The 116,737-nt window shown below is 35.1% G+C and overlaps 5 protein-coding genes and 1 pseudogene across 5 annotated transcripts; 4 read left to right on the top strand and 2 right to left on the bottom strand.

Annotated features, from left to right (window-relative positions):
- Positions 1–8,566: 8,566 nt before the first annotated feature.
- Positions 8,567–19,649, top strand: LOC123662333 (BTB/POZ domain-containing protein KCTD3). The gene is made up of 13 exons (XM_045597187.1): positions 8,567–8,613; positions 8,706–9,019; positions 9,469–9,625; positions 10,232–10,308; positions 10,388–10,481; positions 10,860–11,077; positions 11,961–12,173; positions 13,789–13,905; positions 14,866–15,005; positions 15,549–15,723; positions 16,378–16,474; positions 18,951–19,135; positions 19,525–19,649. Exons 1-13 carry the CDS (start codon positions 8,567–8,569, stop codon positions 19,647–19,649), a joined length of 1,959 nt encoding a protein of 652 aa, XP_045453143.1.
- Positions 19,650–28,501: 8,852 nt separating this feature from the next.
- Positions 28,502–29,877, top strand: LOC123662463. The gene is made up of 3 exons (XM_045597304.1): positions 28,502–29,026; positions 29,270–29,447; positions 29,697–29,877. Exons 1-3 carry the CDS (start codon positions 28,813–28,815, stop codon positions 29,875–29,877), a joined length of 573 nt encoding a protein of 190 aa, XP_045453260.1. The 5' UTR covers positions 28,502–28,812.
- A 196-nt stretch (positions 29,878–30,073) lies between these two features.
- On the bottom strand, positions 30,074–36,576 carry LOC123662321 (CAAX prenyl protease 2). The gene is made up of 6 exons (XM_045597177.1): positions 36,240–36,576; positions 35,382–35,626; positions 32,171–32,338; positions 31,812–31,880; positions 30,850–30,912; positions 30,074–30,726 (listed from the first exon to the last, which is right to left on the bottom strand). The coding sequence occupies exons 1-6, from the start codon at positions 36,353–36,355 to the stop codon at positions 30,524–30,526; spliced, it is 864 nt and encodes a 287-aa protein (XP_045453133.1). The 5' UTR covers positions 36,356–36,576; the 3' UTR covers positions 30,074–30,523.
- An 8,080-nt stretch (positions 36,577–44,656) lies between these two features.
- LOC123662556 (F-box only protein 11) lies at positions 44,657–79,500 on the top strand. The gene is made up of 14 exons (XM_045597399.1): positions 44,657–45,089; positions 57,905–58,145; positions 59,437–59,604; positions 61,712–61,916; positions 63,382–63,580; positions 67,818–68,042; positions 70,843–71,087; positions 73,189–73,515; positions 73,749–73,943; positions 77,933–78,238; positions 78,406–78,586; positions 78,784–78,931; positions 79,017–79,115; positions 79,371–79,500. The coding sequence occupies exons 1-14, from the start codon at positions 44,993–44,995 to the stop codon at positions 79,498–79,500; spliced, it is 2,766 nt and encodes a 921-aa protein (XP_045453355.1). The 5' UTR covers positions 44,657–44,992.
- Positions 79,501–89,231: 9,731 nt separating this feature from the next.
- On the bottom strand, positions 89,232–96,543 carry LOC123662557 (annotated as a pseudogene).
- Positions 96,544–97,141: 598 nt separating this feature from the next.
- Positions 97,142–106,896, top strand: LOC123662464 (dolichyl-diphosphooligosaccharide--protein glycosyltransferase subunit STT3B). Its single transcript, XM_045597305.1, has 15 exons — positions 97,142–97,323; positions 97,411–97,629; positions 97,731–97,974; positions 98,170–98,368; positions 99,038–99,209; positions 100,389–100,567; positions 101,215–101,402; positions 101,559–101,749; positions 102,357–102,459; positions 103,413–103,655; positions 104,066–104,163; positions 104,868–104,996; positions 105,337–105,421; positions 105,961–105,984; positions 106,298–106,896. Exons 1-15 carry the CDS (start codon positions 97,142–97,144, stop codon positions 106,373–106,375), a joined length of 2,334 nt encoding a protein of 777 aa, XP_045453261.1. The 3' UTR covers positions 106,376–106,896.
- The last annotated feature ends 9,841 nt before the right edge of the window (positions 106,897–116,737 follow it).

Genomic DNA, 116,737 nt, shown 5'->3' on the forward strand with positions numbered 1-116,737 from the left:
CATTTGTGACGTGGGCGAGCTAGTGACAGTCGAGGATTTCCCTCATTTTGTTAACTAAATAAGCTAGAAGCCGGTGACACTGAAAGTCCTATCATTGCGGATTTGAAAAAAATATATGTATATCATAAATTTTAATAATTATGTAAATCATAATAAGTTTAAAATTTATATATAAATCATAATAATCATAGTAAATTTATAAACTTGTATAAATTATAATAAGTTTTGATGAATTTTAGTGAATTCAAACTTCATTTTGCGGGAAGGGTTCAACGTGCCTTTTTGAATCACGAAATTTCCTATTGAATGCACTAAAATTCATCAAAAACAGCGGTAAAGTAAAACATTTTTGTTTTTTTATAATAATAATTTTTTTAACATATTTTCAGCTTACTAAATCAACTCGTACTATTAACTATCGATTTACATATACATTTTTTAAATCCACGTGACGGTATTTTCAATGTGTGGCAACCCTCTCAGTGTAGGGGAATCCCGGATTTATATTTTTTATTTACAGAGGGCTCTATTGCGCATTCTTTGTTTGATTGTTGTAACAGTTGGTCATCTGTATCTTTGATTTTTCGTAGTTTTTGTTTTATTGGATTTAAAATAAAGTTAATTGTGAAAGTTATATATCAACATGTCTAGTTCTAGGAAATATTTAAATGGGAGCGAAAAACGAAAGAGAAAGAGGGAGACTGAAGAAAAAAATAAAAAGTTACCTAAAATTAGTCAGTATTTTAAGAATGATGACTTTATTGATGAAAACGCGAGTGAACAGTGCTCCGATAGTGAAGAATTAGACCTAACTAAAAGTAACAGTATAGCACATGCAGCACCAGACACTAGTGTATATCCAGATCCAGAACAACCACAACAAGGTTCTAGCAAAAATAAAAATGAATCATATTTTAGTGTGAACGATATTGCATCTTCATCATATGTCACTGATAAGGGTAATTTTAAAGAACTAACTGATCAAGTGAAACGTTTTGTGATCGAAAACGGACATTGTAAACCTAAGGGACCTTTCTTAAAAGATAGTAACAATAGATCTTTCCAAGAAAAACATTACTATATTATTTCCAAATCTGGTGTGAAACTTGAACGTACATTGCTATCCTATTCTTTAATACTTCAGAAAGTGTACTGTGAATCATGTTGGCTATTCGCAAAACATTACTATATTATTTCCAAATCTGGTGTGAAACTTGAACGTACATTGCTATCCTATTCTTTAATACTTCAGAAAGTGTACTGTGAACCATGTTGGCTATTCGCAAATCGGGCATCTAAAAAAATACAAAATGTTTGGATAGAAGGCTATGACGACTGGAAACATATTGTAGACGGCATAGAAAGACACGAAACATCGAAAATTCACATGGATTCTTGTCTTACGTATCAACAGTGGCGACTACACGGAACACTAGATGAAGAGCAAGAGTCCATGATCAGGAAAGAAAAATCTTTTTGGCGCCAAGTACTTTCTAGACTCCTTGATGTTACTCTGACACTTTCAACGTGCAATTTAGCCTTTCGTGGCCATAGAGAAAAAGTAGATAGCAATGATCCAAGTTCCCGAGGAAACTTTTTGAGTATTGTTGAGTTATTAGGAAAATACGATCCTATTTTACAAGAATTGTTAAGTAAACCAAAGGGCCAGATAAAATACTTAAGTCCAAAAATACAAAATGAGCTAATTTCTGTTTTAGTTCTAAAAATAGAAAATGCACTCATTAATGAAATAAATGCCGCGCCATTTTACTCCATCATATTCGATACAAGTCAAGATATTTCAAAAACTGATCAAATGTGTGAACTTTACCGTTATTGTATGATTGAGAAAGATGCTAATGGAATCCCAAAGGCACTCGTCATTAAAGAATCGTTTCTAGGATTTCATGAAATTAAGGATCAAACTGCCTTAGCAATGTCTAACCAAATTATTAAATCCATAAACGACAAAAATATTCCTCTAAATAAGTGTCGAGGACAAGGATATGATGGTGCTAACACAATGAAAGGCACTTATGGTGGAGTTCAAAAACTCATAAAAGATATCGAGCCAAATGCGGTATATGTTCACTGTGCTGCTCATAACTTAAATTTAGTACTTAATGATGCAGTAAGAGAGGTTATTGATATGCAACATTTTTTTGACACAGTTCAACAAATTTATAATTTTTTTGGGCATAGTATCAAAAGATGGAATATTTTATCAAGTTTTATATCTAATAGAGAATGTGAGTCTTTAACTTCAATAACATTAAAAACATTGAACCCTACTAGATGGGCAGGACGTTATGATGCTATTTTTGCTTTAAAAGTTCGGTTTGTTGAAGTCCAAAAAGCGTTAACGAAAACAATTCTGTTAAACTGCAAATCAGATGAAAGAAATGAAGCTATTTCACTCAAGAAGAAGGTAGAGAACTACAATTTTATCGTGTTAATGGTTTTCCATTGCAAAATTCTACAAACTATCGATGCAGTCTCTAAAGCACTTCAGTCTAAAGCCACCGATCTTTCAAATGCCTCAAAACTTTTGAAAAATTGCCTAGAAGAATTGGAAAGGTATCGACATGATTTTGTAGATTTAAAAATGGAAGCAAACAGTGTAGCAGAAAAATGGTCCATCAACCCTGAATTTTCTAAAACTCGTCAGAGAAAGATAAAACGCCATTTTAACGAACTTTGCGAAGATGAGCGTCTTCAAGATCCAGAAAATTCGTTTAAAGTGAACGTATTTTATCGAGTATTAGACATCATTATTAATCAACTGAAATCACGTTTCCTTCCAATGAATGAAATTGTTTCCAATTTTAGTGTTTTGCAACCTTCCACTTTGCAAACTTTAAATGACACTGATTTATTAAAAAAAGCTCTAGAATTTGTTAAAATATATAAAAAAGACATATCTGAATCATTTGCCAGGGAAATTCTTAGTTTTCGGTCCACTTTCAGAGATGAAATAAAAAAGACTTCGTGTATTAGAGAACTTGCTGATTTATTAATAATAAAGAATTATTTTATGTCGTGCAGCTTTCCTGAAATATATACTGCATTAATGTTATTTGTTACAATTACTGTGACTACAGCTAGTGCTGAACGATCATTTTCGAAACTAAAATTAATAAAAACCTATTTAAGAAACTCTATGGCACAAGACAGGCTACGTAACTTGGCTATTCTGTCTATTGAAAATTCCATGGCCCGATCTTTAAACTTTGATGATGTGGTAGATACTTTTGCAGAACAGAAAGCTCGGAGAAAAGAATTTTATTAATAAAAAAATCTTATTAAAAGTAAATTGTTATTTCATTATAAAAATTTGTAACCTATGTTCTTGAAAATAAAATTTATTAGATATTTAACTAAAATGCACATAATGCTATTTATAGTTTTTGGTAACTACTTACATCAGTGGTTTATTAAAATTAAATTCTAAAGTGACTATTTTTAGTGGGACGCCGGAGGGCCCCATCCAAAAAATTTGCCACGGGCCTCAGATGGTATAGTTACGCCACTGATTATAGTGAAAGGAAGAAAAGTAGTTCAGTTCAGTTCTTTGCTTAATGGCTTTAGGAGGCGTATTGTACGGTGTTGTACTTTCATTGTATTGCCACGAATTTTTGATAGGAAAGGGCACCAAATATCGATATATCGAAATATCGATATTTTTTCAAAAAAATATTGATAAATATCGGCGATATTTTTAATTTCAAAATATCGATAATCGATATTTATTTTTGAATATCGAAGTCGATATATTTTTTAAATTATTCTATTGAATATTTTCTATTTCTATTGAATTTTCGCTTTTAAATATTTTATTTGAAAGCGAAAATATTTTTTTTAAATTATATTATATTTTAAATGAATTATGTATTCTACTTTTATTTCAACATATGGTCCGTTTTATCTGTAAATGAATAACTGTAACAGCGCGCGAGAGTTTGCGAGTTTTGGTATTAGTGCTGTCTATATCCCTCTGTAGTTTGTGAACGCAAAAAACATGTCTATGGGTAGTTTCTTTAGACTTAATTTAAGTATGATCAAATACCAAAGTGTGAATCTAATGCTAATCTATGGTGTAACGTTTGCGTACATGTTCATTAAGCTGGACCGATTTTGACGGGACTTTCACTAGCAGATAGCTGGTGTAATAAGGTGTAACTTAGGCTACTTTTATTTTAAATTTTTTTTATAACTGCGAACTGAGCAATAACTTTTTTGTTAAATTCCACGCGGACGAAGTCGCGGGCACAGCAGCTAGTAATAATATGTAATTCATATATACAATAATATATATATATATATATTCGTCATTGTTATCATAATACTTCAGTCTTCATTGTAATAATATGTAATAAAATTAATATACTTGCCAAATATGTATTAATTTTCAATTTGTAGTAAAAATATCGATATATCAAAATATCGATTTTTTTTCAGTATATATCGATACTTTTTAAAAATATCTATACGATATATATCCAGAGCTGGGCACCGTTAATCAAATGGTTAGCTTCGTTAATCGCTATTCCGCTAATACAAAAATTAGTTTCGTTAAACGTTAAAACGCTACATTTTAGAAGATTTAACGCAAGTTAAAGTTAATCGTTAATCGTTAACGTATGACTAAAAAAGCATTATATTAATTGCTGATTATTTAATACCGATAAAGAATGAAGTATAAAAGCAAATTTTTTAATTTGCTTAATGGAAGTTCTCCCTAGTATGTAAAATATTATTGTAAGCTCTAGTTAAAGAAATAAACTTTATTTTATTTTTTATTTATTTATTATTTTTATAAAACAATAAAATACAGAATGCAAATTTAATTAAATCAATTGATTGATTTAACTAAATTTGCATTCTGTATTTGCAGTTGAACGTCTTTTTTCAACTAAATTTAGCTGTCCGGCACTATGTGCATGTTCCCTTTCATGAACATCAACATATTAAAATTTTCATCAGAAAGAGATGCTCTTTTCGGTGCTAAAATATCTTTTCCCGTTGAAAAAAGACGTTCAACTGCTGCGCTTGAAGGTATTGCCGTGTTATATTTGATAAATAGATTAATCAAAATCTGGTCTCCAAAGAATGCAGCGTCGTCAAGTGAGTCCTTGGATGGTGCATCTAGCCACATTTTGACTATGCTTTGAGCTTTTGTCTTCAAAGAGTTCTGCCTCGTTGGCCTTTCCTTGCACTGGGTAGTTACCGACTTAAAAGTCTTCCTCGTTATCACTACTCCCTCCATTACTTCCTCCGCCACTAACACTGTCCTTGGAGTTTTCCTAAAAATTATTCAGAAAAATAAACAATTATTCCATACAAAATTCCGCCCTACAGAGCTGTTTCTTGGCGGATTAATTTAGAAAAAAAAATTACCTGCACTTCTTGTCGTAAAGCCTCTTCTACTTTACTTTCCATGGATTTTTTTACGGCATTCACCCTACCGCTGTCGTAAGTTTCAAGCCAAATTAATCTAAACTTTGGGTGAAACCCAGCAGCAAGTTGGCAATGCTCGTCATTGAGCAGTGGGCCAAACCTTTTTTCAATGCCATTGATTAAGGCATTGGCTAAGGCTATGCAGTGTATAAGCCCCTTGGTCTTGATGTGTTTTAATTTAAGAATTGTTGCTGCTATTGTCGGCAGTAGCGACCCGAGATAGGCTTGGGCTTCTCCTTGGATTTGATCCAGGGCAATAGCGACAGGTGCCATAACCTGTGAAAAAGAAGTTAAATTTAAAAGTTACTTACTTAGTTAAGTTTGTAATGATAAGTTTTTTTGTGGATTTCTGAATTTTTTATGGCTCTATTTACTCAGTTCATCGGGTACATTAACCCCCTTGCGGATGTATATACCCTTTCTGTTACACCCTGTATAGTGTAGTTATAAAGAGCCTCTTTATAATATAGTTTAGAAACTGTAGAGTGTAGATGAATAAACCAACCAAATAAAAATAAGTATGGACAAACAGAATACTTACGTATTTTAATTACTTACTTAATCAGGTGCTGCTTCAATTGAGCGTGTTCGTCAGCAATACGTCTGCCCAAAGTTCTTCTTGACATTGTTTTTTTGCTGGGGTTTAATGTTTTTTATCAACATATCAAATGTTTCGCTTTCGACAACATGTAACGGAATCATGTTAGAAATAAAAAAGTTTACTATACATTTGTCCACTTTGGTTTGAGGTACACCACTACCGGTAGATGCAATACCGAAAGATTCTCCAATGCTCCTCTGACGGATTTTTTTACCTGGATTACTGGTACTTGCAGCGCTATCATCGTCATTTTTATTTTCAGCTTCAACGATTTTCCTCTTAGGCTTGCCCCGATTAGATCCCGCCCTGATAATCTCTTCAAACCGTATGTATTGGGACTCGTGAACTCTCCTCACGTGTTGTTTTAAATTGTTGAGGCTCGATGCATTTTATTTTTGTTTCTTTAGGCAAGCATCTTTTACACACAAAGAGTATTTGTTGTCCCGATTTGGATACAAAATCAACATACTCACTCAAATGTGGCCATGGATTTTCTTCAGTCTCACTGGAATCTGAATCCATGATATTTTTTTAATGATCACACACTTTATAAACTTACACCACACCAACTGCACTGCTCATATAAATACGCAATTTAGCAGGAAAAGACAAGAAAACAAAACAAACACTCGTTAGCTCTTGACCGTAACCGCCGATAATAAGTAATGAAACCAAAACAAAAACAATGTGAAGTGAATTTCATACAGCGCAGTTTTCCCGCTCGCACGCGCCACACCTAAGCTATATTTGTTTCACTCACACCGCGGCACGCGCTCCGCGCTGCAAGTGCCGGCGCGCTCGACCAAACTTGTAGAAACCTGTTTTTCCCGCCGCGCGCGGTGCGTACTTCCATTGGGTTAACTGTTAACGGGTCCGTTAACCATTTTATAAGTTAGCTTAAAAGTTAATCCGTTACTCGAAGTGTTAGCTTCGTTAATTAACTGTTAACGGATTAACGAGTTAATGCCCAGCTCTGTATATATCGATATATTTTTTTCATTTGCCCATCCCTAATTTTTGACATGACAACGTCTTATAAATCGATAAACACCGGCTGCACGGCGCACGCACTAAAATTTTTACATGACAACACTTAAGTGTTCTCACCATAGGGTATTTGTCTTTGGATTTGGGTATATCAATTGGAAACCTACAAAAGCTCAAAAGACGAAAATATACGAAAATATTGTATATAGACAGCCATTTTTATAACTATCTTATACACATTATGTACTATTTGAATTTAATATATATCAGAAAGATATTTCCTTAAGTGTCATTCATCATAATAAAGTAAGTAGGTACGTGTTGATGACACGGTCTTATAGGCAGGTCAGGAAAATAAAGCCCAATTTCAATGGTGAGAGATTAATACGATAACGTCATAACCTTTCGTTCGCGTCAACGCCGCTGTTCTGTGCTATTGATGTGTGCGATCGCGTGGTGCATAGCGCATTCTGCACACCGGTTGAGAGACGCTTCATTGTAACTGGTGATAGTGAGTGACGATTCATTGTAATTGGTTATATTTTAAAATACAAATGCGTGAAGTGTAATAGAAAAAGAGACAGAATGCTATTTTATCTTCATTGCACAGCACACCCGATTGATGGCGATTGCCATGCCTCTGGTGGCTGTAAAACATTAAGCCGACGTACTCCCATCACTAGTTGGTCGACCTGTGTATAAAACCGTGGTTGATGACTATTATGAAAACCAATGCAAAGCCTTAATTTAATCCAATAATTGCGTAATCAAACAACTCAGCAAGTTAAACTTTCATAATTCAATTTATGAATTTCGGCAATTCCCCTAAAGATTTGGAAGAATCGAAATCGGAGTATGGTATTACTGATAGGCAACAACCACCACCGCTGAAATTGCCGTTCCACTAAAATAAAAACGCCACGGGCATCGTGGGAGAAATTTAAAAGTGGAAATCATATTTGAGTGCTGTGTGCTCGCAATATGGTGGCATGATAAAAACGGTGGGGCTTGTGAGTAAATATTTCGCATTGATTGGAGTAAAACTTAAGTCAACATGGATTCCCGTGAATTTATCGTAGCGGTTTTGACGAAACGAATGAGAGATAATGACTCGGAAAGTTCATCAAATTTTGATGACATTCACAATTTGATATTAAGAGTTGTATTTTCAAATTCCCGTCATGTTTTGATAAAAGCCAACTCTGACCCACCTATATTTTGTGGGTATAGTTGGCGCGGTTTGGTCACGAACAGTAATGTCTATGACGATTTTCTTCTTTGATCTTTGACGGAAACTATCTTTGGTGGAATGATAGAGTGGATTTTACGAGCGTTACAGTCGGTAAATGGAACATATCCAATCAGTTTCGACGCGAATGACGTTTAACATTTGACAGATAATTTGTTTAATAGAAATTAATGTCAAACCCCGAAAGTTAATATTTTGAAAATTAGAAAGTCTATTAAATTTTGTGTTTTATTGTGTCGTACATAGGATCTTCAACTAAGGGTTTGATTTAAATGTCTAACTATCAGGAGATCGTAAACTTAAACGTTGGAGGTACAAGGTATGTTGTAAATAAATTCTTTTATTCTGCGTATTATTTACCTTTGATAAAGATAACAAAATAATTGTCTTTGTTTATTATTGTTATTTTAGATTTGCGACATCATGGCACACTTTGACTTGGGTACCGGATACATTTTTTACGGCTCTCCTCAGTGGTCGGATACCAACGGTGCGGGATGAGAATGGAGCTATATTTATAGACAGAGATCCAAATCTTTTCGGACTTATTTTAAATTTTTTGAGAACCAGAGACATAGATCTCAATAATGTAAACATAAGAGCACTAAGACATGAATGTGATTACTTTGGTATTACTCCACTTAGCAGACGTCTTGCGCTGTGTGATGAAATGAATCACTCGTCTTGTGGAGATGTGTTGTTCTATGGATATCTTCCACCTCCACGTAAGTTGAAATAGTAACAAATTGAAAGCAATAATAACAGTCTTGATATTACAACCTGCATGGTTTTACCTCTTTTAGTTTTTTTTTTCTTAATCGTTATTTAATTTTATAGCTTAAAGCCTTCTCTTATAAATATACTGTCAAAGATTTCATAAGCTCAAGGACTAGTTGCTTTTAATAATAATAATAAGTGCTTTATTTGCGATAACACACTGTAATACAACACAATGAACATAATATAACATCAAAATTAGTAGGTATGTTAAACTAACACATCACAATAAATATGGAAGAAGTAACAGTAAATAAAAAGAAATAATAATAAAAAAGCTTAGTATGTTATTATGTATTACTATGTAGTACTTATTATGTATTACTTTAGATAATAATAATTATATTTATAATAATAATTATATTTATAATAATAATTGTATTTTTTATTATTTTAGTAAATACATCATTACCTAATAGCAAAAATGGTAGTACTGTGTCAAGGAAGAGTTCAACAGCATCACCCTCAGATGTAGTAGCTAGCAGGTCACATTCAAGGAATTCCTCTTTAGATTTACGCACAGTTGGCAGGATACCATCACAAGACCAGTTGAGGTACCTACCTAATCATAATAATCTATGGCTTAAACGTCAGGTCTAAAATATTAAATTCAGGTAAAAAAATATATTAGGCAGATAGTAAGTACTTCTAAGATTGTTGAGAATACATTTCTTTGTATAAATAAATAAAATACACATGTTTGTCTGTTCATAAAATAAGCACCTTTATGCCAGTTTTAAGTAACAACAAATTGATAACACAAAATATTTATTTATTATTTTATACTTTATTGTACACCACAAATATATTACAAACAAAGCATAAAGATAGTTACAGACAGTGGAGTACTATGGGCAGACTTATGGCTAATTAGCCATTTCTTCCAGACAACCCATATATTAAATGGAACCCAATATTTTTTTTTTTTTTTTGATAATTACATTTTTGTTTAATTTGATAAATACATGACACAGACCTGGGGCGGGAATCGAACCTACAAACCTGGAGCAGAAAGCAATCTGCCCCAATGTTACATGTATGTCTTAACTTACTATGTCTTAATGTAGGTATGTAAATTATAAAAAATATTTTGTCATATTTTTTTAATTGTAGAGGAAAATGTACTATTAACAAAATAACTTTCTCAAATTATGTTTCAGTCGATGTGGTAGAGGTCATTCAAGGGCAGCTTCACTTGGCAACACTGATAGTCATAAAGGATTACGTCCACAAGAAAGTAAGTAGGAATTGAAATATACTGACTTTTAAATTTTCTTGGAATAAGGGAAATAACCTTGTTTTTTTTTTTTTCTTAGTTTCAACGTGGCAAGAGAATATGAAAGTACAAATAATAAAAGCTCATCACAACTGGATTGCTGTTGCATATACACACTATGTTACAGGATACAGGTACCATTGTTTAATATTTGTTTTCTTAGATTTAATTTTGGATTTTTATACCACAATGGTGGGAAACAAATTTACATTATGCCTGGTGAGAAGTGGATACTGTAGCTTATAGACATGCAGTGCAGTCCCGACCTTACCTCTGATCTACCCAAGGAGCTGTGCTACCTTACTCTACAGGAACACAACACTACTTGTGAGCATTTAGCTGTAATTTTCTGTAAGGTTGTGGTACTTCCCCAGTCAAATTGTGAGCAAGATATTGCCCATTGTAACCCCACCTTAATAAAAGATGATATAAGTGTAAACAGTCAAGCAGTATGTAGCTGGATAATGATATTGTCCATAGAACAGAATAAATACTGTGATATTTTTTTGCAGATTAACAGATTCATGTGGCTGGTACATAATATTTCAATCACCTGTTCAAGATTCTGCAATAGAACGAATAGCACTCAATGCAAAAACCAGCGGTGGTGCCACATCAGGTGGTAATAATTCCTCTGGATCGGATGTCATGCTCGGTATAGCCAGTGGGCCACTTGTAAGGTTATGGGCTTTTTCAACGCATACTGAACCTGTTCGACGGACATTAATAGGTGAGGAAAAACTTGTCAGTATCACTAATAATTTTATTACTGTTTTATGAACATAGTTCTGGTTGAGAAAGTTTTTAAAATTTACATTATAGTAATTTGATTTATAGTTAAGTTTTAAGATTAGTTAGCTGTTGAAATGTGTTTTGTATAGAATTTTTCTAGAAAACGTTCGAAAGTAAAAGTTCGTCCATAAACGTATCGTAACAATTACTCTTAGCAGGAAATTTCCTGCTCAAAATATGGAGCAATCCGATTGGGGTAGTACCCTAACTGTGACCTTAGACAAGATCACACTTAAATAATACTGTTTTCAAGCAGTGTTGTGTTATCGTTGGTGAGCAATTGACCAGACCTCCTGGGGGTAATGGAGATAGGGTCTGCAACGCGCTTGCGATGCATCTGGTGTTGCAGATAGCTATAAGATATGGTACTGTGTGGCTACGGCACTAAAGAATTTAGCCACCCCCTCTCTTCCCGTGGGTGTCGTAAGAGGCGACTAAGGGATAACAAGGTTCCACAACCACCTTGGAACTTAAGAAGCCGACCGATGGCGGGATAACCATCCAACTGCTGGTTTTGAAATACACAGGCTGAAGACGGACAGTAGCGTCTTCGGTGCGACAAAGCCAGTACTGCGGTCACCAACCCGCCTGCCCAGCGTGGTGTCTATGGGCAAAACACATGAGTTCACGTTATTTTTGGCGTAAACTTGTGGAGGCCTATGTCCAACAGTGGACTGTATAGGCTGTAATGATGATGATGATCATAAGATATGGTAATCGCTTACCATCAGGTGGATTGTACGCTTCTTTGCCGACCTTGTGTGTGTTAATAAAAAAAAAATATATATACGTAAAAAAATGAATGTAACGTGTGCGCGCAGGGACGTTCAACCTGGGCGTGCGCGTGGAGCAGCTGCTGTTCGTGGGCCCGCAGCTGGTGGCGCTGAGCGGCGCGGGCGCGCGCAGCAAGGCGGGCGTGTGGCACACCAGCACGCAGCACTGGCAGACGCAGGACGTGGCGCACCTCAGCGCGCACGACACGGCCGGCTCCTTCCTGCTGCTGGGCACCGCCACCGGCGCCATCAACTACATAGGTCGCATTACGTTCCGCGCTTTTTTTTTAAACGATCTTCTATGGAGGTGTTATAAGGTCACCCATTAAAACTAGTTTTTTTTTTTAATAATCTTCAAAGGAGGAGTAGTTCATTTCTTTTTGTTGTATAGTGACATAATGTCATCATCGTGATAGTCAGCTATTTTGTGTGATCGAATGTACTTCGAAAGGAAACTGTACTATGAAAGGAAATTTTAGTTCATAATGCGTAAAATTTTCAGTGTAATATTATCTACACAATACACACACGGTCGTCTGTTCCTAAAGTAAGCAACTTAATGCTTGTGTTATAGGTAACAGCCGACTGGTATATAGCTATATTTTTTTTTTCGATAAACATACTTATAAATAATACATATATAAATAAATATTTATATTACACCCAGACTCGGGGTGGGAATCGAACCCACAACCCTCGGAGCAGAAAGCAGGGTCACTACAAACTGCGCCAACGGGCTAGTCTAGTATTACTTTTATATATATGTGTATTGCCTGTAATATCCCACTGCTGGGCGTAGGCCTCTTTTACCATGTAGAAGAAGGATCAAAGCTAAATTTACCACACTACTCCAATACGAGTTGGCAGATATATTCCCTACTATGAGTAACGATCGCTATCAGGTGTACATGATAACTACCGAGACCAAAGGCTTAGCGTGCTCTCCGAGGTACGGTGGGGAGTCCCACAAGGACTGCACGAACACCCAGACCACGACAAACATCTGTATGGTCAATACTAATTTTTGTCATGTGCAGGGATCGAACTCGCAACCGCCAGCGCAACAGCTACAAACCAGTGCTGTGACCGTTGCGTCAATGCGCCAACATGTCGTCATACATGTAATAAATATATTATATAACTAGCTGTGCCTGCGACTTCTTCCGCGTGGAATTTAACAAAAAGTTATTGTTCAGTTTGCAGTCATAAAATAAATAAATTTCATAAATAAAAGTAGCCCAAGTTATTCCTTATTACATGTGTCAGTGAAAGTCCCGACAAAATCGGTTCAACCGTTTCAGAGATTAGCCGGAACAAACACACAGACAGACAAACAAAAATTGTAAAAAAAAAAAATTTTGGTATATGTACCGTGTTTAGTAAAAAGCGGTTACTTTAATATTACAAACAGACACTCCAATTTTATTTATTTGTATATATAATTACGTTTGCAGCAGTCAGGAGGCTGAAAAAAGAAACGAATAATTATTGTATATGTATTAATTATATATTAATACAGTAATTATCTTTAAGTAAATCTTATAACTAAGGACTGCTTTAGTCGAAGTGGGACTAAAGAGTGATAAAATAATATTACAATTAATAAAGTTAGAAATTAAAACAGTGGGCCATTGTAAGGCTAATACGGGGAATTCGGCGTATGTGGGAAATTCGTAGGGCGGTCGCTTGGGTGGTCGCCAGGTCGCCTGGGAAGATTCCATCAGTTTGGTACGTCAGCATATTCGTGGGATCAGGGTTCCATAACTAATGTGTATCCTACTCCATGTCGCTATTTAGAATTTGCGCCTTAATTCAAAAGAAGTTGTTTTCTGTATTTTACATACTATTTTAATATATAAATTGTCTTATTTTCTAGATATGCAAAAGTTTCCGTTGAGGATGAAAGACAATGATCTCCTAGTGACTCAACTTTACAAAGATCCTAACCAAGAACCAATTACAGCTATCTCTGTTTACCTCACACCAAAAACTAGTAAGTGATACAATTTTAAAATTATTTTGTTTTCTGACATATTTTATTATTATTATTTTTATTTTATTTATATCACATCTATATTTCTATCTAGTTTTTCGTTTATTTTTTTGTGAACCTTTATCAAAAAATGTCACAAGCTGCCTCTGTAGTTGACAATTATTGAGAAAATACAATGTAGAAAATAGAGCAGTTTATTATTCACGTGTCTGCAGAAAGTTCATCGGACGGAAGTTATGACTATAGTTTTTAGGATTACAAGAATTATATAATTATTATTTTATTTATAAGTTCTTGTGCATAATCTATTTATACTATATCCAATATTATTTTATTGTTATTTATTTATGAAATTAGCTATATATAAAAATAATAATAGTGAAAGCGTTGAAAAGTATGAGATTTGGTAAGGCTGCAGATTTGGTATGCTCAGATGGTTTGGCCATGTCGAGAGAATGAGTGAAGAACGATTGACGAAAAAAAGTGTATAAGACGAGTGTGAATGGAAGGGTTGGAAGGACGGACGCGATCTAGGCGGACATTTCGAGACCAAATAAGGGAAGTCTTGAAAAAAGGCCAGCTCAAGAGTACCCTAAACCGAAGAGCATGTATGAAGGGAATAATGAAAGTGGACACAGCGAAACAAGTATGTAAGGATCGTAGCAAGTAGAAACAAGTGGTCTCTGCCTACCCCTACGGGAAAAAGGGATGATTATATGTATGTATGTATGTATGTATGTATGTAAAAATAATTAAATTTCCGCTACAGTAAATTTTGGAAGTATTTAATATGAACGGGCCTTTACAATATCAAAACAAGAACAAAGGCGTTGACCCCACCTCTAACAATCACTCATCTCGCTCTGTCAATATCGGAAATGTGCGAGACATACTCTTCTCGTTTGCAAAAAAAAAAAAGCGATATAACAAAATATTAATTTTACTAATTTTGTTTTACAGATTTATGTGGTAACTGGATAGAAATTGCATATGGCACGAGATTTGGATCAGTCCGTGTGATCGTACAACATCCGGAAACGGTCGGACATGGCCCACAGCTGTTTCAAACTTTCACAGTCCACCAAAGCCCTATCACAAAAGTAAGTTACCGAGTATAATAATGTGAAATATAATATTTTTTTTTTATCTCCACAGAACTACATCAGGTACACAGAAGTAACACATTTTTACATGACTGTGTTTCTATATTTTAAGATTTGTAAACGATATATTGTCAGGGCTTACAAAAAAATTTATTATATAGTAAAATATTCATTTGAAGCGTTTTTAGCCCTTTCTGTTTATTTATTTATTTACACTTTCTCATACCAATAGAAGGCTTTAACAGTATTACAAATGGTATATAAAAATAGAATTTGCATCAGTTGCAACAGGTACAAAGTTAATACAGCGATCTCTTCAAGACAACCTTTGTGTATATATATTAAAATAATATAGTTGTGTTGAATTTATAGTATGAAAATCGTGTATTACTTTCAGGAAAATTTGTCTTTATTTCATTTACTAAACAAAATTGCTTGTTAAACAATTTTTTTCGTTCTATAATTATTTGCTATTTCTTATTTCATTAATTTCTATATTTCTTTATCAACTTAACGATAAAATATTATTGAATATTTGAGGTGTCCCTGTCAGAAAACTACTTGATATCGGTATGCAGTGAATACAATCACGTGAGGTCATGGCGTGTCACTCGGTTCCGGGGGATGATATCCACGCAACCCGGAACTACACCTAAAGCGGCCTTTAAGGTTCTAGCTCTGGAAGCGCCTACTGCCCAACCCCATAATGATTGTGGTAAGATGAGAAAATGTTTATTAATTATCTTTCAAAAAGGAGATTTTCTATTGATATGTTTATAGTACAGTAGTACTTTAAAAACTGTGTCTTGGTTGACTGTAAACTGGTTTCAATATTTATTTATTTTTTTATGGAGGGGTTTGCTGTGTGGTTACGGCAGTAAGAATATAGCCACCCCCTCTCTTCCCGTGGGTGTCGTAAGAGGCGACTAAGGGATAACACAGTTCCACTACGACCTTGGAACTTAAAAAGCTGACCCATGGCGGGATAACCATCCAACTGCTGGCTTTGAAATACACAGGCGGAAGACGGGCAGCAGCGTCTTCAGTGCGACGAAGCCAGCCCTGCGGTCACCAATCCGCCTGTTCACGCTATTTTTGGCGTGAACTTGTGAGGGCCTACGTCCAGCAGTGGACTGTATTAGGCTGAAGTGATTATGAAGAGGGTAGTACTATGATCCGAAAATTACTGTGACAAAAGTTTACTCTTCAAAGTGGTTGTTGGAATGTTGTAAAAATAATTGATTTTCTGTTACAATAAGTACTAAATTATGCGTGTTAAATATAAAAAATCTTCTAATTATACATAGTCCTAATTATTATAATTAATTTATTATTATTATTATGTTAGTTATTAAGTATTTGTTTCTAGGACCATATGGTGAACAGGACGAGGAACAAATATTTATTCAAAAAGTGGTACCTGATACTGATACATTGTATGTACGATTAGCTTCGAATGGTAAAAGGTAAGTGTATTATGTTAACTGAAAATGAATAGAAGTCTCGCACTGTTTTATCGGCTTCTATTAATTGCACCTGTCAGACCTCATTCTCATCTATATATTGGGATTTCTCTGAAAATTGTCCAACTTTGGGCCTATTTATGTCTCGATAAACAGTCATTTGGTTTGTTTTTTCATCCGTTACATACCATTACGTAGAAATGAAAATTACTTGTATTATGTTATTGACACACTTTTAAATAAGAGCCAGGGGGCTTTGCATAAAATTGGTAACAAAAACAACATGGTGTTTTTGACGTGACAACATCTAATAAATCGATGAACGCCTCCTGAATGCACGAAAAAGGATGACTCATTGTACGCTTGCGCCGCGTCTATCTCTCTTCCACTCGATTGGCCTTATGTGTCGATAGGAAATGTTTTCTTATGACGTTGTCACGTTAAACTATCGTCCACAAACCAACTTTAAAGACTATCATTTTCTTTTAAAGTAATTTGTTCTGATATTGCCAGTAAAAAGTACATTAAATTTTAAATGTCATAAGCATGTTTTTTTTTTTAATAATTGTGACATAATAATATTTTTTGAGGCTTTTTTTGTCAATGACTATTTTGTGACATGCAGGGAACTATTTTTTGAGTATTATAATAAGGTTTTTGATGTAATAAACTTAGTTTAAATTTAAATTAGATGATTATGTTTTAAACTTGGGAACAAATTGTAAAATGAACTTTATAATTTTAAACGCTTTTATTTAACTTGTAATGTGTGTGTGTGTGTATGTGTGTCTTTGTGTTGTTGTTTAAACGTTTATTGTGAGTGACAATGCATGGTCAGCTGCGTGATGTCATTATAAAACCAACATGGCGGACACCCAAGACGGGTATAAAAAATGTTAATAAATTCCCCGTGTAAATATATAAACGTTTCACACTAAACGGCTCCCAGTAGGATTTTTTCCCGTGTCTGGTGTCCGGAAACACACAATACACAAGCACACACCAGACACACCACACACGCCCAGACCATGACAAATGGCCAATCTATATGGTCAATACAAATGTCTGTCGTGAGCGGGGATCGAACACGCGACCGCCAGCGCAACGGTCAGTGCTCGTGACCGCTGCGCCGACGCGTCGTCGATGCAGTAACCATAGATAAAGTAAAAAAAAATAGATAACGCACCTAGAACAGAAAAGTGAAGCCACTTTTTTAAAGATGTGTGAGTGAGTGAAGTGTTGACACTTTTTAAAAAAGTCCCTAAAATTTTTATTAAACAATTAATTTAATATAGGTAAAATGGGTATGTGAAAATAAAAACCTGTTTATAGTTTTAAATATATTTACTGCTTTTTTCGATTCAAATTGTTATATAAATCTATTGTAGTCGTGTTTTGATTTATTTAATTATACATATAAATCTGTGTCAATGAAAACTTGCGTTTTTAAGTAATTGATGATTTCTCTGAGGGGCAAGTTCCTGCTTTAAAGACGTCTAACTCCTTGCTGCAATAAATTGATTTTATTTTTACATTTTTTTTAAAATTAAGTTCCTGTTTTTTTAACTTTTCTCTTAGTTTATGTTTTCTAGGTGTATCAAAGATTGAATCTTGGTTAACGACTGATTTAGACTCATCCGGTAGGTCCTAGAACAAAAAATATAACATTAAAATACGTAGTAGTAAGTAGCAGTAGGTGCTTGATGGTACTCTGCGAAGTCCACGTTTTGTACCGTACATGTCAGCTTTATCAAAATGGTTTGAACAAACAAACTAGATGAGGATGGCTGTCGTTGTAGTTTATTTCGGCTCAGTCGTAAAGCAACTACCCATTCATCTCCTATTAAAATATTCGTTGGAAACCTAAAACCATGATATTTAGTAGTAAAATATGAGTAGTTAATTCACAAATTTAAACAGAAACAAACGAGTTAAAAATTCATATTTAGCTTGATTTCAATTTAGGAAAAACATAAAAATCACACGATAAAAAAAAAAAAAACAATAATGTTGTCCACTTTCTACTTAATTATTTTTCTATGATTGCCTACAATTTACTTACCCGCATTTTGGGCTAATGGAAATAAAAATTACTGGTAACACTCCCTCGGTACGTCATTTCGGGACATCGAAATTATAAGTTCCGAATAACCTCAATATTATTTTGGAATAACAAGAAATATAAAGTTTTGTATGTACTTACGTGTGAAACGATATTTCTTCAGACTTTTTATTCACTTTGGTATTGTTTTTGCACCATTTAATTACATAAGAACGGCATTTTGAAGGCAAAGTTACTGTACGAGGGCCCGTGAGATACTAACGAAAATGAGCGTAGTTTGATGCATATGTGTGCGTGAGCGCGTGTGTTTACTTGAAGGAGCCGAGTTTTGTGGCTTCAGTAACAACAAAGGCCGCGCATTATCTACCTTTTTTTACTTAATCTATGGCAGTAACGAGGCATTTATTTACCGGCTAGGGTGTGCACGATCCGATCCGTGGACGGGTCGGCGGTGTCGTGCTTCGCGGTGGCGGAGTGCGAGGGCGCGCTGCGGCCGCGCCGCCTGCTGCTGTGCGGGCACCGCTCCGGCGCCGCGCAGCTGTGGGACCTCACGGCGCCCGTGGACCGCGCCGCGCGCCCGCCGCCCGCCGCCGCCAGCCCGGGTGAGCGTCGCGTGACACGTGTTGTTGTAGTGCGAGGGCGCGCCGCAGCTGTGGGACCTCACGGCGCCCGTGGACCTCGCGCCTCTTTCCCCGTGTAAGAGAAGGATCAGAGCTTAATCTACCAAGCTGCTCCGTCCGATGGCTTAACGTGCTGTCCGAGATATGATGGGATAACTCACAAGGATTAAGAATCAGACCGGAAATAAATATTTTTATAAACACAAATATCCACTCCGAGGGGGGATCTGCGACCGTCGATGCTTAGACGCCGCCGATACGGCACACGCACCATTACACTAGAGCGACAGTCATTAAAATTACAACTATATATATATATAATATTAGTCCAAAAAGTGCGATAGATTAATAAGAGGTTTGATGTCCCGCAGCGGCGGAGGGCGAGGAGCCTCCGGCGGCGGACGGCGGGCCGTCGCCCGACGAGCTCGTCCGCCTGCTGTCCGCCTGCGACCTGGACGCGGCGCCGCACTCGCCGCACCGGCCCGCGCAGCCCTGATCGCTGCTCGCCAGCCTGCTGTGCGTGTGCGCCTGACCTCGTGCAGCTCCCTAGCTGCCGCGTCACCACCAGCTGCCGCATCATCATTCATCATCATTCCAGCCTATTGTAGTCCACTGCTGGACATAGGCCTTCACAAGTTCGCGCCAAAAATTCGTGAACTCATGTGTTGCCCATAGTCACTACGCTGGGCAGGCGGGTTGGTGACTGCAGGGCTGGCTTTGTCGCACCTAAGACGATGCTACTTGTCTTCGGCCTGTGTTTTTCAAAGCCAGCGGTTAGATGGTTATCCCGCCATCAGTCGGCTTCTTAAGTTCCAAGGTGGTAGTGGAACCTTGTTATCCCTTAGTCGCCTCTTACGACACCCACGGGAAGAGAGGGGGTGGCTATATTCTTTGGTGTCGTAGCCACACAGCTGCCGCATGACCCCCAGCTATCACATGAACCGCAGCTATCATATGTCCCCAGCTGTCACATGACCCCCAGCTGCTGGTCATGTCCTCAGCTACCCCGTGTTCCCAGCTGCCGCATGACCCCAGTTGTGAGAAACGAGGTAGAGACTTTCAGCGTCTTCCTATACTTCACTTATCTTGCTGATAAGAGGTAAAGCCGTTTACTTGCATTTCACTTATACACACAGATAACTCTTACGTGTTAGGGTTACGCGACGTTAATCATCTCACTTCAGGCTACATGTATCAAATGTTTCTAATGTCTTAACAAATGTTTACACATAGGTAAAAACATATAAGGATTTTTGTGTGTTACAGTTAAATTTGTGTCATATTTCGCACTTCTACCACCAGCTTTGTTTGTGATTTTGTCAACCTATAAGCTACTTGAAGTCCGACAACACACATTGACATATTATATCTATATGTACATATGTTGACATATGTACATACAAGTATGTATTATTGTATACTATTATGTGTATATTATATGTATACTATTTGTACATACAAGTATGTATTATTGATTATTATTAGGTTCGGAGATCAAAGTAAAGATTTCCGTCAATGTCTGCGTCTGATGCTTTACTTACATATCAATAGTTTCTGGTCGTTAGGAAGTAGTTGTAAACCGTTGCTCGAAGCATTTTTTGCTTGCTTATTTTACGTGTGAAATTGAAATAAAAATCGACTTCATCTTGTGTGTTTTGACACTAGCGCTAATTCAATACTCACTGTAACAAGTTATAAAACGTACACATTGACGTGCATACTTCATGCATACAGACATCCATACAAATTGCATATAAAATGATATTTATAGTGATGCCAAATGTCGATAGTTAATCTTTTAATTCTTACTAATTAGAGATATTCCGGATCTTAATAGTAAGGTCGCGAGTGACGATTTAAATCGCCAGCATAACAAAGGACTCGAGGTTTACACCCGAGCGTAGCGAGGGATTTATGTTCACTCAAGACTAAGACAGCTTTATCACGGAGGAAAATACTCTACTTATCGTACCATTTGCGAAAAAATTAACACACTAATAATTTGAGCTAAGCATTTATTAAAAATAAATTAAAATAAACTTAATGTTTATGTATTTGAAGAAAACAAAAACGCGGCAAATTCCTAGACTAATATTTTGTTGTCGGAAAAGCAAAAGCATCAAGCTCATACGGCCTCATCGATTTTCGTAATTTTATTTAATAATCATAACTGTATAATAAATTCGTATTCCTTTTTCAAAAAGATGTATAATGCTTTATATACAAACTCAATGGTGTAAACACAGATGTAGTTCCATATAAATTTCGGTAAGTATTCCAAATTTAAATTACATTCTTCCACTAGAGGATGAATGAAATTCAGTACAATTTTCTTTCCCTGTTTTTAACAGATTAAAAATGACTATTGTTATGTTCGCTTTTTGTGGCATAGAATGTCACTTTTTTGAGCAAGTGGTACGAAAAAAAATTATTTGCAAGAAAATGTTTTTGCTTTACACATAATTGAAAATTCCGGTAAGGAAAATTAACCACGATTTTAGAACCGGTAATTGTATGAATTTTTCATTTTAATAGACTGTTTCGTTGTTCTATCAAATTTTTGTTTAGACACATTTGTTAACTATGCGATGCTAGTTTTACCTTGTTATTTATACACAATAATTATATACTCAATCCATTGCCTTATATAGAGATACTCATATCGTAGTTCAATAAAGGCGGCTAAATAATTGCACTGAATGAATTCGAAATATGTATTTTGGAGTTGATTGGAATATTAATAATTTACCGGTAAATTACCTTATCTTAATTTAAAAAATGAAATTGTGTGAAATGATACATGATAATTTGTAAATTACCTATTATTTAAGAAAGTATTTGAATATGATGATACAACATTCTGTTGTATAGACATTTGTGTTAGATCGTATTTATATATTGTACATAAATGATTCGATGAAATTAAAACATGCCCGATTCAATTCCATTGTCATTTATAATTGGCATCAAAACTATATGAAATAGTTAAGATATTGAAATAATTTTTCAGGTTGTGTTTGCTCCTTCTTAAAAAATATTTATTTACCACGCGATTATATGCTTGTTCATACAACGTTCTAATTAAACTACCAAATCATTCTTGTTGTATATGAATTAGTGTTACGAATCTCATAAAAACATAAATTATGGAAATACTACTACGTTCTTTTAATATAATATCATTTCTCAATGATCATTGAAATAATAAATTGTAAAAATACAAAATAAATAATAATTTTTGCTTTACACCTTGTCTTGATATTGTAACTTAGGAGCTTATCGACTAATACGAATTTATACTAATTTTTAAAAGTAAATTTGCAATAGCCCTAGCAATACCTGTACGAATAATTCGCACTAAATAAGTATAATAATTATAACTTTACAAAATTACAATATATATATATATATTCTTTTTTTATTTCTTTATTGCAAAAAATAATTATAAACAATATTCAGAGTGTAGATAAACTCATCTGTAAAATTTTGTTTGTGACTTTCTGTAATTGATATAGTAAAATTTTTGAAATCTCGAACTCTGGAAAGGGCAACGTATAGCTGTCCATAAGTGAATACTGGTGATAGCATTTTATTTTATCGTTTTAATAATTATTATGTTAATAAATCATTCAACTAAATTTAATCGAAGAAATGTTTTACCAAAACCGTTGAGTTAAAGCGCCACTATACAAAATGTACGTGAGTTGATTAGAAATTGAACAAAAAATTTACCGACCGGCAATCATGTTGACGTTTCAAAATTAAATCTGTTATATATTTAATTTTAATAATTAAGTAATTTACAAAAACAAAAACAATAATAAATGTTTTAGTTGTCAGTAGAACAAGCAATTAACTATGAAATCATTATAATTTATGTGGAGTTTTCGTGAGGTATTTTCTAAAAAGGGAGGCAAACATCTTAACTGTAGTGTATTGATATATACTATTGGTCGCCCAGAGGTCAAAATTCGAGCATCATTAATTTAAATTATAAGTTGGAACACTATTATGGTTCTGTTGTCAAACACTACACTTGTATAATAGTAAACAAAAGAGTATACATATATATGCGTCAAATACATGGTAGTGTGTGTAAAGTTTCTTATATATATTTTTTTATATATTTTTTAAAAAAACGCATAAATACATTAAATCAGTATTCATGCATAATTTAAAAAAATATTAACCTTCTGCACTCCTGTATATAAACTATTTATAAGTGTGCGAAATTTCATACTCCTTAGTTCCAAAAATTTCGTAAAAAGGGGTACAAAGCTTTTTATTCACGTATTAATATAAAGACGATTGTTAATACAGATTATAATTTTATTGAAGTATAAAAATGTATTAATGATGTCAATCAACACATGACTATCGATTTTCTATCGATTGATGGCAACAATATAAAACATGAAGATTATGGTCATTGTATATTTTAGTTTTAATTGAGAACTTTTAATAACATCGGGATCAAAAAAAAATTGTGTTCAAATTTTGAAATGAATTGCATCTCTACCGAATATGAAGAAAACTTGAAAATGAATTAAATATTACTTTTAATAGATGTTGTATAAGACTGATTTCATTCATATACTCATGAGTTAATTCTCATTTAAAAATATCTTTTTAATGTAATATATATAGCTGACTGAAATCATTTGTAGATTAAGATCAAATGTTGAATATAGTAACTTATTGTGAAAAAATGTTATTCAACAATGTACTAACAAAATTTCAATGTATGTACATACCTATAAATGTTTTTTGAACCGTTATAGTAAAATTTAAATTATATAGTTACATATCTGTATTTATAGCGTAAAATATACGTTGCTACTATTAATTATGGTACATCTTGAATTTAATAGTTGTTGTGGGTTTAGCGGTATAAGCTATGTGTCTTATTTTATAATCGTAAAATAAATATATATATATATTTATGACATAAATTTGACTCTTTATTTTTGTCCCCTTTTTATAATTATATAGAAGAGACCTTTTCTTAGCAGTGGAACCTTTTATGGGCTAGTTCAGTTCAGTTTAGAATTCGAGTTACTGATAAGCCTTATCGAAAAATTCCAATAGCATCCTATCAAAAGCGACATAAGTGTAAAAAAAAACCGACTTCAATTACATCGACAAGTAGTACAACGTAAGTACCAACGTAACTCCTTCCCATCAAAAAAGAATTATCAAAGTCGCTTCATAAACGATGAAGTTATCCCCAAACATACAAATTATATATATATTTTATAAGTATTATAGATAGGGCTCCAGATCTGGGATGCATACTCTAAATGACTTCTTACGTACGAACAGTATAATATTTTAATTGTTTTAATTGAGGTAAAATCAGAGGACATACGAAGTATAAGGCCAAGTGATTTAGATGCTTTATTCAGTATAGAGTCTATATGGATATCAACAGTTAAATTTGAGTCAAAAGTGACCCCCAAGTCGTGAATGGAAGTGACTCTAGGAATGTCGGAGTTTTTCAGTTTATAATTGAATTCAATGGGGTTGGGCTTACGAGTGTATGAACAGATGCAACACTTGGAAACGTTAAGATCTAATTTATTGTCGGAGCAATATAATTCGAATCTGTGAAGGTCATCTTGAAGATGTATAGCAGAGTCAATACTTCTAATTGGACACATGATCTTCATATCATCGGCATATAAAAGTATTTTGGAATGAATGAAACATGAAAAAATGTCGATAATAAATATATTGAAAAGCAGTGAGCCCAACAAGGATCCCTGAGGAACGCCCAATGGAATATAAATGGCAGAAGAAGTAAATCCTTTTAAAGCCACGGTTTGTGACCTGTTGTGTATGTAGGAGGTCAGCCATCTATATAGGTTACTTCTTATGCTTACCAATTGTAGCTTCCGTAGAAGTAAGACGTGATCAATCCTATCGAAACACTTGCTATAATCGGTATACACCACGTCTACCTGTAAAGGCTCTGACATATGCTGAGATAAATAGTCAGCACACAAAATTAGGTTAGGAGTTGTAGATCGTCCTTTTACAAAGCCATGTTGTTCAGAGACAAATGTATGTCTCAAGCAAGCATACACTTGTTTATATACAATTCTTTTTAATACTTTAGCAAAAAGACACAGCTAAGAGATAGGTCTATAGTTCTCAATTTTAAAATATTTGAAAGAAACCCCAAGCATAGCCCGTTGCATTGCACGTTGACCAACTTTGAACTTGTGGACCAGTCCCTTTGTCAGTGTCCACGTCTCGGCGCCATATGTTAACACAGGTATGAAGACTTTTGTCTTCAAGCATTGCAGAATCTTCGAAGTGAAGACTGCGATAACCTGAAGTGATGATGATGATGACGATGATGATCAAAGATTGAGAATTTCGGTCAATGGTTTTCGAATCATGGATTTTCTTTGTCTATTCCTAAATGTGAAGCGGTTATATTTACTAGAAGGAGAATCCCAATTCCCAGTCATCATCCAGTTTTGAGTTGTTTCTTAGTGGTCAACGAATTCACCTCGTGAATAAGGCCGAATTTTCTTTTTAGTACTCACTTAGAATAGCCGATTCAGCCGTTAGAATTGTTTCTACCCTTTTGACCGTATTAACATATGACATGTAGATGTAGGACAAGGATACATAAAATTCATTTAAATAACATACAAAAGTTATTATAAAAACGTTTATTGTATCAATTGTTACACCAATAAGCTACGAATTACTAAAACAGGTATTTTATTTGAGTTTTGAATTAGTAACTCATTTAATAGATACCTACATTAAAAAACATGGTTAACATAAGGACACTGAACATGCTAAAATTACAAAAGAACAAAATAATAATAATCAGACCTATAATTTCACACTTTCCTCTTAATACTTCAATAAAAAAAAAAAATAGTATAAACCATTCGATCGTTGTTTTACACTGAATCTAGGTTACAGAAAAATAATATATACATAATAAAAAAATCAAAAATATATATAAAATATATATATTTTTGATTTGGACGTAATTTTATTTTTTATTCAGTTTCTATAAAATACTGCTACATAATGTATAAAGTTACGCTTATAAGTAGGTATACTTTACTGTATATAGTAGAACCGTAATAAATTATGTTAATGACTGAAATTCGTAGCTTCGTAAAGTACATTTTAGTATCCTTAATTCAATTTAAATAATAAGTTATTCCTACGCCTTACATTATAAGATGAAATTTTATAAAAATTACATAATTGACTAGTGAGGCAATAAACTTTGCATACACTGTATTAATACAATTAATATTTAGTATATTTGTTTCAAGTACGTATATTATTTTTGAATATTTTATAGTACAAATTAATAACATTAAAAAAAAACAATACCTTCATTGGTTAAGACAGCTTGTATCACATATATACCTTTAACTTTTTGTTACCAAACATAAGTGAAATATATTAAAACATAGTAATTAACATACAATTACACAAACTTAACAACGTTTTGATGTAAACGTAAGTTCCAACAAACGTCGACGATCGCAGGTTTACTCTCTCTGATATTTTTGTATATTCAAATATATTTCTAATCCGGATGTTTGTGCTTTCAGGTCAACTTTGTTTGAAAAACCCATAAAGCCGTTATTTCTGGTTGCAAATAGCTGGTATCAATAATTACCTGGGTAATGGCTAATGGAAGTTATCCTCCAATCGCAGTAAAACTAAGTGGTGAATGAAGTTCTAACCCTTCTCTTATATGGAGATGATGTCTTTGAGCATTTGTGGGGATCAATTTAGTTCAGAAAACAAATTTTGTATAAAGTACTTAAAAAAAAAGTTATAAAAGGACATACATAATCATTATTATTATATGTCTACCACTATCTAATACCAAACCTTCCATGACATTTAATTATACTTGGTAACTCTTAATACTAAATAATTATATAAGTACGATCTTAGTTATGGTAAATACCTATCCATGTTAGAAAAATGTTAGTACTATACAAAAATGTGACTTGACTTAGATATTACGATATGATATATACAGATTTGTGTACAAATCAGATGTACATATATGGCACAAAAAAAGGTTAAAAATTGGTAACAAGAAATAATTAATAATGTAATTTTTATGGCGTCACAAATAGTGTAAAAGCTATAAACATGTATACTTTTAAAGAGACAAAAAAGTACCTACATGAACGTACATAGATTACAAGAGAAAGAACTTTGAGCTTGATGATAACAGTATTTGAGATCAATAACCACTGGCTTATAATCTTGCATGACTTTGAATTTTATAGAGGAACATTTTACCTATAACATACAAAATTTACTTTGTTTTATACATACATGGGCATATCTAGAATTTTGTAAAGGTGGGGCAAAAACAAATAAATGTAAAGCTCGTTAAGTAGTAGCAATTTATATTTTTCTTACATTTCCTGTTACTTTCATTCATTTTCGCTATCTACACTACTCCAATAATAACGTGCGAAGGTTTTGGCTAAATCTACCTTAAATTTCCTTAATAAAATGTAAAATATAAATTATTAGCTTCAAGTAAGGATGGGACAAATTTCCCACCGTACGTATGCCTATGTTATCATATCTCATTATTTTGTTACATAGCTAATCATAAGTTATGGATGTATGTTTAAAGGTTCTAAACGGAAATTAAATATATATTTATTATTCTTCTGACTGAACTTATAAAGTAATTTTAGGAATTAAGTTAATATTATTGTAAAAATATTATTCCTACACTTTAGTGTGTGCGTAAATATATACTTATTATCTGTATGCACCGGTAGGGTACAGTACAGTAAAGTGTTTTTAATATTATTTAGATGCGGTTTCACCGATTGTCGATGAATTAATTTTATCTTGCAAATAAATTAAGAATATACTTTAAAACCAAGAGGTAGAATAGGCCGTTGGGACCTCTTTCTCCTCTATAATAAGTTACAACTTTTAGATTGATATTTGAGAATAGAAATATCTCATAAATACAGTCGAAAATGGCTGCGCAGCCAGCTGCGACACAACACCAAGGTAATGCACCAAGAATATTGGACAAACCTAACTACCTGCAGGCAGACCAAGGAAGCTCTTCCGACGATCAACCCAGGATTGTCCCGCAAACTTCGCGGTTATGAGAGAGCCCAGCTCCGACTACTGGTCGGGGCTCTTACCGGACATGCCTTGCTTAACAAACACTTACACAATTTAGGTGTTACAGACAGCCCCCTATGGAGAGCGTGCATGGAGGCAGAAGAAACGGTCTCACACATCCTGCTGGAATGCGGTAGTGTGGCGAACTACAGGGTACTACACCTCGGGACGCCGAGGTCGCTCCGGGAAGTCGTCGGCAACACAAGGGTGTTGTATATCCTTAATTTATTATCTGTTATATTATGTCTATGTTAAGTACTCTATGATTATATCTATTGTCTATGTCTTCTCTTGGTCTTGTTCGTTCGTAATAATGTAATGTCGAGTCATGTCTTTGAGTCTAAAGTCTAAATAATAAAGTCGTACGTATCCAGTCAATCAGTCTTATTTATTACACCTAGCATCATAATATATGGTGTCAGAATTCGCAACAAAGTGAAGAATATATATATTTTACGTCATCTGAAAGTCAATGGTAATAAAATTGAAAATTCAAAATGTCGACGTCTACAATACAAAACGTGGAAGCATGTTCACAAAGTCACAACTTCAACAATGTACCAAAATTAATAATTGCAACAAATCAAAATAACAATTCTAATTGGAAGAAATGGTGGCAATGTTTTGAGCTTTTTCTACTTGCTTCGGATCTGGAAGATGCATCCGAGAAAAGGAAAATAGCCATCATGTTACATACAATCGGAGAAAAAGGTATTGATATTTACAATTCTTTCAATATAGACATAACCAGAACAACTTTAAAAGATATTAAAATTAAATTCGACAGTTATTTTGAGCCACAGAAAAACTTAACTATTGTCAGACATTCCTTTTTTACGAGAATGCAGAAACCTGAAGAGGGAATTGACACATTTCTTACGGACTTACAAAATATTGGAAATAAATGTGAATTTGGTACATTGAAAGACTCCTTAATTAAAGATATTTTTATAGCTAACATGAGTTCGAGATTAACACATGTTCGTCAAAGATTGTTGCAAGAAACGGACCTAACACTCGAAAAGGCTATATCTATTGCTAATAATGTCATCATGGCACAACAAAATGCTCAAACAATGGAAAATTCTCAATATTCAGATAATGTTTTACATATATCACAGTCGTATACAAAGTCACAGTCAAAGAAATAGTCTACGAGTAATAACAGAAATAAATCAAATAATAAAAATCTTCACAATCAAAATTTTGCTAGTCGACGTAGTCAAAGTCCGGTACCAAAGACAAGTAACAACAATAAATGTACTCATTGTGGTCAACATTATCATCGTTTCAAATGTCCTGCATCAGGAGTAAGGTGTAAAATATGTCACAAGATTGGACATTTTGCAAAATATTGTTTTTCCAATCGATCTAACATTAGATCTTTAGAATCGTCTTATCCAGTCCGAGATGTCAACGAGGAATCAAACAATGATTCAGAACAATTTTTCATTGGTATGGTGAAGAGTGTCAACAACGACAAGTCATGGTATTTATCAGTTCTAATTAATAATGTTGAAAAGGGGTCTGCTAGGCTTCCTCAAGGAGCTAGGCTGGCATGAATAAGGCCCCCAGCAAACCACGCAAAATAGGCGCAATGAGACGTCGAGTTGCGGAGAATAGCCCGTGAGGAAACATACAGTCGAAATTAATAGTAAAAAAGAATAATAAATCAAACTTTTATCTGTTGGAAACTGTCATACGTCAAGTTGCATTATAATAAACCGGTAAAGCAGGACCTTAGAATAAAAATATTAATGATTCATTACTACATTGTAATAGTAGTACACTTATATAACTTGAGATATTTACATGTTAAGTAATTCAGACAGGTCATGTTTACAGAGTTTATCTTAACTTATTTATTACAGCATTGAAAATTACTCTTAGGAGCGTTCATTTACTTGAGCATTGTACATGAAGTTATTACAAATTATATTCTAAGCATATTATTTATTAGTGTGCTTTGATTTTTCTAAATAGTAAAACGAAACAGATAAATATCAACAAAATTAAAAAATAAATATATAAATACTCATCAAATATAGAGTGTGTTGTTTCTGTAAAATCAAAAACAATCCCATACACTACACAGTTTCTACAATAATCAATTATTATCTCTAAAGTAAAACAATATTGTGTCAATACAACCTAAGAGTTTGGTAAAAGGAAAAATACTATTTGGAATTTAATACAAAGAAAATTTCCTTAAGTCAATAGTTGAAGTTTGTTATCATAAATATAAGGATCAGTTAATGGCACGAGTAAGTAACACCACAAGAAGAGTCCGAGTAAAAAGTTGCATATGATAATAATTCGCTGCATCATTGGGAAGTGAAATACCTCAAAAAAGTTCGGAAAGCCCAGATGATTACAAAAGATGTGTGCGACAAATGGTGCACAGAAGTGACCTGAAACACATTTTTCATAATGTTACAAAGATCTTCAAGACTTACTAATATGTACTACAGTTTCAATTTATTGTATTCCTTTTTAACTTGTAGCACTATCATTTATTTAAAAATGTCACTTACCAGTCCTTAAAAACAGATAGGCCGAATATGCACCAAACACAGTCGTAAACGAGAATTGAAACACTGAAAAGAAGATATTAAATTAAGTAAATTTAGTTTAATATTTTATTGAACATCTAGTATGCTACTTCGTTCAGTTTTTAACCGACTTCCAAAAAAAGGAGGAGGTTCTCAATTCGACTGTATTTTTTTTTTTTATGTATGTTACATCAGAACTTTTGACCGGGTAGACCGATTTCGACAAATTTTATTTTAATCGAAAGGTGGTGTGTGCCAATTGGTCCCATTTAAATTTATTTGAGATCTAACAACTACTTTTCGAGTTATATCTAATAATACGTTTTTACTTGACGCTTTTTTCGTCGCCCTACGTTGTATTATACCGCATAACTTTCTACTGGATGTACCGATTTTGATAATTCTTTTTTTGTTGGAAAGGGGATATCCCTAGTTTGGTACCGTGATAAGGAAACCAGGATCTGATGATGGGATCCCAGAGAAATCGAGGGAAATTTTCGAAACTCCGTAATAACTTTTTACTGGGTGTACCGATTTTGATAATTTTTAATTTAATCTAAAGCTGATGTTTATCATGTGGTAACATATAAATTTTATCGAGATCTGATAACTACTTTTTGAGTAATCTTTGACAACGCGTAGTTACTTGACTATTTTTTCGTCGATCTACGTTGTATTACTTGTCGATGTAATTGAAGTCGGTTTTTTTTTTCGTTTGCGAGCAAACACAATTATTTTAATAGCGTGATTCTGATCCTAAGCGAATTATTGGATAAAAATTATATGGTGCCACTTGACCCTCCTTTATTTTATTTTGGGATTTTAGTTTTTTTTTTGTTTAGCCTATATGTTGCTCCACAACGTCCTCTATCTTCTAGAATATAACTAATACATATAACATACTACATTTCCATTCTACAAATGCTTTTACTTTTCATACTTACATGCAATGAACAAAGCTGTTTTCAATGATCTTCCATTCGTCAACATGTCATGTATATGATGAAAATGAGCTGTAAAATGAAAAAAATATATATTTTAATTCATAACTTTTTTATTTGTATCGGTCAACTGTACTTAAAACATAGGTAATATGAAGCATGGTTTAGGAAGAAAAGAAAAAGATAAAGTGGCTTACTAGCCATAATATCCGACCGCCTCTTGTCCTACACATTTTTAGGTTGTCTGTATTATTATTATTTTGTATTTATTTGCATATTGTGGTATACAATAAAGAGTAAATAAATAAATAAATAAATAATAATATATAAAATATTTATAGATTTTTTATTATTTTACTTACCAATACCAAAAAGGAATGGTCCAGTGAATACAGCTGTTAATGGCTCAAGGCATTGCAGCAGCAGAGGCATCATACATGATCGGAAAACCCACTCTTCACTTAAAGGTGCCATTATATGGTTGCGTAGCCAAACCAAGTCTTGCCAGCTTGATATCCAATACATAGGTTCTAAAATGTATGATATAGTTTACTTGCTTTTAATCTTTTGAACGCCAGTCACATATACTTGACAAGGGCTTGCGAGTCCTGTGCCCCAACGACGTCTATAGGCGACAAAAAACTCCAAAGACCACAAAAATATTAGATAAAATTTTTAAAAAAATATTTCTAGTATTCTAATTTAACATCTCTGAAAATAGAATATCCCTGCAGCATTTGAGTATAAAAAACAAGTCTTTTAGAGCTACAGGTACTGAGAAATATTGAAATAAAAACATGCATTCTTATTCCACATAAATGATATGTCCAGAACGCCGAAGTCGTCTATAGTTGACCGCTAGGGATGTGACGCAAGAGGTATAAATAAATAAATAAATTTTTATAATATACACAAACCCTCATCTGTTCCTAAAGTAAGCAACTTAATGCTTGTGTTATAGATAACAGCCGACAGGTATAGCTACATTTTTTTTTCGATAAATATACATATAAATAATACATATATACACCCATATATATTACACCCAGACTCGGGGTGGGAATCGAACCCACAATCCCCGGAGCAGAAAGCAGGGTCACTACAAACTGCGCCAATGGGCTAGTCGAAATGGTATAGATGTTTTTTAAGCTATTCTAAATTGAATTCAAATGTGTTATATCTTTATATATATAAAAATCTTGTGTCACGATGTATGTTTTTTTTTTTTTTTTACAAGTGACATACATCCACGGGCTTATGAACCCATGTCCTTTTATATTCTAAAAACATGCAATTTTTATTTTTTTCTATTTCAAGGTAGGCGTTACAAACACGATGTATGTTGCTAATAAACTCCAAAACTACTGAACCGATTTCAATCAAATTTCACATGTACCCGTATTTTGGTCTAACTTACTGGATAGGATAGTTATCATCTCAATTATTCGCTTATGTCGTGAATGTAATAGTAGTTTATGCAACTGTCATATTATGAAGGGTATTAAAACACGAGTGTGAGTTTCATAATAGTAACGAGTGTTTTAATACCCGTGTTATATGCAGTTGCATACACTACTTTATCTTCACTAATGCAATTAATCAAACAACAAGAGTAAAAGCTGACAATAGTTTATTTATAATAATTGTTCAAATTTTGGATGGTACAATTTTGAAAGTTAATGTTAATTATTGATCAAGCAGCTGTAGCGGTCGCGGGGCAAGCAGTAGAGCTCGTATACGGAGTCGGAATAAGTTATTATATTCTTTTTCATATAATTTTCTAGATTTTTCTGGCAAAAGATTGTGAGTTAATTTTGTTGCCAATTCTAGAATATCCGGAGGCGTACAAATATCATCGTCGCTATCCATTTTTAACTTTTAATTTATTAAATTATATTCACGCGTACGTGTATTGTCACAATGATTTTGCCGCCATTAAAATCTAACCAATGAGAGCGCAGCTGCGCGCATGCGCGCGATGTTATAATGAGATTTTACGATATCGATGTGGATATTATACCATCATGTGAAATTGCTTAAATTAAGTGTTTTGTTGTCTGCGCTATAACAGTAGTAATTATAAGTCAAGTATTGGAAACATAAGTAGAATGTTACAACATTAGTGTAGATAAACGAATAAAAAGTATCAATAATTAATTGATTCTTAAGCAAGTGTTTATTCACTGTTTAGTTTTATGAAGTTCTCATAGATGACGGTGTACGTTGATTCATCGATAAAATTCTTCAATATTGTTTGACATCTACGTTGCAAATACACCCAATAGATGGCGCTTCTGTTTTTTGGAATATAAATTCTATTACTTTATTTCACGTAATATTTATTTATGTTCACGATATAACCGTATTATTTTAATGGTTTGTGACTACTTTTAATAAATTATAGTTTGAAAAAACTAAAAAAACACGCTTTTGAAACTAATTGAACTAAAAATTTAAAAATAAAACTGGAGTACTCAATTGAAAAATTCATATTGTTGTACAAAATCGTCGCATTTTGGAATGCGTCGATGATTTTAATAATATACAATTACAAAGAATTTTTTTTTATTTTTTTTGTCTAAGGTTAAGAGCGAAGATTACGATTTCTTTCTCATTCTCATAATTATCTGGCAGCATCAACATCATCTGTAACACCCACTCTCATAAAAGCTTTTCTTCTGTGCTTAAGTTAGCCTTTTCGTGTCGTGAAATCAAATGACGGGATCTTTTACTCGGTATTGTTTTAGTACTATTTGCTACCTCAGCGAAAAAAATTACTTCAGTAGTTGATGCGGTCGGTGCCAGCGTGTTTAAAAGAAATATTTACATGCATTAAACATAAGGCTAGCACCCACACCTCTAAATAAACAGTAGGCATACTTAGGTAAGTACTTTAGAGTCTTTTAAATATTAAACTTTTATTACTCCCTTTTAGTTATTAATTATCTAATGAGAAAAATTACAAATTTGAAATTACTTTTCATATATATATCGATTCGACTCGAAATCGATATATAGCGTGCGGCTTCATAGCGTGCGACACAGCACGTCTAAAGCTTCAAAACCGTAGGTCAGCTGCGCCGTAGTCGTCCAGTCGTGACAGTGACATCATGGCGATAGAAAAGAGTGTTGTGCTATACTACGATTATTTTTGTAATGTTTGTTTTTTATTTATGTTATTGTAAGTATATACATAACAAGTGCAAGATAACACAAGAACAATATTGAAAAAATAAACCTTCCTAGACTATATAAGTAGTAATTTATTGCATAAAAACCAACAAAAACAAGTCACTGTGTGGTACTCGATAACGACTCTTGGCAACACTTTCTTTTTTCGTAGGTATTTTTGTTTATTTTATGCCTTAGCGTACAGGGGATGGGAATGGATTTGAGGCGTGGCGGTCAAAAGGTTAACTTTAATATCAGGCTTAAATTTAATAATATTCATTTAATAATTTAACTTTGATCTTGATACCTTACATAGCAAATGAAGTAAAATAAGTTGCTAAAATATTAAAATATCAAAAGATACAATAACATGATTCACATAGACATGTAACAAGTTCTTACCTGCATACAGTTTCCAAGTACCAGCTATAAAATGCATTGTTAATGGTCCTAAAAATAATATAGCAGTCAAAAACAACGGTAGAAACATTGCAGATAACATTCCTGACATTCTAAAGCCCATGTATTCATAAATATCTCCTTTTTGTAGCATTTCTTCCTTGAGCAATAAGTGAGTAAAGACAGGAGCCAGCAGCATCATGCAACATACACTGAGAAATCTTCTTTTAATTGTCGTTGGATGATCCCTATAATAAAAAAATTGCTATACAAAATTTTAATAACAAAAAAATTTAAAAATAAACTATAAATAGAATTATACAGTAACTAGCTTTTACCCACAGCTTTACTCAGACTGAATTTTTTTTTTAAATAAAAAGTATACTTATAATACCTCCAAGAATATGTGTACAAAGTTCATGATGATCGATTAAGTAGTTTTCGTGTGAAAGCGTAGCAAACAAACTTACATTCACATTTATAGTATTAAAAATATTAGTAGGGATGTCACATTTAGGGTATGCAGTATATATATTTTTTAATACAACTAGATCGACGAAGAAGTATAGAACTCTTATAGTAAGCGATTATCGTAGTATATACACGTGCAAAACTAGAAATATCGTATACGCATTGCCGGGTACGGAGTACAGGGGGTAGGGTGCCCCCGTACCTCCCCAAAAGTACTGGCTACCTTAATCATCACAGGAACAACACTACTTGAGAGTTGTATAATTTAGGTGTGATCTTCTGTAGAGTTGATATACTTCCCCAGACGGGTTGCCCCGGTATAAACCAGACTCATTAGAGCAGGATATATCTTGCCCTATCTCAATAATAATTTTATTATGTTTAAAATACCTGTTCAAATTGGATCTCCAAATATATAGACTACCAACATAGGAGAAGGTCAGAAAAACACATGCTAGTCCCGAAATTAAGCAAATGTTTTGTTCAATAAAATCCACAGACGCCATTGTTTTCAATGTAACTTAATTTAGGACAATTTTAAGTTAGTGCATACTTCCTTCCTTCCTTCTTTCTACAGTGAATTTATATTCTTTCACCTTATAACTAACAACAAAGGGTATAAAAAGGTAACTTTAAGAAAATCTCAGAAATCTAGATATTGACAGTTTTCCCAAATTTTAGACGTTTCGCCACGGTCTTATATAGAGGTCATGCAACACCCTAGCCATAGATTATACACTTATATACTGGTATTAGCGTTGGGCGTTATTTAACGTAATCGGTTTCAGTAACTAGTTACGAAGCTAATAACCATGTACGTAGTTTCGCCGATACGAATGTAATGATTATTTTCCGTACGCAGTTTTATTAAAAACTTGACATAACGACCGGCGCATAAGCGTTTTACCTAATAACGTAACAGGTTATACTAATCATTACAATACGCGGATACGCTTACGCGTAGGATAAAAAGAGATGGCTATAAGTACTATAGATGCATCTTTGTTTTCGAATATGCTTATGGGATTTTGTACGCAATTAACTATGAGCTTAAGTTTATTTTAATACGCACAGTTTTTTTAAAGAAATTTTAATTTTGGTCGTGTTTCTTTTTAAATATTTTCGAATTTACTAATAGTAAATTACTATTTAGTATTAAGACAGTTGACGAGTGACTAATTATTAACGATTAATGTTATTGTCTCGCGTTGAAGTATATACTAAAAAGTGTGGGTTTTTTGTTGTATTTTTAATTATATGTATGTATGTATTTCGAAAAATAATTAAAAACTGTACATAAAATCAAATGAACTTCTAAATACGTTTGCATGGATTATTATGTCTATACGAAACTCAAAAAATTAATTTAAATAACATGTCGTAAGCCTGGATAAAGTATGAAGGGAAGTTAATTTTATTCTACTATCTATCAATATTAATGTACGTAACGGCATTCGTATGTATTACAAGTTATAACATATAACTACTTCATAACCATAATACAAACAAAAGTAATACAACGTCGTCGTTCCGTACTGATGCTGTATACAGAAATAACTAGTTACGAAAAATAAGCAGTTCGAAACTAGTTACGCGTATCCATGAAACTACGTATAACCGATTACACATAAAAGACGTTACGACCCATGACTAACTGGTATAGATACGCCATTCAGAAATTAAAATTGATGTATCACGACCTCCCCCACCAACAGATGGCGTGCACATACAATTTTATTTCTATAATAATACTACAGATGGCGCTGTTTATTTCTTTTTTTTTACCAGAATGATTATTAGTCAAATAATCTTAATATATATAAATCTCGTGTCACAATGTTTGTCCTCAATGGACTCCTAAACTACTTAATCGATTTTAGTCAAATTTGCACACCGTGTGCAGTTTGATCCAACTTAAAAGATAGGCTATATTTTATTTTGATATATTATGTTATTATTATATTTCAGAAAAAAATAAGGTGATACGAAGTTCGCCAGGTCAGCTAGTATAACTGTATGTACTTTTCACTTTTTCCACTTATTTATTAATATAAACAGTTTGTATTAATAAATTGGTGGAAATAGTGTGAAAAGTATTTTATATCTATTTATCATTAATTTTCATCAAAAAGTAACAAATATGTACATTAAGAATATTTAATATTTTTTTGTGTTACGTATTAAAATTTTGATTTCAAATTATTTTTATTTATTTATTTACACTTTCGCACACTAATACAAGGTTTTAACAGCATAACAAATGAAATATAAAAATAAAATTTGCATCAGCTGCAACAGGCGGCCTTATTGCTAATACAGCGATCTCTTCCAGGCAACCTTTGGGGACTAAATAAGAAGTGTGGGATGGGGCGCAAAAATGTTATGTAACATACATATGAACATGTTATAGTCACAAACGTACATGTACACCAAATATATTTACTTACATATACATAATACTTACTTACATATACATACATTCAGATATATACATATACATATACACATACATACATATACATATACATACACATACAGATACATACACAAATACATATATATCAATGATAGTTAAAAAAAAAAATCATAGCATAAAGTTCTTAATTAACACAAATTAATTCTATTTTACCAAATATTAACAGAAAATGGAGGGTTTAAAAATAAAACACCAGTACCCTATAGAATTTATAAAACTGTTGTTTATTTTCGTCTTTTAGTATAATAATCAGATGCTTGTTTTTTAACATGGTCATTCCTATCAAAATTTGAAAATTTTCCATTTAATAAACGGTTTAATCCCAGGCACCAACTGTTTACAATCACCTTAATACAAAGATTGCAAATAAAATCAACCAAATCAACTCATATGTCTCTCACAAGTTATTATACTTACTTAATTTCAATGTAGGGACAGTATTCCTCGTCAATCGTCTGCTTGATGATTTGAAGTACTCCTCGAAATGTTTGTGGCATTTACGAATGGAATTGTAAATATAATTGTTTCCTTTTTCTTGAATTATATTGTCAAGTACAGATTTCTATTGGCTAAACTTCTCTGTATGAGGATATTCCCATTTGGGAAAATGATGTAAAGGTCCTGAAATTTTTTAATTTCTTAAAATATTGCTTTGATCTCTTGTGATTCTTGCAAAGCACGAATTTCAGCCCTTTGCAGCTCAATTAATTTAATTAAACTTCCTAATTGAAGAGCCACTCGAGAGTCTGTAGAAGCTATGGTGTCGCTGGTGGGCGTTGTAAGGTGGGCGGATCCAGTGGGCGGGGTGTGAGACAAAGTGGGCGGGGCCTGAGCCTGAGTAGGTGGGGCCTGAGCCTGAGTGGGCGGGGCCTGAGTACGAGTAGGTGGGGCCAGGGGGCGTGGTCAGTGGGCGGGGCATAATAGGCGGGGTCCGTGGGCGGGGCTTGGTCCACGGTAGGCGGAGCTTGGTCCCCAGTAGGTGTGGCCTCCGCAGCTCGTTATGCCCTTGTCCTGACGCCCTTGAAGTCCTTGAAGTCTTCTCTCGGAGTCAATGGCATCTCCAAATCTCACTTCCGACACCAGTTGTTACGTGTTAGGGTTCGAAGGATTTGGAGAGAAAAACCTGCTGACTCTTTTCAAGACTTTATTCACTAGCACTACGTACAACACAAAGCACTAGGTTCAAACAATAAGCACTAACGATGTCCTAAGTCGTAGCCAATGTCGTAGGTTTCACTGGTACCACTCTTGATCGCTAGTTTTCACTTTGAAGTCGTCTCGAAGATCGCTCAAACTGAACTGCCCTCGCTCGCCTCCCTGCGGCTATTTATATCGGCCGAGACGAGGCCCGGACCATTCTGGAAAGTTCGCGCATGTACCCGGTTTTCGAGACTATACTTCTATATTGTTCCACAGTAATTCCTCTAATGCCATCTAGTATTGAGTAGAGAGTTTCATACGGTCTGTCTTTGTGTGGTTTCAATGGTTGCCGCTAGATGGCGCTAGTTTCTTTGTGTGTTCGTAACAATATCTTCAACCGGAACCACTAAAGTAAATATTTTATGATCTTTCTCTACCCAAGTGACCGATCGATAGGGAAGTAACTGCATTTATCGAAATCGAAAATGGACGACAAAAAACTAATTGAGTTTGTACGATCATGTCCAGCTTATAAAAATTATTTATTGTAGTGAAACTTATTTATCGACGTATGGGAGAAATATTATAGTTATTACTGAAATTGATGTGAATAAACAATGAAAGTGAGATATTATTTTTTTATTGTTAACCGAATTCAAAAAAAGGACGAGGTTACACAATTCGACCGTATATGTATTATTTTTATGTATGTTCGGGAATTACTTCGTCGTTTATGAACTGATTTTGATAATTCTTTTTTTGTTAGAAAGGAGATATCCCTGGTGTAGTACCATGATAAGGAAACTAGGATCTGATGATGGGATCCAAGATGAATCGAGGGAAACTCGAAAATCCGCAAAACTTTTTACTGGGTGTACCGATTTTGATAATTTTTAATTTAATCGAAAGCCGATGGTTACCATTTGGTCACATTTCGATCCTATCGATCGCTTTCCTTTACCCAGAATTGAAGATGTTTTAGTTAGATTAAGCGGGTCGGCTTATTTTTCAAAAATTGACCTATCTAAAATACGACCTAGGCGTATAATCAAATAGAGGTCGATGAATCGAAGGAGTATACAGTTACAAGCACACATAGGGGATTATTCAAGTACAATAGATTAGTTATGGTTTAGCATCGAGTCCAGCCATTTTCCAAAGAATTATGTGTTCACTTTTAGGCAACATACCTAACGTAGAAATTTTCCTAGATGACGTCAAAATCGGCTATATAAAAATGGTTTGAAACTTAAAGCTAATAATAAGTGAGAATCTAGATTCAAGGGATTATAGAATTGGTTTGAGGCTTGAATAAATTATCTACAATTGTTATCAAGTAATTAGTATTATTTTCCACAATTCATTATAGGTCCGCAATTTACACAGCTCGCTCCGAGGCTCGAGAAAGCCGCCGCCGCGCTGGGCAGACTCCTGCCCAACGTAGGCGGATAGGACTCGCCGTGTCGGCATCTCTACGTCAGCATAGTGCGCAGCATAGCACTGTACGGTGCCTTCGTGTTCACCGAAGTTCTCACCACTCGCAGTAACAAGGCCCGTACAGTGTCGTGGACGGCGGCCACGCTTCTCGCGGGCGATCCGCTCTGGGTAATCCAGGAACAAGTTATAAATAAATTATAAATAGTGCTATCGTTATAAATAGCGCATCGTTATAAATAGCGCATCATTATAAATAGCACTATCGTTATAAATAACGCATCTTTATAAATAACGCATCGTTATAAATAGCGCATCGTTATAAATAGCGCTACCGTTATAAATAGCGCATCGTTATAAATAGCGCATCGTTATAAGTAGCGCTATCGTTATAAATAGCGCATCGTTATAAATAGCGCATCGTTATAAATAGACATCGTTATAAATAGCGTATCGTTATAAATAGCGCTATCGTTATATATAGCGCATCGTTATAAATAGCGCATCGTTATAAATAGCGCATCGTTATAAATAGCGCATCGTTATAAATAGCGCATCGTTATAAATAGCGCATCGTTATAAATAGCGCTATCGTTATAAATAGCGCATCGTTATAAATAGCGCATCGTTATAAATAGCGCATCGTTATAAATAGCGCATCGTTATAAATAGACATCGTTATAAATAGCGCATCGTTATAAATAGCGCTATCGTTATAAATAGCGCATCTTTATAAATAGCGCATCGTTATAAATAGCGCATCGTTATAAATAGCGCTATCGTTATTTTCACGGCCCCAGGCGCTATCGTTATAAATAGCGCTATCATTATGTTTACGGCCCCAGGCGCTATCGTTATTTTCACGGCCCCAGGCGCTATCGTTATTCAAAACGTCCTTCACACCTTCAAAAGTACAAATAATAATAACAAATGCGAAACAAGAGGGTAAAATTTTTGTTCAAACCCCGCACGACACTCAATGGAACTTCCAACCGACTACGATTGCGATCCGCGATTTGCGATGATAAGGCTGGCTTACATTTGCTATAAATTCCGTGCTTTTTAACAGGAGTGGAAAATTAAATTACATTTATCATTTTCAATGTCTACTTACGTAGTAACTAATACTTAATCTGTGATGTCTACATATGCATTATCTCTAAGGAGTTTGTTTTTATAAGTTTCACTGTATGGATCCCACAAGCACGCATGTTTTTCGTTTTCTGTTAGTAATTTATTTATCAAATCCCGTGTCCATGTGTCCATGTCACTTGCGACGCCATTTTTATTAGATCCTTTTTAAGAGCACAGATTTTTTGTTAACCTTCCACCTATTTACAATCAGCCCCTTAGCTTTAATTAAATCTGTTGAACTTTTTTTTTTGGACTTTTCGGAATCAGCACATCCTACGATGTGTTATCCCTCATTAATTTAACTTCAAAAGGAAGCTAGTCTTGATCTCTTAAGTCGAAATATACTATTATCAGTATCCATTAGAGTTCTAGCCAGTTGGTTTTCGTGCCGGTCTAATTTATATTTGTACGCTTTTCACAAAATATCAATCTTCTCCTAGATTGTGGGTATTTCCAAGTATCTGTGTATTTCTTTATTTTGCGTAAACCAGGGAACATTACTTAAATTTTTTAAGGCTTTATTTTGAAACCGTTGAAGAATCTCAATATTGGAGTTGCTGGCCGATCCCCATAGTTCATTTCCATACATCCATACTGGTTTTATAATACATTTATAGATCAACAGTTTGTTTCCTAAACTGAGTGAGGACTGTCTTCCAATTAGCCAATACAGGTTTTGTAGCCTAAAGTTTGCCTGATATCTTTTGGCCTTTATGTAATCCTTCCAGGTAAGCCTCTTGTCAAAGTGCATCCCTAGGTATTTGACTGTAGTATTCTGAGGTAGGACAGTTCGATCAGACATTTTTTGAAGGACGTTGATCTAACGGCGCAACTAGATTTAGTCTAGTGATCAGTGCGGCTGCAACTAGTTTTATTGTATGCATATGGCCATTTGGCCTTATACCTTGACAGAGGGGAACGCCTGTACATGGCTACTCCCCTCCGTGTTGCTCTTTGTTTATATATGTACTTGCTGACCTGGCAAACGTTGTATTGCGATTGCTATTAAAAAATAAGGGTTTATGGTAGAAGGGTAACAATTTAGGGTATGTATTTTTAATGCCAAATCATAATAAAATAAAAAATTAATAATTTATCTATAAATTGAATAGAAAAATTTAGGGGTGGACTACCCTTAACATTTAGGGGGATGAAAAATAGATGTTCTTCGATTGTCAGACTTACCCAATATGCACACAAAATTTCATGAGAATCGGTCAAGCCGTTTCGGAGGAGTTTAACTACAAACACCGCGATACGATAATTTTATATATTAGATTAAGGACCTTACTGTATACTTAATGTGTTTATATCAATTTAAAAATATGTATATTGTTAATATGCTTACATAAATAAATAAATAAGATTTGTCCAGAGATGATTTGTAAAAAAGTGCTTGGGAGGCTATACCCAAAATGCCAATGAAAGCTTCAACTCGACGATCTGGCGATTGGCTCCAAAACATTTGCATTCTGGCTTAAAAATTCTTGAAATTTCAGCCCACATGACTGCTTGACTATTCAATGATGGCTTCTCTACGATCTTGGGGTTGCGATGAGAATGAATGCGCTGGATATAGTCGTTGGCTCCAACTGCAGAGTTTTCGCTGAAACCTGAAACCTCTGATGAGGCGTGTGTTCTATGGCAAAACAGGCTGAGTCTTTTTGGGACGAAAGAAGTTTGTATCGCGCGGACAAAACAGCTGGTGATCAACTTTTCGAGGAAGAAGAAGGTCTGCTGAACGCGTATGGAATCGCTGATTAATTGGTAAATCACTAAAATTATTACTTTCCACGTGTTAAAACTTTAAACGCAATTATCTCGAAACTACATTTTCAAAAACTGCTCGTGTTGTAGCTCAAAATGTTTTCGACCGATTTGGACGAAAATTTGGGAGATTCGTCTCAGCAATATTTTTGAAAGATGAAATGAATGAAAAAAATGTTCGAAAATTTGAACTACGTGAGTAAAAAGGCTCCCAAATTTTCAATTTTGCACTTTTTCATCATTTTTTGGGTATATCTTTTCCCCTTAATATTTCAGTGAACGAATGGCACTTGTTAAATATTTTTCAGATCAACAGCAAAAGAGTGACAACTGCAGCGCTTTTCGATGTCACGGAAAACAGGCGTCCGAAGATCCTTATTAACGCCGCCATTTTGTTTTTGATCCCAGAAAAAATTCTTCCCAAATTTGAATGCTTTAATAAAATTATATTAAAATTTGAAAATGATTAGATTATTTTGTACCCTCAAAAAATTCTCGAAAAATACCAATTTTTCACGCTTCTGAAGACCATTAATATGACGACGCGTTGACGTAACGGTCACAATACTGGTTTGTGGCTGTTGTGCTTTGGTTGTGCTGGCAGTTGCGTGTTCGATCCCCGCACATTTCATCTTTGGTATAAGAATAACTTACATTCGTTTATATCAATAGCTTCCATATTCACTTAACATTTAAACATTGGTAAACCTTAGCCTATTTTTAAATGTATTAAATTTTTATGAGCAAAATACCGCACATTTTTTTATTGAATATTTTAAAAATATAACATTGGAACTAGCTAGTTTACTTTGTTTTTTATTTGAACGCATTGCTAAAAAGATCTGTTTTTATTTTTATTTTAGGTGGCGTTAGTATCGCCCGCGCCATGTTAATCTGAGATCCGCCATATTTTTCTTACAGAGTCGCCCTTTTCTTTAGGGTAGTGTTAATTTTTAATGTAATTTGTTAATGATGTTTTTATAAGTTAACAGTTAGTATATTTAATATCAGTGATTAGTGAAATATCTGTGAAGCAATTAATTTCTTATCTAACCGTGACTGATGTCGTATAATTTTGATTTCCTGTTTCGGTTCCCCAATCTATTCTAAACAGAAAATGGCCGACAGTGTTGGTGCGGGTGTCTCCTTTGTTTAGACTGGATTTTAGTGAAAATAAGAAGCAAAAGAAATAATGCCTAGTGCCTCGTTTTCCTCTTCGCGTTCTTACGTTCGTAGATCGCGAAGAAAAGGTGGACATCGAATACCGTTGCCTTCCCGAACACAGTCAAGTAAGTTATCCGGGTCGTTTGATTTCGCTCGAAGTATTACAAATGGCTCATTATCGACATTTTCGTTTATGTGCAACGTTATTAATGAATGGTATTATATTAACTGCGACTTTACTAATGAATAACATTGTTAAAATCGTTTGAACTTATGATTTCAGTAATTAATGCGTTCAAGATCTCATAAAGTCGTATACAAATTATATATCGTTTATCATTATTATGCTCGACGTTGATATGACGGTATACATATTCTTTACAAATTTTCATTACTTACTCATCGATATTATTGTATAGCGCATTTCAGTGACATTTTGCGCAATATGAGTATTGATTTGGTAGATGAAGACGAATTTCGTACAGCATGACGAAACAGCTGTTCGGAAACGGATACTCTTTATTTGATACTCATTGATTGTACAAACAATTTAAAACTTTTCATCGTGTATGTAAACTTTCCTAATGAAAATTGTGCTTGTTAGATTGTTTCTATGTAACGATTTTTTTTGTAAACAAATGGCGGTTGGTTCATCAAATGTTACAAAATACTTTACCATAGAACAAAAATAAAATAAAATCGGTAGTTATTAATTTTAAAGCCATTTTATCTGCATTGTAAATTTTTTACCATTACAAAGAAATAATAATAAAATATTATTTTAATATAAATCAATAAATAGTAGTGAGTAGGTAATCAACCTGAATTATTATTTTTTTAAACACATCTGAATATTACAGTGACCATTGTTATGAAAATGTAATCACAGTTCACATATATGTTATTGTTTAAATCATCATATATGCACGCTAACAGTTTCTACCTAATCTATTTAATAATTTAAATTTATGTGGGTAGTAAGAATTAGTAGGTAGTAAGAATCCTTTGTTAAAGTTGTTTATTAACTACAAATAGCTGTTTGATATATTTATTTGTCTAAATTCATATAAAACAACAACAAGAAATAGAAATAAAGCACACTACGTCTCCATCAATCAGGAGGTTGAAAAAAAACTAAATAATTATGAATTATTTATTAATATTATATTAATACAATAATTATCTTATAACTAACGACTACTCTACTCAAAGTGTAAATAAAGAGTGATCGAAATAATGTTACAATTAATAAAATTAGAAATCAAAACAATGGGGCATTGCAAGGCTAATACGGGGAACTAATAATAATATGCCGCTAATGTGGGAAACTCGTAGAGTGGTCGTCTGGGTGGTCTCCAGGTGCTCGCCTGGTAAGATTCCTTGGGATCCGTAACTGAATGCAATAAGACCTTAAAAAGACAGTTCCTTGTTTGACGCTTCAGCCTGTAATATCCTGTACTGGGCATAGGCCTCTTTACCCACGTAGGAGAAGGATCAGAGCTTAATCCACCACGCTGCTCCAATGCGGGTTGGCGGATATATTCCGTATTATGAGTAACGGTTGCTGTCGGGTGTACATGATAGCAACCGGGCATGAGCATGATTTAACGTGCTCTCCGAGGCACGGTGGGGAGACTCGCAAGGACTGCACAAACATCCAGACCATGGCAAACACCTTTCTTCACAACATGATCTTTGTTTACTAAAAAAAAAAACAATTTTATAAATATTTATTGCACTCAAGAGCTAAATGCATAGGATCATATAACTTAACGCCATTTACCTATTTGCGTCAATAAATTACAATAGTGCCAAAATTGTATGAATGGATTGACCAATGTCACTTAGAATAGAGAAGACAAAGGAAAGTAACATTTGTGGTTGAAATTATAAAACTTTAATTCTCTACACTTACATTCACATTGCATTTATTCATAATAGGAAAAATTGAAATAGATTGAAACAGTTTTATACAATATCGGTATAAACATGGTGATGCTTTGGTAAACAGCTGTTTAGTTTTGAATATAGGTTAGTTTGAATACATTGTAAAATTAAGGAATTTGTTAGAAAGTAAGATCGGTAGGTTAGGATTTTTGCATACAAAATATTACACTACTATTACTTGTATAAAAAAGTAATTTGATGTAGCATGTCATGTAGCTGTACATAAAATCAAGGCAATAAATAATAGATAAACATGATTTAGATCTCGTGTCTTAACTGTGTTTTGTTTGTTATTTACCGTGGTATTATATATCTTCCAGTCAACCCATGGTAATGAGTAAGTGTTTCATATAGCGAGGAAAACAGTGCAAGAAGTATTTATTAAGAAGAAAAACAAAAAACACCAAACAAAAAGAATTAAATTTAGATATATTAAAATTGTAACTTACTACATACTATCAAATACATATAAAGATACATACCAAAATACAAATATACTTATACATATACATAAACATATACATATATATATTCACTATAATATTTACGTATATACATAATCTATACAGATGATTACACATTATTAGCTAGTGAAAGCAAGTGTTTCTTTAATTTATATTTAAAGGAAACAAGGGAAGGAATAGTTTGGCATGGTATGTAGCATGGTATTAGCAAGCCAGTGCATTTTTTTATGTTAACTCTGTTTTTGACTGTTCTGCCTATACACATATAGACACATGTCTTGCACGTTATTCAAGTTAGACCCCTAATATCACAACTCTTAAAAACATCAATATTTGTGTGTTATAACAAACAATTTAAATAAAATCTTAAAATGGCTAGCCTAGATTAGGGCCTCCATTTTGAAGTTTAGGGCTATTTTTTTTTGTAACGAAATCATGTCGATAAACGGTCTACTTTTGAAGTTAGATAGGTTAAGGTTTTTTGTTCTATAACAAAATAAGGATATACTTATAATGCTGATAATTGGTCAAATTTTGAGCTTAAATCATTTGACGGTTCTTAATCTAACCCTTAAAATAATGTTTTTAGCTTCTATTGCTCTCATAAAGTCCCCAATAATTTGATTTCCTTAAACATGTGACATGTTCGGACATGGGCTGGTTACAATTTTATTATTTACTAGCTGCTGCCCGCGACGTCGTCTGTGTGAACCCTATACAGCACCAAAAATACCTACAATTATACCTTTTACCCATTTCTTCTTTACATTTCATATCTACAGAAAAATCTCATAGATGGCGCTGCTTTAAAATTGTCTTGTCTACTTATATTCATTTAATTATGTTTATCGGCTTAGTTACTTATATTGCGTGATTATTATAGTGTGAAGCTAGCTTATATAGCATGGTTATTAACATAATAACAACAACATTCATATATGCGTCGTTAGATTACACGTTGTTGTTGTGAAAAATTTGTTAGAAAGATTATATTTAAAATAAAGTGCTAGCTTTTAAAAGCTTAGCTTTACAAATTAGTTGGAAGAAATCAATTTTTATCATACCATTGAACACCAAATGAAATAGGTCAGGTCTTTGGCAGCCAATCAAAATTTTGTCTCAAATAAGATGAAAGCAGGCACTAAAAGTAGAAATTAATTGTAAGAAATTTCACCTATGTTCAGATGGAAAACTGCTACTAAACTACAATTAATCTACAGAACAGTGAAATCTTTTTTTAAAAACAAAAAAAGTTAGTGTTTCTTTTGACTTACTTTGATTGATATCTAAATATGTAATTATAAACAATATTTTTATTACAAAATATAATAAAAGTAAATAATTGATTTATGGATAATAAATATTTATGTATGTTAAATGATTTCCTATCAAATGAGTTAATACTTTAATAATAGTAACAAACAACATAAATAATACATAATAACATACATAAGTTAATTTAAGATTTAAAATTTATTCAAGGAATTAATAATAACGTGAAATTTTGATAAGATTTGGTTTTTCGTTTACAGAAACAAAATAAAATATTATTTCAATCAAGGCATGAAAATAAATAGTAATTTATATGGTTTTTGCGTATGTAATGATGTAAATTAAATACTAGTGTTTGCATTGAAATGTGCAGTCATTTTTTATAATTTTTTTTTGATTATCATTATTTGGAATTTTTGTTTCTTTCTGGTCACACAACATATGTTTCGTTTAAACGCATTGTTAATTTAACTAAAAAAAAAATAGTCTATAGCCTTCCTTTGTAAATGGGTTATCACAAGTATACATCTATATACATGTATACATGAAAATAATAGTAATAAAACTTATATCTTTGAAAATTGTGCCATAACTACACTAAGAACTAATTGATAAAAATGATCATTATTCAAATACCAATAATATGTACAAAAAGAGCTTTAATAATTGTTATTAAACTTAAAATAGCTTTAAAAGTTATACAATTGACTTGTGTTTTTTATTTTGTACATACAGTACTTGGCTAAAATATGAGAATGACACATTAATATGTAAAACGTTGTGTCCAGTACTCTTGATATTAATTTTATTCTATGCATGGATATATTAATTAAGATTATGTAAATACATACAGTCCATGGACCAGTTAGATTATTTTATAAGTTGATTTTTTAGACATTGTTACTGTTATTTAAACTTATTAATATTATGACTTAGAAAAGTATGTCAGATAGTGTAAGGAAAAATAAGTAAGTTGTTTAAGAATGGGCATGGTAGTACAAAAAAAAATATCATTAAAATTTGGTAAATAAGTGCTTTTAAATAAATGAGAATTTTACTAGCGGTCGCTCAGTGGTCAAAATTTGAACATATTAATTTAAATTATAAGTTTGAACTCTGTTGTGAAAGACTATACTTCTATAATAATAAATAAAATGGTATATATAGATGTGTGGGACAAATACATGGTAATTTGTGTGTAATCTTTTTTCATGATTTATGTATTTTGTCTTGCATAATTTTTAAAAAATATTAGCATTCTACACTCCTTCTATATAAACTATAAGTGTGCAAAATTTCATACTCCTCTGTCAGCACAAATTTTCGCTACTAAGTTTTTACTTCACGAAATAATATATATATTCCGTTTTTTTGGAAGAATCTTATTTGGTAAACAAACCTCTGTCAATCGTAATTCACGTTTTTTCCGCATTTATCACTCACTTTCACAACACATTAGCTTACGGACACTTGTAAAACTCCTTACTATTTATTTCACTAAAAACAAATATCAATTTATCATTTTAAACACATAAAAATTATTAAAATACGGATTTCGAGCGTACAGATAATTAATATTTTCAAAAATGTCATTTTAATATCTTTTTTTATGAGGCAAATAGGGATGTGATCATAATATTTTTAGAGGTGAATGAGTATGAGATGAGCAATAAAATGGGCCGTTTTTTTACTTATATTTTAAATTTTCACGAATCATAATTTGTTAGTAAGTTATAAAACAATGTTACCGTAAAGCGATTTGTTATTATGTTTTAAAGATTGTTTTTTTTTTTATTAATGTTGAGCGTAAAATATGCTGACAAAATATTATAAATGTCAATATTTTATAGTAGTATGTATTGTAAAGGTTTTATTTTATATTATGAATACTTCTGAATATCAATTTCACTCTGAACATTTTTAACGCTATCCCATATAATATAAAAGTAGAGCACATAGAATTGCCATAAAAGTTTATTGTAGTTCACAGGAAAATTTTGTGGGACTTTAGTATGAGACTTAAGATTACCCAATGAGAGCTACGTAAGCAACAGTGTTATCAATCCTTTTGTTTACATGTTATAGAGAGTGTGCCGCCGGCGCAAGGCTTTATATTTATAGTGAATACAAATAATGTGACAATAATACTAATAGTGTTGACTTTTTTTTCTAGAAACAGGCGGCCCTATTTTGTTGTAAATTTTATGTTTGACGTCTTTTTTACCGACCATTTTACATAAACGAAATATAAATTTGTGGCCTTTTATGCTCGATGCTCGATTAATACATTTTTTTTTTTTTTCGTAATTCTGTACCTCTACTAATTCTTAGCAAAAATATTCAATATATTATTAGGTTTTGAAATAATTTTAGCATATGTTAGCGTTAAATATTTGAACATAAAATGAATTTTATATTTGTGTATGGCTTATTAATATTGTTCACCCATTTGCTCTTTGTGTCACTTTACTATACTTACAATATTACTCTATTGTCTGTGGTCGGAAGTACGCCATATTTGTTTACTATTTAGGACTATTCCAAAAAAATAGAATTTAGATATTCTGTAGAGAAGAATTAGTAAGAAACTGCAGTTTTTTCTAATATAAAAAAATAAATTGTGATTGTCTGTAACATAGGCTGGCCATACGCCCACAGAGTACATTGAATATACGGGTATAGAGTCATCAGTCTCGATTTTTCTTAACGCCATCTATTGAGCAAAGATGTAACTACAGTCTGTTATATATACCAATACCTATACTACATATTGTAGGTACCTACAGTATATACATACCAACGTATACCTACCTATACCTGTATAGGTTTAAAATTTTCTTTTATTTCTATTTTTCTATGATTTATTTATTTATTGGAGGAAAAATAAGGTAACGCTAATGACAATCATTATACTATATACACGAGCAAATAATTCATATACATACTATGCAAATATATAGATACATAATACTTAATAAGCTGACGAAAATAATCAAAACAATTACAGTGTTTAATGTTATTGAAACACATAAGTGAGATAAAAATCATTTATTTTTTTTTCTTTTATTATAATAAATATTAGCTTCCGCTTGAATTATGTCTTCCTTGTCAAAATCTTTACCAATCCCATATAATAATTTATTAGTGGACTTACACCAATTACACGCGAAAAATCTGCACGAAAAATCGAAGATAAATTCAGTTAAATCCTTTTTGTGTTGTGGACAATCTATGAAATTTGTGTCTACTGACACATGTAGCAGTGTTTTACAGTAATTTTTTAAGTTTTTTATGTGACTTTTATTTTTTAAAACATTGTGAATTATATCCTGTATACTTGAAAACAATATTTTCATGTTCTTTGTGGGGTACGAAAGATATTTTTTATTTTTAATATATTCCCTATAACTTATATAACTATTTTCCATTTCATTTTTATCAAATAATTTGTTTTCACAATAAGTACAATTTTTAATTATAGATCTGCTTTTTCTCAATAAATAACCAGTTACATACTCTAATGGAGCCTTTATAGTAGGATGGTTTTCCTTTACTTTATAATCAATTATTATGTCATCATTTATGTCTTTCAAATCTATTTCACTGATTTCGGACAATTGATTTTGATTTTGGAAGAACAATTCATCAAATGTATGGAACATAGAACAAAAATCTTCCTCGCAATTGGAACCTACTGCATAATTGCTGCTTAAATTATTTATTAATAGTGAGGCAAATGCAGCTTCGAAGGCAGCACACGTAGGTGAAACATTTCTTATGCCATGACTACGTATGCTGCCAAAAAAATTCTCAAGTACGTCTTGGTTCAAATGCCTACACCATAAAGATTTGATTTTATAATCAACAAATAATTTATCTCGTAGCAGCTCCATATTTTCTACAGTATGTAACCAGTTATTTATTGATGGCACAGTACCAGCAGACCCAGTGGCAGATACAAATTTCATAGATTTTAATATTATCTTTGAATGTGCCCACACTTTTTTGTGCAGAGAATTCGGTGTTACGCTTCTTAACAACTCTTTGCCACTTCTGGACTTTGAATTTTTAAAACTACCATTGAGAGAATCAAACAAATCATCCACAAAAATTAATAAGTCGGCTGTATCCTTCGCATCTTCAGGTAGTTTTCCATTCTCTGAAAAAAAAAATACCAATTTGGTTAAATCTGAGTTTGAGTGGATTGGATGAAATTAGCACAGACAAGACACTGCTAAAACTTCAATGACATAGTCACAATTAGAAATTAGCTTTGAATAAAAAATACACCACAGGAAACTGTAACTTGTTTGTTGAATAAAAATATAAATGTGTATGACTTTTTGAAAAAAATATTACACTAAAATTGATTCGAATTTTGATATTATACTTATTTTACATGACACTTAATTTTGTTTGTATTATTTTTTGTGTAATACACATTAACGAGCCCGTATCCCCACTGGAACGGTCCATATTTTTGATATAATAAAAAAGTTTATGACATACTTATCTAACAAATAAAAACTAGAATAATCATAATTATTATAAAGTTTTTGAACTAGAAAGACCTGGAAAAATCAATAATATATTCAATAAGACTTACCAGCTAAATAACCCATGGTTTTACCAACTGTTTGACTGAACAATTGGGATGCATATTTCACTTTCATTTTTGGTATTTTGTCTTTATTACAATGGTTCTCAGTCAAATTTTTTATAAGTTTTAATCCTTTATAAGATGGGTTATTTTCATACAAAATTTTTATATGTTCCCACTTGGCAATTTTTTCTTCACCATCCATTATGTATTTTAAATTTTTTGTGATAAGATTATTTCGTAATCCTTTTAATAGATGCGGGATGTCATATAAGGGTATGATACACTTCCCTTCAATTTCAAATACCGAGTGTTTCAAGGTCTCATTTTTTCTTAAATATGTTTGTTTAGTTTCTTCAATTAAATAATTGATAGCGCTAGTATTTGATGTCCCTTGGTCACAAACGGTAGCCAAAACAGTAAATCCTTTATTTTGTAGTTCTTTTATTATATTTTTTATCATACATGCCAAAACAATTTTTGGAGTGCTTCCAGCTGAAAATGCATAATAAATTGGCTGCTTGTAATTTTTTACAATGCCCCTGATCATAAATACTAGCACATGATCAGCAATTTTTCTTAACGGTTCTCCTTTGTAGTTTACAAATCCCGTTATTCTGTCTTTTTTTCTATTATAATCAAAGTGAGGAGTGATTGCCATTTCGTCGAAGATTAGGGTACATAATTTTGCTTCTCCTTTTATACCTTTCACTTTCTCATGCAGTTGATTAAAGATATTTTCATTAAACCCTGGCTTCAAGCCAGCCTTGCTTACTAGTCTGCTTAGAGTTACTGGAGATGGCAAGACAAAGCCGCTTTTGATGAGCCACCTATAAGCTCGAGGTCCCAGCTTGTATAAAGATAGTGCTATTATCTTTTCGTCTTTCGTGAATCTTCGTCCCATTTTAGATTTAGATACTTCTCTAAATTGCATCATTGTAAAAATAGCAGCCAAGGTTTTGAACTTTTTCAAAGTATTCTGAAATGAAGAATTTGTTGCTAGTTTTTTTGCTTTATTTAACTGCCGTTTATAAGAGTCTTTGTCTTTCTGCAATTTCTTTATTTCTTTCAACAACTTTTGCTTGTTTATCCCTGGACGCTTCTTGATGGTGCCTAAAGTAAATTTAATAAAATTAAAAATTAAGTAAAAATATAACAGGAATAAGATTGCATAATAATGATCATCATTGTCAAGATAAATAAAACACAGGTAATAAACTGAGAATAATGATGATGCTTATGATGATAATGATCACCATGATCATGATCATAATATTGTTTTGTCTTTGTGTTTTATTTTTATTTATTCATCAGTAATTCTACAGTTATATTGTTACATTTTATACATTTTCTAGGAGAATTTAGAATTTGTATAAATGCCTAGGAAATGTAATATGAAATAGTAAACAGTAGATTACATATTTTATACTTTGCCAAAACCTAAACATAGAAATCATATACATTGGCGGTAATATCTATAATAGAGCTCTACAAATTTTTTAAACTTACTTGATTTCACAGATTGAGCAGTTTTCACTGGTAAATCATCAACATCCATTGGCTCATCTTGTTTTTGGAATAGTTGACCTGTAAATTAAACAAAGCTAATTTTTTTTAAAGGTTATTTATAAATTATAATATAGTCATCACTACACATATTATAAAATATGAATGTATGTTTATAACGGTGGGCAGCTAACCTGCAGGATTAAAGAATCGGATCAACAAATTTTCATGGGAACATCTTGCTGATTTCCTCAAAAAAATAAATCGTTTGTTCAAAGTTGAACATCTTTTGATGGTCAGAATTGTTGGATTCGTAAGATGATTTAGTGGTGATATTTAATAACGTATACTTAAAACTAAAATTACAAGGGTTCCTAACGTGCCCAAGTCTGAGAAGAGCCCACAAAAAACTCAGCTGGATATATATATATCTAGGTTAGGTGTTTTATATTCATAACCTTTTTTTGAACAATTTTGTTAGTTTAGGTGGTCCATTAAAATAGTTAGTGGTTATAAAAAGCAGAAAATAGAGTAGTTTTAATCAATACTTAATATTATAAATACAACAGGGTCCGTCTGTCTGTCTGCTAGCTTTTAATGACAAAGCAGTAACCAATTTTGATGATATTTGGTATATAGGTAGTTTGCATCCCAGAAATTGAAATAGGCAACTTTATGTTCTGGATAATGAGAGTTCCAATGGGATTTTTAAAAAGCATAAATCCATGCGGATAAAGTCGCAGGCATCATCTAGTATTAACTATGGAAATAAATTTAATGTCACGGGACTGACCATGGTTGCTGTAAAGTATCCGAAACGTCGGGAATCAAAAGTTAATAATAAACCGCGATAAAATCCGAAAAAAGTTGTTTCATTAAATGACTAAAATTCGCGTAAACATTAGAAAACAATATGGAAACAAATATTACCTGATGTTGTAGGAGTAGCAGTAGGATTATTCAGAGGTGTTTCAGTTATGTCTATCTGAGAGCGTTTTTCAGCATAAGAAAGACCTGTAAACAAAATTTATAATATTTTTAAATGCCCCTCATATTTTAGTGTTAGGTATACTACAACAAATAATTACAGCATTATGGCTGTGTTACTTTTTATGGAAAACCATTCAAGCTAAATTAATTATTTCTGAGATTTCTTAATATAATAAATTATTAAATTAAAATAGCTAGCTAGATCCACCTATTTTATTTTAATACCAAATCACTACAAAATGAAAGTTTACCTGATGTTGAAGGTGTAGCAAGAGGAATATTCAAAGGTTGGTTAGTTATGTCAATCAGGGGGTGCTTTTTTACAAAAGAAAATTCTGTAAACAAAAATTAAACATTTTAAAATGACCCTCATGGTTTCTAAATAGTATACCTCAATTATGGCACATCAATTTTTTAACAATAACAATTATTTGATTACACTGGTGAATTGATTACATTTATTAGATTTTATACAAAGTACTTAAAGTGAATTATGAAAATGTATTAGTTGACTTACTAGTTAAATTGAGCGTGGGGACAGCATTAGCACTAAGCATTTTGCTTCTGGTGTGATATTTAACCTCAAAATGTAAGTGACATACTCTTCTGTTCTTAAAGATATATTCATTATCTTTAGCCAAAATATCACCTCCAACATTATATATCCAGGTCCTAAAGCGATCAATGTCTTTGTCGGGATTAGGAAATTTGTGAAGAATTTCACTATCCAAACCTGAAAATAAAAATAAAGACCAAAATTGTATAACTTGTTTTCAACTAATTAAAAAATATATGTATATAATAAAGCCAAAGTCAAAAATTTACAAATCAAACTCGCAACACATTTATTTAGTTAAAATAATAATTGTTTGCAGGCAAACAAAGAAAAACAGACTTCAATTATATCGACAAGTAATACAACATAGGTAGACAAAAAATAGTCAAGTCAATATGCATTATCAAAGATTACTCCAAAATATGTAATCAGATCTCAAAAATTTGACCACATAATAAACATCAGCTTTCGATTAAATTAAAAAATCATCAAAATCGGTACACCCAGTAAAAAGTTATGCGGATTTTCGAGTTTCCCTCGATTTCTCTGGGATCCCATCATCAATCCTGGTGTCCTTATCATGGTACCAAACTAGGGATATCTCCTTTCTAACAAAAAAAAGAATTATCAAAATCGATTCATAAACGACAGAGTTATCCCCGAACATACATAAAAAAAATATATATACGGTCGAATTGAGAAACTCCTCCTTTTTTTGAAATCTGTTGAAAAAAAATGAGTAAACGCAATGTTTATAGATAGAATCTATCAAACACACATGTGTACTACACGTTGTAGAAAGTAAAGATTACGTATTAATAAGTTAACTATAATGCAATATAATCTAATCGAATAGTGATAGTCATCTAATATTATATCTACTTACCACAACCGGGCACACAGCACTTTTTTTCTGACATTGCCATTACAGTAAATCGTAGTCCATAAAACGTAGCCGGGATCAAATATAAAACAGAGTTGTCGGAATCCAAAACAGAGCACAGGTCAATACGGTATAAGAAAGCCACCAAATTCCATATAACAAAGCCAAGTCGTCGGGAAATATCATAAAAACACACCATGAGCACTACAGAACACATCAAATAGCTGGGAAATACAGACGGAAATGGTTAAAGTAAAATTTTAAATTGACAATGATAATCACAAACCACAGACTTAATAATTTAATATTTCCTCGGCTGTCCACAGATTATATAACACAATTAATCTGTTACTAGTGCCATCTGTTGAGGAAAGATGTCAACAATGCACTCTGTGCGATTTTGTACTGTGGCTAAAATGTACTGACTGAATAGACCCTGCATACGCCTTTTTCCCCTTGTAGGAGAAAGATCGGAGCTTAATCCACCACGCTGCTGCTTGGGTTGGCAGATATATTCCCTACTATAAATAAAGATTGCTATCTAGTGTGTATATAATTATGTGTATGCACGGTGGAGGGATCCACAAGAACAGGCATTCAAACCGGCAACAAACAGCCCACAAAACCGCCGGTGTTTACGCACCTACACGCACCACAACACCAGAGCGGTTGTATAAAATAAGCTAACACGTGTGAATTATATATAAATTCATAATTTCCAGGTGAGCCATGTGAATCAGTGCCGTGTCCTAACAACGTGACAGGCAGCGCGATGGCTGCGACAGCGTGCGCGGGTCCGAGTGGCAGCGGTGGTGGTGGCTCCCCGCCCGTACCGGCCGCGGCGGCGGCCACCACTGCCGGTCATCATAGTCCATACGACCTGAGACGGAAATCACCGCCCGCCTACCACGAGCCGGGGCCTTCTGGTACCTGCTCGTTACCTGCTAGGAAGAGACCCAGGACGTAAGTGTTTAGTGTCTATATAATGGTACGACATCCCATCGCAAATTAGTGCACTAATTTGCAGTGGGATTTTAGACCATAAATAGAACACTTCGTACCCAATGGTCCACAGTAGGATTTTCACCTGTGTCTGGAAACACAAAATACGATTGTGTATTCAAACACCCAGACCACTACTAACATCTGCATGACTTTTCCAAATATTTGTTATGATTGATCGAACCCGTGACTCTAAGCACAACAGCCAGTTTTGTGACCGCTATGCTAACACATTGTTTATGCTCATTAATTTTGTCGATATTCATTATTATAGCTTGTTTTCGAATTTGAACTGTGATATTTTATTTCCTATTTTGTGATAGACATTAGTGATAACAGTAGTAATGAAAGAATTATAAAAAGGGGTTCAGTAGCTATAGAGTTTAGTGATCACTATGAAGCAAACAACTCTTCCAAGATAAATATTGCCTGTAATTATTCAATCTGTTACAATTGATTTTTTTCTATTATTCTTAAATTTACAATTTATTGCATTTTCATTGCAATTTTTTTTCTTTTTTTTGTTAATACAACTGTTCAAATTTTGCCTTTGATCACACCACCTAGCTTATCACTGCAAAAGTAGTATTCTAATACTAAACTTCTCAATAACGATGGTACATTACTGTTTATGTATTAAAGCTGTTTTCAAATACAAATTAATCAATATGTCATTCGTAAATACCGCAAGTTATTCATGTTTACTTTCACTCAGAAACAAGTATTTTCACTGCTACTAGGATAACCATTAAGGTTTCATTATTGAAATTATCTGTACAATTAGAAAGTTATGTAGCAGTCTTTCATTCTTGTCTCAGTGGAATACATATAATCATAACTCTGAACTAAATTAAAATATATTTTAACATCTAATCTGACATATTTGCATAAGTTAATTATCACCAAATCTATTTTAACTTTGCCCACTTATATACTAAATTCATAACTGAATTGGTTTTTATCATCTCATACAAATATATAATAACAAGGAATCAAATTTTTTAATTTATATTAAGATTTAATAGAGACAAAACATTAACTTCAAACCCTTTAATGTGTTTTGTTGCATTTATATTTAAGTATCCCACAATTAGATTATTATAGTAAATAATCCGATTGATAATGTGTACAAAGTTATTTGTATATCTTTATAAACTCGAATAATTTATAAAGTTATTTCAGGAGGAAAATCCAGACATTTACAAGCTTTTGTAGTATATTAAATATACATTACAAGTCTCATTTGCGGCAGGTCCCTGTCGCAGGGCGTGGACGTGTGCAACGTGTCCCAGTACCTGCAGTACGAGCTGCCCGACGAGGTGCTCCTCTGCATTCTATCTCACCTCACAGAGCGCGACCTGTGCCGCGTCGCGCAAGTCTGCAAGCGTTTCAACACTATCGCGAACGACACCGAGCTCTGGTGAGTAATGTTATTTGAGCTGAGGTGACATGAAGTATAAAAAATGATTTGAATGTGTTGTTCGAGTTAGTTAGAGAAGTTTAGAAGGTTTAGAAACGTACGTCCCAAAGTTTATTTGAAAGAAAATAGTTCTTTGAAAAGTAATTCCTCTTCTTCCTCGCTCCCTCAATGATGAGGATCGCGACCACGCATTATATGTCTCCATTGAAGGCGATCGTAAGCAGCATGTGTTGCACTGCAGTTGTTCAAGTTAGTTAGAGAAGTTTAGAAGGTTTAGTTTAATTTATAGGGTATCCTCCTGATGTCTTTCATTAAAAATAAAAAGGTTTTCAAAATAGGTTCATAGAAGTTCATAAAAGGGATCAAGACCATTCTCTTTTCATAAATGTAGGAAAATGTTTTGTAATTCTAAATATCAGCACTAATATTTTAAATGCATTAAATAGTTACCAAGTTAGATTAAATAAGTTATTAGTTATCACTCGTAGGAACTATAAATATAAATAAAAAGTTCTAATGGTAATTATATATGTTCAATATTTGTACACAATATTATTGTTAAGTATGCAAATAACAGACAATGTTGAATTTATTAGGAGAACAGATTTAAGCTGTCAATCAGGCTAAAATGAATTTACAGTAAACATTATTGTTAAGGCGAGTCTTTATTAATATTGCTAAGTGAGATAAAATATAAATTTGTGTATGTATTATATACATATATCTTATGGATACTTTTTTAAAAATTAGCATTCTATAGGTGTATTGTTAGTGGCATTTTCTACTTCTCTGCATAACTTGTATGTAATTGAATGAATGCCAAAACTATACATATTACCATTATAATTTACTGTAGACGTGCAGTAATACTTCACATTCATGAGTACAATAAATGTAAAAAAAGTGTTGAAAATTCAACGCTCAACAACTCAACGCTTAAAGGACTTTATATCTTTTTAATGGTTTTTAACGTATTAAACTAACACACTGTAATAGTAAAAAATGTTACGTGCAATAGAAAAAAATGTTTTTTTCTTCTTAACAATATTTAGGGCAAGACTATGTAGACTATATTGTTTATTCCTCTGTATATCTTTATGAATATTATAGAGCTGAAGGGTTTGGTTGTTGGTTATTTGAACGCATTATTCTCAGGAACTAGTGATTTGAATTGAAAATTTATTTATGTGTTGGATAGTCAAATGATCTAGGAAGCCTATATAATATTTTTGTACGTTTTTTCTTCAAATTAACGCGGACGAAACTGCGGGGCACAGCTAGTCGTTTAGTAGATATATAATATATTTATTTTTTGAATAAACGTACGTCCCAAAGTTTATTGAAAGAAAATAGTTCTTTGAAAAGCTTCTTTTTCCTCGCTCCCTCAATGATGAGGATCGCGACCACGCATTATATGTCTCCATTGAAGGCGATCGTAAGCAGCATGTGTTGCACTGCAGCTGCCTCCCACTGTATTCTTGATGACATCAGACCATCTTGCTGGTGTCCTCCCTTTGGCGCGTTTCCCTGTGAAAAGTAATACCCATTTACAATTAAAATTAATTGATCACCATTATGACTATACTTAAATAAATGTAGACATCACATAGTTTCTTAATATCTAGCACTGGTAGGTACTCCATCAAATAATTATAACAGATCTTAGTAGAAAATTCAAATAAAAAGTTGGTCATATGCATAATAAATGTAAACATAAGGGCATTACATCGGCAGGTTGATGGTCCAATATCTATTTTGCTAAAGAATATAAATCTTCCGTGGTTACAGTTTACAAAGTTTATAAAAGAACTTTAGGAGTAAAAAGGATTTATGTTCTAAGATCCCAGAGCTCTACTTACAGATGTGTTCTATTAAATGGTAAATTATATCTTCGTTTGTACGATTTTATTTTTGTGTTACCCACACATTAGCGAATAGTAAACATTTTTTTTTTAAATATCATTTCAAAAATATTTTCGTTACTTAAATATAAAATTATAATAATAATAAGAAAAACTATATTGGTAAGACAAGAACAACAAATAATTTAACATCTTATTCATTCAATTTAAACAGTGTTATTTTAATACATAAATTTTTACTACAGGAAAAGTCTATATCAATCGGTGTTCGAATACGATACACCGCTTATGCATCCCGCGCCCTGCCAGTTCGAGTTTGTAGCCGTTGATGAGTGTGAGGCAGACAACCCGTGGAAGGAAAGCTTCAGGCAGCTCTACTACGGTATACACGTGCGGCCCAACTATCGCCCCAAAAAGGACTCGCGTATTAAATATTTTAACACTATCAGGGTTAGTATGACCTTAAGATGGTTATTTTACATAATTATGTTAAACATTTAATTTAGTAAATTGTTGTCGTTTTGACAATAATGATAAATTCTGTAAATTATCTACTAACTAATAGTTGTGTAAAATATGAATTTATGGTTCAGGAACCAGGTAAAATATCGGTCAATTATTTCTTCTCTAACGGAGCCGCAGCTGACGGTCGCGAATATTCATAATATAAAATCCCTTAAGTATTTTACGAAGTTTCGATTGGAAGGGATTTGGTCATGAAAATCCGTCACAGGCTCCTGGACCATTGATTGTTTTAAGATATATCAGTTCATATTTACCACCACCAGTTTCGGATTGGTATTTCTAACAACTAAAATTTTTATAAAAATTAGACAATTTTAATTATTTCAGTCCCCATCGAAGTAAATAAGAACACGAACGTAGATAGTAAGCAAAGACGTCAGTAGATTAAAACGCTACAATAATTAACGACTTTCACTACAACCCGCATAAGGATTTTCTCCTGTATCAGGAAACAATACCACAACAAACATCCGTAAAGCCAGTACAAATATTTCGACACCAACAATTTATACTAAGCTAACTCATAAAAGTGAACTTTACAATAGAAGCTTATAAAAGGGAAAAACGCGATACCTTTTATAATAATTAAGAAACTTATTTGAAACTTCGTATATTTAATAGTTAATTTATTCATTGGAATTTCACTTTTTTTTTTACATATAAAAACACATTTTATCAAGTTTGCATTAAAAAGACCAACTTATCGAAAATTCGAGTTGGCGTAATATAAATTGTTGGTGTCGATTTGATATTTGCGGGGATCGAACCCGTGACCGCCAGTGCAACAGTCTCAAGCCAGTGCCGTGATGCATGCGCTACTGCGTAGTCGAAATGTATATTAATTGAGGAATATCCTGCTAAAAATCTGAGCATCCCGACTGGGCAAGTATCCCGACCTATCAAAGAAAACAGCTAAATAATTACTACTTTCAAGCAGTGTTGTGTTCCCGTGGTGAGTAAGGTGACCAGAGCTCTTGGGAGGGGGGGGGGGGGACAACAAACTTGCGATGCTTCTAGTGTTGCAAGCGTCTATAAGCTACAGTAACCGCTTAATATCACGTGGGCTGTACGCTTGTTTGCCGACCCAGTTGATTAAAAAAAGGAAAATGTGTTATTGACATACGTTACTGAAATATTAAGGTGACCAGAGCTCCCGGGGAGGGAATTAGGGGTAGGGTCGGCAACGCGTTTGCAATGCTTCTGGTGTCGCAGGGATCTATAAGCTACTACGCTAATCGATTAACCATCAGGTGAGCCGTATACTTGTTTGCCGACCTAGTTGTATAAAAAAAAAGTATAACGAATATTGATTATACTGTTAATTGAACTTACGAAAACATCGTAAGGTTGTACATTTTGTCGGTTTGTTGATAAAATAAAATATTTCCAGGCGGCCCTCGAGTACGTGGAGGAGCGCGGAGGCTCGCCGGCGAGCGCGTGCGCGTGCGCGTGCGCGTGCGGCGCCGCGGCGTGCTCGTGCCGGCGCGCGCCCGCCGCGCCCGCGCCCGCCGCGCCCGCGCTGCTGTTCGTGCACGCCGGCCTCTACCAGGAGGAGTGCCTGGCCATCGACAGCGACGTGCAGCTCATCGGTGAGAGTGCCGTACTTGCGGTCGACTGGCTTGTCCGGGACAGATAGGGCTAAATAGCCAGCCGTTGTACTTGGAATGTACTTGTTGTGTTCAATAAAGTCTTCATAAATATATTCATACTACTTTAACTTATGTTCAACAGGAAATTTCTAAGGGTTGAAACAATTTCTATTACTGTGAAGCGTTTGCATGGTTAGGAAACAAGCATATAGATACACCGTAACACAGTACCGAGTTCATAAATCCATGTCAGTATGCTATAATAATAAAATATAAAAAAGCTTAACAACAACTGTGAAAACGGCTTCCTTCATTATGCAGCTAAATTGTGTGCTGCTAAAATAAGCGTATACTTAAATGCAAAAGATTTTTTAATTTGTGCTTGTACAGATCCTTATTGTTAATTTTTTTGTAATAGTATTTTAATTGGAGACTGCACAACAGTTACTATCTTAACAGGTTCCCTGTCCCATGAATTATATATGATTCATGGGACATATTTTGTACCAATTTTAGTACGTTCATGAATCACATATGATCAAATATAGAAGCAAATTTGCTTGAATTTTTTTTATGGACGTATCAGTATAAATACGGTATTTGGTATTTGGGCGTGTGGGATACATCGTCAAAATTGAAAAAATGAAAAATACTGTAGTGATTTATCATATATATTTATTTATCAAAGTTATTTTCCAGCCTGAAATTAAACAAATTTGTACGAAATCAGTCTTTATTAGGAACAATATTTATCACGAAGTTACTAAAAAATATAATAAAAAATTGAAAAAAAAACAGCATTTGACCTCAGTGTGTCCCATTGAAACATTTCAAACAAAATGTTTTTTTTTTTACATTTTACACATTCGGTATTTACTTGTTTAGCTAGCAAAGCTTCGGCCTTTCTGTTAGCATAACAGATGACACAACGCCTCCTTACGAGTTTTCCATCTCGCCTCGGAATCTGGGTTAGAGGATGTCTTTCTGATGATGTTGAAGGCAGAGTGGATATTCTTGCTGGCTGTTTTTTTCTTGACCAATTTGCCAAGCCAATGACGTATCATTGCTTCCTGTACATCTAAAACCGAAATTGAAGAACCGGTGGCCTCTTCGAAAATCACTTTGGTATTCACTATTTGAAAAATCAAATCATAAGCTACTTTATTATACCACGTCATACTGATAGTTGATCTGCAACATCAATGCCTTTCTTGGCGTCGTTGTAATTCATAACCATGTTTGGTTTTTTGATTCTCCTCTCCAAGATGTGACATCCGTCATTTCCTTACCATGCAAGTGGAAATCATCAATACATCACGCTCATCGTGCCACTTCAAAACAGTTACAAAGCTGTCCATTTGCTTAGCAACGACATCACCTCGTTTTAGTTTTTTCCGAATGATATCTTTAGGCAACTTTACTTTGTTTTTTTTCGCAAAATTCCACATAAATCTGTGTGTCTATCCTTTAGGTATCTAGCTAGAGCTATCCCGGTTTAGTAGTTTTCGCCAACAATCAATCTACCTTTATTTAGAAGTGGAAGACATAGCCTCACCACAACAGATTCTGGTTTATCCAATCCTTCAATAGCCGATCCAGATCCCGCATGAATAAAATAGGACCATGTATACTATTAGTAGAACACATTTTGTAAATTTTGTGCCATTTGTTGTGTCTGGTTTTCTTTTTGCACAGATAATTATATGAATCAAATATGATTCATGGGACGTATAACGATCCGATACGTTATGATACGCTCATGAATCATATAAGCGTCATGATTTTTTAACCGACTTCCAAAAAAGGAGGAGGTTCTCAATTCGACTGTATTTTTTTTTTTTTTTTTTTTTTTTTTTTTTTTTTTATGTATGTTACATCAGAACTTTTGACCAGGTAGACCGATTTCGACAAATTTTGTTTTAATCGAAAGGTGGTGTGTGCCGATTGGTCCCATTTAAATATATTTGAGATCTAACAACTACTTTTCGAATTATATCTAATAATGCGTTTTTACTTGACGCTTTTTTCGTCGACCTACGTTATATTATACCACATAACTTTCTACTGAGTGTACCGATTTTGATAATTCTTTTTTTGTTGGAAAGGGGATATCCCTAGTTTGGTACCATGATAAGGAAACCAGGATCTGATGATGGGATCCCAGAGAAATCGAGGGAAACTCTTGAAAATCCGCAATAACTTTTTACTGGGTACACTGATTTTGATCTTTTTTGTATAAATCAAAAGCTAATACTTGTCATGTCGTCCGTTTTAAATATGATTGAGATATAATGAGCAATTTTTGAGTAATCTTTGATGACACGTATTTACATGACGATGTTAAGACGACTGTGGTCATGTTCAATACTTTGCCACAACGCCATCTATCAAAATGTAATGAAATTACTTCGTTCACTATCGATCAAATTACAATATTCCACTAGAGTAGAGAGTAGCAGTTTATTCGTTATAAATATATTTGAGCTTTTAATTTTTGAGTTATCGCTAATACTGGGTATTTACTTGGCTATTTTACGTCGACCAACGTTATATTAACCTCATTACTATATACTGATTCTTTTTTTAATCGATAGGTGGTGCTTGTCATGTGGTCCCATTTAAATATAATTGAGATTTGACTCGAACTTTTTGAGCTATATCTGATATGGCGTATTTACTTGACTGTTTTTGAAGTTTTCTCCTTAAGAATCGATTTTCATTTAAGGCCCCGGAATGAAAAAATTGAACAGTAAAATCTACTGAACGAATGACCTTGTTAGAGATGGCGTTCAGACGTTTTCTAATAACGCAATTAGGTTCCGATAGATGGCGTTATTGCATTCATTTATTTACAATTTGATATAGTAATAATATATTTCTTAGACTAGTAAGCCTTTTTATGCCTATTTAGACAGTTGATCTGAAGGGGTAAACTCCAGTCGTGCATCGGAGCTGTGTGAAAACATGAACATTACATATTTTTAATAAAAAAGACACAAACCGTAATTCAGTATAAATCCGCTTCAACTAAAAAACCCGCCGTAATAAGCGATGTCAGCGCTTCGCGCGAATCGACGACGGGCCTTTTATGAAATTTCTGCCTACAATCGCTAACAAAATGTTAGAAATAACAGTAGAACATTATATAATTCTACAATTTTATAATGTCGCGTTATATGGAATACGAACAAAGTATTACTATTTTTTCGTCGATCTACGTTGTATTACTTTCGATGTAATTGAAGTCGGTTTTTTTTTCGTTTGCGAGCAAACACAATTATTTTATTGATTTAGGGTCGTGTCATCACTATTACGATTTCATAATAACTTAATAAGCCCTTAAAAATATCAAAAATTATATATTTGCAAAAATAACCCGGGACATTTATAGTGCCAAAAACTTGATTGTATGGGGACAGGGAACCTGTTAATATTAGACTTTATAGATGTCCCTATAAAAAAAACAGTTCTACTTGTTTATAAAAGTTATGTCATTTTCATTAGATCCTATATTAATGTCTAACAAAAAGAAAATAACTAGAGTTAACTAGTTTTTAAATAAATTATATTTTTTTACGTTATTAGTAATCTAAAAATGTAATTTGAAATTTTTAGTGGAATTCAATTAATCACATTATTTTTGTTTCGAGTGTAACATTGCATCAATGCAATATAAAATCGTAACCCCTACTTATTTTCATTACTTTCATAAATTTATCTTGAAGGAAACAAAATATTATGTAGCAAAATAATAAATATATATTTATATAAATAATATTTTTTAATAAGGGGATAGATATTACTTAACAGATATTTTTGTTTATTTAACTTGTACTTGTACTTCTGTGTTGCAGAAGTGACCCGTGAACCTAAATGGGTATAGCTCTCCTACCCAGGATCCACGTGGTAAATTTAGCCAGATGAAACACTGGCCGACAGGACCAGTTTCACTATCTCAAACAGCCTGAATGTCACAAGATGTTTATAACTAGTAATCATTCTAAATATAGAGCTGGAGAACAAAACTGCAAATGCAATTTTTATCATACACTTTTGTCTTTTTACATATTACAACAAATAAAAAGGTTTGATTTAAGAGCAATAAAGCTCAACCTCTCTAAAAGAAGTTGATAAGAAACTGCAATTCTAATATAGATTAAGATTTAGCAGTTAAAGTTTTTTGTTTGCCAGCATAACAGTGTAACTATTCCATCTAAAGTATGTATGTACATTCCAGGTTGTGCGGCAGGCAATGTAGCTGAGTCAGTGGTGTTAGAACGTGAAGCGGAGTCGACGCTGACATTCGCTGAGGGCGCTAACCGTGCCTACGCGGGTCATATGACTCTCAAGTTCTCACCGGATGCGACAAGCACCATGCAGCACCACAAGCACTACTGTCTCGAGGTGTCCGATAACTGCTCGCCCACCGTCGACCACTGTGTCATACGTAGCGCTAGTGTCGGTAAGTGTAGTACAGAACATAAACGCCTTTGGGGGAAAGAGGAACTGGGTGTTAAGTTCCTCGTCCGCCACCGAAAAAGAAGGATCCGCCAACCAGACAAGTGTTGTATCTGGTGAGCTACTGCCCCTGACGGTTATTGTCGGGTTCTTGTATAATATATGTTAAATCTTCGGATAACTTTGATATCGCGATGTAGGTCGCGTCAGTTTTCTCTAGTTTGTCGCGAGATAAATGCCGCCACACGCTTTACACTCAACGACCCTAGGATTTGATTTACTCCTGTGTCGGGGTCCATTAACAATACATGAGTACAAACGCTCAAAATACGGCAAACATCTGTATGGCTAATACATGCATATGTTATGTGCGACGCTCGATCTCACGATCGCTAGCGTTACAGCCGGTGCTATTATAACGCGTCGCCTTTAGTGGTTTTTTTATTCTACGGGACTTAACGCGATTGTTAATTTGCAACTTCTGATATTTCGGCGACGTTGCAGAGGCCATGGCTACAAGTGACTCACTCGAAAGTCCCGTAGAATGAAGTTTTCAATGTGGCGAAGAAATTTTTAACACGTTCATTGCCGGAATTTAGCTTCATTCAAAAAAAAAAAATATCCGCGATGCCAGTTACTGGTTTTTTATTTTTTTAAATGTGCACCTACATAAATAAAAAAGTAAAAACAATGTTACAAGGCATATAGTATACATATATGTTATATATATATATATATATATATATATATATATATATATATATATATATATATATATATATATATATATATATATACAAGTACCCACGTGGAGTCGTCGGCAGAGTGGAAGATTTTTCCACTGAGGCTTAGAAACGTAACGGCTAGACAACCCCGCGCGGAGTCGGCGGCACTGTAAGGGATTTCCGCCGACTCCGGGCGGGGATTCCGGCAATCAACCTGTTAAAACATGGTTTTTATTGTGTCAGAACATTTCATTTTGTTTAAAACATTCTACTTTCTCTATATCGACACCAACAATTTATACTACTCCAACTCGAATTTTAGCTATGTTGGTTTTTTAAGCGAACTTGATAGAATGTGTTTTTATCTTATTTATAAAATTCTCGTGTTACAATGTTAGTTACAATACTCCTACGAAACAGCTGGACCGATTTTTATGAAATTTTGTGTGCATATCGGGTGTGTCTGAGAATCTGCCAACATCTATTTCTATACCCCTAAGTTATAAGGTGGGTGATAAGGGGTTTAATAACATTATATAGCAAAAAAACGTTTGCGGGGTCAGCTAGTAATATATATGGCAAAACAACGTTTGCTGGGTCAGCTATATGTACATAAAAAAATTGTTAAATTGAAATGAATAAATTAACTATTAAAGATATCAAATTTCAAGTAAGTTTCTTAATTAATATAAAAGGCATCACGTTTTCCCTTTTATAAGCCTCTATTGTAAAGTTTTCATTTAAAAGTTAGCTTAGTATAAATTGCTGGTGTCGACATATTGAGGTCTAGCGGTAGATGCAGCCTTTCAGTCCACATTTGCTCAAAATATTTTGTATTGTTATGTAATAAAGTGAAATGAATAAAATTATAATTGTAGGTTCATTTTATAATATGTTTAATGGTGTTAAAAATGTATACTGTACAAATCGTGTTAATTAATGAGACTAGTTTATGCCTGATAAAAGTTCAAATGTATAACAATATTTTGAATAATAATAATTCAATGTTAATGCGTTTTTTAATTAACCGACTTCCAAAAAAGGAGGAGGTTCTCAATTCGACTGTATTTTTTTTTATGTATGTTACATCAGAACTTTTGACCGTGTGGACCGATTTCGATAAATAAAATTTTAATCGAAAGGTAGTGTGTGTCAATTAGTCCCATTTAAATTTATTTGAGATCTAACAACTACTTTTCGAGTTATATCTAATAATGCGTTTTTACTTGACGCTTTTTTCGTCGACCTACGTTGTATTATACCGCATAACTTTCTACTGGATGTACCGATTTTAATAATTCTTTTTTCGTTAGAAAAGAGATATCCTTAGTTTAGTACCATGATAAGAAAACCAGGATCTGATGATGGGATCCCAGAGAAATCGAGGGAAACTCTTGAAAATCCGCAATAACTTTTTACTGGGTGTACCGATTTTGATAATTCTTTTTTTGTTGGAAAGAAGATATCCCTAGTTTAGTACCATGATAAGAAAACCAGGATCTGATGATGGGATCTTAGAGAAATCGAGGGAAACTCTTTAAAATCCGCAATAACTTTTTACTGGGTGTACCGATTTTGATAATTTTTAATTTAATCGAAAGCTGATGTTTATCATGTGGTCACATAAATTTTATCGAGAGATCTGATAACTACTTTTTGAGTAATCTTTGATAACGCGTAGTTACTTGACTATTTTTTCGTCGATCTACGTTGTATTACTCGTCGATGTAATTGAAGTCGGTTTTTTTTTCGTTTGCGAGCAAACACAATTATTTTCGTTTGCGAGCAAACACAATTATCAATTTTATTAAGTAGTTTTGTTATATTAAATCTTTATTGATACATACAATAAATATTACAGTTAACTTGTACAGAATACTATAATGTACGAATCTGTACTTATAGATCGAAAAAAATTATATATATAGAATATAGATGGAAAAATTGTGTTTCTGATAAAAGTTTTAGTTTGAAATATAGTAGTATCTTTGTATATTATTAATAAAATAATTGTTGCACCTGTTTGATAGAAGCTTTTCATGTTTAATTTAAAGTAACATAATCGTAACTTACGTCCAGTGGGCGCGGCGGTGTGCGTGAGCGGGGCGGGCGCGAACCCTGTCATAAAACACTGCGACATTAGCGACTGCGAGAACGTTGGCCTCTACGTAACAGACTACGCACAAGGCGCCTACCAAGATAATGAGATCTCCAGGAACGCACTTGCGGGCATCTGGGTCAAGAACTTCGCGAATCCCATCATGCGCCGCAATCACATACACCATGGTCGCGACGTCGGCATTTTTACATTTGAGAATGGATTGGTGAGTCGTAGCACAGTTCCACTACCACGTTTATTAAATTAAGGGAATTTGGAAAATTAAGCACAGTGATACAAATTTCCAGAAATACATCTAGGTTGCGGAATTTTTTTTGTTGTTTAGGAAGCGCGCGTTTGACCAAAAATAAATACACAATTTTTATTTATTTAAGTTGCCAAACAGTATTCACAATAAAGTTTTACATAAAATTACAGACTTACAATACACTATACTACTACTACTACTACTACTATTACTACTACTAACTATTGAGGTAGGGCACAGCAGGAATTTCCTGCTCAAAATATGGAGCAGCCGACTGGGGTAGTACCTCAACCTTACAGAAGATCACAGCTAAATAATACTGTTATCAAGCAGTATTGTGTTCCTGTTGGTGAGTAAGGTGACCAGAGCTTCTTGGGGGGGGGGGGGGGGTATTGGGTCGGTAACGCGCTTGCGATACTTATGGTGTTGCAGGCGTCTATAAGCTACGGTAATCTTTTACCACCAGGTGAGCTGTATGCTTGTTTGCCGACCTAGTAATAAAAAATAAAAAAATACAAAAATTATTAATTGTGACACCAACACCGTCAACTCCAGGTTACAATTTTTATAATGGTAAAAAGTGCACATCAACGATACTTGATCCGCCCTCCCTTTCGAACGTTCTTAACGTGATTAAGAGCCATTTCACAATTTTACGCTCTGCAAGTTTAGGTAAATTTGGTCGCATCGCGCGAGTCGTACGAGCCGCGCGATCTTTGTGCTAGTACGTATAGTGTGACAACCAAAAGACCATCGTGATCATTTTCTGATGTATAATAAAAATTATAACTATGGTATAAAATGTTTTTTACATAATTAATTTGTTAAAAATTTCAAGTATGTTATATAACAACAGTCAATAAATTTAAAATAAAATTAAAAAAATCAATTTTATGAAACAATTTTTTTAAATTGATTTAGTTTTTTCAGTTTACGAATGAATCTAATATTTACGATATGAATAAAAAAGCATTTAATGACATCGGCACCGACAAACATATTAATTAACAAATAACAAGACAAACAGATTGAAATGCCTATTTGTATTGATAGTGTGAGAAAAGAAAATTAAATTATACATTTGTTTACAGAAATTATCATTATATTATTTTACAGTCATTTTCGTAATATGTTTATTTTATTTATATTTTATTATGAAAGTATCAAATGCGTTTTATCCGCTATAACAACAGGCGCTTGGCGCGTGTGAGCGAAAGAGACGGCTGCGCAGAATTTGGCGTGGACCTTACCTCTAAGAGCGCTAGCGCTCGACTGATTTACCGGGCTTGATGCGTGGCAATATATACTATCTTTTTATTATTTAATATAAAATGTATTAAAAATAATTACATCTTTTAATTATTTTTTTTGTATTCCTTAATGATGTAAGTTTACTTTGATGAAGATAGTTCGTTAAAATGTCTTAGTTTTCTAAGAGAAATATCGCTTTTAAAATTGTACTTATTTGGAAAATATTCGTAACTTTAAATTTTTTTTATCGTTTAATAGAGATACAAATGGAATAAAAATCTATGATAGTGGACAACAAAATTATATTCCACATATTATGATATTTTTTTAAAATGGTTTCAACGTAGAGGTTATTGAAAAGTAGGACTTCAAAGTATACATTGCGACCGTTTACCCAGGGAGGAGGCTGATGAAAAGGTTAATAATTTTATACACATAATATAAATCAAAATTCTGATCTGACTATGGACTACAACAAAGGTTGCTCTATTATATTTCAAGAATATAAATTACATTATTGCATCCAACACTGAGATTAACGACGTCAAAATATTACAATTTCGCGGATTGTTACCGATTTTTGTGAAATGGCTCTTAATGAACGACCGATGAGAGATAAACAGAAAATTGAGAGCAACATATTTTACATCCAGGTTAAACCTTTAAAGTTAATTAATGGTTACATATATATATATAAAACTTTACTAAATGGTAGTAGTAACACAACTAATAAAACATTAAAAGAACCAATGAAAAAAAAAAAAGAGGAGACATACTGTAGTTTACTGACAAAGTTATACTTTTACAGGGCTATTTCGAAGCCAATGACATTCACAACAACAGAATCGCCGGTTTTGAAGTGAAAGCAGGCGCCAACCCCACCGTAGTACACTGTGAAATCCACCATGGACAGACCGGCGGTATATACGTCCACGAGTCCGGTCTTGGCCAGTTTATAGATAATAAGATACATTCTAACAATTTCGCTGGTGTATGGATTACGTCCAATAGCAATCCAACGATCCGCCGGAATGAGATATACAATGGACACCAGGGCGGCGTATATATATTTGGAGAGGGACGTGGGCTCATTGAACACAATAATATTTATGGGAACGCTTTAGCTGGCATACAGGTATTTATGCTAAATATGTGTATAATAGAGGATTGTGAAATCATTTTATTTTATATATATTCATCATCATTTTATTCATTTTATTTTATTATAGATGTTTTTACCAATTTATTGATCATATTATTAGATACTAAGATTTTCTTTGTGTAGTGATGTTTTACCATTTATTTTTATGATCTATAATCGTATGCAAACGTACTGTATCATAGCTATATTTTTATTACAATTCGCAGATTCGCACAAACAGCGATCCCATAGTAAGGCACAACAAGATTCACCATGGTCAGCATGGAGGTATATATGTGCACGAGAAGGGCCAAGGGCTAATTGAAGAGAATGAAGTATATGCAAACACACTTGCTGGAGTCTGGATCACGACAGGTTCGACTCCCGTGCTGAGACGTAACCGCATACACTCAGGGAAACAGGTAATTATAGCAGTTGCTTAATCGAAGAAAACCATTAGCCAGTGTTTACACATATGAAACTGGGTGGGACATTCCCATTTAAAACAATTTTTCTTAAAAATGGTACATTCAAATTAATGTTTACAAAAAGATAAAGTATAATAAATTTCGTATATTTTATCTTTATTATCAAAATCATCTTTTTATAAATATCCTGCACCCCGCTCCGGCTTCGCACGGGCAATGCCGATACTAAAAATACAAAATTATGTGGTGTCATGGGACACCAGGTAGGAACGAAGTTCCTTCGTATAGTATAGAAGCAACACAATTTGAAAAAAAAATTGCCATATTGTTAGTGTGTGCTGCAGTAAAAAATATTTTACGTACTATTCGTTTGACTAATAATTGTGTTTGCAGACAAACGAAAAAAAACCGACTTCAGTTATATTGATAAGTAATACAACGTAGGTACATGAAAAAATAGTCAAGTAAATAAGCATTATCAAAGATTACTCAAAAAGTAGTTATCAGATTTCGATAAAATTTATATGTGACCACATGATAAACATCAGCTTTCGATTAAATTAAAAATTATCAAAATCGGTACACCCAGTAAAAAGTTATGCGGATTTTCGAGAGTTTCCCTCGATTTCTCTGAGACTCCATCAATCAGATCCTGGTTTCTTTATCATGGTACCAAACTAGAGATATCTCCTTTCCAACAAAAAAAGAATTATCAAAATCAGTACATCCAGTAAAAAGTTATGCGGTATAATACAACGTAGGTTGACGAAAAAAGCGTCAAGTAAAAACGCATTATTAGATATAACTCGGAAAGTAGTTCTTAGATCTCAAATAAATTTAAATGGGATCAAATGACACACACCACTTTTCGATTTAAAAAAAAACTTTCTTTTCTAACTTCGAAATCGGTCCACCCGGTCAAAAGTTCTGATGTAACATACATAAAAAAAATACAGTCGAATTGAGAACCTCCTCCTTTTTTGGAAGTCGGTTAAAAACAAAAGATAATCAACAATTATCAACAACAAAAGATATGTAGTTATTCTATTAAGTTCTTTTTGGAACTTAAATACTTTACGTAGTACCTAACGTCGTAAGGTATTAAAAATAGTTGCTCTAAATCTAAATTGCCTTCACTCCTAATTGAAACCAAGATCTTAACAGAAGAAATACAATTGATAAATTATGGTTTTAATCTAATCCTATCCAACCTAATGTACTTTTTAGCCTTTGAAAATGGTAAAAAGTGAAAAAATTATCATCACTTCAGCCTATGGTAGTCCATTGCTGGACATAGGCCTCCCCAAGTTCGCGCCAGACATCCTGGTTTTCCGCAATCTTCATCCAGCCTACACCGGCAATCTTACGTAGACCGTCGGTCCAACGGGCCGGAGGACGTCCCACACTGCGTTTGCCAAGACGCGGTCTCCACTCCAGGACCCGTCTACTCCAACAGCCATCGGTCCTGCGACACAGATGACCAGCCCACTGCCACTTCAACTTGCTAATTCTGTGGGCTACGTCGGTTACTTTCGTTCTCTCGCGGATAGTCTCATTTATAATCCTACCTTTGGGAGAAACCCCAAGCATAGCCCGTTCCATTGCACGTTGAGCGACTTTAAATTTGTGGACCAGTCCCTTCGTCGTGTCCACGTCTCGGCTCCGTATGTTAACACAGGCAGAACGCATTGCTCGAACACTTGTCTTCAAGCATTGTGAATCTTCGAAATGAAGACTCGACGAAGCCTGCGAAACGCCGCCCAGCCCAACCGAATCCTCCTGTCGGCCTCCTTCTCGAAGTTGTTGCGGCCTAGTTGGATAGTATGGCCTAGGTAAATATAATCCTGAACAACTTCGAGAAGGGTACCATCGACCGATACCGGTCTCGGTATGACTTGGTTGTTAAACATTACTTTCGTTTTTTCCAAGTTCATACAGAGACCGACACGCTGGGAGGACTCGTTTAGACCGGCCAGCATGTGGCCTAACTCATCTAACGTCTCCGCAAAGATGACAATATCGTTGGCGAAACGAAGGTGAGAGATGAATTCACCGTTGACGTTAATGCCTCGTTCTCCCCAATCTATGGTCTTTAAGACATCCTCCAGCGCAGCGGTAAACAGTTTCGGTGATATTACATCCACCCTGTCTTGCCCCACGCCGCAGGGAAATAGGCCCTGTTCTCTGGTCCTGGACATGAAAGGTCATGGTTGCCGCGTCGTACATATATTTCAGTATCTCGATATATCGCCAGTCGATATGACATCTCTGCAGAGAGTCCAGGACAGCCCAGGTCTCGACAGAGTATAAGGCTTTCTCGTAGTCCACAAATGCCATACACAGCGGTTGATTATATTCTTCTGTCTTTTGAATAATCTGCCGAACAGTATGGATGTGATCCACGGTGCTGTAGCCATTTCGAAACCCAGCCTGCTCTGGCGGTTGGAATTCGTCGAGTCTTCTGGCGAGACGATTCGTAACAACCCTCGAAAACAGCTTATAGACGTGGCTCAGAAGTGAGATCGGTCTGTAATTCCTCAACAAAGACTTATCGCCTCTCTTAAAGAACAGCACCATCACACTCCTGGACCACGCCTCCGGCGTGGTACCTCGGTGGATGACGGCGTTAAAGAGTCTTGCCAAAGCTTTTAGGACAGGTCGCCCTGCGGCTTTAAGGAGTTCAGTGGTAACTCCGTCATCCCCCGGGGCCCTCCCGTTTTTAAACTGCCCGAGCGCTGCACCAATCTCATCCTCTTCGAAGTCCGGGATACACTCCGAATAATGGCGCAGCAATGGTGCCCGTGGATCTTCGGTGTCCCAAGCCATCCGCTGTTTTGAGCTTCGCAAGAAGGCTTCTCCCCAATGGTCTTTGAAAAACTCTCCCCCTATTCTGCTCAATCAGAGTAGCAATCTCTCTAGTATTTGAGCAGCGGAGATCTCGGTTTACAAGTTTCCGTATCCTCTTGGAAAGAGCCCTCTGTTCTGGCGAAGCAGCCAGCAACTCGCGCCTCTGCCGCATCAGATCCAAGGCTTCGGAAGAAAGTTTGGTCTGCTTCGTTGGTTTTGTTGGTGGAAAGTGCCTGCGACCCAGTGTACACACCGTCTTCACCACGTTGTCGGTTATCTCGTCCACGTCGCCAGTAGTTTCCAGCGAATCGAATCGGTTTTGGAGTTCCGATTGGAACTGCTCGGAGCCACATAGTATTTGGGGCAGCGTAGGTCGGAGGATAGATTTCATCAAGCGGGCCCGCTCTTTTCGGAGGCATATATTCAGAGTGCCCCCTATTAGCCGGTGGTCGCTGCCGGTGTTAAACCTGTCCACTGAGACATCTCTGAATATATGCCTTTTATCCGCTATGATGAAATCTATCTCGTTCCTCATCACAGTATCGGGGCTTTGCCATGTCCACCTCCTTTGGGACTTCTTTTCAAAAAATGAGTTCATCAAGAAGAGCCCCTCCGATTCGAGAAAGTTGACAAGCATCCGCCCCCTGCGATTCCTCATTCCGATTCTCAGTCCTTCCTCTTGAATCACTCTATCTATTTAAAAAAATCGCATCAAAATCAGTTGCGTAGTTGTAAGGATCTAAGCATATATATACACAATTTTTTATGTATGTTCGGGGATAACTTCTCGTCGTTTATGAACCGATTTTGATAATTCATTTTTTGTTGGAAAGGAGATATCCCAAGTGTGTTTTTTCCATGATAAGGTAACCAGGGTCTGATGATGAAATCCCAGAGAAATTGAGGGAAACCTTCGAAAATCATAGTGCCGACTAGTGCGTTCATTAAATTTTTTCGTCTACTTACGTTGTATTACTTGTCGATGTAATTGAAGTTGGTTTTTTTCGTTTGCGAGGAAACAATTATATACTATGTAATGATTTGTTTGTACTACACATACCTTACGGTATAAGAGAGTATAGTTATATAGTATAATAGTTACAGTATATAGAGTATAAGAGATTCGTACATTATAGGTTGGCGTGTATTTCTACGATAATGGTCACGGCAAATTAGAGGACAATGATATTTTCAATCACTTGTATTCTGGAGTCCAGATACGGACCGGTAGTAATCCTGTGATTCGAGGAAATAAGATATGGGGCGGACAGAATGGTGGTGTTTTAGTATACAACGGTGGTCTAGGAATACTCGAGCAGAATGAAATATTCGATAATGCTATGGCCGGCGTGTGGATAAAGACTGATTCAAACCCTACACTGAAGAGAAATAAAATTTTCGACGGCAGAGACGGAGGAATTTGCATTTTTAACGGTGGCAAGGTCTATATTATTTTTGTGAATTTAAAATTTAGATATATTTAAATACATTAAGAGTTTTTAGAGTTTACTAAAGTCAGTAACAAAGTTACAATTTCAATGTATAATTACAGTTGTTCATTTAATTCAAAATTGTAGATTGTTAATAATTGTTTTGTAATCGTTTGTAGGGTGTTTTGGAGGAAAACGATATATTTCGAAATGCGCAAGCTGGGGTGCTGATCTCAACACAGAGTCATCCTGTACTGCGACGTAACAGAATTTTCGACGGCCTCGCCGCTGGCGTCGAGATCACTAACAACGCAACTGCCACTTTAGAGCACAATCAAATATTTAATAATAGGTTTGGAGGTAAGGTTTACATTTGTCATATATGGATAGAAAGGAAATTTGGAAAATTCATTTTATGTTAATATTTTAATGTAAATTTAGAGTGTTTTTAAATAAAACTCATTTATTTAACTCTTTAAATGAATGAAGTTATTACAAAGTGGTCTCATATATAATTTCGTAAGAACGGCAATATGAACATTTTTCTGTTTTTTCAGGACTATGTTTAGCATCAGGAGTGTCACCGTTAGTGCGGGGAAACAAAATCTTTAGTAATCAAGATGCTGTTGAGAAAGCAGTTGGTGGCGGCCAATGCCTCTACAAAATTTCCTCATATACATCTTTTCCAATGCATGATTTTTATAGGTATTGTATGGGTTTATAACAAGTGTAATTATTTATGTTAAATAATCTAGTAATCTTTTACGAACAACATCGTCTAATCTTTCAGGTGCCAGACTTGTAACACAACAGATCGTAACGCCATTTGTGTCAATTGCATTAAAACTTGCCACTCTGGTCATGATGTAGAATTCATTCGTCACGACAGGTAAGCAAACATTGCACATCCAGCAAACATTGATCCAGTTTAGATAAGGAATGTTCTGGAAAGGTTTTAACTTGCGAAATATTGTCCATTAAATCTGTAAAATTTTAATAAACGTCGATGTGCTGAAAGGTTTTTAATAGGACATATAAAACAAAAGTAGGCTTCAAAAGTAGTTTTGCGATTCAAAATTTACAAATTCAAATTGTACAAAATATTTTTTAAAAAATATGCTCAATATTTAAATCGTCTTTTCAGATTTTTCTGCGATTGCGGTGCGGGTACACTGTCGAACCAGTGCCAGCTGCAGGGCGAGCCGACGCAGGACACGGACACGCTGTACGACTCGGCCGCGCCCATGGAGTCCCACACGCTCCTGGTCAACTGAGCGCCGCGCCCCTCCGGGCCTCGCCGCCGCCCGCGCCCCGCTAGCCCCGACTATTTTTATTGACTTCGCATCGTACATTCGCCTGAGTCGCTGATTACCTTCATCCCGTCACCGGTTAGACGAAATGATTTAGTGATCGAAAAAAAAGGTACGCATATGACAAATTTTTATTACGTCATATCAATTGTGTAGTGTTTGTTACTAAATTATTTCGTCCGGTCCGGCTGTAATCGATCGGTTCAATTATGAGTATTCTATCGATGTACTTTATAGACGATACGATTTTCGGATACGCTATATGTAAAAGTAGAGGCCTTTTTTATCATCGGTACTTAATAATGTATTTTCGTCGTGTAGAATCGTGCATTCCCAAATTGTAATCATCCCACGTTTCGCGTCACGTTATGTATTTAGAGTACTATTATTTGTTTTATAAGATATACTGATAGCCTTATATTGTAATATCCACGGTTATATTAATCATGAGGAAGAATGAAATTTTATTTATCGAACGAGTCGATGTTCTGTGTATTTACGTAACTGATTCGATCAAGCGACTGGCAGTCAGGTTAGCTAATTGTATTATAAATAGCCTAAGTATTTTTTTTAACAATTTGACGATACAATATCATTTTTTATATGAGCAACTTTTTGTTTAGCTCTCCTGATGTTTCGGGTTAATTGTTCGTGTTTTAGTTAGTAAAGATAATCGTGCCGGTTGATTTCGTGAGTCGGGAGGCGAGCGTGGCCGTGTCGTTTATCTCGATTAGGAGTCCGCCTCGCCTAACTTTTTTTGGCACTCCAATCGCGCTTTGTAAATATTTATGTCTCGCAATAATCGAAAATGTAGTAATTAATGTATCATTATATTTTTATTATTGATCACAACATGTATGTTTAATTATAAATTACGTACGTTATGCTCAGATCATCGCGCTGTCGCTTGTAGTGCAGTCGCCTATGAGTCATAATATAGTTCCAGAGATAACAGAAGCCGCGATCTGGCTCGTTAGTATATAATAAAATGCAAAACCAGAACGAATGTGTGTATTCAATTGGAAAAGATCTTAGGTACAATTGATATTTTATTATATTGTTAATTTAAATGTGGTAATGATATCGATCGACAAGCAATGCTAGAAACTGGACGCCGCACTGTGAGCGGCTGGAGTGCTGATAGTGATAAGTTAGCCGATAAGCTATAATGAAAATCTAAATTACTCAGTAATCACTATTGCAAGTTTCGATTCGTAAATCGTCTCCATAGCACGGTATGTTCTGAATCTGCTTTTTTTATAATCCTCAATCTGTGATCATCGCTACTTGTGTAAGAAAAATATTTTAGTTCACAACATATGTACTGAAATAATAAGAATTATTATTGTCAAAATTTTGTGTCGCCGATGCTTTATATAATTGAATTATTGAATGTAAAATTGTTATTTATTGAAATGTCAGTTATTATTTATTAAATTGAAAACTTCATAATATTTTGTTTATATCTGAAAATACCACTGTAAAAGCCGTGATATACATATTATAATATAATATTATATACATCAGCATTTTATTTGCTCCTTTGGTACGCCTTTAACCAAGCCCATTCTTGTGAAATTGTAGGTCGGTACAGTAGTTTTATATTTTACACATTTCTATTATTGGTTAACATAAAATAGTTTGCTACCGGAGCTTATGAAAACTCGACGGATATTTTATTTCGCACAATGGTCTTAACTCCATCGTTGATGAAGGATTTAATTTTGTGCGTATGTAAGAATTGTCCAAATTTAATGGCTCGGATAGTAGTTTCTGTAGCCGGGTCTGAGGCTTCTCTTGAGACGTGGACTAAAAAGGAGCCTTTGTCGTCATCGGAGTAGTTTTTAGGAGCCTTGGAGAAAGAGGGATGCACATAAACAGTTTGAATAGACGAGATAGCGATAAATGGATCATTCACGATGATTGTGAGTGAGGGATTAGTTATGGTTGGACCATAAACTGCCAGACGCTTACGCGGGGATTGAGGTCCATCAGGATCCGGGGGATCCGGAGGACGATCTAAATCCATCTTAGAAATTTGGTGAAGGTCTATAACATATATATAAAAAAAACTTAGTCTACAAAATAATTTGCAATATAGGTATATACAATAAAAATAAAGAATAAAACTTACCAAACCTTAAAAATATTAGTAGCAACTATTAAAAAACTAAATACTAACTATTTTCACAATCTAACTGATAAAACCTAGTTGAAAATACAATATAATTGTCATTTGAATGTCGGTAGAGCGCGCCATTTTTCAAGAAATAGGTACTCGTTTAAATCTTATTACTTCATATAACCTGCGCAGAAATGAATTTATCCCCCTAAAACCCCAATCAAAAACCCCTAAAATCCCCACAAATACAAAGGATTCCCCCTAATTTTTTTTGCTACTTATAAAATAAATAATTAAATATTTTTTAATAAATAATACATTAAAAATAATTAATAAATAGTTTAATATCATTGAACAAATAATAGTATATTTTTGACAATACTTTTTTTTCTCTAACATTAGATATTTTAACGAATGACTTGCTAATAAACATACGAATTGAACAAGCAAATAACAAATAATAATCAACGTATTTGTAGTAACCATAAACACAGTTTTACCTCGCGTTTTATTTAACTCTGCTTTCTTAGTAACAAGCAATCGCACTATAAGGCGGTATGTATAAAAATGAATATGATTCGGTCCTCACTAGATTGGATTATCCCAGGGCCTATTCTATTACACCTTTATTTTACTTATTTTGAAATAAAAAATAAAAAAATATTTGAAGTTATAAAAATCCCTAAAAATACCCCTACAAATATGATACCCCTAAAAAAACCCCATCCCACTTTTTCCCCCTAAATTTGGGGGGAAAACCCCTAAGTTGACATCACTGCGCCACGCCTCAAATCCATTTCCGTGCCCTGTACGCCAAGGCCATAGATGAAGTAAAAAAAAGTAGATAATGCGCGGCCTTTGTTGTTACTGAAGCCACAAAACTCGGCTCCTTCAAGTAAACACACGCACTCATGCACACATATGCATCAAACTACGCTCATTTTCGTTAGTATCTCACGGGGCCTCGTAAGTAACTTTGCCTATAAAATGCCGTTCTTTTGTTAAATGGTGCAAAAACAATACCAAAGTGAACAAAAGGTCTGAAGAAATATCGTTTCACACGTAAGTACACACAAAATTTTATATTTTTTGTTATTCCAAAATAATATTGAGGTTATTCGGAACTTATAATTTCCATGCCCCGAAATGACGTACCGAGGGAGTGTTACCAGTAATTCTTTTTTCCATTAGCCAAAAATGCGGGTAAGTAAATTGTAGGCAATCATAGAAAAATAATTAAGTAGAAAGTGAACATCATTATTGTGTTTTTTTTATCGTGTGATTTTATGTTTTACCTAAATTGAAGTCAATATGAATTTTTAACTCGTTTGTGTCTGTTTAAATTTGTCAATTGACTACTCATATTTTACTACTAAATATCATGATTTTAGGTTTCCATCGAATATTTTAATAGGAGATAGATAGAGTAGGTGGCTGCTGTACGACTGAGCCGAAATGAACTACAACGACAGCCATCCTCATCTAATGTCGTTTGTTCAAACCATTCCTTTTCCTTGGTCTTCAGCCTCGGTCAGGTTCAAGGTGCGATTTTGTTGGGTGAGTTGTTGTAATATTAAACACATTTAATTTTAATAACTAACTTACTTTTGTTTTAATTGCTACTATGTGTGTAGATTGTGTGTGTTAGATTAATTTTATTTGCTCCAAAGTTTATTGTTTTATTAAATTAAATGTTAAGATGTGCTTGTCTTTGTGGGCCATTTCCGTGTCAACCCCGAGACGTTGGGGGTGATTACGGAAGGGCTCACTTTCTGGTGTGACCTTCCTGGGTCCTTGGCGTGCGGACACGTGCAGTGCCGTTGTTGCCGGTGAAACGACGTGGCAGGATTTTGTGGATTAGCTGCTAGGACCCCAACATCTACAGTAAAGAACTGCTCAACCTCTTCGGATCAGCATCGGGATTCTTCCCTCTGGCCGAGCAAAATTTTTTAACCCCGGCTGACATCGTGATGGAGATGGTTTGGGCAACTGAACTCGAGAAACTGGCGGGCGATCCAGGGAGTTTCTGCGGAGCTACGTGTCACGGAGACCCGCTATGATAAGTGACCACAGTTAACCTCCACCCACGTGTCAGAAATAATACGAACCCGCAGTGTAGTTTAAATTAATATTAGATTATCATATAACAAAAATGTACTTCGGTCCATAGTACAGATTTAAAATAATTTCGGGTTGTGTTAAACTCGTTCGTTTAATCCATAAAAGGAAGATAAAGTTGTTTGTTCATTCAAATTTGTATTAAGCTTAAAATTGTGATTCCTTGAATTAAATTACTTTCTACATTAGTCTAATTTAATTTTGTTCTCCAATCCAATCTGATATCTAACTTTTTTTAAAATATATATTTACCTCTCTGTGATTTAGTTCGTCGCGTTAAGAAAGAATTAATATTCTCTTATTCTATGCTCTTTTAATTTAATTACATTTACATATATTTATTACATTTTTTTAACGCGCGACACCTTGGAACATCGTCTCATTTTGGAATGCGTCGCGTCGATGATTTTAATAATATACAATTAAAAATATAAAAAAAAATCAATTTTTTTATCTAAGGTTAAGAGCAAAGATTACAACTTTCTTGCTCATTCTCAAAATCATCTGGCAGCATAAACATCATCTCTACTGTCCACTCTCATAAATGCTTTTCTTCTGTGCTTAAGTTAGCCTACGCTTGTGTACTTTTTAGTACTGTTTGTTACCTAAGCGAATAATTGTGTTTGCTCACAAACGAAAAAAAAAACCGACTTCAATTACATCGACGAGTAATACAACGTAGATTGACGAAAAAATAGTCAAGTAACTACGCGTTATCAAAGATTACTCAAAAAGTAGTTATCAGATCTCGATAAAATTTATATGTGACCACATGATAAATATCAGCTTTCGAATAAATTAAAAATTATCAAAATCGGTACACCTAGTAAAAAGTTATTGCGGATTTTCGAAAGTTTCCCTCGATTTCTCTGGGCTCCCATCATCAGATCCTGGTTTCCTTATCATGGTACCAAACTAGGGATATCCCCTTTCCAACAAACAAAGAATTATTTGATGATACAGCGGAATTCGAACCCGCGTCTCCGACTGACCGTGTCGGCGCTCTAGCCAATTAAGCTATGGAACGATGTACCCACTAGAGCGAAATTTTTGATGAGCGAAACTTTGAATAGTTACGGGTCTCTGTAAAGAACTCACTATAGGCGGCGCCACGGTTCGCTTAAACTGAAAATAAAAATCATCATATCAAAAATTTCGCTCTAGCGGGTACATCGTTCCATAGCTTAATTGGCTAGAGCGCCGACACGGTCAGTCGGAGACGCGGGTTCGAATCCCGCTGGAGCGGTCAATTTTTGATATGATATTCAAAAATGTTTAGAATTCCTAATGTGTGGGTAACACAAAAATAAAATCGTACATATTAAAAAAATCGCAAAGCTTAGTTTGCATATAGTTAGCAGTCTGCACACAAATAAGAAAAACTGCGAAAAATATGCGGGCTAGACTAAACTAACTTAGCTTAGCTCTTGGTCTGCAACCCGCTTAATGGGTACTAAATATTTTTATTAATTTTTTTTCTGAACAAAACTATTTTATTTCATTTTCATATTTTTGGGAGTTTACTCCTTAACAGATTTTCATATAAGGCCCCGATATAAAAAAAGGGGCGTAAAATCTACTGAACGAATGACTTCGTTATGTTTCTCGTAATGCCATCTTCCGATAAATGGCATTATTTGATTCACACATCACATCAGCCTATCGCAGTCCACTGCTAAACATAGGCCTTCACAAGTTGTTGACCACAGGGCTGGCTTTGTCGCACCGAAGACGCTGCTGCCCGTCTTCGCTCTATGTATTTCAAAGCCAGTAGTTGGATGGTTATCCCGCCATCGGTCGGCTTTTTAAGTTCCAAGGTGGTGGCGGAACTGTGTTATCCCTTAGTCGCCTCTTACGGTACTCACGAGAAGAAAGGGGGTGGCTATTTTCTTTAATGTCGTAATCACACAGAATTATCTAAACATATAATAAAATCTATACATATAATAAAATGGTAGGAAAGTCAAAACTGTACATTGAATATTTTTTTAAAAGAATACTTGGGGTGTGATCTACAATCGATACCGAAGCCAAAAATATGGTTTTTAGAATTTTTGTCTGTTTGACTGTTTGTCTGTATGTACGTTCGGGATAAACTCAAAAAGCAATGCATGGATTTACTTCAAATTTGACAGATATTGAGCAAAATATTTTGTAGCTTGTACCCGACCAATATGTTGTGTTTCTGTGAGTGTCCAGAGTTGTTGGAGTTGATCTGTGTTTACGAGTACTTAAAGAAGATTTGTGAAAGTCAAAGAGCAATGGGTGTTATTTCTTACACAGATAAGTTCATGATTGCTATGTACATCTATGTTGTGCAGAACCTTCCAAACATTATTTCCATCACAGACAAATTTCTTATTAAGGGGCACACACAAAATGAGGGAGACTCAAAAGGCAACTAAGAAATAGACCTATTTTTACCCTCGAAGGATTTATTAGGGCGATCAAAGCTGCAAGAAAAAAGTCAGAACGAAAGCATGTAAACGAATTGTGTTACAGTGACATTAATGATTTTAAGGCTGTTCTTAATCAAATGAATTTTATAATTCACAAGGGTGAAGACAAAAAGGTCATTAAAACATCTGAAATCAAAGTAGTTCGAGTGCAAAAAGATTATCCCATGCGATTTACTACTGTACTTCTGACGCGGATCAAATGAAAAGAGCTGTGGTAATAAAAAAGAAAGCTGGTAATGAGTTCCGACTTAAGAATGCTTTAAACAAAAAAGTCTCTTTCCGTAGGTGTCTAAAGAGGCGCTATGGGATAACAAAGTTCCACTACCACCTTGGAACTTATAAAGCCGACCGATGGCGGAATAACCCTCCAACTGCTGGTTTTGAAATACACAGGGCGAAGACGGGCAGCAGCGTCTTCGGTGCGACAAAACTAGCCCTGCGGTCATCAATCCGCCTGCCCAGCGTGGTGACTATGGGCAAAACACGTGAGTTCGTGCCATAATGCCTGGTGTGAAGTTGCAGAGGCCTATTCCAGCAGTGGACTGCGATAGGCTGAAGTGAACTACTATAACATTTTTTAATTTGATACAATTATATTACGGTGAATAAAAATGTTAAATTTATATTATTTATTATATGACTATACTAAAGGCCAAGCCTAAACCATAACAATTAAGAATGATTTTATAGAACTGATGAATATCTATAATAGTCCTATAGCGTGTAAGGTGTGCGTTGATAATTTTAGTATTTAATTGTGATAACTAGTCTGTTATACCGACTTCTTAACACGTTGAACGCCAGACCAAAAACCATGTTTAGTCCAGTGGGCCGCGACGGACACCATGTGACTGCCATTATATTGGGTCCAAGAGGCCGTGTCGGACACCATGTGTCCGCATGCCCTCGATCACTTCAGAAGCCTCTAGGGAGCCGACAGACAGTGTTTCGACTGTTTTTACTAAGGCAAGTGACCCGCGCGGCCTCACAGTGCAATAAGGCCACATAGCACAAAAAAAAAAAAATCGAAAACACTTTCGGTCTTACTTATAAAAATCTCGCTAAGCAATACTTAGCCACCGCTTAGTTAAACCGCTCTTAAGCTATAAATCCATGTTTAACTTTTGATTACTTATAAACGTTGATTAGCTGTTACTTAGTTAAGAAACGAACAAAGAATGATAATTTTTTTTTCTAACAAACACACGCAAGTAAGTAGATCAAACGTCACAATAGAACAGCTGATTTATGTTAAATTCGCCATCTTGCCGCTTAGCAGGAGTTAAACTATATCTCGGCAGAGTTTAAATTTGACGGCTATTTAAACACTACTTAACGACTTCTTAACGCTAAGTAGTGTTTATAAGTGAGGTTTTTGCTAATCCGTTGCTAAGCAATTGATTAAAAATTAAGAAACGTTTATAAGTAAGACCATTTGAATTTATAGGCTTTTTAACAAATTGTTTCCAAAAATGTTATAGCTGGTGTCTGCCACTTGAGATCTTGGAAAATAATGGGTAAATAACTGTTTCCGTCAGTCGCCCATTATTTTTGAGGTTTTCGCTGACAATATTTGCAGAAAAACACCTTAACAATTTTTTGACGATTCTCGATTTATTGGTGTGGCCCCAGGCGAAAGTATGCTGTCGGACATATGCGGTCTTACTTATAAAAATCTCGCTAAGCAATACTTAGCCACCGCTTAGTTAAACCGCTCTTAAGCTACAAATCCATGTTTAACTTTTGTTTACTTATAAACGTTGATTAGCTGTTACTTAGTTAAGAAACAAACAAAGAATAATAATTTTTTTTTTCTAACAAACACACGCAAGTAAGTAGATCAAACGTCACAATATAACAGCTGATTTATGTCAAATCCGCCATCTTGCCGCTTAGCAGGAGTTAAACTATGCCTCGGCAGTGTTTAAATTTGACGGCGATTTAAACACTACTTATCGACTTCTTAACGCTAAATAGTGTTTATAAGTGAGGTTTTTGCTAATCCGTTGCTAAGCAATTGATTAAAAATTAAGAATCGTTTATAAGTAAGACCGATGGTGTCCGTCATGGCGTCCAACGTGTTAAACTAGTAGGTACATACTCTTCTACTGAGCTATACATATTATATACCTACAGTTCCTCTTCCTTTGTTTTTTTAGTTGTTTACGATATTGTTAGTTTTGAGAGTTTTACGTATATTTTGATAATTTTTAGTTTTTAGGATAAGAAAGCGCAATTTGCAATAGCACAGCAAAATGTCTGCCTATTCCAATAATTACCTCATTTTATCTGATTGTATTGTTCTTAAAATAAAAAAATAAAAAATCAAGATTAACGTTTTATTTAAATAACGGGCAAATATATTTTACATCATCTTCAACGTGACAACTTAACTTACCATCTTTAAAATATATTTTTTTACTAGAACAACGCGATATGTTTTCTCTTTTTTTTCGATCGTTATAATTTCATTAATTTAGTCGCAAATTTATTTCCTATTATTAATATTTTAATTCTTTAATAGTTTATCTTTAATCACTTCATACACAATTAAGCTATTCTGACCGTAATTTAAGAGTTATGGTCATTCAAAAGTTAAAAAGTAGTTTTTTGTAAAACTACGATTTTTGATATATCACTGTTGTTGCGAATGGGCGAAATGTATAAATACAAATAACACTGCGAGCGGGAATCGAATCCGCGACCGCCGATGTTTAGGCGCCTACACAGCACACGCACCACTACACCAGAGCGGTCGCTTAACTCTAACATTAGTCCTTAATAGGACAGGAAAGTATACAGTTTACAGAACAGTTAATTGTAATATTCAATCAAAACGTATATTTTAGAATAGCCCAAATGATAGAAGTACTTTTAATTAAAGTAAATAATAAAAAAAATATTTGTGCTATATACCCTTGATACCCTTTTATTTGTAAAAATTCACACATTTTTACGTATGTCGAGGTCGAACGAATAATTAAAAACGGTTATTAAAGTTATTGATTTAATTTCGTTGTATTATGATTTTATTAGGTGCACCTTTAGTAGTTATTGAGTTTACATTATAGCGAATATGTGTTATAGTTGTATAATATCTAATTATATAGATTTTAAAGATAAAACTGACCTTTTAAATCTATTTGTTGATTATATATTCATGATAATATAGTTACAATTTAAATAATACCATTGAAGATATATAGAAAAATACATTTTATAATAATTACAAATTGTTATTAACTAATTAAGTTATACTGTTTAAGTACTTAGCCAATAATTATAGCACTTAAATAATGGCACGTTGTTTTTGACGCGGAGAAATATGTACTGCTTTCATTGGTATATTGCTTCTTTTGATTTCATTAGTTGATACAGGTGTTCTTAAAGCCCTAGGGAGTACACAAAGACTTTTTCAGAGCAGGAGCTTGTGGTGTCTTTAGTAAAAAGTTAGATTGTGGAGATACAACTTTTTTAACAGGTGTTACTACTTTTCGATTCAGTCGTACGTTATTCATTTCTTCTTTAATGTGAGGGATTTGAGAGTGATATGTTGTTGTTGGGTTGGAATTGAAATCATTAGAATATCTTTTTATTTTACTTTTTGTATTTGTCTCAGCTTTGTCACTAGCGTAAGACTGAAGTTTTGGTTTAGAAGTTGTAACATTTTTTTGGGATTTTATATGTTGTTGGGTCACTTTTGGTTTCCTAGCGAAACCCGAATGAGTAGTTTTCTCATTTTGTTCAGATGATTTGTCGGAGCTGGACTCGAACATTTTAGCTTTAGCGAGAACAGCTCCTGCGTTTTGTCGGCGCAACTTGTTTACTGAAGGCCTACCGGTTTGGCAGTTTGTTTCTAGTTCACCTGTTTTATTCATAAAAAATGCTGCGGCATTTCGCCATTTCTGCTGAGAATTCGAGGAATTATCTTTACATATTTCATTTCCGTTTTTATTATCTTGATAACGGTTAAACTGTGGTGAGATTCGTGTTTTTGCTTTGTGATTGATTGTGTTATTCAATGATGATGTTTCTGATCCTGTACCATCCCAGCTACTATTTATTGTCACATTAAGCGATCGCCTTGTTTGCGCTTTACCGATAGTTTTATTCAAATTAATATCAGAAGCGAGGCTTATTCTTTTTCGTTGGCGATACTTGAGACTTCTGTCAGAAATATTACTCGGTGAATTATATGAAAATGACCCGTCCCATTCGGAAATTAAGTTTTGATTTTTGGTGGCTACTTGATTCGGTTTGACTATACTTGTCTTTTCCTTTCGATTTAGCCCGATGTATGGGTAAAACCTGTCTGTATTATGATTCGATTGAGAGTGAGAAGATGCGTTCCACGATTTATGTCTTACTATTTTTGTAAGATTATCCTTAGATCGACGTCGTATCGAACCAATTTTTCTTGCACTCGGTGAACGTATTATTTTGGTTTCTTCCTTTGGCCTTATCTTTAATTCTTTGCTCAGACGCCGTGCTAAATGCTCCGATGTTGGACAATTTAACATTGCAACTTCTTCCAATGTTTGCTCGTAAACATCCTGCACTTGCTGCAAAGGTTGAACTCTTGGTATAACATCAGTGAACTCCCTTGACAATCTATTCTCTATTGCAGATACTCTACTTTTTATTTCTTCGTATTCTTGCTTAGATATCCTTACATAGTCTTTGTCATTTTTATTCATGTCAGGAGATAAGTCTATGGTGTCGTGAGCACTAAACAAGTTTTCTGAGGATGTCAACAAGTCTTCACTACTTATACTGGTTTCGGAGTTTTTATGAGAACTGAAGTCTGTATTTATGGCGGGTGTGCTTCGAGAATCCATAAAACTTAGACGTAACCTTTTTCGCCCTGTTACACCCCTATAAAAGAAAGTTTATAGTTTTATTTAGAAGAATAACTTTGAACCTTTTAACTGCTATTGCTGTAGAAGCAGTTTGAAAAAATACCATGTTAAGAGAAAATGAACTACTCGCAAGAATACGCAGGGTAGAAAAACGTACGAAAGGCATTAAATTAAACAACACAAAAATCATTTTAAAGTTATATACAAAAAATCTATCAGTTACGGATAGAATTAGTTTTAGCAAGATTTATTTAGAACTCTCAAATATTTTATTTACGCAATGCACGGAGCAACGAATAGACGCAGGCCATTCCGGTACAAACAATTTATCCATAACACCACTTAAAATACTTAGCAAAACTATAAGTACCTTAAGCTTACTGAAAAAAGCCGAGGTTGAAACAACACTTTATGGAAGCATAGCAGTTACGAGTTGTAGACTATAGTAACAATTTAAATAAAAACTCACATTTTCATTGGTGTAAAAGATAATTCCTTTTGGGGAAGGTCTTCTCTTATCTCTTTCCTACAAAAAAAAAAAACGAAGAATTTTTTAATTATAATAGTAAATTTATACAGTAATTTCTTGACATTTTACTATCTTATATATAAAATTCTCGTGTCACAATGTTAATTACAACACTCCTTCGAAAACGGCTGGACCGATTTATATGAAATTTCGTGTGCACATCGGGTAAGTCTGAGAATCAGCCAACATCTATTTTTCACACCCCTAAGTTATAAGGGGGGGGGGGGATACGGGGTTTAATAAAATATATGGCAAAACAACGTTGCGGGGTCAGCTAGTCTTTATAAATAAAAAAAGTCGTGTCACGATGTTTGTCCAGGCTAATCTGCGAAACAGCTGGACCAATTTTAATGAAATTTTGCACAGATATGTAACTTTTTCGAACTTAAAATATAGGCTATATTTTATTTCGATTAATGACCGTGATATTTTTATTGTTAAATAAAGAAAAAATTGTGAGACGAAGTACGAAAGGTCAGCTAGTATATAAGATTTTCGACTCCTAGCTGCGTCCCTCCTAATGGGGAGTTCGGTAGGTGTTATAAATAAGTTTTGTGTGAAAGAAAATCATAGCCCCATTTAAAATTTTAGTCTATCCTTGATATACGGTCCCGGTTGACATCATGTACACCTGATAGCGATCATTACATAGTAAGGAATATATCCGCCAACCCGCATTGGAGCAGTGTGGTGGATTAAGCTTCAATCCTTCTCCTACATGGGGAAAGAGGCGTATATAGCAGTGGGATATTACAGGCTGAAGCGTGATATACGAGCTACTCTGGCAACGTACTTCTGCATAACCGTTTAATACTATTATTATTAGCCCTTAAAAGTTTGATAAAGTGAAATATTAACACCAAGTGCAGCATACAACCATAGATGAAGTAAAAAAAAGTAGATAATGCGCGGCCTTTGTCGTAACTGAAGCCACAAAACTCGGCTCCTTCAAGTAAACACATGCGCTCACGCACACATATGCATCAAACTACGCTCATTTTCGTCAGTATCTCACGGGGCCTCGTACAGTAATTATGCCTACAAAATGCCGTTTTTGTGTAATTAAATGGTACAAAAACAATACCAAAGTGAATAAAAAGTCTGAAGAAATATCGTTTAACACGTAAGTACATACAAAACTTTATATTTCTTGTTATTCCAAAATAATATTGAGGTTATTCGGAACTTATAATTACGATATCCCGAAATGACGTACCGAGGGAGTGTTACCTGTAATTCTTATTTCCATTAGCCCAAAATGCGGGTAAGTAAATTGTAGCCAATTATAGAAAAATAATTAAGTAGAAAGTGGACATCATTATTGTTTTTTCTTTTATCGTGTGATTTTATGTTTTACCTAAATTGAAGTCAAGCTAAATGTAAATTTTTAACTCATTTGTTTCTGTTTAAATTTGTAAATTAACTACTCATATTTTACTACTAAATATCATGGTTTTAGGTTCCAATGAATATTTCAATAGGAGATGAGTAGGTAGCTGTTTTACGATTGAGCCGAAATGAACTATAACGACAGCCATCCTCATCTAGTGTGGTTTGTTCAAACCATTTTGATAAAGCTGACATGTACGGTACTTCGCAGTGGACGCAGTACGTGGACTTCGCAGAGTACCATCAAGTACATACTGCTACTTACTACTACGTATTTTAATGTTGTATTTTTTGTTCTAGGACCTACCGGATGAGTCTAAATCAGTCGTTAACCAAGATTCAATCTTTGATACACCTAGAAAACATAAACTAAGAGAAAAGTTAAAAAAACAGGAACTTTATTTTAAAAAAAAAATGTAAAAAATTAAATCATTACAGCAGAGTTAGACGTCTTTAAAATAGGAACTTGCCCTTCAGAGGAAGCATCAATTACTTAAAAACGCAATTTTCATTGACACAGATTTATATAATTCACTAAATCAAAACATGGCTGCAATAGATTTATTTAACAATTTGAAGCAAAAAAGGAGTAAATATATTTAAAACTATAAACAGATTTTTATTTTCGCATACCCATTTTACCTATATTAAATTAATTGTGTTTAATCCCATTTAATAAAATTTTCAGGGACTTTTTTTAAAAAGTGTCAACACTTCACTCACTCACACATATTTAAAAAAGTGGCTTCACTTTTTTGTTCTAAGTGCGTTATCTATATTTTTTACTTGATCTATGCATACAACGAAAGAACTGCATATGGAAATTAATTCTTTTTCTCGTAGAATGTTTTTGATTGTAAATTATAGCCGTGCTTACACGCTCAAGAAAGGTATCATGCGGAACGAGTAGATCAAAGTAGCTCGTCAATTTAAGCAGAAAATTTAAAAATGGGCAAATAAACATAGAAGTAAATGTGCATTAATAGATTTAATTCGAAAAGTATTTGTAAGATAGAATTCTCAATACTTAACGACCAATCGAATTGATTTCTGAAGTCACATTCCTAATACATACTGTTTTTGCTTTTCTTCCTTAATTTATGGGGCAGCAAACTTATTTGGCCCGCAGCACTGACTCTTAAAATACGCCACTGATGTATTCAATGTATAATATTATATTGGTAATAATAACTTATTTAATATTTAGCTTTATTTGTATTCATCAAAAATATTTATACTTACTTAGTTTTTATAGAAAGGCCCTCATAGTTGCTATCAAACTTTCTCTTGGCCGCAGACTTACTTAATACTGGCGTTTTACCATTTTCAAGGACTAGAGCTGGTGTTGTTACATTACCAGATACCATTTTTCGTAATCCATTAAACATTCCTAAAATAAAGTTTTTAAATTTTTATGGGCACTAATTTGAGTAATTTTGAGTTAAAAAAATTTTGCACTATTTTGCAATAGTCACTGGGCGGGCACAATGGTCACAGGCCAAATATTGGGAATTCAAATCAACTAACAACAAATATAGTTTCGTTTTACAAATACATCAAGGTTTTTTTTATAGTAACTTTACTATTTAATCATTATAGATAAAAAAATATTAAGATTATAATTATTAAAAGGAGTAATATTGAGAAAGTAGATAAAATAGAAAATATCTCACTGTTCAAAGAACCACTTCTTCTTTTCTTTCGCCTTGATTGGCTGACATCAGAATCATCATCAAGTTTTGTCATTAGTTCGTCTGTTAATAGTCCAATGTGTTTAGAATTTTCAATAAATACCTAAAACACAAAAAGTAGAAAATATGTTCTGTTGTTAGTGTCACCTTCTCAATAATGCTACATGTATCAACTTGTGTGAAGAAGATTTATGAGACTTGAGTTCCATTATTAAATAAAAATGGATATAAATTATAGTTTTATTTTACCTTGACTAGAGCCACATGGTGTTCCAAGCGCTGAGCAGATGCTGCGGCCGGTAATGGCATGATGCTCGGAGCTAATACTATTGCTAAATTTGAAGAATCCATTAAGTTTTCTTTATGCCTTGAAGCTATATAATTAAGCAACTGAAATTGATAAATTTTAATTTTAGTAAAGAAACAATATTTTGTGCCGTGTGGCTACGGCACCAAAGAAGAATATAGCCTCTCTTCCCGTGGGTGTCGTAAGAGGCGACTAAGGGATAACACAGTTTCACTACCACCTTGGAACTTAAGAAGCCGACCGATGGCGGGATAACCATCTAACCGCTGGCTTTGAAACACACAGGCCAAAGAGGGGCAGCAGCGTCTTCGGTGCGAAAAGCCAGCCCTGCAGTCACCAACCCGCCTGCCCAGCGTGGTGACTATGGGCAACACACATGAGTTCACGCACTTTTGGCGCGAACTTGTGGAGGCCTATGTCCAGCAGTGGACTGCAATAGGCTGGAATGATGATGATGATGATGAAAAAATATCCTATACAGATAAATGTCAAAAAATATATAATATATATATACATAATATAAAGGGAATGCAGGTGAGTCAGTCTTTAACATCGGAACAGCAAGATAGATTAGGGTTGGACCTTTCCTACAGGTTAGTAAAAAAATTTCATGAGCAATTTAACATCTAAAAATTATTACAGTTCAGTACTTTACATAACTTGTATATATAACATTAAAAATAATTATTTGTTATTTCAAACAATGAAAAAAAACATTTGTTTTATGGATTCAAAAATATATAAGTATTAAGATATATTACTTTTTTGTATATTAAAAAGAACATTAGTTGTATCTCTACATTAGATTACATTCATGTAATAAAAATTAAAATACCTCCATTATATAATGCAGAAGATGTACATGTAATACTGGCAATAGCAATAGTGTGTTTAAGATAGATTTTAGGCTGTCTTCGCCAGCTGTTACTCTGCATCGTAAGAGTAGATCCTGCACTTCAGCACTAATCAATGGCTCCGGCAAGCACCTCAGATAAAGCTTCAATACACTCGCTACATCTATAGGATGGTGACCTTCTGATACGCAACCTCCAGCGTCAAGTAATCGCTAAAAGTTTTACACCTTCCTTTAAGACACCTTAATAAACTATAAATTTTTTTGTTAAATACAGTGGACATCGAAATAAATAAATATGCATTAACCTTTATATCCTTCTGGCGTGATTGTGATCCTGCTTTCCTAAAGAGACCTTCGATATGAGCGTTCGTTCTTAACACTGAGGACATTTCACTAACTACCGTAGGAATACACAAAGTGCTTCCACAACAAATTACACTACATGATGGAACTTTCACAAGCGGAGCTCCAAAGACAGTTTTATGATCCTAGAAATGAATAAATGGCATTGTAATTTTTATTTATACTATGTCTATTATCGAATAGTATTGTCGAAAACTTACTTTGACATTTTTTAGTATGATTTTTTTAAGACGATGTTTTAATCCCGCTTTTTTTAACTCCCCAACTATAATAGATTGTAATTTACCGTGGTTAATACCGTCTGATATTAACATCGTGTTTTATTTGTTTCAAAACATTAATCGTAATTTAATTGCAAGAGTAATAATATAAAATTGTGACTTCCGATTCCGACTTTTAAATGAAATTATTTCGTTACTATTACGACTGCTGTTCCGATTTACGTATTTCATATTACGACATTTCAAATCAAAAAATATTCTGTTATCTGAAAATAAATTATAAAATTAAAAAGGAAAAATAAATATTTATGTACTGAACTTAAAAATAATATTACTTATTTATTCTTATATCTTTTGAGATGCAAGTTTGTTCTTCTTAAAAATATAAGATAAATATTAGTAAACTTTATTTTTATTCTATTAAGAAATAAAAAAAGAATTTTTGATATTTAAATATCTATATGTAGTTTAAAAATTACACATAATCTTTTTTTAATGATCTTAGATTATTTATTAAAAATAATTACATATTTCCACTGGCAAGTATCACGTTAAGGAGAGACGTGTCAGTCAGCCAAAAGTCAATCAATTTCAATAGGAATAGTAGGTAAATCGTATTGTCGAAATTGATGTGAGAAATATTTTAATGAGTACCTATTTAGGATAGTCATTAAATTTATCTCATACTAAAATGGTGATAGAGGCAGAGGCCAAAACTGGCAATGTACGGAGTAAAGGTATATTTAACAATACGACCGGCTTTAGTACTCTAATCACGGTCACAGTTTTGTTACTGGCTTGGTTGGCCGGTTTTGCATCCCGGCTTTTCGCTGTAATACGGTTTGAAAGTATCATTCATGAATTCGATCCTTGGTAAGCAATACTATAGTATCTGTAATAATAATATTCAACATCTTCCACTTGCATTCCTCTTATAAATAAAATGAATGTATCTTTTAGGTTTAACTATAGATCTACAGCGTATATGGTACAACATGGATTTTACAATTTTTTAAATTGGTTTGATGAGAGAGCATGGTACCCTTTGGGACGTATCGTAGGGGGCACTGTTTACCCTGGTCTTATGATCACATCAGGGACCATACATTGGATACTGCATACACTTAATATACCTGTTCATATAAGAGATATATGTGTATTTCTTGCACCCGTATTCAGGTAAAAATTAACATAGAACAATCATTTTAATTTTCTGCCTATAATCAGTAAAGGCATGTTATCAATTATATTAATATACATTTTTAAAATTATATTTTTAGTGGTTTAACAGCTATAGCCACTTATCTGTTAACTTCGGAGCTATGGTCTCGTGGAGCTGGTCTCTTTGCAGCATGCTTTATAGCAATAATACCCGGCTACAGCAGTAGGTCTGTAGCGGGGAGTTATGACAATGAGGGTATTGCCATATTTGCTCTACAGTTCACTTATTATTTGTGGTTGAAGAGTATAAAAACTGGATCCGTCTTCTGGTCAATTTGTACAGCTCTGTCATACTTCTACATGGTAATTTGCATGTTACTAAATTAATTTAATAAAGAATATTTATTATTATCATCTAAATTAAATATTATTAATTAAAAATTCTGTGCAATTTTTTTTTCAAGATTTGATAAATAAACTTTTTTTATTGCAAAATATTTACATAATCCAAATGCCTGAGATCAATGATATATTTAAATTTCAAACAAATTCTTTTAGGTCTCAGCGTGGGGTGGTTATGTGTTCATCATCAACTTGATACCCCTACATGTGTTTGTACTACTCATTATGGGAAGATTCTCACAAAGACTGTTTGTAAGCTACACAGTCTTCTATATCATAGGTCTCTTGCTGTCTATGCAGATTCCATTTGTTGGATTCCAGCCAATCCGCACAAGTGAACATATGGCTGCTTCAGGTAAATTGAAGTACTGTAAAATGATTTATCTAGTAAGAGTTTTTTTTTGTTATATATTTGCAAGCAGAATATGACCAGTCTGCTAATTAATACATACAGCTTTTTTTTGAGGACTTAAGAGTAGTTAGACTGGATATGAAACAATACTTTTTAATTCATAACTATAACTAATAAAATGTACATAATAAACAAACTATACATTATTAAATGTCATGTAACGTTTAATCATTGACTTTAGTCTATATGTATATCCAATATTTGTGATAAAAATTCAGGAGTCTAAAAAAGGTGAAAATCTGCTTAGCATGTCTTATATTGGCATGAAACATACTTTATACTATATACTATAATACTAGTAAATGTATGCATTGCTAGATATATTTAAAAGATATATAAAGTTTTTATATTAGTTTTTGCTACTGCATACATAGTTTTTATTATTCTATTTCTATTATTTACGATTTAATACTTTCATATCAGTAAATTTTGTGTGTGTTGTTTATTGGTCATAAAAAATTTACAATCTAGCAATAATTTCTATGATTTTATGTCATTTTTATTTGAATTTAATTGTAGCATATTACAATAATTATTATTTAATATATTCTATTTCAATCAGTATTTGGTAAATGTCTTAATTAAAAAGTAATATTAACTTTAAATTTTTAGGTGTATTTGCACTTTTAATGGCCATTGGAGCTCTGAAGTATTTACACAGTCTAAATCCAAAAGGACAATGGAAACAGTTGCTAATCTTGGGAGGTTTGATCGCCGCTGGTACGGTATTCCTTGCCGTGGTTCTGCTTACATATATGGGAGTAATCGCTCCGTGGAGTGGAAGGTGAGTTAATAATAAACACTTTTTTTTATTGGATTTTATTTATAGTACATTTTTAAATTTCTATTTGAATAAAAGTTATATGTTTATTTTGTTTGAAACAGTATCACTTACAAGCAGTTTGACTATTCAGAATTTTTCTTTGAATGTTTTATAATAATAGATTCTATGTTAGTAGTGGGATATTGAGAATACAATGAGTATTATGAAACAGGTCATTCAGTAAATATTTGAATACAGAGGTAGCTTTGTGATGGTAAAGAATACTTAAAATCCAATGTTTATAAAAATTATGATGTGCCATAATAAATCATTCCCTCATGTTACCTACACAAACAAAACTAATAAATAATCCAAATTTTACGAATATAGAACTTTTCCCTATTTCACTCAATCATATTATTACAAATTGATTAACTCCATTTCATTTCTGATATTTCATATTATAAAACGGTAGCTAAAGCTGTTATCCATGCATATTGTTTTAACAATTGCAATCTTTTATTATATGATTGTGTTAGTAAAAATTTGGAGCATAAAATTGCTATACTTTGTAATATATACTGTTGTAAATGTTTTGCAACAATATTTCTCAGGCATTTAAATAAGAATATAATTAAATGGTTGAATATCAGTAGTTATGTTTATTAGTAATGCTATGTATTGAAGTTAGTTTAACCTCTGCATGGAGAGACTGTAATGCAAATTTCCAACAGTGTCTAACGACACAGAAACTATATTGGTATAATTTTAATGTATTTTGTACATGTCAACTATTATGTATTAAATAAAACATCTTAGGAAAGCCTTTGCTACCAGCAATTTGTAGGAATAAATATGAGTCTGATACATATTATTTATGTGTGATAATTATATGATGTAATTATATGTTTTTCGACATATCTGAAATCAGTAAATGTTACATTTATGTATGAGCAATACTTTAATAAGTATATAGCTATGTTACTGAAATCCTAAATAGCTGAACTGATTTTAATAAAGTTTTCGTGTGTTATGGGGGTTTCCTAGTCCTTAAGAATTTTTTCAGGTTCATTAGCAACTAACTGACGCAGTTGTAAAACCATGCTTTTTTTTTTAAATTTTTCTTACAAAAATGTATTCGTTATTTCAAAACTTATGATTATTAGTTATTAAATATAAACGATCACATTTTTATTCTAGATTCTACTCCCTGTGGGACACTGGTTACGCTAAGATCCATATTCCAATCATAGCGTCTGTGTCGGAACATCAGCCGACTACATGGTCATCATTTTTCTTTGACCTCCATGTACTTGTATGTACATTCCCTGTGGGACTTTGGTATTGCATAAAAAATATTAATGATGAGAGAGTCTTTGGTAAGGATTTATTTTTCAAATTTTTTTTTTACATTATTAATTGGTTAAGAAATTCAAAATTAGATTTTTAACATTATCTAGTCAGTGTCAGATACCTATAATTTTGTTACTCTGATATATTTCTATATATCTATTAGTGTTTCCTATAGCTGGCTGTCTTTAAAATAGTGTATAATAATTAGCATTCGATTTTTAAAATAATAAAATTTATTTAATTTAAAAAATTAAAGAAAGTACTCCACTCCCACAAAAAAAAAAACAAAACGTTTTTCTCGGCGATTTAAGCTCGGTGTTAATAATATGTAGTATCAAAAGTTTTAATCTGTATGGAACCTTTTATACATGAGATTAATTTGCATCTTATTTTTTTTTATAATTAATAGAAATCAAAAATTACTTATTGTAAATAGGCTTCAAAAGCACTTTTGAGTAGTCATTTTACAATTTAAAACTATAATTATGTTACGAAAATTATTCGAAAGTGGGATATTTACCATGTTTATTATTTTCGCTTTGCGGAGCTCGATATTAATAAAATCGAAATTAATAAACTTGGTGAATATCCCGTTTTCTAATAATTTTCGTAATAGAAGTAACCATGTCAATCTAAAATCTTATATAATTATGTTTTATGATTTTGTTTACAGTGGCACTATATGCTCTAAGTGCTGTTTACTTTGCTGGTGTGATGGTCCGACTCATGTTAACATTAACACCAGTGGTGTGTGTTCTGGCTGGAATCGCCTTCTCCATATTACTTGAATTGGTTCTCAAGGAGGATGAAGATCAGATTGCGCCTGTCGAGACAGAAGACTCCAAAAATTTGTATGATAAGGTAAGATTGAATATTGATAGATTCAGCCTACTACGTCTAACTGCTGGACAACATCTTCTTTCTCTATAAAAACAGGATATGTCTTTAACTTTTGTGTAACGTGAACAGAAAATAATAATAATAATAAATAAAATATTGTAATAACTTTGTTTACAGGCTGGTAAACCAAAGAAGCGTACACACGAACCATCACTACCATTGGAGTCCGGTCTGGGCATGAATGTTCGTTCAGGGACGCTTATAGTTTTCATGATCCTCTTGATGCTGTTCTCCGTACACTGCACTTGGGCCACTTCTAATGCCTACTCGAGTCCTAGTATTGTATTGGCCAGTTATGGTAATGATGGGTAAGTTGAATTGTATAATTATTTTATGACACTTTTGGCGCAGTATTCACAAAAAAAAAATGTACTATCTGATTTACCTGATGCTCTAGATAACTACTTATCCTACTAGAGATAATTGAGTGTGTGGCATTTGTTTATTTATAATTTTGTTTGTAATTACGATAGTATAAGCAGGTCGCATTTATATTAGTAATATGCATTATTATATTTTAAAAATTATGTAAATCAAGATATCTGTCCTTGAGAGTAATTGAACCCGTGACAGACGGTTTTAGCCGATTACACGCACTACCGGTTAGCATTATGTCTATTTTCATCATCATCATCGTTCCAGCCTATTGCAGTCCACTGCTGGACATAGGCCTCCTCAAGTTCGCGCTAAAAATGCGTGAGCTCATGTGTGTTACCCGTAGTCACCACGCTGGGCAGGCGGGTTGGTGACCGCAGGGCTGGCTTTGTCGCACCAAAGACGCTGCTGCCCGTCTTCGGCCTGTGTGTTTCAAAACTGTGTGTGTGTTTGGACTGTGTGTTTCAAAATTGTGTATTCTGTGCGTTCAATGTCTATTTTATCACGATCTATTTTATTAAGTTACAACTCTTTTTTTAGTTCCCGCAAAATTCTAGATGACTTCAGGGAAGCTTATGGCTGGCTGTCACAGAACACAGCGGAAGATGCTAGGGTAATGTCCTGGTGGGATTATGGTTATCAGGTAATAATTATGGTATATGATAATATTAAAATAGTCGGAATATTTATGTACAATTGATTTGTTATGATACTCGATGAACTCTCCATTTGTCTTATTTACTTAATGACAAACTTGTAAAAGCTATATACTTGGTTAATTTTTTGAAGTGAAACTTCTTTCGAATCATTGATACTCGAAGGAATATATAGAATAAATAATGAATATATAATAGATAAAGAAACAAACACAGAAATGTAAAAGGGGGAAAGAGATAGAATACATTACACAGTATTTTATATTCTCAGTGAAAAGGCTACGTAGGCTACGTTTCGGAGGTTTCATTTCTGTGTGAATTCTACAAACGCACGTCTTTTAACCGATTTCCAAAAAAAAGACTCCTCCTTTTTCTCACTCCTTTCTCAATTCGTTTGTATTTTTTTTTAATGTATGTACTCTCAGAACTTTTAAGTGGGTTAACCGATTTCGATTATTTTTTTTTATCAGAAGGTGGTGCATATCAGGTCCCATTTAAATTTGTTTCATATCTAACAAGTACTTTTCGACTTATATCTAATAATGTGTATATGTTTTTCGTCGATTTACGTTATATTACTTGTCGATGTAACTGAAGGCGGTTTTTTCTTTCGTTTGCAAGCAAATACAATTATTTCTTACATAATTCATATTAGTTGTCGCAACTTTAAGTAAATTTTTTTTATTAAGAATTTTAATAGTGGACTTCCAGTTTTAATAGTGAATTTGAGGAATATATGGATGTGACATCAATTTGTAATACTTTGAATTGAAATTATTATTGCTTTCATATGCAAAAAGGGGTACAAACCACCAAGTCACAAGTGCTTGCCGTAGTGTCAACTTATTGGAATTTAAAAAATCCCATTATACATATAAATCAATTTATTAGTGACCATGAAAGTCGAAAACCTTCTTTTTAACACAGTTATTTCTTCCAGATCGCTGGCATGGGTAATAGAACAACACTAGTAGATAACAATACTTGGAATAACTCCCACATAGCTCTAGTTGGTAAGGCGATGGCTAGTAACGAGAGCGCTGCGTACGATATAATGACTATGTTGGATGTGGACTATGTACTTATTATATTTGGAGGGGCTATCGGTTATTCTGGAGACGATATCAATAAGTTTATCTGGATGGTTCGGATCGCAGAGGGTGAACATCCTAAGGACATCCATGTAAGTAATGTTATAAAAAAACAGATATTATTTCATTGTTACATTGGTTTTTTAATATCTAAAAAATTATATGATTTTTTTATAGTTATTAAAATTCTATCATGTGTTAATTTTTAATTTGATTATTTTACTCGTAGTTTTTAATGACTAATACTTTATATACCACCAATAAAATACTTTATATACTATCTAGCTGTGTTCCGTAGTTTCACACGCCTTAATTTGAGAAAAAATAGCCTTCCTTAGTAAATAGGCTATCCATAAAAAAATTTTTTTTTGGCCATGAAAATATCACACAGATAGACACAAAAGACGAACTAAGAAACTGAGAGTAGTCCTACCTGAGATACTTTCGTTTTTGTAATAACTACTCACTAAACTACTCGTACTCATTTAATTTTTTGTTACAGGAAGCAGACTATTTCACAGAAAGAGGAGAATATAGAATAGACTCTGAAGCTTCTAAAACAATGTTAAATTGTCTCATGTACAAACTATCATATTATAGGTGAGTGGGATAAAATGTAAGGTGGAAAAATAATGGATAATAGAAATTATTAATCGTAAGTTTATCAACTCTTAGCGGTAAACTTTTACTTGATAGATTCTCATTAATTTTATTCATTATGGTAATGGAATCTTTGTTTGACACTTCATATAATAGTCGTAAATCAAATAAGAGACCAAGGATTTGTTAAATCAATTGTGATTGTGATTGATTGCTAGATTTTATTTAGAATCGACTGTAGTATTGATTACAAATACTTAATGTAATTTCTGAGTTTATACGTAGAAGGCGATATATTGATGGATTCATTTAGCCTAAAGCAGTGGATACTGCAGGGCATTGTCCTCTTCACCACGCCGCTCCACGTATTACACACTCAACTACGAGGAACGATTGCTATTAGGAATTTATGATTTCGACCGGGGACCGACAGATCAACGTGCTCTCCGAGGTACGGTGGGGAGACCCACTATTACAGACCCCAGATAACGGCAACAAATATACAAATACAAATTTCCATCCCGAACGCGATTCGAGCACTAGGGGGTGTTCAGGCACCGCGCTCACTGGCACCGCTACCAGAGTGCTCACACACACGCAAAATAGGCGCAAAGTCGTCGAGTTGCGGAAACCAGCCCGTGTTAACCATACCATACTAGAGTGCTGTCATTTGCCCGTATGTTAACTAAAGTGGCGCGGCGCAGGTACGACGGCGGCGGCAGCCCGGCGGGCTACGACCGCACGCGCGGCGCGCTGCCCGGCAACCGCGGCTTCCGGCTCACGCACCTGGAGGAGGCCTACACCTCGGAGCACTGGCTCGTGCGCATCTACAGGTACGGCGCTCTGTCCCGCCCCGCCCCGCCCCGCCTCGCCCCGCCTCGCCCCGCCTCGCCCCGCCTCGCCCCGCCTCGCCCCGGCTCGCCCCGCCCCGCCCCGCCCCGCCCCGCCCCGCCCCGCCTCGTCCCGCCTCGCTCGACTTTAATTCTACTAAATTATTTTTTGCTCCCGTTCATGTCCCGTTCCTTTAAATACATGAAAAAATTTCTCCCGTTTGATAATGGCAAATGTATACTTATGTACGAGAATTGCCAAATCAAAATAAATAAATAAATAAATAATTAAATAAATAATAAAAAAAAATACTTTTTGTAATAAATGACAATTTTTTTTTAGAGTAAAGAAGCCCGATGAGTTTAATCGACCGAGGCTGCCGCTGTCTAAGCGTAAAATAGTAACCAGCAATAATTTATCGAAGAAGGTAATTAATTTCGTATATATATAGTACTACTAATGAAGTTTTAGGCTAGTTAAGCACCACAGTGTTTATGCTCATAGAGACCACACCGTTATCTTAGAGCGTTATTTTATCTTGAGCAAAGAATGCACAAAGAAAGCCAAATTTAGTCGATAGCAGCTACTTTACACGGAATTTTTATTTTAGTGTGATAAAATCCTGGTCAAGTCAGCTGAACAGTAGTTAATAATCTGTTGTAGGGTTCTAATATCTTTTCTATTACTTGTGTTTATCTTTTAAATAAAAAAAAAAAAACAATCTTTAAATTTATTTTGAAGTGGAAAAAATAAAGCTTATAACAGCTTGAAATATACCTATATCTTAAAGCTTTTCTTTTCTTTTACTGATGTATACAAAAGTTATAAAAGTCCGTAGAAATGACTTTTTTTCCTTTTTAATAAAAGCTATAGCGCAACACGATGCGAACGAATGTAATGGTATTTAATTTTTAAATCTTAAATAGTAAATAAGAAGAGATGTCTAAGATTTCTATTTCATTGCAGCTTGCTTACGACCTAGGACCAATGGTACTGTACAAGTATATATTACTGTTCTCATGTTTGTTGTTGTGTTCATTTAGTAAATGCTAATTTTTACATAACAGAGTTATACACGACTTGCATGCTGGCTGCTAATATTTAAAATAATTATTAAAATTATAATTTCAAAACATTTTTATGTGAATAATTACATTAGAATGTGTATTTAAAATGTATGTGTATGGACCAAAATATTCATTAAAAATAGCTTTTAACACGATGCTAGTGTTTTTCTTTTAACTTAAATTATCATTGACAGTAATTTTACAAATAAGTAAGTCCTTCTTATTTTTTATTACAGACATCAAAGAGAAGAAAAGGGTTGATAAAGAACAAGCCCACCCTTGTGAAGGGCAAGAAAGTGACAAAACTGGAGTGACGCAGATAAATCGCCTGCATCAGTGGTAACGATGTTACTTAGCTATGTTCCACAGATAAAAAATAAATAAGACAGTCTCATTGTTTTTAAACTATTTAATTAACTATCTGCACAATAAGATCGACTACCATTATTGAATCTAAGAACTTAAATTTCAAAGTAACAATATTTTGTTGTAGTTCATATATTTAACGTGATTGTTGAGTTTCTAAAGTATATTTTTTACAAATCTCATTATTAATAATGCATCGCAGATATAAAGAAAAAGTTTTATTTTCCGACATGTTTTGTTTATATTATTATAATTTGAGTAAACATTGCATTTGGCATTGTCAAAAAAATCTGTATTTTTGTTTTGAAAAATGAATAATGTAGCGCGTAACCACTGATGCGAATATTTGATCTACGACTGACACCAATTCTTTATAATCATGTAGACAATTAGACTAAAGATGTTTCTTAAATTTTAGATAAATATGTTTTAACTTATTTTAGCACCGATTACATGGATACTGGCACAATGGACTATTATTATTATTATTATTACAATGATTATTATTATTATTATTATATTTGTGTATCTTTCTTATTAAATTGACACCATAATCGACTAATTTACTTTTGTAGTAAATTAAAAATTTCAAGATCGACTTGGCACTTGGCTTGCTTGGGTTTAGAGTTTTAAAATTACTTTATATACTATTAAGAGTTTTTTAAATGTAATTTTATTAAGGCAATTAAAAAAAAAAAACGTACATAGTTTGATATAAAGTGAAATTCTAAACCTTGTTGAGGCTGTTGTCCATGTGAAAGTGTGTTGTACCTATCGTTCAAAAAGGGTATCGTGTTTGTAATTGCTACGTCCATTGGTATAAAATTGAAATAGTTTTTAATATTGTATTAGAATTATTTATCCATTTAGTGCAGTTTTTAGTGAAATCTCAATTAATTAGATAGACAATGTTGCCACAGATGCAATATCTGTATGAATGTGAGAAAATTTATTTATTAACAACGCGAAGAAAAAGGTTTTTAAAAATTGTAATAGCTTAGGAAACCTAATTTGTAAAATATTCCTGTAATAATATTTGTATATACTTTGTTAAAAGTACTTATCATATTATTTTTTTTATCAGAAACAATACGATTTTACCTATTATTTTAATTTTATTAATAATTACATTACACATTACATGAAATAATACTATATGTGGGGCTATATTGGGAATATTGTACCACCAAGTTATAAAGTACTGGCCAACATTTATCATTACAAGAAAAAGTAATGAATGGTTCTAACTGAATCGCTTCAACTATTTTGAAATAATATTGTATCAAATGGTATCTAGAGCAGATTTTTTTTTAAATTACATATAATGATAAATACTTAATGTACAGTAATTATTTATAATAATAATAATTTATTACTGTTTCTAGTTTGTTGATATTTAATTTCTGTCTTTCAAAATTTTTTGTTGATTCGTCATTAATCAAAATAGTTTTTAGATCACAAGGCCCTTAATAAAGATAAATATAAACATAATATTGGAAGCAAAAATTTAAACACATATGTAAGTAATATATTTTAAAACCGTTTGAGCAAGCTTATAACTTTAATTGTACAAAGTTGGCCAGTAACGTAAATAGGTAGGTAACCTGTCTTAACGTCACTTGTGCCAGAGAATTGTATTTCGAAGGCGGATCGAATTATTTATCGTGTCTCGGTAACAGTATTGTACCGTCTGATTGAATATGTTAAGTGTTTTATTTTTATTGTTGCACAGCACTATTTTGTTTTAGTTTTCGTATTCCTAACAGAGTTTTATGATATGCATTGAGGTTTCATTGTAGTTTACAATGTTCTTAATAAACGGATAAAATATGATGGTTTTGTTTTATTTATTTATCTGAATATATTAATTTATTGTGACAATACGTTTAAAAATATGTCGACGTATTTGCTGCGTAACTTTCTTGATGCGCATTCTATTAATTTTTTCCTATATTTCATGTGCGACGTCTTCCATATCGAACGCTGTATTCTTGTAAGTCTATTTTTGGTTGCCTCATGGCGCCACTCATTCGGGTATTCGTTGCCTGGTGATGGAACAGTAGTGGTCAATCTCTTGTTTCATACAAAAGGTTTTTCTATCCATACCTACTCGACGCTTACATTTGTTACTTGTTGTATTGTGTGTTTGTTGTGGTCTTTTTTTAAACGACCCTCTGGCAAATAAGCGTCGGTTCACTTGATGGTAAACGTAAGATAAGTCATTACCATAGATAATGCAATACAAGAATTATCGAAAGTAGGTACATTGCTGACCCTATTTTCACCCCTCCCCAGGAGCTCTGCAGGCCTAGCATGCACGCCACGACAAAATTTTGTCTACCCCTTTTCTCGTATTATCTCTCTATGTCTACAGTAGCTAACATGCGTGCACGCGATACTCTTCTCGTTACGTCAATACAAGAGATAATCATTAAATTTTAGTGATCTGTGATATTTATCTCTACGGAAGCTAACATGACATCGTAATTTTGTCGAATTTTGTCGTTTTAGGAAGAGAAACTTCTCGTTTTCAATATTATCGACGAGAAAGACGATAAATAAAAAATAAATAAAACCGGGTGCCAATTTTTTGTATACCATGGCGTTTCCCTATTATAATTATATAATTTCGGTATACGAAGAGCGGGAAATGCGAAAAGTCGAGTGAAGTGTGCCATGTAATGACACAAAAAACGTATTTGCGCCCTGTTGCTTCTTATTCTAAATAATAATAATAATAATACTTTATTTCAGACCAAAGTATAAGTCCATACTGGGTTAGTAAAACAAGACAAGACAACATTCAGAATAAAAAACAAAACAAAATTATATTAAAAAAATCAATAAGTAAAAATAAAATTAAATAGAATAAAAGTAAATTCAAAAAATTTTAAAAATTAAAAAAAAAAAAAAAAAAAAAAACAATGCGTGATAGAATTACAATTATCTAATGTGCGACAAGATATAAAGCACAACACGAGCATATTGTTTTACATATATAATTAAATTCATTTACTTACGCCGTTTTATTTTCCATATTAGATTTTTTAAATTAGATATACACTTTTTATCTTAGCCAAAAGGCCGAGAACATTGTTAAATAAAACATGTGTCACTCGTTTGAAACTATACAAACGTTGGCTCATCCCGGTTTGGCACGATTGGTCAATAACCATGTAAATTCAACTTTACGACATAAGAAATAAGAATGATATTCAGTTGTGATTATGGTTGATAATGTTTCTCTACTCGACAAGGCGAAGTCTTCGGAAGAGAATTTTGTCTCTCGTAGTGCGCATGTTAGGGTAATCGAGAAAATACTCGATGTAGACATTATCTCTCTCTCTCGTCAAGAGATATCTCGTTGTATGCATGCTAGGCCGGCTGGTTACCATATCGTAGTCAATCAATTTTTTTTTCTAAAAAATATTTGTCTTTTGAAAAAGAAAAATTGTAGTCCAATCTATCAAGTTGATCCAGTGTTTTAGCAGATATGTATGTCTAAGAATTAATTCAGGGTTCATGCAGGGTTCGTATCTAGATGGGGGAGTCCCCAAGTGTTTGATAAGTACGTCCTCGTCGTCTCCCCTGGACCCCGTCCTGACCCCGGTAACGCAGGTGGCAGGCGGGTGACTGAACCTTGCAAACTATACTTGGTGATCGATTGTTGTGTGCGCTTCACGAATATTTTGACGCGATGCTGTTGCGATCCCGTACCAAAGGCCCTTCTCAGGGCCAAGCCGACGGCCCTTCTCAGGGCCAACCCAACGGCCCTTCTCAGGGCCAACCCAACGGCCCTTCTCAGGGCCAACCCAACGGCCCTTCTCAGGGCCAACTCAACGGCCCTTCTCAGGGCCAAACCCAAGGCCCTTCTCAGGGCCAACCCCAAGGCCCTTCTCAGGGCCAACCCCAAGGCCCTTCTCAGGGCCAAGCTGAGGCCGACCGTCGTTTGGACGAGTCTAACGTCGAGTCTGACCTCGAAATGGACGTATCTATTAAGGGCTCTTCTCAGGGCCGTACCGAGGCGAAGAAGCGATCGTCCTCCTCCGTTTTCTTCGTGGGTTCGGACACGGAGACGGAGGAGACGGAAGTCTCGAAAACTATCACTGCCAGGCGTGGGAGGCCGTTGGGCTCGAAAGCAGGCTCGAGTTCAAGGGCAAAATTTTTAAAATCTGCTCCGGCGACTGTTTTCGATGATCTGGAGGCTGTACTGCGTGGCAGGCAGTACAGGCCAGGTAGCGCTACGGAAGGTACGACTCCGATTTCCTCTGGAAACGAGTCCGATTACCTAGCGGCGTTGGATACCAGCGCATTAAATGCGCAGGAGCTGCGTGCGCGCGCAGGTGAGGGCCTTGCCTGCATTATAGAGGTTGCCAAAAAGTCCGGCAACCTCAAGGGGGAGTTTGTGGCCCGACTGAAGAGGTCCGCCAAGACCCTTACCGAGGTGGTTGACGCGCTCTCGAGCCGAAGCGAAGCCGAGGAGTCGAGGCGGTTGAGAACCGAAAATCGCCGCCTCAAACTGGAAGTGGAGGCCTTGAAGGTAGAGGTCAAAGCGTGGCGGCGCGGCGTCACCGAGGCCAGGACTGATGCGGTTGCGGCTACTACCGCCGCTGCCACCGCTACTGATGCCGGAGCGCGAACGCCGTCTACGCCCTCGCTGGGTTTAGAGCTGGTCGAGGAAATAAGATCCTTGACCTGCTCACTCGGTGACAGGCTTAATACTCGGCTAGCGGGGATCGAGGCCCGTCTGCTGCCGGCCCAGACCTCGTGTCCTACACCAAGGGCAAAGGTAGTGGCATCCACACCACCTAAGACGTCACCTGCACCTCGTGGTCCCGAGACGACAGCCACTCCCTCGGTGGCCCCGTCCACTGCCGCCCAGGAGGAAACCTGGGCAACAGTAGTTAGGAAAGGAAAGGGCAAGGGGAAGGGAAAGTCCTCCACCCCTGCCCCTGCACCTGCGACGAAGTCAGCCGCCAAGCCGACCACTGCATCTTCTGCAAAGCAGGCCGCCAAGTCGACCGCGAAGTCAACCGCCATGCCGTCCGGAAAGCCGGCTGCGAAAGCGACTGCCAAGCCGAAGTTAAAGACGCCGAAGACCGCGGCAGTCGTTCTTCAGCTGCAGCCGGAGGCCGTGGAAAGGGGGCTGACGTACAGCTCCGTCCTTCGGACGGCCCAGGAAAAAGTCGACCTCCAAGAGCTGGGTATCGACCAAATCCGTTCCCGGCAGACGGCCACGGGGGCGAGAATGCTGGAGATCTCTGGCTCTGAAAGGAATGCGAAGGCGGACAGGCTCGCGGAATCGCTTCGTGGAGCCCTGTCTGGGGTGGCGAATATCGTCAGGCCCGTCAAATCTGCGGAGGTGCGGATTTCGGGCCTGGACGAAACGGCCACTAAGGAGGGAGTGGCAGCGGTGGTCGCCAAAGCAACGGGAATTGACGTCGGGCTCGTAAAGGCCGGAGCATTACGCTCCGGCTTCTATGGCACGAGCTCCATCGTGGTCTCCTGCCCGATTTCGGCAGCGAAAACGCTGACCGAAAAGGGCAGGCTACTGATCGGATGGAGTTCAGCACGCGTGACGGCTCTGGAGGCACTGCCCATGCGCTGCTTCAAGTGCATGGGACTGGGCCACACGCGCCCTCAGTGTCCAGCGTCGGTGGACAGGGGTGACCTGTGCTTCCGATGCGGACGTGCAGGCCACAAGGCAGCTGCGTGTGAAGAGGTCACCCCGCGCTGCGCTATTTGCGTGGAGTCCGGCAAGCCCTCCGACCACAGGATGGGCGGTCGTAGGTGCAAGCCTGCGAAGATAAAGTGTAGATCCGCAGGGGCCTGGGCCACCCCAGCGGCTGCGAGCCAGATCGGCAAGGAGGGGGTCGTCCCTTCGGTGGCGGACGGTGAGGAGGTTGTGATGTCTGAATAGTATGGACCAGATCAGACATCACAACTTCCTCCAGGCGAACCTGAACCACTGCGCCCGGGCCCAAGATCTGCTCATGCAGGCCTTGGCGCAGTGGCGCATAGACGTGGCAGTGGCGGCGGAACCGTACTTCGTTCCTAGCTCACACCCTTGTTGGGCTGCGGACCTGAACGGCACCGTTGCCATTGTGAGTCGATCCAATGACGGCAGCCTCCCCTTCTCAGTCGAAGAGAGGGGACCCGGGTACGTGGTGGCCAAGTGGGGAGAGTATGCTGTGGTGGGCGCATACTTCTCCCCCAACAAAACCGTAGCGGAGCTGGAGGCCTTCTTAGACCTCCTAGTCGCTGCGGTTGGAAGACAGGCACCACGTCAGGTCGTCCTCCTCGGCGACCTGAACGCCAAGGCCCGGGACTGGGGCAACCCCTTCACTGACTCTCGTGGGGAAGTAGTCAGGGAGTGGGCAGTCACTGCGGGCTTGACCCTGTTAAACACGGGGTCGGCCCACACGTGCGTGCGACACAACGGGGGGTCCGTGGTGGACGTATCGTTCGCTTCCCCGTCCATCGCCGCACGTGTGCAAACTTGGAGAGTGCTGTCGGAGGTGGAGACTCTCTCGGATCACAAGTACGTGAGGTTCGAGGTTTCCACCTCCCACAGCCGAGGTGCGCCTCGGCACGCGGCGTTGCAATTTCCGCGCTGGGCCGTCACCCGCCTCGACGTGGAGTTGGCGAAGGAAGCGGCGATCGTCCAATTGTGGTCCGCTACTCCTATGCACCCGGAGGTAGACATTGCGGCGGATCACTTCCGCGATGCGGTGACGGCCGTGTGCGACGCGGCCATGCCGAGGTGCCGGCACCGTCCCGAACGCCGCGGGGTCTATTGGTGGAGCTCGGAGATCGCGGAACTCCGAGCCGCCTGCACAGCGGCAAGGCGACCCTACGGACACTGTAGGAGGCGACGCCACGGCCGGACAGACGAGCAGATGCCAGCCGTGGAGTTGGAGGTCGAGCGCCAGCTATACGAGGCGTACCGCGACGCCAAGCGCAAACTACAGCTGGCCATCGTCAAGGCCAAGTCACAAGCCTTCAACGAAGCCCTGGCGAGCCTCGACAGGGATCCATGGGGGCGTCCGTACAAGGCTGCCCGGAAAAACTTCCGGCATCAGACGCCCCCGGTCGCCGAGTCGTTGGACCCCGTGGTCCTGAACAGGGTGTTGGGCGGGCTTTTCCCCGCAAGAGACCCCAACCACACCCCCCCGCTCATGGACGTTTCCCCTCTCGTCGAGGAACTAGACGAGGGCTCCATCCCGCCTGTGTCGGAGGCGGAAATGGAGGTTGCAGTCCGCCGCCTGCATGGAAAGAGGACTGCGCCCGGCCCGGACGGCATCCCGGGCCGGGTGCTGGGAATCGCCCTCCAGGAGATGGGTGATCGGCTTCGGGAGTTGTTCAGCGCTTGCCTCGCCTCTGGGCGATTCCCGAAGCCGTGGAAGAAGGGACGGCTGTGCCTGTTGCGGAAGGAGGGGCGACCCGTCGACTCGCCCTCCGCATACAGGCCCATCGTCCTGCTGGATGACGCGGGCAAACTCCTGGAGAGAGTTGTGGCTTCCCGTGTCGTCCGGCACCTGGAGGTAACTGAGCCCGGGTTATCCGAGGCCCAGTACGGGTTCAGAGCGGGGCGGTCCACATTAGACGCCCTGCTATGGCTTAAAAGATGGACGCAGGCGGCGGTCCGCGACGGGGAGAAGGCGTTGGCTGTCTCGCTTGACATCGCCAACGCCTTTAACAGCCTACCACACGCGACGATACTGGAGGCACTCCGCTACCACCGGGTGCCTCTGTATCTGCGGACGCTGCTGGGCGACTACCTCCAGGGTCGCGAGGTCCTATTGCCAGGGCGCGACGGTCTGCGGCGACGTCGTGTCTCGTGCGGAGTTCCACAGGGGTCAGTGCTGGGACCGCTCCTGTGGAACATCGGCTACGACTGGGTGCTTCGGGGCACGTTGCCCGCAAGTGTGCGGGTCTCGTGCTACGCCGACGACACCCTAGTCGTGGCAAAAGGAAGGGACCTCGCGGAAGTAATGCGGTTGGCCACGGCTGGCGCAACACTTGTGGTCGGCCGTATACGAGCCCTGGGGCTGGAAGTCGCCCTGACGAAGACCGAGGCCCTACTGTTCCATGGGCCTCGAGGGGGACCCCGTCCAGGTACGCGGGTGACTGTTGATGGGGTTTCGGTCCGGGTGGGGACCCAGATGAGGTACCTGGGTCTCACCCTGGACGGGAGGTGGGCTTTTGGGGCTCATTTTGCAGAGCTAGCCCCAAGAGTCGTGAAAGCCGCCGCCTCACTGGGAAGGCTGCTGCCGAACGTGGGTGGTCCGAGTGCCCATTGCCGTCGGCTGTACTCCGGGGTCATCCGGAGTATGGCCATGTACGGGGCACCCATCTGGGCGGACGCCCTCGGTCGCGCCAACAAAATCCAGCTGCGACGGCCGCAGCGGGTCATCGCGACGAGGGCGATACGCGGTTACCGGACGGTGTCCTGGACGGCGGCGTGCGTGCTGGCCGGCGATCCCCCCTGGGAACTGCAGGCGGAGATCCTCGCCGAAACATATCATTTTGTGGCGGCGAGGAGATCCCGGGGGGAGTCTCCTACGTGGGAGGAGCTCGCACGCATGCAGAGGCTGGCGCAGGACACCCTGTTGCGGCGGTGGACGGAGGACTTGGCTTCGCCAGTCCCCGGGCAGTGGACGGTGGACGCAGTGAAGCCGGTCCTCCGGAAGTGGGTGAGGCGGCGGTTCGGGCCGCTGACCTTCCGTCTGGTGCAGGTGCTTTCCGGACATGGGTGCTTCGGTAAGTACCTGCACCAAATCGCGAGACGGGAGGCGACTCCAGCCTGCCACGAGTGTGGAGCGCCAGAAGATACGGCGCTCCACACGCTGGAGGCGTGCGCCACTTGGGAACCGCAGCGGCGCACGCTTTCAGCGGTTATCGGACGGGATCTCTCGCTGCCGAGTGTCGTAAAGGCCATGCTTGACAGCGAGAGATCGTGGCAGGCGGTGGTCTCCTTCTGCGAAGAGGTAATGACGCAGAAGGAGACCGCGGAGCGGGCCAGAGAGGAAGACGCCTCTGCTGGCCCACTCCGGCGCAGACGTACGGGGGCAAGGAGAAGGCGGTTTGCCCACCTCCTCCCCCCCTCGTAATAGTGGGGTCGGCGGCCGATAGTCGGGGGACTTCGGCCGGCCGGACGACACGACCCCATACGTCTGGGGGTGGCCTTGTTGTGAGCGAGGCCACCCCACCATCATGCCGGGGCCCGGAAGCTTTGTCCGGGCCTACCGCTGAGGCGAGGTGGCGAATGCTAGCGCGACCCCTCTCGCCCCACCCAGGCGGATGACTGCTAACACGTGGTGGTTTTTAGTCAGTAGGAGTCTGACATAACCCTCTGGCGCCCCCGCGCTGGAGGGTATCCATGATGGATTTTCCCCACGTAAAAAAAAAAAAAAAAAAAAAAAAAAAGGGTTCGTATCTAGATGAGCATAATTTTAAATATTATGAACAAACTCATGAATCTTTTAAGAAGCTCGGATTATAACTGGCGACCATTTCTGTCAGGTGTTATATATTATTAGTGTCGTTTCATTCGAATAATTTTATTTTGAAAAATAGATTTTTAAAGTCGAGTTGAGTTATTTGCTATGTCTTGGTAAAAGTGTTATTGATTTAGTAGTTATTTATTTATTTTATTTATTTATTTATATATTACATACAGATTTTTATTTCTACAGTAATAATGCCATTAAAACCCTTATTGGGTTTGACTTGGCATATTTACATTCGAAGTTCTATATTTTAAAACTTACACTAAGAATAGAAATGTATTAAAATATGTGTGTTTGTGTGTGCTACAATCGATAAGTCACAGTTGTTCTGAATATTAAGTAAAGGAATACAAACCAAAATATAAATAAACAACAATTATGCAGTATATGAGGTAGGATAACAAAACATTTAAGAGCTGCAAGCACAATGTTTGTGCGCAGAATGAAATGTACCCGCAACATGGTTAGTATCTTTAATCATCGTGACTAGCTTTCGTTACTTGAGTGAGGTAACGAGGTATGTAATGTATATATTTCAACGAAGTGTCTATTGACACCATTCGCGGAAAACCCGTGACTCTAACGATAAGTTCAGAAGTAGATTTAGTAGTGAATTTTTCGATTCATGTTGCATTATTATTTTTTAAGCATTAATATGCTTTGATTGAGAGTAGAGAAAAATACCACTAAGTCTAATTTTCTGCCTATCCAAACATCAAATTCTCTCTATGAATTCAAATATCAACTTTTCCGTGGATTTAACCAATGAATTTTCCGTGGATCCAAACATCGACTTTT

The sequence above is a fragment of the Melitaea cinxia genome, chromosome 18 (genome assembly GCF_905220565.1).
Source record: "Melitaea cinxia chromosome 18, ilMelCinx1.1, whole genome shotgun sequence".
NCBI classification, from domain to species: Eukaryota; Metazoa; Arthropoda; class Insecta; order Lepidoptera; family Nymphalidae; genus Melitaea; species Melitaea cinxia.

What these genes read in the sequence shown, in the direction of transcription:
- LOC123662321 (XM_045597177.1), bottom strand. Translation starts at nt 36,355, where the DNA reads ATGGCGTCTGTGGATTTTATTGAACAAAACATTTGCTTAATTTCGGGA. An exon ending in TACTTGGAAACTGTATGCAG is followed by an intron (nt 32,339 to 35,381) that starts GTAAGAACTTGT and finishes CATACATTTTAG; the next exon opens with AACCTATGTATTGGATATCA. An exon ending in CTATCTGTTTTTAAGGACTG is followed by an intron (nt 30,727 to 30,849) that starts GTAAGTGACATT and finishes AATGTGTTTCAG; the next exon opens with GTCACTTCTGTGCACCATTT.
- LOC123662464 (XM_045597305.1), top strand. Translation starts at nt 97,142, where the DNA reads ATGGTGATAGAGGCAGAGGCCAAAACTGGCAATGTACGGAGTAAAGGT. An exon ending in TAATGATGAGAGAGTCTTTG is followed by an intron (nt 100,568 to 101,214) that starts GTAAGGATTTAT and finishes TTTTGTTTACAG; the next exon opens with TGGCACTATATGCTCTAAGT. An exon ending in GGTGGGATTATGGTTATCAG is followed by an intron (nt 102,460 to 103,412) that starts GTAATAATTATG and finishes TATTTCTTCCAG; the next exon opens with ATCGCTGGCATGGGTAATAG.
- LOC123662463 (XM_045597304.1), top strand. Translation starts at nt 28,813, where the DNA reads ATGTCGACGTCTACAATACAAAACGTGGAAGCATGTTCACAAAGTCAC. An exon ending in ACATACAATCGGAGAAAAAG is followed by an intron (nt 29,027 to 29,269) that starts GTATTGATATTT and finishes ATATTTTTATAG; the next exon opens with CTAACATGAGTTCGAGATTA. An exon ending in ATATCACAGTCGTATACAAA is followed by an intron (nt 29,448 to 29,696) that starts GTCACAGTCAAA and finishes ATCTAACATTAG; the next exon opens with ATCTTTAGAATCGTCTTATC.
- LOC123662556 (XM_045597399.1), top strand. Translation starts at nt 44,993, where the DNA reads ATGCCTAGTGCCTCGTTTTCCTCTTCGCGTTCTTACGTTCGTAGATCG. An exon ending in GCCTTCCCGAACACAGTCAA is followed by an intron (nt 45,090 to 57,904) that starts GTAAGTTATCCG and finishes CATAATTTCCAG; the next exon opens with GTGAGCCATGTGAATCAGTG. An exon ending in CAGCGACGTGCAGCTCATCG is followed by an intron (nt 63,581 to 67,817) that starts GTGAGAGTGCCG and finishes TGTACATTCCAG; the next exon opens with GTTGTGCGGCAGGCAATGTA.
- LOC123662333 (XM_045597187.1), top strand. Translation starts at nt 8,567, where the DNA reads ATGTCTAACTATCAGGAGATCGTAAACTTAAACGTTGGAGGTACAAG. An exon ending in TGTTCGACGGACATTAATAG is followed by an intron (nt 11,078 to 11,960) that starts GTGAGGAAAAAC and finishes GTGTGCGCGCAG; the next exon opens with GGACGTTCAACCTGGGCGTG. An exon ending in CGGCGCCATCAACTACATAG is followed by an intron (nt 12,174 to 13,788) that starts GTCGCATTACGT and finishes CTTATTTTCTAG; the next exon opens with ATATGCAAAAGTTTCCGTTG.